This window comes from Muscardinus avellanarius (genome assembly GCF_963383645.1).
Source record: "Muscardinus avellanarius genome assembly, chromosome: 1".
NCBI classification, from domain to species: domain Eukaryota; kingdom Metazoa; phylum Chordata; class Mammalia; order Rodentia; family Gliridae; genus Muscardinus; species Muscardinus avellanarius.
In genome coordinates this window covers 107,818,602-107,960,835 of record NC_137786.1, presented here as the reverse complement: position 1 = coordinate 107,960,835, position 142,234 = coordinate 107,818,602, and the positions used below count along the sequence as shown (strand labels likewise).

General features: G+C 40.1%; 1 protein-coding gene across 2 annotated transcripts; it reads left to right on the top strand.

Annotated features, from left to right (window-relative positions):
• Positions 1 to 23,920: 23,920 nt before the first annotated feature.
• PRELID2 (PRELI domain containing 2) lies at positions 23,921 to 94,186 on the top strand (the record flags this gene model as incomplete). Of its 2 annotated transcripts, none has more annotated exons than XM_080703913.1 (6): positions 23,921 to 23,995; positions 39,218 to 39,275; positions 41,924 to 41,997; positions 44,561 to 44,721; positions 62,451 to 62,556; positions 94,127 to 94,186. In XM_080703913.1, 6 exons carry the CDS (start codon positions 23,921 to 23,923, stop codon positions 94,184 to 94,186), a joined length of 534 nt encoding a protein of 177 aa, XP_080560039.1. The 2 variants fall into 2 exon arrangements, with proteins under 2 accessions (XP_080560039.1, XP_080560038.1); XM_080703912.1 differs by having other exon boundaries at positions 41,924 to 42,024.
• Between the last annotated feature and the right edge of the window lie 48,048 nt (positions 94,187 to 142,234).

Below are 142,234 nucleotides of genomic sequence, written 5' to 3'. Positions count from 1 at the left end.
CTCCTCTTCCTCTTTCTCTCCCCCTCCTCCCCTCCTCCTCCTCTTCCCTTCCCCTCCCCTTCGTCCCTACCATCTTCCTCCCCTCCGCCCCTCCTCCCGGGCCCTCCCTTTCTCTTCTTGCTGGGGCAGGAGAACGCAGACCACAATTCCCGGGCGCCCTTGCCTGATGGCTTCCGTGGGGTTCCGCCAGGGCGAGGAGCGGGCAGGCGCCCCTGGACCGCAGCGAGGCGGCGCTCTCCTCCTCCGGGATAGGTTTCAGAAGCCTGGCCTCCTCAGCCTCCTCCTGCCAGCACATATTTCTGTGGCTTTGATTACAGGCTCCGTGTCTCACCGTTTTCCCTTGGATTCCTCCAGCCTAGGGTGGTTGCGGCTTCCTGCAGCTACTAATCTTGGTAACCAAATCCTGTAATAGATTCCCTTGGTTTGAAATATCCAGAGCGGTTTCTGTCTTCTGATTGGATGCCGACACTTTGGAGCCAAGAAAGATCAGGGTCGGGTTTAACAGGCCGCGGTTGCTGTGTTGAGAGGAGACCCGCCACTCCAGGGTGGGATTTTCTCAGTCTGATGACTTTGTTTCCTCTGCTTGGCTAGTCAGGCCTAGTTTGGTGGTTGTGTACAGAATGCATTTACTTTTTTTTTTTTTTTTTATGGCACTGGGGATGGAACCCAGGGGCCTTCTACTTCTGGGCTATGTTATGACAGGGTCTCACTTAGGTGCTGAGAGCCTCACTAAGTAGCTGAGGCTGGCTTCGAACCTGTGCAGTCTTAGCCTCCCAAGTACTGGGATTACAAGCGTGCGCCACCACGCCTGGCACATTTATTTAACAAGCACACAGCAGCCTTACTGTGTGTAGGACCCTGCTCTCAGCACTTTACACTTTCCAACGCCTTGAATCTTCTCAACAATGAAATTCATTCAGCTTAGTGATGCCTCTTGGTCCACACAGGCTGCTTCTTCCCATGCGTCACCCGCCCAGACTACACAGTGGGCGCTTTGTGATGCTCACAGGCACCTGGCCTTCCTAGGGTCTGTGGAGGCAGCCTGCTGGGGAAGGGAGCATAGTCCGGGGGCTGACATCACATCACAGGAACAGGCTGCCTTTCAGACTCTGCTGACTGGGCATCCACTGGAGCCATCCTGCTGGTTCCTCCTTCCTTCTCTGCCCCTCATCTTAGTTTACTGCACCCTTATTCTGTTGGCAGAATGGCTCATGTCTTTGGCCCCTGCTCCCAGCTGAGGCCCAGCATCAAGGCCTATCTACACCTTTCACACAAAGATCTATAAAGCCAGGGGAAGTCCATTTTCAGGCCTACCCTTCTTGAAAGATACTCTTGGTTTGAAATGGCAACAAGTATGCCTCTCTGCTGCTTGAACAGGTTCTGTGGGGCAAGAAGGCAGATGGAGTCCACAGGCCTTAAACGCTTGTTCTACAGCCACTCTAGGTTTTTTGTTTTTTTTTTTTAGTGTGTGTGTGTGTGTGTGTGTGTGTGTGTGTGTGTGGCTTTCAGGTAAGATCTACAGTGAAGAGTGAGTTGCACAATTAAACACTTTTGAAGACTACTCAGCATTAACTTTGTGACCCATAATTTACCTTTCCAAATTAAACTGGCCCCAAACATCAATTACTTATGTCATGGGGAAGATAATATTTTCTTTTTCTAAGTCTCCTACAAATATGAATCACTCAGTAATACATTCATTTGAATGAGGGCTGGTGACATTTCTAAGAAAAAATGTCTGCGCTTCACTAGCGCTTAATCGGAGTGAATTTTTGTGCTAAAAGTAAATTTGAGAGAAACATTTGCAGTTGTTTCTAATCACCTGTCCTCATTAGTTGCATCTCCTCATTTTCTAATTAAACATAGTAATTATAGAGAGTTCACATTCATGCAATTACGTGAGAGAGAAATTGGAGTTATGTCAGTGTCAAAATTATGGCATATAATTACTGCCTGTGTTAAAAAACACAGGAAACCCAGAGAAGAAAAGCCCTGAAACCATACTACAGTGGAGCTTCCTTGCTGCTTGAAACTTGGGATAGAGAAACAGGCGGTTAAGCCCAGCTTTGACAAACCTGGAGTTAGTGCTTATTTCCTCTAACACAAGTTTCGTCTTGAACAGTCTCCTTAGTATCACTTTTATCCAGCTCCCAAGCACTTCTTCCCCTATCAATAATTATTTCTCAAAGATCGGGACTATTAATTTATGCTAAAGTACAAGTGACTTATAAGCACTTGGCCTTGCGTGCTTATTTTATTTTATTATTTTTTATTGGTGCATTGTATTTATACATCATGATGAAGCCAAAAACTTGTGTAGACATAAACGCACACATCACCCAGCCAGCCCCCACCCAGTCCCCACCTCACTCCCTCCCCACCCCTCCCTCCCATGCTTGGCTTAGTGGTTGATATGATATGAATTAGTACATCGTGCGCTTTAAAAAGTTTCCTTCTCTCCCCCCTCCCATCCCCACATTTAGGTTGCCTTATTTGCTCCTCTATAGGATCTCCTTTTTCACCTGGAGTTCGTCCTATGACCCCTTTCACCTTAGCTTTCACATATTAGGGAAAGCATCCGATTCCTTACTTTTTGTGACTAACTAATCTCGCTTAGCATAATGTCCTCAAGATCCATCCATTTCCCTGTAAATGCTGCAATTGTGTTTTTTTTAATGGCTGAGTAAAATTCCATTGTGTATATATCCCACAGTTTTGTAATCCATTCATCTGTTTTGGACATCTTGGCTGGTTCCACAGTTTGGCTATGGTGAATTGTGCAGCTATGAACATAGATACACACGCATTAGTTTGGTAGTTTGGTTTCTTTTCTTTTGGGTAGATACCCAACAGTGGTATTGCTGGATCGAATGGTAGATTTGTTCCCATTCTTCTGAGGATTCTCCATACTGTTTTCCAAAGTGCTTGCACTAATTTGCAATCCCACCAACAATGTTTTAGAGTTCCCTCTTCTCCACATCCTCGCCAGCATTTGTTGTCGTTTGTGTTTTGAGTGGCTGCCATTCTAGTTGGGGCCTGCTTGTTTTATATTCAGAGTGTTACATACTCTTTGGAGGCTTGCTAGGTATTCTGTCATGTGCAAGACACAAGTGGCCCTGAATATGAAAGAAACCTAGTATCTTTCCTCAAGGATATCATAGTTTCACAGACAGCCAGAGATGTAAATGAATACTTGCAAAATAAAGTGAGAGGTGCCAGGAGAGAAAGAGTAGAGGGTTAGCTCTCTTTAAGGTGTTAGACTCCTTCGTTCAGCTGTGAGCTTTTTTCTTTTCTTTTCTTTTCTTTTTTTTTTTTTTTTGGTACTGGGGATGGAAACCAAGGGCATTCTACCTCCGAGTTACACCTCCAGCCCTATATTTTTATTCTTTATTTTGAAACAGGATCTCACTGAGTTGCACAGGGCCTCACTAAGTAGCTGAGGTTGTCTGTGAACTTTGATCCTCCTGTCTCAGCCTCCCAAATACTGGGATTACAAGCATGCACCACCACACCCGGCTCATCTGTGAGCTTCTTATACACAGGAACTGGGCCCCGCTCTTCTCTGTGTCGCCAAGATCTTACCACAGGGGCTGGCACATAGGTGTTCAATCAATATTTGGTTATTTATTTGTTTTTAGAGACACGATACTTGCTTTCACCCACTGGGCCTTCAGTGTGTTGTCTTATGGCCCAATGTCTTTAGAAAACTTTGAAAGGTGATAGCTTCTAAAACAGTTCCCAGGATCTCCCTCCTGAGTTTCCTGCCCTTATATAAAGGCCTCCCTCTGAGTGTGGACTGGACCTAGTGGCTTACTTCTAACAATAGGGTAAGACAAACAGATGGGATGTCTGAGATTAGGTCATGAGAGGACAGCTCTCTCCTTGTTTTTCCTTGCTTGTTCATGTGCTGAAGCCAGGTGCAGTGGTCTCAGCTGCCTTTTGGAGAGGTCCAAACGGCAAGGAGCAGACGGTGGCCTCCAGCCAAGGGCCGCTGAAGAAGCTGAGGCCCCCATTCCGCAACCTGCCAGGACCTGCATCCTGCCAGTGGCCACAGGACTGAACCTGGAAGGGGCTCCTTCCCGTTGAGCTTAAGGTGACCGCAACCTTGGCTGCAGCCTGTGGGAGACCTGGAGCTAGAACCGCTCACCTGAGTCAGGCCCAGATAATAAATGGTGGGATGGTAAACATTGCTTTAAAAAGATACGTTTTGGCATGATATTTCACATAGGAATAGATAACTAATGTAAAGTAAGACCAACTTCTATCTAGGTCTTTGTCGATTGAGCCTTTTAAGATGTTGGACTTAGACTTTTTTTTTTTGGTGGTACTAGGGATGGAACTAGGGCTTTCTACCTTTGAGCTTCACCCTCAGCCCTATTTTTTTATTCTTTATTTTGAAACAGGGTCTCAATGAGTTGCAAATGGCCTTACTAAATAGCTGAGGCTGGCTTCAAACCCAAGCAATTCTCCTGTCTCAGCCTCCCAAATGCTGAGATTATAAGCATGTACCACCACGCCTGGCAGACTTTTATTTTTTTAATATGGAGAATAACACTCATAATCACTTATTCTTTGTTTGGTGTTCAATTTATTAAGTTCATGAATCTGATACCCCAAACTGAAAGCCAATTTTTCTTGGGGCCCGGTAACATTGATTACAAATTCTTTAAGTCGGTCATCTTAAATAATTTAAGCTAACTCTCATTACATGTTTAGAATATCTAACCATTATTAAATGCTTTGAAATTTTAACTCACCAACATAAAAACAAAGATTACAAAATTTACGACTATAGTTCCATTTAAGTCTACTTGAAAAGGTCAGTATCAGGGATTGGATGCATTTTGTATTTCTATGCTTCTTTTTCTATGCTCATTTTGATATATCCTCAGGGTTTTGGTATTATTATTATTATTATTTTTCATTTCTGGGGTCACAAAAGTTTTAGCCATCAAAAGAAAAAAATTATCTTATCGGAACAGCTTAGATTGCAGACCGTGGTGCATCGACTGCTTAATTCTTGGTCAGACTTGATTGCTTCTCCCATGGTGATTCAAACCCACACCACCCTTTTCTAGAAAGCTGTTCTACAGTTATAGAATATCTGTAATTCTAGTTAGACTAACTCAGGCATTATCTCATGCCTAGGGTTTACTCTGTGTGTGTGTGTGTGTGTGTGTGTGTGTGTGTGTGTGTGTGTGTGTGTGTTTTACTGGGTACGGAACGCAGGGCCTTGCACAGGTGAGGTAGGTGCTCTGCCACTTCTAGGGTTTAAATTTAGCAACATAGAATCTACCTCTGAAATTGTGTTTAAAAAAAGTTCATCACCTGGCCATTGTCTTACACATTCTATTAGTATGGTCTACTAATTAGTATGGCCATGACTCTTACACATACTATTAGTGACTCTGTTATGGTATCACAAAAATTAAAAAAATCAAATAATTATGATACAACTAAAAACTCAAACTAATGTGTTAGAGGAATCTTCCCAGTGGATTAAAAATTTAAACAAGATTTTTCTGGACTCAATGTATGCATTTGGACACTGATAGGATTTGCTATATTAATACCACTCATTCTTCTTATAGTAATCAGGAGGCTCCAAGGCGTGATTCAACATCACCACAAGACAAGAGAAAAAATTGTGGCCTTCATGAAGCTATATCATCTACAAAAGCAAAAAGGGGGAAATGTGGGAAACTGTTCTAAACCTAAAAAATATTAAGGATATCCAGCTCCTTGCCTGCTTTGGCAGAAGCCTGCGTCTCTGGAGGGAACTGAAGACAGTGTCCTTGATGCCCCTTCACTATTTAGGTTTTGTCCTTCTGTTTTACTGCACCTTTTGCTTGCTTTGCTTAAGGGTGGAAGACCACCCTAAGGAGGGAGCTGAAGACAGCAACCTCTGCAAAACAGCCAGATAACAACTTATCTTGGAAAGTATTCCTAACCAGCGCTCTACTCCTCAGCCAGAGGCAATTAATGATTTGATGACCCAACCTTAATGCTGTAAACCTGTAATAAAAGGAAGAGCTGAGTTTCACATGGGGAGTTTGGCTCTCTTGCCTTCTCCCCTATTACCTCTTCGAGACCAGGAATAAAGTCTCAAAATCATTTATTTCCTCTTGTTGTCCCATGCCCTGCTGCGACAGAGCCCAGATTATGGTTTTAATACCCAAGTTATAACTTTATCTTGAGAGGCATATCTTTTTTTTGTGTGTGTGTGTGTGTGTGTGTGGTACTGGGAATGGAACCCAGGGGCATTCTACCTCTGAGCTACACCCTCAACCCTAATTTTTATTCTTTATTTTGAAACAGGGTCTCACTGAGTTGCAAAGGGCATCACTAAGTAGCTGAGGCTGACTGTGAACCACAATCTTCCAGTCTTGGCTGCCCAAGTGCTGGGATTACAAGCGTGCACCACCATGCCTGGTTCAACATACTGTCTTTTTAAAAACGGGCAAGACAAAAGCCGTGTGTGGTGGTGCACGCTTGTAATCCCAGCACTCGGGAGGTTGAGACAGGAGGATCGCACAGGTTAAAAGTCAGCCTCAGCTACTTAGTGAGGCTCTCAGCAATCTAGTGAGACCCTATTTCCAAATAGAGTATAAAATAGGTCTGGGAGCATAGCCCGGAAGTAGAAAAGCTCCTGAGTTCCACTTCCAGTACCACTAAAAAAAATAATAAATAAAAAAAAATAAAAAAAAATAAAGGGCAAGACAAAGCTATAGAGTACACATTTGAGTGATAAATCAATAAAATAAAGTTATTGTTTTTTTGTGGTACTGGGGATGAAACCCAGGGGCTTTTCTACCTCCAGGCTATACTCCCAGACCTATTTTATACTTTATTTGGAAACAGGGTCTCACTAAGTTGCTGAGAGCCTCACTAAGTAGCTGAGGCTGTCTTTGAACCTGTGCAATCCTCCTGTCTCAGACTCCCAAGCGCTGGGATTACAAGCGTGCGCCACCATGCCCAGCTAGTCCCTTTTATTTTTGAAACAGGGTCTCATTGAGTTGTGAAGGGCCTCACTAAGTAGCTGAGGCTGTCCAAGAATCGTGAGCCTCCAGTTGCCGCCTCCCGAATGTTGGGATTACAAATGTGTGCCACCTCACCCCACAGAAGTTATTGTTATAAGGTGAATACATGCAGAGAGGGAAGGAGTTATGATTAGAATGAGGCTCATGGAAGGTTATAGGGGTGGGTGGCAGAGGTGTTTTTTGTTTGTTTTGTACTGGGGATTGAATGCAGGGACATTCTACTTGCAAGCCACATCACCAGGACTATTTTATTTTTTGTTTTGAAACGGTGTCTTCCTGTTTCAGGGTCTGCTGAGCATCTCACTATTTGCTGAGACTATCCTCAAACCTGTGATTCTTCTGTCTCAGCTTTCCCAGGAGTTCTATTTTTTGGCCTGGGCATAGATGTAACTTGTTATTTGAGCTTCATTTACAATAAAAAATTATTTTAAAACATTTCTCACACTGGGTGTGGTGGCACATGCCTACAATCCTAGTACTTGGGAGGCTGAGACAGGAGGATCACAGATCCAAGGCCAGCGTTACCAATTTAGCAAGACCCCTTAGCATCTTAGCAAGATCCTATTTCAAAAAAAAAAAAAAAAAAGGCTAGGAGTATAGCTCAGAGGTAGAACTTCCCTGGGTTTAATCCCCAATACCAACCAACCAACCAACCAACCAAGCAACACTCATTGGTCTATAGTCACTGGGTACCTTCTATGTTGGTCCTCTTAGCCTTTTCCCAGTGATCCTAAACATTCTTGCCTTTCAGCAACAAAAGGATGGTGGAGAAAAGTTTTATTTTATTTTTTTTCTGTCCTGAGCCATGGAATTAGCTATCCTCCAAAGGATCCTGCTTTCTTTTAGAAGAAAATATTTTAAAAGGCCCAGAATTAGACTATGGGAATGCACTAGAATGTGCTTTGTGCCAGAGTGCATTGACACTGATTGCTGTTGGGTTACTCAGAGCTAAGAAAAAAAAAAAAAAAGATTTTTTTTGGGGGGTACTAGGGATTGAGCCCTGAAGCATTCTACCTTCCAGTTATATCCCCAGCCCAATGTCATTTCTTATTTGGAAACAGGAGTCTCACCACTTGCTGAGGCTGTCTTTGAACTTGAGATTCTCTTGTCTCAACCTATCAAGTACTGGGATTACAGGCATGTACCACCACACCCTGCAAAAAAATATTTTTAAAGGCTATTATTTTACACTGTGTTTCCAATTTAACTTACAATGTTCCATACTTTTCTGTTCTATTTTCTCTCTAGTTTTCACATATGAAAGAACCTAACAACTCTCTGGGCGTGGTGGCACACACTTATAATCTCCGGGCTTGGGAGGCTGAGACAGGAGGATCGCACAGGTTCAGAGCCAGCCTCAGCTACTGAGTGAGGCTCTCAGCAACTTAGTAAGACCCTGTTTCCAAACAAAATATAAAAAAAAAATAGGTCTGGGAGTATAGCCCAGAGGTAGAATGCCCCTGGGTTTCACGCCCAATACCACCAAACAAACAAACAAAAAAACTAACAACTCATGACCCTTGATTTTCTATGTCTGACTGATCTCATTTAGCATGATATTTCCTAGTTACATCATTTTTCCTCCAAGGAACATAATTTGTTCTTCTTTATGGCTGAGTAAAACTCCATTGTGTGATTGTGTGTGTGTGTGTGTGTGTGTGTGTGTGTGTGTGTGTGTATTACATTTTTCTCTATCTATGCATCTGCCAATGGACATCTTGGTTGATTCTATAACTTGGCTATTGTGAATTGTGCTCCTATAAACATGGATATGCACCTGCCAGTATAGTATCCTAATTCTTTTGGAAAGATACCGAGGAGTGGTGTAGGGTTTCATCAACTTATAAACCTTTCTCCTGAATTGACAAGCCTTTATTACATGAGGAAACTCCTAGATGGAGCCAGGGCATACCTTCTATCACAGTCTCCTTATTGGTGTAGTAACCCCCAAATTTCTTTCATCCATTTAATTTATCATATTTTGCCGTATTTTCTAAAGTCATAATTTTATACTACCTTTGTTATTGTTTTATCAATAGTTTGGCATCTTCAATATTAAGAATTTAGCTTAAAAGAATTAGCTTCATATTAAGCTACAGTATCTGTGGGGTTGTCATGCTTAATTAATTGATCAGGTTCTTCAGTACTCATTAAGACTAATACATAAGTATTAAAATTTGAGGGGACTCAAGAAATGTCATTTTGTTCATGGCTTTTGAATTTCAAGTGTTTAAGGGGCTTCAAGAAATGCTACTTTATGCATGCCCCTTAACTATTCAAGTCCACCACCTGAAAGATAGAGCAGAATCAGGAAGATGGAGCTCAAAAGATCAACCTCATTACTAATGAAAGTTGTACTGAAGGATGTAGCTTAGGTGCTGGGAAATTATGGATTCTTAAGAGTGGACAGACATTCCTACCCATTCCTTCCATACAGTGTGGCCCCCAAATTTGCCTCACGGCCGAGAACACTGCAGAAGTATCTTCACTGAAGGAGAGAGGTTCCAAATGGCTGGGAGGAAAAGAAACTTTATTTAGCTTTCTCTTACAACTGGGTGGGAGTGAGCAAGGGAACAGGTAGAGGTCTGAAACATCAAGCCAATGGATATTCCTGTGATTACAACACAAAGTCAGGGAAAATTACTACTAATAATACATGTTTGTCCGTATGTGGAGTCAAAGTATCTCAAGTACAGGTTTTGGGAAAGTCTACTCCACTGAGGAGTGTGGCAGTAAAATGCCTGTGAGGCTTACCTTGTTAGATATTGCTCGAGCACCTCTTCTGCGTCTTGGTTCATTTGTTATATTTGGAAGAACAGATTTGATGGGGAAGAGTATCTGAATACAACTTGGAGTGAGGCATGTTGAAACAGCAGAACATTTTCCAGACACTTGCTGCTGTGATTGGCTAGCAGAGGTCACGTGCTCATCCTGGACCGCTGAACCCTCACTATGCCCAGGGTGATGAACACACTCTTTGGTTGCATCCTGGCAACCAGGGGTGCCAGAAATGTCTTCAAAGCACGTAGGCTGAGAATGTGAGTGGATTATCTTCTCTAGAAAGACTTGGGTCATAGTTATAAAAGTATGTGCCTGGGTGCTAGGTAAGGATAAATTGCAAGACATCTATAAGACATCGATGACTCTTTTCTTTCAGGTTGGTGATTGATGTTATTTCCTCAGGAGGATTTCTCTGGGCATACACCCAAGCTGAATTAGGTACTACTTTTATCCCCTCTCAGCCCTTCCCTCTCATCCAAGGCAGAGTCTCTAATTTCTAATTGCTTATGTGATGATTTGTTCAGTGTCTCTTCCTCTCACTAGGAGGTAAGCTCCTTGGATTTTTGTTCACTATCTTTCTTCAGCATCTAGAAAAGAGACTAACACATTATTATTTACTCAAAGAAGCAACGGTACATACTATCTATCTGCATATTTACTGACTTTATTCTCTCACTCTCTCTTAGTATTTACTGACTTTAAGATAAGGACATGCAGCGTGTGATAGTTAATTTTATCTGTCTACTGGACTGGGGTAAAGGATGCTATAGCCGAGAGTGGTGGTGCACGCTTGTAATTCCCACACTTGGGAGGCGGAGGCAGGAGGATTGTGCTGGTTCGCAGCCAGCCTTGCTGGCTTAAGAGACCCTGATTCCCAATAAAAATATAGAAGGGTTTCCAGTAAAAAAAAAAAAAAAAAAAGATGCTCAAAAGATTGTGAATGTTCTTAAAGTCATTTATGAAAGAGATCAGGATTTGATTTAGTCGACTGAGTAAAGAAGATCTTCTCTCACCAAAATATCATCCAATCCAGTGAGGGCCTAGATAGGACACAAAGGCAGAGAAAGGGTGAGTTTACTCTCTCTTCCGGAGCTGGGGCATCCATCTTCTGCCTTTGGGTATCAGAACTTCAGGATCTCAGGCCTTTGGCCTCTGGGACTTTTCCCAGCAGGCCCCTGGTTTTCAGGTGTCTGGCCTGGGGCTGGGAGTTATGCCATCAGCCCTGTCAACAGGACAGAATTACACAGTGGGCTCTCCTGATTGTGGATGGCAGATCATGGGACTTCTGAGCCTCTGAATCACATCAACCAGTTCCCATGATAGATCCCTTTTGTATATCTCTAGATATTCTATTGGTTCTGTTTCTCTGGAGAACCTAGTAGATTCAAATATTGGGGGTTTTGATCAAAGGTACGTGCCTTGGTATGTCTAGGTTAATAAGTAGGTACACTTTAGTAAGATGGTACAGTAATAGATTGGATTAATAGAAGCATGGCTTATCAAGTACTTCTCTGATAACCTTTACACTACAGTAATATAATAGGCTTCAAAGAATCTATAAATCAGCAAAATACATTAAAGTGTTATAAAAAAACTAGGCAAAACTATATTTTTGTCCTTTCATTCTGTCTATAAGATAAAATATTCTTATTGTAAACTGGCTTAGATAAGTCCTACTGGTTGAAACACGAGACCTAAAGATTTTAATTTTTATTAGTGATTAGTTTTTGACTGCTGAAATTTTTCATCTTCAGCAAACCATATATATAATATATGTATATATATATATGTATATATATATATATATCTATCTAAGCAACTATTTTTGCCTCAACTCTGCCTGTAAACTGGATAATAACAGTATCTGGCTATTGCAGTGAGGATTAAATAAATTAAATAAAGGATTAAATAAATAAATTATAAATAATTTATAACATAAATATACATAAATTATAAATTATAAATAATGAATAAATTAAATAAAGGATTAAATAAGGGATTAAATAAATTAACACATACAAATATTTTATACAATTACACAAAGAACATATTAAGTGCTCAATAAATGTTAGCTATTATTAATAAGAGCTCGTGTTAGTGTCTTATTTTCTTTATCGTTTTATTTGCATATCAGCTTTAGTACTGGAGCACTTCTTTATATACTATTTGTCTAAACCACATCAAGCATCTGCATTTAGTGCTCACTGGGTGCTAGAGATACAAAGCAATATTATACTCAGTCCCATCTTTGAGAGCTTTGCGATCTAGTTCCAACCGAGTATTTTATATGATGGCTTGATTGTAGGAAAGGTCTCTCTAGGGGAGCTAATTCTGGACTGTTAGCTTTTTAGTAATTAGATTTTTTTTTTTTTTTTTTTTAGTTTGCAAGGAACAGTCTAAATTACAAAATGGCTTAAACTAGAAAGTGAATTTGTTCATATAAGGCTATGAGTGTGATATTTAGCAGTGGTTGGCCCAGGGCCCCTAGAGTTCACTGAACCAAATTTTTCCCTACTCTTTGCCCCTATCAGCACAGGGATGGTGTCTGTTCCAGTTTGGATCTTAAATGCCCCCCAAAGCCATGCATTAAAGGCTTGGTTGCTAACCTGTGGTGCTACTGGAAGGTGCTGGAACTGTCGGGAGGTGGAGCCTAAGGGAAGGAAGGCAGGTCATTGGGGGCATATGCTTGAAGAGGGTGTTGAGATCCCAGGCCTTCTTCTCTTTTTGTGCTCTGGCAGCCTTGAGGTGAACAGCCTCCTCTTCTGCACGCTCCCCTCCACAATGCTCTTTCTCACCACAGGCCCAAATGCAGTGGGGGCAGTCAGCTATGGACTGAAAACTCTGAAGCCAGGAGTTAGAATAAGAAGCCTCTTCTCCTTTGAAGTTAGTTGATTATCTCAGCATTTTGTCTCGGCTGCAGAAGACTGACTAACATAGGGTGTTTGCTTTCTCCAGGTGGGGACACTTCCTTACTCGTGTCTGGGGAGGCAGAGCTCATTTATAGAAGCCCTAGTAAACCTCTCTTCGTTTCTGTTGGTCCACACTGGGCCATATGCCCACTGCATTGCCAGTTCCGGGCAGTGGGGCTTGTGGTGGGGGCAGTAGGGTCCATCAGTCAGGACCAACCCTGAAGCTTGGGGTACGTCAACTTCCCTCCAGGTCTCTGAGCTCTAGTTAGTGCTTATTTGGGGTGGGTGGAAACCTGAAGAACAGGTTGTATTTTGAAGACAGAAAGGTAGAATAGATTTCCAGCCTACTCTCTGAATGGAGAACATTATCTTTCTTTTCTTTATATTCTAATATAATTATTCTGTTCCAGATGCATAGAAAATGCTTAATAAGACCTAGTAGAAAGAGCGTATGGTAAATTGATCTACCCAAAATTTGCTTATTCACCTTATGTCCTATCCCTGGAATGCTTGTCCTGGGAACTAGCACTGTCAGTCTTTTCTTGTTTAACTGGTCTCACTCTTGAAAGCTCCACCTAGTCCCAGGTCTCTAGAGGGGAGGTCTATGCTGGCCCTTTCTTTTGGAGTTGACTTGTTGATTAATGATAAGCTGTGACAGTTGTCATTCATCCCAAGGTCATGGGGGCACATATTGGCTGCCTGGCATCAAATGTTATGGTAGATGAGTCAATCTTTTAAGATTTGTGCCCAGAAAAATTGCCAATTAGGCTCCCCTTTATTCTAGCTCTGAGGCTAGGGAAGCAGCTGCTGCTGGACTAATTAGCATCTTAGGGGAACCAAGAATTCTCTCCCTATTCTTTAACAGTCGCTTAATTGGTTGTCCTAAGGAGATTTTGAGAACATCACTGGAATGTTATTTCATACAGAGAGTACAGGCTGGCCAGGCCTCCTGGTCACCATATGTAACACAGTGGAGATAACTATAGTAAAGAAAAGCAAACTGTAATTCTTGGTCACATATGAGGATAATATTAGAGTGCATGTGATATAGAAAAATTATTTCTGCAATTAACCTTTCAACTTTGATGCCCGGCATCTGTTTTGTCTCACATATAAGTAATGGAGGGTCTACGCTCAGGAATAGATGCAGAGTAACAAAGTACACAACATACACAAGAAATGTACACAAAAAATGTCTTATGCAACAGTCAAACTGTTGGGAAGCTAAAGCAAAATCAGGAACCACTTTATTTTATTTTATTTTTATTTATTTATTTAATTTATTATTTTTTTTTGGTGGTACTGGGGTTCCTGGAAACTCTTCTACCTCCGGGCTACACTCCCAGACCTATTTTATATTTTTATTTGGAAACAGGGTCTCTTAAGCAAGCGTGGCTGGCATATATTTTTATTTGGAAACAGGGTCTCTTAAGCCAGCGCGGCTGGCTTCGAACCTGCGCGATCCTCCTGTCTCCGCCTCCCAAGTGCGGGGGGTACAGGCGTGCACCACCATGCCTGGCTTTTTATTTTATTTTTTATGTTTGCAGTACTAGGGATTGAACCCAAGGTTATTCTACCTCTGAATTACACCCCCAGCCCTGTTTTTACTCACTTAGCTGCAGAGGGCCTCATTAAGTAGTTGAGGCTGGCTGCAAACCTGTGATTCACCTGTCCCAACCTTCTAAGTGAGCATCATCATGTCAATCTTGGAACCACTTTATTTTGAGGCATCATTACCACCAATTAGAAATGCTCTTGTGCAATTGAGCTTCGTAGTGCATGCCTGTAATTCCAAATATTTGGGAGGCTGAGACATGAGGAATGAAAGTTTGATAGTCAGGGTTGGTTGGCACACCCTTGTAATCCCAGCATTTGGGAGGATCATTGTTCGCGGACAGCCTCAGCTATTTAGTGAGGCCCTCTGCAACTTAGTGAGACCCTGTTTCAAAATAAAGAATAAGCCGGGCGTGGTGGCGCACGCTTGTAATCCCCGCGCTTGGGAGGCTGAGACAGGAGGATCGCACAGGTTCAAAGCCAGCCTCAGATACTTAGTGAGGCTCTCAGCAACTTAGTGAGACCCTGTTTCTAAATAAAATATTAAAAAGGTCTGGAAGTATAGCCCAGAGGTAGAAAGCCTCTGGGTTCTACCCCCAGTATCACCCCCCAAAATAAAAAATAAATAAAAAATAAATAAAAAAATAGGGCAGGAGGTATAGCTTGGAGGTCAAATGCCTTGGGTCCCATCCCCAGACATACACACACACACAAAAAAAAAAAAAAAAAAAAAAAAGAAAAAAAAAAGAGGCTAGCCTGGGCAACTTAGCAAGACCCTGTAAAATAAATAAAAATACAAAAAAAATAATGAAAGCAAAATAAAGGTCTGAGAGTATAGCTCAGCAGCTGAATGCTTGCCTAGCATGCACAGGGGCCTGGGTTCAATAACCAGTACCAAGAAAAAAAAAGAGAAAAGAAATGTTCTTTGGTAAAATTAGCTTATCAACTTGCTGTGTGAGCTAAGATGGGAATAAACAGTTGCTTGAAGTGAACCTCAGTATTACACTTATAGGAACAGATTTTTTTTTTCCCAATGGGAAAAATATTTAAGGTCATTACATGAGTTTTCTATTTCTAGGGGGCAATTTCTCCATTGTAATAATTTACCTTTGGAGTTTTATTTTCCCGTGATTCCATCAGTCACCCACATTTGTTCTGAATGGCTTATCCTTTCCTTAAGAACATCAGTGCCCTCCATCTGGACACTTGCGTGCTCTGGCTTCAAACTATTCCAGTTTTCTGAACATACTCTGTGCCTATTAGATTATATCATCGCAGACAAACAAGTGGGAAACCAGACTCTTTGTTTGGGTGAGTTAATTAGCTTTCCCATACTTGTTTCTTCATCTCTAAACTGTGGACAAGAATGGTAAGAATGTGGCGGTGCTCCGCTCATAGCCCCTCTTTGGGGCCCGTGCTCCTCACTCATGCAAAGCTGTGCTCCCTCTGATGCCTGTCCTTCATGTCAGTCGGCTTTCCCTCCAGTCCTCTTGCCTCAGTGGGCACCACTTGGCTCCAGAGTTTCCTGTAGGATTGACATAGGCCTCAGATAAAACCAAATTTGGGGGCAGATTATCTTTCTGCCCAAGCCTGCATACTTTGCTTCTTCATGAGTGTATCTCTTGTGCCCTGTGTATAAATTCTTGTCTCATAGTCGGTTTCTGTGGAACCCAAGTTAAGACAAATACCTCTGTAGACTGTTGCAATGATTGAGTGAGTGTACAAGCCCTTTGGACAGCACTTGGACTTATGATTTGATAGCCGTCATTCTTGGTTGGTACTTTACTGACTGATGATATTCCCATTTTAGTAAATTTCATCAGTCAATCCTTTGGGGGGGAAAGTAATAACTTAGGGAAGGCTATTGTTACAAATAACTCAGTTATTCTTCCTTTGTCCTGGGGCCCCTCATGGTTGTCTCCAATTCCTCTTCCCCAGCCCATTCTACCCCCCCACCCAGATCTTACTGTTCACACCTTCTTCTCCTAGGAAAATATGTGGGAGATGGGGGTACAGCTCAGAGGTAGAGCATATGCCTTACATGTATAATGCCCTGGGTTTGAGCCCCAGCACCACAAAATAAATGAATAATAAAAGTGTGTGTCTTCTCTTCTCTCTCTCTCTCTCTCTCTCTCTCTCTCTCTCTCTCTCTGTGCAAGCTTAGCATGTGTAAAGCAAGAGACCCTGCATTTAATCTCCAGCACTCATATTAAGCTTAATGTGTTGTTTCTCTTTATTTGACATAACTCTTTATTTGAAATTCTCTCAGCATGTCTTTTTTGTTTTAACCATAATGACTATCTTTAGTAGGACTACAACTGCCCCTTGATAATTTCTGGACTTCAGTCTGATGTGAGATCAATCTTTTAAAACTGGTTTTCCCAGGAAGGAAGATGCTTTTAAAATGCATGCTATGAATCACTATTGCTAGTTACAAAGAAAATTTCTCCTTTTGCACTTAAAGTGTGAGCTGAGTTGGCCTTGAAGGGTACAATTTTACCGAACAAGCAAAAGGGATACGTTTCTCATTGGATTTTAAAGGTGAATGAAAACAGGAGTTGAAAATGAAAACGTGAACGGCGACCATTTTCAAAGGTCTCAGGAACTGGGCTGATTTGGAAATAGAAAAAGACTAGTCATTAAAGGGTCTTTTTTCTTTTCTTTTGGCCTGTAAACTCACAATAGCTCTTCTATATCATAGGTAGGAGTCTCCGTTTAAAATAATAGAAACAACTCAAAGTAAATTAAGCACCAGAGAAGAAGACTTAGGAAGATCCTGCTGAAGCTCAGAAAAAAAAAAAAAAAAAAAAAAGGCAAGAAACAGGGACTTAGGGCTGGAGCTAGAGATTCATTGCTCCTTATCTTGCATTTTTACTCATTTATGTCTGGTGTTACGGATTCGATTGTATCCCCCAAAAAGATGTTGGAGTTCTCACTCCCAATACCCTTGAACATGATCTCACTGGGAAAGAATGTTTTAGCAGATGATTAAGAAGCTGTATGGGTTTGCTGGGTGGTCATGCAAAGTCCTGCAGCCTGGGTGGAGTGAGCGATGAAGAGCTGGAGGCTGGGGATTCTGAGATGAAGGTTTTAGCAGGTTGATTTCTCCTTGCTTTACAGATGTTTGTCTTCTCCCTCTGCCTTCATAGAAATCTTTGCCCGTGCATGTCTCTACACTGATCTCACCTTCTAATGACATCAGCTATACTACGTTAAGATCCACTCTTACAACCTCATTTTAACTCAATCATCTTTTCAAAGGCCTTGTCTCTAAATATAGTTCCACCAGCTGAGGTTGTATCTCAGTGGAATGGTTCAGTGTGTGTGTGAGGCTCTGGGTTCAGTCACTAGCAGGGGGTTAGGACTTTTAACACATGACTTTTTGGAGTGACAAAATTCAGCCTGTAGGTACTGCCCTATAGTAAGTACATTCATAAACCTATTAACTGTGTACTATGTGCTAGGTATTATACTAGGCAGTGGGTAGAGAAGAGTGGACGACACAGTTCCTCCAGGCCTGAAAGCCTCACAGTCTAGTAAAGAATTTATATACACAAGTACTTCCCATACTAGACGAAGAAGATCAAAGATAGAGAAGTGGTCAGCATGGTTAGAAGAGGAAACTGAATCACCAGGAAGGTGAGAAAAGTAGAGAAGGGAGAGGTCATTCTGCAGCTCCTGTCTACTTAAATCTCCCAGCGTTTATAAGGGCCAGTCATTCATTTATTCAACTAAAATGTATTGAATGTCTACTGTGCCCAAATTATTGTGTGCCACTTGGAAGATACAAAAGATACTTGTTTTCTTATGAAAGCTGTTTAGTAAGATATTTGGTCACTTAGAGACAAAAAAGGTCATGAGCTTCTAAGGTTGGCCAGCAAATTTCCCTACTCAAGTCCTAGACCATTTAAGCCACCCAGTTGCAAAGCAAACTGGTTTCAAAATTCCTTTCCACTCCCTCAGGGAATATATATAGCAAGTCAGGTCAGACCTAGACGAACTGGCTGTGATTCTTCTTTTTTTTTTTTTTGGTACTGAGGATTGAACCCAGGGGCGTTCTACCTTCAAGCTATATTCCCAATCCTTTTTATTTTCTGTTTTGAAATGGTATCTTCCTAGGTTGTTGAGAGTCTCATTATGTTGCAGAGGCTGTCCTCAAAGCTGGGATTCTCTTGTCTCAGCCTCCCAAGTACTGGGATTATAGGTGTGTGCCACCATGCCTGGCTCTGGCTGTGATTCTAAGCCACATGACCAAAGGCCTTATTTGTGAAGCTTGACCTGCATTTCTACCCTTGGAGTGGCCTGATGTCCTTGGAATGGGTAGGTGGCATTTGTTCTTTGACAAGTCACTCAGCCAACTAGACCCAAATCGTGCCAAGCAGTGCTGGACCCTTTAACCTTCCAGGCACAGCCTTGGCCTTTGTAATCACCTGGTCAGACATTGGTGAGCAGCTGCCCGAGGATACTTTCTGGATGAAAATAGTGATCAGTCTCCTGGGTCTGGATGCCAAACACTTTTTAGAAACAGAGGTAGACAGATAAAAGAAACTGTAGGGTTGCAGAGAAATTCTCCTCTGCCCTCTGAAGGTGTGTCAAAATGAATAGACAACAAAATTAAAAAGAGGAAAGGCATGTAAATTTATTAATACATAAAAGGGGAAAATAGCAGCTAGGGGAAATCGCAGGAGTGTGATTACCCACTGGCCCAACATGATTCAGAAGTCTATGTACCTCTTTTATATAGGGAAGGGAGAGAATGTGAAAATGTAGACAAGTTTTAGGGGAACAGTAAATGATTTTCAGGGGAATCCAATGGGCTAGAAGAAACATAAAATGGCCTGGGGTAAAGTTCATGGGACCCCTAGAACAGACAGCGAATTGTAAATGATTCTCTTTACAATATCAACTAAACAGAAGACATTGGTGTGTGACAAAAGTCTATTCAGCTGGGCATGGTGGGACACGCTTGTAATCCCAGCATTTGGGAGGCTGAGGCCGGAGGATCGCGGTTCACAGACAGCCTCAGCTACTTACTGAGGCCCTCTGCAACTCAGTGAGACCCCGTTTCAAAATAAAGAAGAAAAAATAGGGCAGGGGGTGTAGCTCAGAGGTCAAATGCCCCTGGGTTCCATCCCCAGACCTGCAAAAAAAAAAAAAAAAAATGTCTATTCAACCCTGCAAAACACACACACACACACACACACACACACACACACACACACACACACCTATTCAGGTGTGTTGACAGACTTTCTTCCTGTTATTGGTTAATTAAAGTTCATGGAAGAAACCAAAGGTCATTGTTCCTTCTGCTCCACACCATAAGGGAATTTTATAGACCGCCCCTCCCTTCTTTTGTGGGGAGAAGCAAGACAAGTTTAGAGGAATTTTGACTTTAAAACTGCTTTTAAGGCCTTTTAACTTCCTTTAGCTTAAATTGCTCACCGTGTCGAAAATTGCCATATTGTGGGGGCATAATTCTCTAAACCCCAACAATACTATTAGCCTATACAAGCCAATGGTCTCACCTTTGTGGACCTGTGCAGCCTCCCAGGGATACTGTTTCTTTTTTTTTTTTTTTTTGTAAAGAAGGGCTGGTGACACAATGCAATTGCTTTATACATGATGTCAGCACATGCAGGAGCCCTGGCACCTGACCCCCACCCCGGTCCTCACGCAGTATTTCAAGGAAATGATTCCCCTACTGAGTTGGGGATTAAAAATTAACTATTTGATTTAGCAATTTAGTCGTTGGTGACCTTGACAATAGTAGTTTCAGTGGAGCGAAGGAGGCCAAAACTGATTGGACTTGATTCAAGAGATTATAGGCCACTCTTAGGAGGAGGGAAAATGGAGCAGAGGTTTGGAGCTCAGGCAGAGAGAAATAGAGGACTAACACTGTTTTTTTTTTTAAGGTGGAAGTAATTTCAGTGTACTTGTATGCTGCTTGATAAATGCTGCTTGACAAATACTGACAACACAGGAAGGAGGTAGGACATTTCTAGGAAGATATCCATGCACAAGAAAGAGGATCAGAGTGTTCAGTGATGTGCTAGAGCTGCTTGTTTAGCATGGCTATTATTAATATTGAATTACATATTTTTTTTTCTGTGGTGCTGGGAATTAAGCTCAGGGGCATTCTGTTTCTAAGTCCTATTCTATTTTATTTTTATTTTAAAACAGGGTCTTGATAAGTTGCAGAAGGCCTCGCTAAATTGCTGAGGCTGGCTTTGAACCTGTGATCCTCCTGTTTTAGTCTCCCAAGTACAGGGGTTACAGGTATGTGGCCCCATGCCTTGCTGAATTATATAAATGTATTTAACAAATTATATTTCAAAGGTAATACATCTTCAAAAATCCTTCTCAGACAGAAGAAATAAAAGGAACAGGCAGAAGGGAGACAAACAGGGAAGAAAAGGGAGATTGTCACTTTAAACCTAAAAACCCCATAGTCACGTGTTACCAAAAGTACTATGTAAATTAGTGCATCAGAGAGAGCTTGGTGCCAATCTAAATCTGTATTCCATTTCACTCTAATTGAATTAAACAATTTTATATGATAATCAGTAGAGGAATTATAATTTAATTTCATTGGGAGTGAGGCAATGCTACTTTTCCTGGAAAAGTTAGATTTGTATTATTTCACACTTATCACCTTTTAAAAAACAACTAGTTACTTGTCATTGAAAACATCTAATACTTTGACACTAAATTTGCATATGCATTTGAGGTTAAGAATGTCAAAGCACTTTGATTCACTAGTCACAACCCTAAGTAGTTGAGCAGTTTTGTCATATTCCTGGAGAATGTTTTGGAGTTATGAATTGTTAGACTTTTTGCCTCATAATTACAAATTAAACTTTTAATTCCAAGTGCCGCTTCTTTTAGAGGAAATTTTGTTTATCTTACCTTTTGACTTCTTCTACCTTGCATATATCTGAGTACAGACGAAAGCACCAAATAAATACTTTGTGAATTCTATGCTTAGTAAATATATTAAACTGGAATAACTTTTTATTTTTTATTTTTTTGCGGGTCTGGGGATGGAACCCAGAGGCATTTGACCCCCGAGCTACATTCCCTGCTCAATTTTTTATTCTTTATTTTTGAAACAGGGTCTCACTGAGTTGCAGAGGGCCTCACTAAGTAGCTGAGGCTGTCTGCGAACCGCGATCCTTGTGTCTCAGCCTCCCGAATGCTGGGATTACAAGCGTGCGCCACCACGCCCGGCTTTGGAATAACTTTAAAAAAAACAAAAAACAAAAAACAAACAAACAAAAAACTCCATGATGGCTCCTATCTTTACCCTGAAGGTCTGCTTTCTCCTAGGCCCACATTTCTAAAAGTTTCAGTAAATAAAAGATTCAGTCAGTCTTACACTATATGTCCAGTTAATCAGTGCATATGTGTTTTGTTAGCCTACAAAATGAAATTTAGACTGATAAGAGAAGTCTAGGCCAACATTCCTAAAAGGTTCAGTAAATCCTAGAGCAATATTTGCCTAGTTAATTTGGTGCTTATATATTTTGTTAACCTACAGAACATATTTTACATTGATAAGAGATGTCTAGAAAAAGATACTGTTAAAAGTTCAGTGCTCTCCATCAACCAGGTAACATCAGGCTGGAGCGTCTGAGAAGACCCAGACTGCCATCCCCGCTTGGCGCTGCACAATCTAGGGATTCAAGCTCACCCCTCACATGCTCAGCATTTGCCTGCCCCTCGTCAAAATCTCCTATAAAAGAAGGGTCCTGCATCCCCAGTGGCATGCATTCTCTCCTGAACATGCATTTTTTACTTTCCTAAATAAACCACTGTCTATGTCTCTGGCTTGTGCTGAAACGCTTTTCAGCCATGAAACACCAGGGCCCCATTGGTCCTGAGCCAGGAAATCAATGTGTCTCCTGTGACAACCTCTTCCTAATTATGCTCTATAGTTTATCTAGGTTATTGTGGTTCTATATATCTGTACATGTGGATAGTGGAAATAATATATAATGCTGCCCTTCTGTGCTTCTGTTCCTGACCCCATAGTGACATCATGTTGGCAGTTTTAAGCGTGACAGGAGTATTTATACCACAATAATTGGCAACTCTTAGAAATCAGGGATTTGGTCTTGTCTTTGCTTTGTTTCTGCAATGCTGGGAATTGAACCCAGGGGCTCCCACATGGCAGAAAACACTCTACCACGGTCTGGGCTATACTTCCAGCCCTTTCTATTTTTATTTATTTATTTTGTGGTACTGGAGGGACATTCTGCCTCTGAGCTACACCATTAGCTCCTATTTTTATATTTTTAAATTTTGAAACAGGGTCACCCTAAGTTGTGGAGGGTCTTGCTAAGTTGCTGAGGCTGGCCTCACACCTATGATCCTCCTGTCTCAGCCCCCCCACCCCCATACTAGGATTACAGGAGCAGAATACTAAACTCGATTCCTTTTTATTTTGAGACAGGGTCTCCCTAAGTTGCTCAGGCTGGCCTTAAACTTGTCAACCTCCTACCTCACCCTCCCAAATAGCTGGGATTACAGGAGGGTGCCACTGCACCCATGTTGGTTTGTTCTTTTAAAGGAGAGCTGTGTGTTAAGCATTTGCCAGTCCACCTCTACCTAGATTGGGGGACAAATGGAGAAATTGTCCCTAAACTAACCTGTTTCTCACACACCTGTGGGTCCCTACCGGTCACCCACAGGTGAGTGGGGGAAGGCAGTGCCTTTGGATCAGTGATGAGGGTTCCTATTTACTAAGTGAAAAAGAGGTAGCCAGCTGAGACTAGTTATGGGTAAGGAGGTATTTAAGGTTTGCTTTGCAAGGAGGAGTGTGGGAGTATAAATAGATTAATTTAGTATTTTAGTAGCGTATTGGCCTGGCACCATTACAAAGCCACTCAGGTTAGTGAAAATGAATTTTAAAAGAGGCCTGGCACAATGGGTGTGCATTTTCCTACAACTTTTTAAAAATATATTTTCGTTGGTGATTATAATTGCAATTCTAACCGCAGTGTAGTCGCACATCATGATGAGGTTTGGAGTAACGGGCACAGACATGCTCACAGCACTGTGCGCTCAGGGGGCGCGTTCCTGACCCTTTCCCCAGCTGCTGTGGCGCGCACGAGGGGAGTCACCCGCGTGAGCAAGCATGGCCCGAGCAAATGTAGAAGTCAGGGCTCCCCTCGGTTCCTTGCTCCGCGGCGATTCCCCTTCATTGAGCAGAGGAACCTCAGTACACCGGCCACACAAGCCAGCTATTTGCCGGACGCTCCCGGGTCGGCCCTGGAAGCCCCACGCGAGCCTTGGGCGCGGTCGCCCTGACACCCTGGGGCTCTAGCACCACCCTTGAAGCTTCAGGGCGGGTAGTTTATGTATGGATGACTTTCTTTTTTGGTGCTGTCAACCGCGGGCTAGGTTTGTTCACAGGCAGCGATGACACAAAAACTCGACCCCAAAGTCCAGGGCGTGGACGCGGCCCAGCGCCTTGGAAGGGGACGTGGGTGCGGCTGGCTGTCTGTCCCTCCGAAGGGACAATAAAGTTTCCAAGTTTGAAAGAGGGGAGGGAAGTGCACGCCCCCTCGGCGGCCGGGCGTGCAGCCTGCGCCGGGTGCAGGCGCCTGGCCCGCGGAGGCGTGGCGGCCCGGGATGGGGGTCACGGTGGAGGTGCACCAGGTCTACAAGTACCCCTTCGAGCAGGTGGTCGCCAGCTTCCTCCGAAAGGTACCCGCGCTCTCGGGACCCGGGATCCGACCGACCTGGACCCCTCCCTCTCCCTCCCTCCCGCGCCCGGGCTGCTCGGGGAGGTGCGGGGTGGGGGCCCGGGCATTTCCTCGAAGATCCAGGACTGGGATGTGAGAAGAGGCGCCGCAGCCGGCTGGAGGGAGAAGCCCGGGGCAGAGCCTCCTTGGTCCACTGACTCGTGGACCATTTTTAGTTCAATAACCCCGTAAAAGCTCGAGGAGCCACCATCCCGATAGACTCAGCAGTATCTTCCACTGCGGCAGCACTTTCTCTTTTATTACACAGCGGTGGACTTGGAGCAGATGTCTTACTGTCTCTGTACCATAGTTTTGTAATCTGTAAAATGGGAGAAAATAATGGTACCAAGCCTTGGAGTTGTGAGGATTCAAATGAGATTGCTTATTACAGACTGGTGGTTAGTAAAGGCTCGGCAGTGATGACATTTTTTGTACTATTGTTTGTACTAGTGCAATTGAGAATCCTACCAACAATATCAGTACCCTCTTTCAACCTAGGACCACGTAGCTGGAACTAACAGGAAAATGGGGAATTTCTTTGACAAATTGAAAGGACTCAGATGTGGGAGTTACTCCGACCTCTCTTCTCTAGGCTGCTTTTATGTTTTGTTAACTTCTCTGGGTAACCCTGGCCAAAGGTTTTCTCTCCTGGACTTTGTAAGATGAGAGTGTTGGACCAGAATATCTTTTAAGGACCCTTATATGCTTCCGCATTCTTAAGCAAGATTTGCAAAAAATTAGAGTTAGGCTCACTGTCCTCACTGGTCAGTGAAATGTATGCCACCTGGAAGCCAGACTGAGGAGAAAAAGGTGTATTTTTGGTGGTACTGGGGGTAGAACCCAGGTGCTTTTCTACCTCCGGGCTATACTCCCAGACCTATTTTATATTTTTATTTGGAAACAGGGAGGGTCTCACTAAGTTGCTGAGAGCCTCACTAAGTAGCTGAGGCTGGCTTCAAACCTGTGTAATCCTCCTGTCTCAGCCTCCCACATGCTGGGATTACCACGCTTGGCTTTTTTTTTTTTTTTTTTTTTTTAAGTCATAAAGCTTGGCCTCTATTACAAGAGACATGGTTAGGGACCCAGGTCACCAAAGAGTTAGTAGGATGCTGGTTAACATGGTGTGCCTTTAAAGGCCTTTTCATAAGGGAAGGTCAGTTTGTTGATATTGTTAATTGATCTCCAGTATCAAGAATATTGCCTAGTACCTACTCAGTATTCAGTAAAAATATGACTAATAAATAAATTAATGAAAGACTAAATTATGAATTTGGCATAGACTTTGCTTTAGGCTTCTGGGTTCATGAAAGTAATGACCAAACACTCCACATTTTTTAGGATTGATATTTTAGGGTGTGGATCCTTTAATGCCACATATGATAGTCAGAAACCCACCACAATAATGACATACCTGAGATAAATCACTCAGAAAGAGGAGCAGGTTATTTTTGGCTCACAGGTTTGGAGGTCCCAGTCCATGATCAAAAGGCCCTGTTGCTTGAGCTTGTGGTGAGTCAGCATATCATAGCGGGAGCGCATGGTGGCGCAAAACCACTTACATCTGAGCCAGGAGCAAAAAGGATTGTGAGGAGGGAGCGGGGTCCCACGATCCGCTACAAGGCCATGGCCCTGATGCCCTAAGGAGCTCCCACAAGGCCCCTACCTTGTAAAAGTTCCACCAGCAACCAGTAGCAGCACCCTGGGGACCAAGCCTTTAGTGCATGGTGTTTGGGGGACATTCAAGATCCATGGCACTGCTGCGCCTCTGGAAAGCCTTGCTGGACTGTCAGCATGAAGAGGTGAACTCTGCATGTCCAGAACTCAGAAGCCCCTCTGTCTAGACCTTGCTATCTACAGGCTCAGTCACTTAGGTACATGTCTCGTTTCCCCATTAGACTAAACTTTTTTTTTTTTTTTTTTTTTGGCGGTACTGGGAATGGAACCCAGGGGCATTGCACCTCTGAGCTACACCCCCAGCCCTATTTTCTGTTCTTTATTTTTGAAACAAGGTCTCACTAAATTGCGGAGAGCCTCACTAAGTAGCTGAGCTGTCTGTGAACCGTGACCCTCCTGTCTCAGCCTCCCAAGTACTGGAATTACAAGTGTGCACCACCATGCCTGGCTAGACTAAATTTCCTAGGCAGCACTCCTGCGGAGAAGCAGGCAGCACAAGGCGATGGTCTCATTTATAGAGTACATTTAATTGAAACGCAGTCAGCTTCAGTTAAATGTCTTTCACTGAACAGGTGTTTCAGATACTTTTGTGTGACAGGCTCTGTGCTAGGGCCTGGAGAGGCAGGGGGCCACGGTAGGCAGACCCTCTTTTCATGAAGTTGGTGGTCTCTAGTGGATGAGACTGACAGTTATTCACCAATGGAGAGATGAGTGTGAAATTCCCATTGATGATGTTGACTAAGGAAAATGCATGGTACGAAGCCTGAGCATGACAGGAAGGCCTACTGAAGTCCCAGGAGTTGTCTGGGCGAGCTGTGTGTGAGTGAGTGTGTGTGTGTGTGTGTGTGTGTGTGTGTGTGTGTGTGTGTGCAATGGACTTCACTCCCATTTCAGTGTGCAGAAACTGAGCTGCAGAGAAGTTTCAGTGACTTCCTCAAGTTCCCACAGCTGGGAGGCAGGAGAGCCAGGATTTCAGCACATCTGCATTCAGAGCCCACACCTGGAGCTGGCTGGTGGCACTGCCTTGCACACAGCGGGCACTCTGGTGATTACCGAGGAAATAGAATGCTTCGGGATCCACACTGTCTTGCTGTTTGTCCCACCTCACTCTCCTTTAATCCAGTCTCCTTTCAGGGTCTGCTCACCTGAGTGGACCTTGTCCTGACATAAAGGTACAACTTTGCCGGGCGTGGTGGCACACGATTGTAATCCTTGTGCTTGGGAGGTGGAGACAGGAGGATGGCACAGGTTCGAAGCCATTCTCGCTGGTTTAAGAGACCCTGTTTCCAAATTAAAAAATATAAAATAGGTCTGGGAGTGTAGCCCAGACATAGAAGGGTTCCATCCCCAGTACCGCCAAAAAAAAAAAAAAAAAAAGGTACAACTTTGATGAGTTAGGGTGAGAACATGGAGTGTCTGTCTACTGCTTCGTAACAAATCACTTCAAAACTTAGTGGCTTAAACCTATAACAGGCTTCTAAAAATGTTTTACTTTTTGGCAGTGCTGGGGATTCAACTCATATGCTAGGTAAGCACATCACCAGTACTTTTGATTTTGAGACAGGGTCTTGCCAAGTTGCCCAGGCTGGCCTGGAACTTGTGATCTTCTGTCTCAGTTCCCTGGGTAGCTGGAATTACAGGTGCGTGCTGCCACACCTGGCTACAACAGGCTTGTAGATCTCATGACTCTCTGTGGGTTGACTAAGCTCACGTGATTGGTGCCGTGTGGTAGAAGGTCACTTGAATGACTGCATTCATTTAGGATCTGGTATGATTTCTGTCAGATACTTTGTAAAGTGCCTACACATGGTGAAACCCTAACTAAGAAGGACATTTCCAAAGGTAAAGTTGTTCAGAGATTGAAACACAGTGTTTGGTCTGGATTCCAGTCACTGTACCTTAGTTGTTAGGTGAGGTCCTTAAGGGAAAATGGCTTTCACTGTGCATTCAAAGATAAGTAGCACTATACCAAGTCCTTGTGCAAATTAAAAAAAGGCATCACTTAGGGGTTTTCTCCATGAGCTTTGGGTACATGGGGCTAATAAAAAGCAACTAGTTTTGCAAGTTAGAAAAAGGCACTCCTTCCTCCAGGTGGCTATAACCCTACTGACAGGGAGGCCCTGCTGAGCAGTATGCACAACTGTATAAAACAGTCCCGTTTTGTCCTCTGAAATGGTAACGTCAACCACCCCAAATACCTCCCAGGGTTGTTGTGAGAATCAAACATGTAACACTTTGACAAGCATATGCTTTCCTAAGATAGCAGGAATTATATTTTTGGCAAAATATGCTTTATTTTATATATATATATATATGTATATATATATATATATATATATATATATATATATATATATATATATATATACATACACATTTTTTTTTCAAAGGAAAGCACTTGGTAGAAGAGACAGTCGTATGAGAATCTCTGGAAAGCATCTCGTCTGATTTTGCACAATGATACGTTTGAAGCCACTTTAGAACTGAGGAGGCTCTATTTTAAATAGAATCTACTGATCTATGGCTTTTGGTATGTTAGGACTTGCCATCCAAGTTATAATACGCTACTATTTTTAAAACCTGAAGAATGTTTGTTCTTCTTACACCTGTCTCTTGGACATCACAGGCAAAATATTAGCAGCATGCTTCCAAAGATAAGTGGTACCTTGTACAAACAGTACAATATTCTTTGTTCAAGGAATATACTGCTTCTCAATGGACTCTTCATGGAGGGATGTTAGGAAACCCAAATGGTTTATTCATCAGATGCTAAACTGTGTTTTTCCATGAACTGTAGTGTCAGCGCACTTGACAATGTGTTTTGGTTTCTTTCTTTGTATGACTCTTAGCTTTGTAACTCCTACCACTTACAACTGTTTTCTTTTTACTTAAAAATCACCTATGAAAAGAACACAAAGCTGTATAGATGAATGAGGCAGTGGAGAAGGTCTGACTTCTCTGGAAGCACAGACAGGGCTTTTTAATGGGCTTGCCTTTTATGAGCCGAAGGGAAGGGAACTTCTTGCATTTCATCGGCCTGGAATTTGTAGTCATTAAGAAGAACTCAACGAGCCATTGCACTGACCAGATTTTCTTGTTTATATCTAAATGAGGCCAGAGAGGTTCAGGATTTTCTTCCCCTAGTTGTCCAGGTTAGCTTGCTTTATATACTATATATGCAAAAGAGTCATTGTGAATAGACTAGAAGCTTTATGGGAGGGAGTTTGGTCATTGCTTAGCTGTATCCCAAGTACCCAAAGAAAGCTCAGAAGCATGTCCTTACTTTGAATACTGTAATAAAATAAACAGATTAATATAATTTCTCTGCTCCAGTACATGACCTCAGGTGTTATTTATTCTAGCCTGGAGCCTAATGTGCTGAATAAAATAGCTTGAGTGTTTACCCTTAAGCTCATAAATGGGATTTATGAATGGCTATTTCCATTTAGAGTAGAAAGTTGATTGGGTAATTAATAATGCTTCTGTTTCTGATCCTATCTTTTCTCCTTTGCAAATCTGACACTTACATGCGCAGAACAACTTTCCTTAAAGGCCTCCAAAATATTCAGGGTGAGCTTATATTTGCAAAATATATGATTTGATAAATCTTAGACCTCGTGTAACATGATAGCTATTTATCTTTTTCTCACATGGTAGTAGTCTTCTTCACTTTTATCTTCCTATCTTTAATTCTCCCAGGAGATGAAGTGGGACTTCCAGGAAATGGCCCAGTTGGGAGGGATGTGGACTCTTACATTAGGTTGAGTGTGACCGGCCGTGTGTGAACAGGCCAATTCACTTTCTGTGCTTCGATTTCTTCCTCTACAAAATAAGAGGAATAGTAACTATCTTCTGGAGTTGTTAGAGAAACTAAATTGGATAATGCATGTATGTACATACACACACACACACACACACACACACACACACACACATATATATACTATGCCTAGCTCAGTGTTGTCGGTGTTGTGCCAACACTGAGCTAGTAGTTATGTTTTTGGGTGTGTTAGGTGGTAGGGATGAACCCAGAGCCTTGTGCATGTTGGGCAGGAACTCTGCCAGTGAGCTACCCTCCCAAAACCATGGTAGGTGCTTTTAAAGTACTTGTTCAATAATAATAATGATAATAATAATAATGAAAATTTATTAGGTTTATTCCATGAAACTGAAAATGAAAAGCTGAGAGAAGTAATCTGTAAAAATCTTTACTAACTCAGAGTAATAAAGAGAAGAGTAAGCATGGATAAAAGTACACATTTGAATGATAAATTATTATTATTATTTGGGGGGGGGGTCTGGAGATAGAACCCAGGGGCATTTGATCTCTGAGCTATACCCCCTGCTCTGTATTTTTTTTTTTTTTTTTTTTTTTTTTTGGTGGTACTGGGGGTGGAACTCAGGTCAAGGGCTTTCTACCTCTGGGCTATACTCTTAGACCTGTTTTACACTTTATTTGGAAACAGGGTCTCACTAAGTTGCTGAGAGCCTCTCTAAGTAGCTGAGGCTGGCTTTGAACCTGTGCGATCCCCCTGTCTCAGCCTCCCAAGCGCGGGGACCTATTTTTTATTCATTATTTTGAAACAGGGTCTCACGAAGTTGTGGAGGGCCTCACTAAGTAGCTGAGCTGGCCGTGAACCGTGATCCTCCGGTCTTAGCCTCCCGAATACTGGGATTACAAGCGTGCGCCATCATGCCCAGCTGAATGATAAATTATTTTTAAAATGCCATTAAGTAAATGTAAAATGTACTTAGACATTTATCTAGTGAGGATTGTGGCTTAGTATATGAAAGCAGAGTTTTGATTATCAAAGTCTTGATATTTGCACGTTCACTATTGTCTGTTGTTCAGCACTCACTGTAATTCTGTGCACTGTTTTGCCCCTGGGACATGTGAAGAAACAAAACATGGCCGTGTCCTCCAGGGGCTTCACTGTTGAGGAGACAGAGAGGAACATATTCATTTTGTGACAAATGCTTTCTCAGGGGCATATTGTAGACCTACAGTGTAGGGCAAGTTTCATATTTTATTTGTGAACCTAGCTGAGCTTTTAAAGTACCTAGAACAAGTTCATCACCTTTTTATTAGAAGTAAATGCTCTCTCTAGCACTTTTCTTTTACGATGCAGAGTTTTCTCTAATGAGAGTGTAGAAGGAGGTGCCAGGGAACCATTATCCTACCATCTACAAATTCTGAATTGGTAAAACATGAGTTTGTGGGGTTTTGCTGGTCTAGGAAAATTGGGATTATTATTATTATTATTATTATTATTATTATTTTTTTTTTTTCTTTATGGTACTACAGATTGAACCCAGGGGTGCTCTATCACTCAGCTATATCCCAGCCCTTTTTATTTTTAATTTAATTTAGTTATTTATTTGTGTTTGGATTGATCGTAGGGGTATTCTACTTCTGAGATACATTTCCAGTCTATTTTACTTTTTATTTATTTTTTATTTTTTATTTTTGGTGGTACTGGGGTTCCTGGAAGCCCTTCTACCTCCGGGCTACACTCCCAGACCTATTTTTACATTTTTATTTGGAAACAGGGTCTCCTAAGCCAGTGCGCGTGGCTGGCTTCGAACCTGCGCGATCCTCCTGTCTCAGCCTCCCAAGCGCGGGGATTACAAGTGTGCGCCACCACGCCCGGCTACTTTTTATTTTTGAAACGGGATCTCACTAAGTTGCTGAGGGTCCCAATAAGTTGTTGAGACTGGCCTCAAACCTGTGATCCTTCTGTCTCAGTTTCCCAAGTACTGGGGTTATAGGTGTGTGCTATCCCACCTGGCTCTATTTTTTATTTTAAGACAAGGTCTTGCTAAATCGCCTAGGCTGGCCTTGAACTTTTGATCTCTTGCCTCAGTCTCCTGAATTGCTGAGATTACAATTGCATGCCACCATGTCCAGTGGGAATATTATATTTTTAAATAATTTTCATTCATTTAAGCATTTTTGGGTTGCAGATAGATGCTAGCAACATACTTAATGGCAGACTGCAGTGGATTGCAAGGTAAAATCAATGTCTGGACTCCTTTTTCAGTGCTAGGACCAGCTCTTATTGAGTATTGGCACAAGGCTGGCATTACGATCTATTTAAAACTACATCTATTAATTCCTATAATAACTCCTTAAGGTAGCATTTATTTTCATTTTTGAGGTAAAGAAACTAAGGCAGATTAAAGATAATTGCCCCAAACTACCTTCACAGATGGACTTCAAACTCAGGTCTCTTGGACTTCAAAACTCACTGTACTTTGGAGCTGCACCCCCAGCCCTACTTTTATTTCTTTATTTTGAAACAAAGTCTCCAAAGGGCCTTGCTAAGTAGCTGAGACTGTGTGCAAACCTGGATCCTCTTGTTTCACCCTCCCAAATGCCGGGATTACAGGTCTGTGCCACCTACCATGCCTGGCAATGTTTTAGCTTCTTATTTAGAAGTAGTTTGACTTAAACACATTGAAAAAAATAATCATCCTAATTTCCCTACACCACAGCATACTTTATTTATATTTATTTATTTATTTATTTATTTATTTATTTTTGTGCTGGGGATTGAACCCAGGGCCTTGTGCATGCCAACCTTGCCCTCTACCACTGAGCTACACCCTCAGCTTCTAATTTTTTTAAATTTGGAAAGTAGCATTGATACTATTGACTAACCTAGAGACCTGTTTAAATTTTGCCATTGTTTCCTGTTATCTTTTTATTAGTCTAGTATCCAACCTAGGATCCCACATTGCATTTAATTGTCATGACTAAGTCTCCTCCCAGGTGGGACTGCTCCTCAGCTTTTCTTTGTCCTTCTGGACTATCGTGCTTTTTTTTTTTTAATTTTTTTTTGGTGGTACTGGGGTTCCTGGAAGCTCTTCTACCTCCGGGCTACACTCCCAGACCTATTTTTACATTTTTATTTGGAAACAGGGTCTCCTAAGCCAGCGCGTGCGGCTGGCTTCGAACCTGCGCGATCCTCCTGTCTCTGCCTCCCAAGCGCGGGGATTACAAGCGTGCGCCACCACGCCCGGCGACTATCTGCTTTTTAAGGGTGCTTGTCAATTATTTGTATTTTCTCTCTCTCTGTACTGGGGATTGAACCCAGGGCCTAGCGCCGTGTTAGACAAGCAGCAGCTCCTCTACTGAGCAACACCTCCAGCTCTTTGTATTTTTAAAAACTTTGAGTGTATGCATTCATTTAAAATTGAGATACTATTTTTTTCTGTAATGTAAAGATAAACTATCCTTTCAGAAACCTTCACTATGCACTTGCTGATGATTTGGACATTTTTAAAATAACTTTTCTATTGTTATTGGAACATTTATGAACAAGAGAGATTGCTGTGATCTTGGCAGGTCTTGGTTTAAACTTGTAGTCTGTCCTTGGTGCATGAGGATCAGGGGGATTAGCTGCCCTGGCTCCACTCGTGGCAGCATCATGAGCTGTACGTCTTAGATTCCGTTCTTTGCTTTTGCTGCTTCATCATAGTCCTGGTATGAAAGACCAGTGAGCAGCTATTCAAAATATCTATTTAGTTGGGTGTGGTGGCGCACTCCTGTGATCCTGGTACTTCGGAAGAGTCTGAGACAGGAGGATTGCAGGTTCAAGGGTAACCTCAGCAATGTAGTGAGATACTGTTTCAAAGTAAAAAAATAAAATAGAGCTGGGAATATACCATGAAGTTAGAATGCCCCTACCTTAAATCCCCAGTACCACAAAGGAAAAAAAAAAAAAAGAAATCAATTAAATGTTTAGTCCTTGATTATTGAAGTTTTGATTAATTAACGTTTCATTTGATCTTCATGTAAAATCAACTTTGGTTTTCTTTTGAGATAGGCTATGTCATGAAGCACAAAAGAAGGGTTTGGCATGGCTCTCAGTGATTTCTTCATGTAGATAAACACTAAATCTCTTTTCAGCAATTCCATCTCTTTGCGTATGTTTGGAAGCAGCCTGGGTAACAGATTCCCTTAAAGCTTATAAAGCAAATATGTATATGTTAATCTGCCAGACTTATTTTAGGTCTTCATGGTCTTCTTTGAAGGACTAATCAGCAGAGCTGTGAGCTCACCTGCTGCCTCTCTGCCTTCTCGATAACCCCATTGGAGTGGCCCTTTGAGGCCACTGACCCTTCTGGGGAGGGTGTAGCAAAAAGCAGGCACTGACTTCTGAGCTTTTTGAAAGTAGATGTTTTAATACCTCTTTACTTTTAAAAGTAGGCTTTCTGAATTAGAAAACATTTCTCTTGGCAAATAATAAAGGTAAATGCCAAATTCATATAGCTCCATTCACAAAAATATTGACTATTAGTTCTTGAGTTTTAAGGACTCAATTTCTTGGCCTCTCACCTTTCATAGTTGTGTTTGTCTTAATGTACATTTCTGCCCAGCATCCTATAGCTTTGACCCTCTTACCTTTTACTTATTTATTTATTTTTGGTAATAAGGATTGAACCCAGGGATATTCTATATTCTTAATTGAAACAGGGTCTTGCTAGGTTGCTGAGGGTCTTGTTAAGTTACCGAGGCTGGCCTTGAACCGATAATCTTCCTATCTCAGCCTCCCAAGTACTGGAATTACAGGCATGTACACCATGCCTGGCTTCTTACCTTTTAATGTTTAAGAAATAAGTGGAAGCAGGGTATATGACAGCCTAAGTGTACCAGTATTGGGAATGACTTGGGAAGATTTGAGAAAGCTCTGATTATTAATAGATATATTTCAGAAATAATTGTGTCAAAATGGCAGACCTGGAGAGAGAAAGGCTTGGCTTCAGTCAGGAAGCAAATAGCTATTGAAACTTAGATTGACTTAGCTAAAAGTAATTAGCAAGTTGATAGGAGAGGAGAACTAGGACTTTCTCTGTTTAAAGACAGATCTACGTGATTAGATAATCTAGCTAGGATAGGAAGAGGGGGTCGACCTGACCTTTGATCATGACCTTCCTGAAAAGAGACCTAGGCAGAAAGGACACCTGGGCTCCACCTTGGCAGGGATATAAGGGGACTGCATCAGAATTACGTGAACAAGATGGAGGTCATGTGTATAAAAAAAGCCGGGTCCACTTGTGGTCCATTTGGTGAATTCGCTCGAATAGCCCCCCCACCCCACCACCCCCCGTGCCATTTCTGAATGGTGTGGGGCTTTCACTGTCTTTTTAATAAACTTCTTTAAATCTTCAGCAAGAGCCCGGGCTAATGTGTATCCACCCTTAGCTCAAGACAAGAACCCACGGTTTTTCTGTTTTGGGTTTTTTTGTGTGTTTTGAGGGAAATTGTGTCCAGAACCCTAACAGGGGTCCTCGGGGACAGTTTCCCCAAAACTATATCATCTCAAACCGTAACATTAGGAGAGTCTACATATTGCCTTTGTTAGACTGTTACACACATATACTGTGTAAAGTGATTTTTGTAGAAGATATATATCTTGGTAAAGGAAAAGGAGTTCGCTTACTCATTTTGTGAAGAAACTATAAATCATAAGATCAAAATGAAATTAAATGAACCTTAAATATTTCTTAAATTGTCACGGGAAAACACGATAATTCTGTGGGTTCTCAGCTTCCATGGTGAAAAGAATTTCAACACTTGCCAGTCAGAGACAAAGACAAGAGGTTCAGTTCAAGAAAAGTAAAGCTATACGTTCAAGAGGAAATGCGGACTATCTCCAGAGTGTGAGAGGGCCCTGGGATCTTTTACAATCCTTTTCTTATAGGGCACTTAGAGAGGGGGTTGCTGGGGCACATGACAGGAAATGGGGCAACAGGCTATGGCAGTCTTCTTTCCTTTGAATCTTTAGGTTGACAAAAGGTAATGATTCCTTCAAGATAAGAATCCTAGGGAGCAGAGGTATGAAATCATGGAGCCAGGCTCCGGGGTTGAGCAGAGGGGAGATGGGGTGAAACTTTTTTGGAATCTAAATGCATCAGGAATTTCAGGTATGGAGCTAGGCCATATGATTTAAAAGTGTGGGCCTGGCTTTTGTCCAAGAGCAAAAGAACTGGGAAGTAAAACCAAAGATTATAGAGTTTTTTTTTTTTTTTAGATTTTAAAACTTTATTTTTCTTTCCTTCCTGATTTGTCTCCTTTCTAGCTAAGATTGTATTTCTTCTATCCTACCTCAAAATCGCACACTGATGGTCTGTGATCTGCACACTGTGGTCCGTGATCTGCTGAGCCAGGTTCAAGAACGGGAGAGACTGTTGGTAGAAATCTAGGTCATTAGACCCCTTTGCTTGCAGGAGTCTTTAGTATGGAACGGGACTGGAGAGTCCCAGCATGACCCTACCTGTCTGTAGGGTTGTGCTACTAGGTTCTTAACGAAGAGACTTCAAATCTTGATACTCGCTCATAGTTTCTTTGTTTTGGGGAGGGCTAGGTCAGCTTGTACCAGGGAGCTGCTAGCTAGCGTAGCACCCTCTCTGGACATAGGTGTTGTCTGTGCTGGGTTCCATCCTGACTGGCTCTATGAGTCCCATAGTCATGCTATACTTGAAAAAGTATTCAGGGAAACCTGGACACCTGAGTCCTGTCTTCCCAGGCTGGTGTTCCGAGTAGTGGTCTTCTTTAAGCAGCCTTCCTTCTTTCAACTTTTCATTAGTGAACTTTAAATTTTCATAAATTAAAACTTGATTCAAGTAACCACAAGGTGGCGTCAGATCATTTCAAGTAATGCCAGATAGGGGGAGCCTCAGTTGAATACATCTTTAATTAAAAAAAAAGAAAACAAAAATGTAAAATATATGCCATTTCTTTTATCATTCTTATATGGGGGATTGAGGCTCATGCCTATTTAATTTGAAAAGTAGTTGTATAGGAAAATGACTTGAATTTTGCACATGATTATTTACTAGAGTGAACAGTTGATGGTCTCTTGTGTTTGGCTAATACAATTTTCATTTTACCTTTGTTAATTACAAGCGTTGTCTGATGAGTGATCCTTAAGAATTTTACAATGCCCCTCCATGATTTTGCATCTCCTTATCATCCCTCAGTCTGATTTGTTTTTCCCTGCACAGATCTGGCATATTTACTTATTGTTTGTTCCTTTAACTAACATGCAAACTCTGTAAGAAACTACAATTTTGTTTGTTTTGTTACTATCTCCTCTATTCCTGGAGCAGTATCTTTCATGATATGTGCTAGAAACAAAAACCAAAAACCTCAAATAAAGAATAACTAACTAGAGGGTTTTTGCTATTATGTGAAATAATATCTTTCTTTTAATAAGCAGATTTCACAATTATGTAAAAATGTGAAATATTTGAGTTTTTAATTTTTTAGGAATTTCACTGACAACTTAGTAATCAGAACTTGAGACGTTTTATCACTATTCTTTGGTGATTATATCTCCAACTTCTTTTTTGATTTAGTTTAGGAAGCTTTCTACAGTGTATAATGTATTTATAATATCCAATCTGAATATATTTATGGACATACAATGAATAAATCGGAATGTGGTTCAAGAAACAAGGAGGGTTGCTTATAGTCACCCCTGGCTCTAGCAGTGGCCGGCTGGGTGACTGTAAGCACTCTAGCCTTCTATTTCTATTTCTAGGCTTTTATTTCTAAAAAACTGGGGATGATGATAGGATATTGGATAAGCCATTCACCACAGAGTGGCTGTTGGATTTAGATGAGATTGTGCAGTTACAGCGCCTAGCACGGTGTCTGGCACAAAGAACATGATTATGTTAGGCTGGTTCAGTATGAAAGCATTATTATGTAACTAGCTTTTCTTTTACTTCAGTGTACAGGTTATAATTTGCACACGTACGCATGCAATTCAGGGAAGATGGCACCAGTCTCAGGTGCCTCCCTCGCTTCAAGGGCCCCATATAGGTGAAAGTCTCTCTGCTGACAAATAGGTTATATAAAGCTGACCCTCTGGGATGGACATGTATCTCAAAAGAGCTGAACTTTGGGGAAGCAGTCAGGGTAATTTTGATCCTTTTTTTGTAGGGCTAAAATAAATGCATGAGTGAATGAGTGCTTTTAAAAGTATTTTTATAAACCATGCTTTTAATTACTCAGATTGCTGTAGCCAGATGGAGGTGTGAGTGATGCTGGCCAATAAGGAAAGGGGTGAGGTGTAGAGGAAGCTGAAGAGACTGATCTCTGAGCAGGAAGAACTTCTTTTCTACACTAATTCCTGAGTAGACCATCAGGGTCTATATTCCAAGCCATTCACTCACTCAGTAAATAGTTACTGAGTTTACATTGTGTTGGATGACTAAAAAAGACAATATCCCTGTCCTTACAGAGCTGACCTTTGAAACTAGGGCCTTTTGGGGCTTTAGATACTGGGATCTTTTCCCTGAAAATCAGTCTCTCTCACACACTGGTGCTTGAGGCTGCTGTGGGGTGGGGGAGACCCACACTCACAGAGTTTGGTCTTGCATTCCCAGTATTCAGGAGACTTAAAGCTCTAGCTCCCTGGGTCAGGGGGCCCTCTTCTCTCCCCCATCAGTGTGTCTGTTGCTCTCACCCCTTGCTGGGTACATCATAATATCCTGATATCCTGGGTGAGGTTACCCACCAGTTTCCTTTTCAGATCTGATCACACGATGAAGCAGGAAACCTCTGTGGGTAGACTCAGCACCACCTGCACTGAGGGCTTGGAGGGGGCCACGCCACTCCTTCCCTTCCCCCTCCACATCTGAGCAGTGGAAGGGGTTGGGATGGGCTTTGGAAAAGGCAGGCAGAAAGTATCTGGGGGTAAATTATACTACTCCAGATACATTACTCATTAGCTATTTTGAACAAATTATTTATCTAAGACTTATTTCTCATGTGAAATGGAAAAAATCATATATACTTTATGGAATGGTTTTTAGAATATGATAATGTATGTAAATTGCTTGGGATGAAAGTGGTAGCTCTTTTTTACTTGGCTTCATCCAAGCTGCCTTTCAAGAGAATTTAATCAATAAATTAAAGATTTGTGGAGCATCTATATTCCTGGGATGATGTATGTCTATGATTATTCTTCTGAGATGCTGACCCAGACACCAGGCAATGATGTAGGTCAGTAGTGAAGGGATTCTCTCTCAATTAAATAGATTGGGTGAAATTTCCTGGCTCCAGCAGCAGCTGGCTGGGAACTGTAAGCAATCTAGCCTTCACTCAGTTTTCATTTCTGAAAAGTGGGGATGATATCTTATAACCCATTCAGCAGAGGGTGGCTATTGGACTTAGACGAGATGGTGCCATAAAACACCAAGCACAGGGTCTGGTTCAGTATTAGAGTGCTACTATTTAAATAGCCTAACTTCATCCTCCCTCTCCACTCAGGGCTAGGATGGATCTAGAGGTTTTCCCTGGACTTCACACCAGTTTAAGTGTTTCACTTATCCAAGCTCAGTGGTGGAATTACCATCCTTGATCTAAAACTGGCCTTCACTTAGAGGTTTCTTGAAAAAAATACTTAGGGGTCCTGCAAATAGCTGTGATTCCTAATGACAAATTCATTTTGGTAAGTGGTGAGTGGTAATTCTTCTTTTATGTGTTTTTATTCAGTATCCAAACCCCATGGATAAAAATGTCATCGCTGTAAAAGTCATGGAGGAAAAAAGGGGTAAGTACTCTTAATATCTCCTCATTGCAGTGACGGTCATTAAGTGAGGTTGATCTTTGCTAAGCTGTGTGTTTGTATGCTTGTGTATATATGTGTCCTTTTATGTCTTACACAATGCTCTTCACTTTCTAAGTTGATTGTTGGCAAGACCAAGCTACATGCAACCATTGGGGCAACAATTGGGGACATTTAATATGTGTCAGGCACTCTTACTTAAGTATTATGATTTTCCAGCTTAACAATTGAAATTGATCTATAGAGGTTAAGTAACTTACCCAAGGTTGCATGACTATGTCTCTATTATAGATTCATATATCATTTTGTTGATGGAAAAATGGCTATAATTAATAGCATATATATGAGATGAAACCATGAATTCATTATCTTATGGACTCATAACTATTTGGCAGTATGATTCAGTATTAACTGGAGATGGGGTTGACACCTGATGGTCCATGAGGCTTATTTTTGTATAGAGTTTATATTTGACTATAGCCAAACCTATTTGTTTACCAATGGTTGCTTCCTTTCTGTGCTCGTATTGGGAAATGGCTTCAAAATGTATTTGAAAATGCCTTTGGTATTAATGTATCAGAAAATGAATTTGGTATTAATGTATTGAAAATTAGTGTCAAAATATAAAAAGCAGTCAGGGCCTGGTTATTGCCAGGCACTCAGGCAGCTGTTATAATGCAGAGTTCCCTCACTAAAAGTAATTAGCAGGTAGACAGAAGAGTTAGGACCTAGGGCCTTCATAATTCTAAAAACAGGTTTACATAATAAATAACTTATAGCAGATAGGCTAGAATCCCCCAAGAATATGGGAGGAGGCTACAGGCCTCTGTCAAGAGGGGGCACATACCACATGACCCTGAGTTTGTTCATCATTCTGGTCCTAACAAAGACTTAGGCTTATACCTGCATTGAGGCAGGAAGGCTTTTGGGCTGAGCAAAAAAACCCCATAATCATAATCCCCATAATCATAAAAAAAGGGCCTGCATGGAGTTAATGGGTGGGCTCACACCTAGGTCAAAAGATTATTGGTTAAGCAAGATGAAGGATAATATATTTTTATAAAAACTGTTCTGTATCTAAAAACTTTAGTAACTTATTTTCAAGTTACTCCCCTACACCCCCTCTGGTGTAGGACTTTAATCTGTCCCTTTTTTCTCTTTGTAATAATAAAATTACTTAAATTTACAGCAAAAAAGAGTTCTGGCTATTCTTTGGACCCACGGCTGCATCTCACACTGGTTATAGTTCACACCGTTATAGTTCCACCATAACACTTTCATAGTGCAAAGTTGAGTATTTTCCACAGACATTATTGCACACAAAATAGGAGTTGTTTACAAGGTGGCTCAATTCAGAAAGTGTTTCCTGGGCTAGAGCTTAGGCATCCTTTCTATTCTTTGTCTTCCCCATTCCAGTGGGAGTGCTGTCACCACTGGTGTTTGAGCTTGAGAAAGGAGCAGTAGGAAGCTGTGGCAGTGCACAGTTGGTGCACAAATGTCTGGAGATGTCTCCTGCTCCCCAGGCTTCTGAGAAGTCACAAGATGCTCTTGTTGGTCATGTGACTCTGAGCCCCCTCTGTGCTTGATAACAGAAAATTGTCTTACTTGTGAGGGGATTCTCTGTATTTCTACAATTATATAAATATATTTATCTTTTCTCATTTATCTGCATTTAATGTGGGAGAAATTTACTAGCTGGCCTCAAACAAACATGACTCAAGTCCTGATTTTGTTATTACTTTCATGGCTTCACTTCTTGGAGCCTTGATTTTTCATTCATCAAATCGGAAAACAACCTGTTTTGTGAAGATCAAAACGAGAAAACAGTATACATATTCTAAGGTGGTATAGGAACAATAATATAATTTCTATCATTGTCAAGAGCATTTTTGTCTCCAGGAGTGGCTAATCTAACTTTAAGTACACCTCTTGCAAACTTGGAGTGAAATGGGGCAGAGGGTTTCACATCTGTCAACAGCTGCAGGGCACTGGGGATGTTTGCAACAGGGATTGTGATTCTGATAGCCAGAACTTTGAGAAACTCTGCAGCAGCCAAGTCCCTTAAAATATATATATTTTTTCCTTCTCTGCCTCTCTCTCTTTTTCTTTTCTCACATTGGTTGTGTTTTTTACATCTTGGGTACTGTTTTGAAAACTTCTCCAAAACAGAATAGTGCTAGTCACAGGGGGTCTATTCCTCTATGAGAGAAGAATATGACTAATATAATTAATTAGTTTAAACTTGGCAGTCAGAAATCTGTGCTTCAGATTGTGGTACAGAAGGTGTCAGAATTGGCTTCTCCATCCTATTGTTAAAACAGTCTCTTCATTGGAGTTGATTGCCACTAGAGTGTGGACACTGGTGTAGAGTAACACACAGTTTTTGATTCTTTCACCCTTGACTTCAGTGTGTGCATTGTGAGTTGCTGTTTTACTCTCATTTCTTCATTACACGTAAGAAATACCTGCAATTGGGCTTAGAAAAGTGGTCAAGGAAACTGAGTTTTGGGTTGAACATTTTCTCTAGGAATTTTACATGCAAAAAATTGAGATTTATTTAAAAGATTTTATTGACATTAAGACAAGAATACATTTTTCTAATTAATTTTTAAATGTAAAATTTTCTTTTCTAGATGAATCAACAGGAATTATCTATAGAAAGAGGATTGCAATCTGTCAGAATGTGGTTCCAGAAATTTTAAGGAAGGTAAATTCATTTCAAAATTTAGTCAGAGTGGGTGTAATACTGAGTAAGTTTTAATAATTGTGGAAAGAGACAGAATTTTCTGAAATGAAGGAGTTTTGAAATGGCAGAATCAGCTTCTCCATTCTATTGTTAAAACAGTCTCTTCTTTGGAGTCAAGAGAAGCCTCATTGGTCATTCTCACTGGAGTGTGGACCCTTGAACTTCTTCGCCCACCCCAAACCTCTTCAGGGGAGGAAAGCCTTTTTGTATCCAACACAGTTTTGGAGATACTTTGGCATGAACAACACAATAACTCCTGCTGGTTCTTGGCTTTCATGGCGAAAAGAATTTCACCACGCTCCCGTCAGAGATAAAGGCAGAGGTTTTAATTTAAGCAAAGTAAGAATACATGTTCAGGGGAAACGTGGGCCATTCAAGAGAGCAAGAGAGTGGCCGTGGGGAGAGAGGCCAAGAGCTCAAAATAGTGCCCAGAGTGTCCACGAGCTGACCCAAATGGCCCCAAATGGCTCACTGATCCAGAGCTCCTCAGAACTCTACTTTCTTGTAGGGCTTACTAGAGAGAGGGTGGCCAGGGGCACATGGGTTGGCAGGCTCCTTCAAAGCTTTCTGGTTCACAAAGGGTGAGAATTCTTTTGAGCTAGGAGACAGGAAGTCAGGAGCAGAGACAGGGCTGTGGAGTGTGGAGCTCTGTTAGCAACAAGTGTGACTTTTGAGGGTCTCCCTGGAGGAAATAGAACTTGTACAAAGGGTGAAGCTCTCAGGTTTTAATTGCCTCAGAAATTTTCTTTTTCTTTTTCTTTTCTTTTCTTTTTTTTTTTTTTGTGTGTGTGGTATTGGGGCTGTAGAACACAGAGGCTTCCTACCTCTGGGCTGTACTCCCAGATCTATTTTCTACTTTGTTTGGAAACAAGTTCTCACTAAATTGCTGAGAGCCTCACTAAGTAGCTGAGGCTGGCTTCGAACCTGTGCGATCCTCCTGTCTCAGCCTCCCAAGTGCGGGGATTACAAGTGTGGGCCACCATGCCCAGCTGTGCCTCAGAAATTTTCTGAGCCATCCTTTTTTTTTTTTTAATTTAAAATTGTGGGTCTTCCTTTTTAAAAATAACCAAGCTCTGTCACCTGAAGATTTCAGTTTTTAGAACCCTATCTTTTTTTCCTTCCCAATAGTCTCCTTTCTACCTAAAATTTTATTTCTTCTATTCTACCTGATCACTTTGTCTCCATCTTTTCAGTGAAGGGATCTTAATGCATATTGAAATTTTCTATGATTACTTTAAAGATACTTTTGGCATTTGGGGGGAAGTGACTATTTTTTTCTAATCTGTCTCTGGTTAGAAATGACTCTCAGGCAAAAAATGATTAGAAGTGGGAAGATTATAAATATTTAGTCTGATTTTAAGTAGGAAGATAAAAGCTTCAGCTTCTAATTGACTGTCAGAGACAAGTTATTTTGGGGAGTATACTCTTCTTAGTGATCTGGGTAAGCCTTTGTTGTGTTTCTGTAAAGTAATATAGTTGATCATGAAATCTTCATGACAGCAAATTGTTTTCTCTCTTTGAAACCCTTAAGCACTCTGGTGATTCTTGGTTGGGAAAAGGTGAGTGGTCAATTTTAATCCCATTGTCTGACTCTCAGAGGGATCTTCCATAAGATAGTCTTTTATATTGTCAGGAAGTAAGAGACCAGCATCGTGACATGCACTTTTAAAAATGAACTGATGGTTGTTTCAACCTGGAAGAGATTCTGTGTGTGATTTAGAACTCAGCTCAACTTGGTTCCTTCTGATTAGCTTGCAAATTAAATTGCTGTGCTGTATGTAGGAAAAATGACAGCTTCTATCACTTCTTTGCCATGGCTTAAAAGACTCGATCACATTCTTAGCAGAAAGAAAGCTAGTATGTCAGTGAAAATGAACTATCTTTTATTTTCCAGATGGTAAAATGTGTTGCACTATAGCAGCAAATTATTACTGGCTTTTTCCGCAGAGTGCATACCCTGCTTTTGCCCTATATACACACTTTGAATCTATTATTTAAAAAGGCATTCAACTTTGTCTTGTATCTCAATTCTTAAATAATTTATGGATACCTCTGACTTGTACAATTCTGCCTTTGTAGTTTTCCGTGTCTTCTCCGCATAGGAAAACATACATATCTAGGTATTCTACAGAGTTTAAAATGAAGAATATATTTTACCTGATACCGTCCTGCATGTGAGCCTGTAAGTGGGCCCAATTAGAATCCATCAATTTAAGAAGGCTATAACCTGCCCTAGAGGAGACACGAAGGAGGCTGATAATTTGTTTTACTGTTTACTGTTAGGGAAATTAGGCCAGGGACTGTGCAGCTTACATAAATGCTGTGCCATTTGCATGTCCTCACCAGCACTTAGTGAGGTCATGGTATGTTGATTACCAAAGACTCAGAGCCTTTGGTGAGCTGTCATCCATATGTCAGGACCTCTTGCCCTCTTTGTGATCTAAGTCTGAAAGCAGCTCTGGATGCAGTTTCTAAGTAGCTTGATGCTTTTAAATTGACAAAGCCATCCTCCTCTATTGGACAGGTGAGCATTTTAAAGGTACCTAACATCCAGTTAGAAGAAGAATCATGGCTCAACCCTCAGGAAAGAAACATGGCTATACGGAGTCACTGCCTTACGTGGACACAGTATGCCTCCATGAAGGAGGAGTCCATTTTCAGAGAGAGTGTGGAAAATCCAAATTGGTAAGATCACCTCTGTGCCTGTGTGTGTGTGTATTTTGGGTGCAGGGATGCACATGTGAGTACATACATTGAAACATTTTGATTCTATGTTTATGGCCTTTGTTTATAGCTCATGCAAATTTCACATAATTATTTTTTGATCATATAAGTAATAAGTGAATATAAATTTCTTTGGAGGAAAACTGATGGAGCTCAATTCCTCTTTGACCCCACCTCACCACCAATTCTGGTTTCTTCAACTTAGTGAGACCCTGTTTCCAATATGGGTCTGGGAGTATAGCCCGGAAGTAGAAAGCCTCTGGGTTTCACCCCCATTACCACCAAAAAAAAAAAAAAAAAAAATCTCATATCTCTAGATAATTATATGGGCTCACATAATTTACTTTGCTTCTCTAACCCTTAGTGTCTTCATTTGTATGATGGGGTGCCGGGGTCCAGCCTTGGCCGGTCCAGAGGTCTTGAGGGAGATGTAGGGTCAGCAAAATTGAAGAATAAGAGACACCCTGCTTATTAGCAGGGGGAAGGCATCTCTGCCTGTGCCCTAGAAAGTACTTTATTTATATACGAATCTGACAAATTACAGCAAACCACATCATATGTATTTTGTTTCTCATGTAGTTTTTCAAAACCAGATTATATGTACATTGGTTTTCATTTAGTTTTTCATTAACCTAAATTCCACATAGCAGGCACATCTTGAAGCTACATGTTTTTTCTGTTTTTTATTAATTTGTATTGAGATGACCTACAAAACTTACTACTATTCTATGTCAAACATGATAAACTTTTATTTATTTATTTATTTATTTATTTATTTATTTATTTATTTATTTATTTTTGGTGGTACTGGGGTTCCTGGAAGCCCTTCCACCTCCGGGCTACACTCCCAGACCTCTTTTTACATTTTATATTTGGAAACAGGGTCTCCTAAGCCAGCGCGTGCGGCTGGCTTCGAACCTGCGCGATCCTCCTGTCTCTGCCTCCCAAGCGCGGGGATTACAAGCGTGCGCCACCACGCCCGGCTTTTTATTTATTTTTTATTTTTATTTTTTATAAGTGGAACATATTGAGAGTGGTGTACATTTAGGTTGTGCTTCATGCCCTTCCCTCTCCATTCCCCTCCTCCCTCCCAATAGAGAGTGTCCAGGTTAACCATGTTATATTTATACTATTACACATATTTGTATGTAGATCCTCCATTGAACAACCTCAGCTTTCTTCCTCTCCTATCCTTCCATTCAAGCTTTGCTGAGATTTCCCTTCCATCACCTGGAGTCCCTCTGGTATTACCACTGCTCCCTAGCTTGGGCATATTAGAGAAAGCATATGTCCCTTCTCTTTCTGTGCTTTCATGATAAATTTTTAACTGAACGTATCCATCCTCTATCTTAACTACTAAGTGTTAGACTTACAGTCTCCACTTCTAAAATTAACTGCTAATTTTAGCTGCTATTTTGACCACTAGGTATTCTATTAACTTATTATTATTATTATTTTTGGTGGTACTGGGGTTCCTGGAAACCCTTCTACCTCTGGGCTACACTCCCAGACCTAATTTTATACTTTTTTATTTGGAAACAGGGTCTCTTAAGCCAGGGTAACTGGCTTCGAACCTACACTATCCTCCCGTTTCCGCCTCCCAAGCGCAGGGATTACAAGCCTGCGCCACCACGCCCGGCTTAAATTAACTTATTTTGACCCAACTACCAAACCCCCACTAAACTTATTTTATTTCTCTAACATACAATCTCTACACCTAATTTTCTATAATACCTATTAAATTGTTTACTAAAAGAATTATTTTATGCTTTTATGACCAGGTACTAAGGAGGTCCCTGCCTGCCCAACCTTCTGTAGAAATGGCAGAATCTTGATGTCAAGCCATTTTCCCTTAACCCTTACTATCCATTCTCCATCCTTATATTCCTATAAAGGGTGGTGGGGGCTATGTATTGATTAGCTCTGGCCCCCTGAAGTGGCAACCATGGACGCTCTTTAATCATATAAGCTGGCTCTAATTACTTTTGCAGGCATCATGTCAGGCTTTTCCTCAAAAGACTCAGCATCTATAAACAATTGTAATTTTTTCAGTTTCTACTAGACAGGTTTTTACTATTTGGGACTTTATGAATTTCTGAGCAATTCCCACATTTCTTAATACCCTTTTTCCTGTAGCATCTTCATATGCAAAGAACAGCATGTCTCATTGAGACTACCCAGATCATTTGGCTTGATTAATAATCCAATTAGAACACAGAATACAAAACAGGGTCAATGTGAGTGTAGTTATTGTGCTTCTGCTTTGCAGAAGTCCTCCTCTCCCTGGGACCTTGTCAAGCAGCTTGAGGGACCCAGGCCTCGACAATGGGGATAATATCCCTAACTCAGAATATTGTCATGAGGATTAAACAAACTAGGACATAAAGTTGGGCATGGTGATACATACTTATAATCCCAGGGCTTGGGAGGCTGAGATAGAATGATTGTAGGTTCAAGGGCAGCCACAGCAATGTAGTGATATCCTCAGCAATCTAGTGAGACCCTGTTTCAAAAAAAAAAAAAAGAAAAAAAGAAAAAAAAAAAAAGAAGAAGGTGTAAGGTGTTTGGAAGTAGAATGTCCCTGGGTTCAAGCCCCAATACCACAGACACATAAAAAAAGAAAAAGTAGCCGTGTGTGGTGGCGCATACTTGTAATCCCCGCGCTTGGGAGGCTGAGACAGGAGGATCGCATAGGTTCGAAGCCAGCCTTAGCTACTTAGTGAGGCTCTCAGCAACTTAGTGAGACCCTGTTTCCAAATAAAGTATAAAATAGGTCTGGGAGTATAGCCCAGAGGTAGAAAAGCCTCTGGGTTCCACCCCTAGTACTACACACACATACACACACGGAGGAAAGAAACAGTAAGCCTGGGTGTGGTGGCACACTTTTGTAACCCCAGTACTTGGGAGGCTGAGACAGGAGGATTGCTGGTTCACAGCCTCAGCTACTTAGTAAGACCTTGTTTCAAAATAAAGAATAAAAAAATAGAGTTTAGGGTGTGGCTCAAAGGTGAATGCCCATGGGCCTCAGTACCACAAAAAAAAAAAAAAAAAAGAAAAGAAAAAGTACATAAAGTTGTACATGGTGGCACACACCTGTAGCCCTAGTAGTTAGGAGACTGAGAGACAGGAGGATCACAGGTTTGAGGATAGCCTCAGCAACTTAGTGAGATTCTGTTTTAAAATAAAAAGGCCTGCTATGTGTGTGGGGCTGTAGCTCAGAGGTAGAACATCCCTGGGTCCACTCTCTAGTACCAAAACGAAACAAAAAATAGTACACTGGGCTTGGAATCATGCTGCCTGTAGTAGTTAGTAAATCACAGTGTTTAATGTTAGTGTTTAGTGTCTTGTGATTGTAAAAAATCATAAGACTGTGATTCTAATCCCTAACATGCATTTTTTAATATAGAAATAGTATTTATAATTATGCATTATTATACTGAAGGAATGTGTTTTGTGTTGAGATTTTTTTTTTTTTTTCCTGTCTACGCCATCTCTCAAGGTAGGATGGGCTCTTTTAATTCAAGAGCCCTGGAACCAGGAACCTTCTATTTTAGTTTAGTTCGAGTGGGATGTGAGCGCTGGGGAGAAGAGTAGTCAGGCTCAGTGCAAGCATTAGGTGTGGACTGAATCCCCCCTATTTCTGGTTTTTGGTTCTTAGAGGGACTGTGTTGCTCGTGGTCATGGGTGTCAGGCAAGGTGTTTTGTGGAGGGACCTGACTGTCTAGTGTCAGAGACCCCAGGCTGATGCTTTGTTTTGCCTTAGGACCATCGGGAAAAGTCAGAAAATAGAAAATGAATCTCAATCTGAAATGTAAAAGTAAAATGAAAGCCAGTCCTCGCAGGCATGTGGTTTTATTTATTATGTAAAGCAGGGCACAGGCATTTACTTTGGAAAATGAAAAAATGAAGTTTACTGTTCTAGATATTTTTAGGAGAAAGTTAAGAGTTTCTGCTCCCACAACCTCATATTCTGAGATAGGCTTATTAATTTCTTACTAATTTTGTGTTTCTAGCTATTATTTAATATATATTTACTTGTTAGTTTTGAGGTCTTATTTATTCTTCTCTGCCTTATAATCAATTTTTGTAATAGTATGTGGAATATAATTGGTGTGCAGTTGACTTGGTTTTAATAATTCACACCTTATCCAGTTAGTATAATCCTAAAAGGTAATCATCTTGTCAATGTGTTTCCTTGGACTTTCCTTTCACCCTAACTGTATGTACCTTTGTGACATATAAACACTTTTCTGGAATCTTCCAGTGTCACCGCCAGTGAAGTCTTACTGTGTTCATGATGTTACAGGTTACAGAACTGGGGATTTTATTGATTTTTGTTTACTTATTTATTTTTTGCTTTTGGGTAACAATACATATATACATATATACATATATATATATTTTTGTTTGTTTGTTTTGTTTTGTTTTGTTTTTGTACTGGAAATTGAACTCTGAGGCTGGTTTCACGCATATGATCCTCCTGTCTCAGCCTCTTAAGTACTGGGATTATAAGCATGTGCTATGGTGCTGAGCTAACAACATCTTTTGAGTAACAGATTCTAACATACCAAGGGTAGCATCTCTATTGTCCATGCCTTCATCTTCCCTTGTCTGAGAACTTCTGCTTATCCTCTGAGGGATACAAACTTTTCTTCTGAGATTGAAAGTGCTCAACCTAGCAGACTATGTGTTAACATTGAGTATATTCTTTGGATATGTTGATTTAACATTTGTAAAAATACCAGTGAAATTCCTCCTGGTTACAGTAAAAATAAATACAAAATCCTGAATCAAATTTTATAAATAGGCCAGGTATGGTGGCACATGCTTGTGATCCTAGTACTTGGGAGGCTGAGACAGGAGAATCCCAGTTGGAGGCCAGCCTCAGCTATTTAGTGAGGCCATCCACAACTTAATGAGACCTTGTTTCAAAATAATAATAAATGGTGGCACACGCTTGTAATCCTCATGCTTGGGAGGCTGAGACAGGAGGATTGCACAGGTTCGAAGCCAGCCTCAGCTACTTAGGCTCTCAGCAATTTAGTGAGACCCTGTTTCCAAATAAAGTATAAAATAGGTCTGGGAATATAGTCCAGAGGAGGAAAGCCCCTGGGTTCCACCCCCAGTATATAAAAAAAGTAGGTCTGGTGGTGTTGTAGCTCAGAGGTAGAATGTCCCTGGGTTTCAGCCCTAGTAATGGAAAAAAATTACAAACAGATTAATGGGGTGAGCAGTCATTCTTAGTTCAATAAATTTTTGTTATTATTGAAGTGACTCACGAATACTTTTCATCCTAATAAATAGGTATGTAACTTTTTGAGTTTTTAGTTTTGAATTTTTGGATTAGAACATACTAAGTCTCACGTAATTATCTAATAGTATAATTGGCAGGTTTCAAGGGCTGACTGTTGGGCATTTTCTTTGTGTATACATCTCTTTCCCTGGAGTCTTTGTTTTTTTATTTTTCTTAGAAGGAACTTGGCCATTTGATGACTTCTATGTATTTTTAAGACTGGCATTGATCTTTGGGACCCCCAAACTTGCTTTTACTGACGTATTAAAATTCTCTGTTTCTGTTAACTTAGGAATGATTTGTAAGAGTCAATCCTGGTGCTGAAGGGCTCGAGGGTATAGGTTATCTAATAGCTTGAATAAATACTGCCGTATTCATCTTCAAATCTGACTCCCTATGCTCATATTGACCTTGATTTCCAGTACACCATTGGGTGATCAAACAATTAGCAGAATATACTGCCAATTATAACAAGCATATTAATAAGTCCTTTTCTGTGCAAAAATGACATCTGGACTGCAAGTTTATTTTTTGGCTTAATAAGATTGCACTTCAGAAGACTATCATTTGCCTTTTGATGTCTGTGTTCATTGGTCAGGGTCTTCTTTAGTTTCATCCCCCAGTTATCATCTGGAGCTGGTTGTGCCCTTGGATCACAGTTTTCCTCTTCTCTCAGTATCTGGTATAGCCTTTGGCTCACAGAGGATGCTCCGTGGCCATTTGTCAAGTGAATGATGGATGCTTTCAGGGATACAGATAGTACTCCTGGTGGGCCAAAATGGGAATGAGGGGAGGGAAGGGGAAAAGGATGGCACTGGACAGGCAGAAAGTACAAGTTGGGAAGTTAATAGGATTTGGTAGGAAATAGGAGTCTTGAGCCAGTAATATGAGGGCTGGCTCTAGACTAATCTGCCAAGTAGTGAGATTTGGAAACCTCTGATAACTAGTCAGCAGCAGCCTGTGGTCCTGGTGATAAGCAACCTACAGCTGGAATACCTTTTGGGAATTCTTTTTTTTTTTTCAGCATTCTTGTTAATTTTGTAGTGTGATCAGTTGATAATCTAGCTTTCCAGTAAACACTTTCAGCAGAAACACCCTGCTGAAAAGTTTAGCAAAATTCAGGTGAGGGCCCTCTTGAATTTATATTAGAAGACTAAACAGTGGAAGCGAGGGATGAGAAATGGAAACTTAAGTGAACCTGATCTGTGTCAGAATTGTAGTGTGATGTTCTCTGCCGTTACAGAGCAGACACACACCGGCTAAGTTTTCTCTCCTTTGTGTTAGCTTTTGCATCTATAGTAAGAAAATTAGGCATTAAAATTATAGTGTTTTATCAAAGAGGCATTTGCACAATGCAGAACAACCTAAAAGATCTGGAGACGATAGAGAAGGTCCTGCCTGTACCTCCTCAGCCAGAGTGTGCTCAGCACCTGGGAGTGTGTTTGCTGCCAGGGCTAACGTTGGTAGCTAAGAGATGGAGAATAAAACTGACAGGCCGGGTTCAGTTTTCAGGTTTGTGTTGTTTTCTGTGCTGGAGATAGAGGCTGGTCTATTTCATGTGTCAGACCTCAAGAGGGTGTGCACTGAAAGAAGTTAGTTGGTTATTCCTAGCTTGTTCTGTTTGATTCTCCCTTTTGAAAGGAAGTTAGCTGGTTATTTCTAGCTGTCTTGTTTGATTCTCCTCTTTGCTCTGGACTTATTCAATAGCTTGTTTTGTGAAGGTAAGAAAACCTTCCAGCCTTACATAGGTCCAGCTGAAATGAGTGCTGCTCCAAGAATTCCTTATTAAGTATTTTTAAATAACTTTTCACATGAGTGAGGCATGGTGGCGCACACTTGTAATGCCAGCATTCAGGAGTCTGAGACAGGAGGATTGAAGTTTGCTGACAGCCTCAGCTACTTAGTGAGACCCTTTGCAACTCAGTGACACCCTGTTTCAAAATAAAGAAGAAAAAAGAGAGGTGGGGGTGTAGCTCAGAGGTAGAATGCCCCTGGGTTCCACCCCCAGTACTGCAAAAAAAAAAAAAGAACAAAAACATTTTTCATACACCTCACAAATATTTATTATTTGTTCACTATACAAGAGTTACGGAATACTTGTAAAAGAAGCAGGGACATTTATACCTTCTTCACTTTTGTACCCTTTCTCCTTAGTGACCCTAGAGGAAACCAATACCCTGATCTCAGTCCTTATAGATTAGTTTTTTTTTTTCCTGTGTGAAGAGAGGGGTAGCACTAAAAAAGTTTCATCATGAAGCGATGTATATATTTCTTAGTGAAAATAAGGAAAGTCTGAATTAGCAACTTTTCAGATTGAGAGAACTAGTTTAAAATCTTAAACAATCCTTTAAAAGTAGTCCTTAGCCAGGTGTAGTGGTGCACACCTACAAGTCCAGTACTTGGGAGGCTGAGACAGGAGGATTGTGGTTCTAGACTAGTGTACTATGACCTAGCGAGATCCCGTCTCACCATAAATAAAAAGGCCTGGGGGTGTGGCTCCAGTGATCTTTGAAGACTAGTTCTGCTTGCTGGTCTTCATATGAAGTGGAACCCCCAGTAGGTACTTGTTGAGTTCAGTGTCGTGTCTGTGCAGCATCTCGAGTGTGGTGTTGTTAGTTCTTTCTCTGTTGCTGGGTAGCATACCATTGTACAGACACATGCATTTGCTGCAATTTATTTGCTCATTCTGCAGAAAAATCACCCAAGCATATAGATATAAAGTTACTGTATTGTACGTAGTATCCTGGCTTTTGCACTAACTTTATGCTACATTTGAGACAATCTTTATTTTATTTTACTTTTTTTTGTGGTACTGGTGATAAAACTCAGGAGTGCTCTACCAGTGAGCCAAATCCCCAGCCATTTTCATTTTTATTTATTTATTTTTATTATTTCTTTGTGGATCTGGGGATGGAACCCAGGGGCATTTGACCTTCGAGCTACACCCCCAGCCCTATTTTTTATTTTTAAAAATTTTTAAATTTTTAAATTTTTTTGTGGGTCTGGGAATGGAACCCAGGGATATTCAACCTCCAAGCTATACCCCCTGCCCTATTTTTTTATTCTTTATTTTGAGACAGGGTCTCACTAATCTATGGAGGGCCTCACTAAGTAGCTGAGGCTGTCCACGAACCGCGATCCTCCAGTTTCAGCCTCCTGAATCATATTTTATTTTGAGACAAGATCTTGTTAAGTTGCTCAGGCTAGCCTTGAACTTGATATCTTCCCTTAGCCTCCTGAGTCTGGAATTACAGGTGTGCACCACCACACCAGGATTCTTTATTGTTAGTATATAATTTTTTTTAGTGATCTTTTAGTGGTTGTTAAGATATTTTATTGTATGAAATTATTGCAGCTCATTTTATGAAGTATCCTAGTTAGTGGGTATTTGCATTGTTTTCAGTTATTTGCTCCTATATACAATGGTGGGATAAATCCCTTTATAGATTGGTATAAAACATCTTCTAAGATTATTTGTGTAGGTCACATTGTTAGTACTTGGAAGGTTGAGACAGGAGGATCGCAACTCAGCAACTTAGCGAGACCCTGTTTCAACATAAAAAATAAAAAGGATTGGAGCTGAGTGTGATGGCGTACATTTGTAATCCTAGCATTTGGGAGGCTTAGACAGGATTGTGGTTCACAGCCAGCCTCAGCTACTTAGTGAGGCCCTTTGCAACTTAGTGAGACCCTGTTTCCAAAATAAAGAATAAAAAATAGGGCTGGGGGTGTAGCTCAGAGGTAGATTGCCCCTGGGTTACATCCCCAGTACCAGAAAGAAAAAAAAAATTGGAGCTAGAATGCGCCTGGATTTAATTCCCAAGACCAAAAAAATTAGATTTTATGTTTTATTGGTCCAGGGATTTTGTTTGAGGTTTTTCAGTAAGTATTTCAGCTCATTTCAAAACACATATTCTTAACCATCCCAGAAAATTCCTCAGACATATGGCCTTCGTCAGTGTTTTATAGACCTACACTTGAAATGGTATTATGAGCACTGATGACATTATAATTGCATAATTTGTGGGGCCCAGTACAAGATCAAAATGTAGAGCCTCTTTTTCAAAAATGGTTAAGAATTTCAAGACAGGGACATTAGCGTCTTCAGCCCAGCCTGTGACCCTTATAAACGCTGATCCCTCTGAGACCACAGAGGTGACTTCTCTCAAGGGCCATCAGTGTGGGATGCCTGCACTGGTAGGCTGATAACTAAAGACAGCCTCGAGCTGGGCCAGTTCACACACTGCTGGATGTTTTGAGCTTGGCGCACCAGCTCAGGATGCCAGGAAGCCTTCACTGAATGGGCATTTTTCTAGCATTAGGACTTCAGGAAAGGACACGTGACCTGAAGTTAGCTGTGTGTATTCAAATAGTGACCCTGCCACTTCTTTTTGTGTGACCTTAAGCAAGTTTGCATCGTCGAACCTCAATTTTTTCATCTATAAAATGTGATCTCCAGGCGTGGTGGCGCACGCTTGTAATCCTAGCATTTGGGAGGCTGAGACCGGAGGATCACAGTTCATGGACAGCCTCAGCTACTTAGGCCCTTTGCAACTCAGTGAGACCCTGTTTCAAAATAAAGAATTAAAAATAGGGCTGGGGGTGTAGCTCGGAGGTAGAATGCCCCTGTGTTCCATCCCTAGTACTGCAAAAAAAAAAAAAAAAATGTGATCAATATTACTGACCTCATTATTTTTTGAGAATTAACCAGAATGTATGTATATAAAAGCTTAATACAGTGACTTACCATGGAAGACTATTATAAAGTGTTAGCAAGATGGGGCCAGATCATCCTAAAATATGTACCTGCCCTAAACTGCTGAGCCTCTGAGATTCCACTGTTGGGTTTAGCCCTCTGTGTTACATGGTGTTCCTGCTGGTACCCACTGTCAATGAGTTAAAAGCCCCAGCGTCTCAGGGGGATGGGGCTCTAGGAGGGGAGGTTGGAGAGGGTGGCAGGGGTGTTATCTCCAGGGCTGCTGCTGAGCAGAGTGTGGCCACTGATGCGGAGGCAGGGCAGGAGATGAGGCTGGGAAGATGGCAGGCTTCTGCCCCTAACACTTCAGATGCCAGGACAGGGGGAGGGCATGCCACTGCCTTCATCGCTAAGTGGTTGCTGGCGATTGAGGGCCACCTAGAAGCTAATGGAGTCCAAGAGCTTGGGGTTCTTTGTATAGGGTTTACACTGCAGTCATTGAACTTCTCTACCACTGTGATTCTCTTACTAAAAAGTGAAAGTACTGATGGCAGTGGTGGTAGAATAGGGTTATTATGATGAGTGGCATAGTATTGTCTGCTAACACTTGTTGAGGACATACATGTGTTACCTCGAGTGCTTTACACAGGTTACCTTACTTATCCTTGAGACAACTCATGAAATAGGTTTTAACCTCATTTTACAAGGAGAGCCAGCATCATAAAGCTTTAGGAACTTCCCTTGTGTGGGCAAGTAGGAAATCAAATGGTATGATTCCAGAAACATCTTACATCTATCTATCTATCTATCTATCTATCTATCTATCTATCTTCTATTAATCTATATATGTATATACACACATGCACATAAATATATAGGTCATGTTATATATATACATATATGTTTGCAGTTTGTTTGTAAATAACATTAACATATATGTTAAGGCAAAAATGCATGACATTTATTGAGAGCTATGTAAACCACACTGGTGCTCTGAGGAAGCACAGTTACATAAAAGGGTTTAGCCAGACAGCATGGGAGCGATCGCATAGTCTGTCTGTGTGGCGGAGTGCCAAGAGGAGCCAGGCAGTCTCTGCAGCAGCATTAGACTTGTGTAACTGCACAGGCGGGGAGTGAGCAGTCTAATTGAAGACTCTGCATTTCCTTTTGAGTACCCCTCTTTCTGTGTGGTTACAGGAGAAGGCCCAAACACTGTGATAGAACTGAGATGTCATTGTAACCAGACTTATCCATGGAACATTTTTTTCCGTCCTCTCAAAGACACTTTAATTAAGTTCCCATCATGAAAATAGAAAAGATTTGCGATACCTAGCCAGTCAATAATTCAGGGACAGGATCTCATTAAGAGCTTTTGCTTTTCCGGAAACTGCTGTTTTGAGGATTCAGAGTTGGTAGCTACATGCTCCAGGGATTAATTTCAGATCCACATTTTCCCGGAACATTATTTTCCCAAATCCAGAAAGAAAAAAAAAAAAAATGTAAATGACTCTCAAATAAGATACAGGTTGTATAAACTGACATTAGTTTTCACAAAGGTGTTCCAAAATTCATCTATTATGATTCTGGTGTGTTCTAGATTCAATTATGCACATTGGGCAGGCAAAGTAGATGTGACTAGGACAGGACACCCTCCCGAGTGAGCGAGCATGACTCCCAGATGCTGTGGGTGGCTTACCCCTCGGCCAGGGGAAGGCTGCCCCCTGGTGACCTTAGCAAGCAGGTGGAACTCCTGAGATGGTTTAATTTTCTCATAAATTTATGGGGATGTTCTATCTCTCCCTTTGCTTCTTCTCTCCTTTCCTGTCCTTTCTCCTTCCCTGCAACCTTTCCTTCCTACATGCAGTAGTGATTTCCTACCATGTGCTAGTCATTGCAATTGGAATTGAGGATGTAATGAAGAAAAAAAATAGATGCAATGTCTTAGAAAAACAGTTGGCATTATGTATTAACATTGAAATTGTGCATATCCTATGGTCCTGATATTTAATTGCTTACAGCAATTTGTATGTACATATGTATATATATTTGAAAGCAGTATAAATATTTTCCTGACAGCACTATTGGTAACAACCCTAAATGGGGTCCATTCTAAATGTCATCTTCAGTAGACAATAAATAATTTGGAGTGTTTTCAAATAGTAAACTCCTATGCAGCAATGAAAATGAACAAACACAGCTATGTGAAACAGCATGTGTGAGCCTCTCAAACCTAAGCCTGAGCCGGCAGGCTGTTTTCTGTGTGTTCGTAAGCAGGCAGAGGCGTGACTGCTGTGTGCTTAGGATGCTGATCTTGGGCAGCGTGGAGTATTAGGGACTCCGTGCTTGAGACAAGGACCCCAGTGGAGGCAGTTGCTATGGTTTGAGAGACAGCAAGCGTTGTGCTATGCCAGGCAGTAGCAACAGCAAGGAAAGACTGGATTGTTGAGTGCCATTAGAAGTAAAATGAACTCGATCTGGTGACTGGCTGTTTGGGTTGATCATAGAGAGGGAACCAGAAAACTCACTGATATTTCTGATCTCGTGGACTAGGAAGATGTATGTATCATTAACTGAGAGCCTCACTCAGCTGAGGCTGGCTGTGAACCTGTGCGATCTTCCTGTCTCAGCCTCCCAAGTGTGGGGATTACAAGCATGCACCACCACGCCCGGCTTTATTCTTTATTTTGAAACAGGGTCTCATCAAGTTGCGGAGGGCCTCACTAAGTAGCTGAAGCTGCCTGTGAGTTGCGATCCTCCTGTTTCAGCCTCTCGAATGCTGGGATTATAAGTGTGCACCACCATGCCAGCTTTTTTTTTTTTTTAACAGAGTGAAATTAAACTGTATTTTGTTGTATATCCTGCTGTGTTGTGTACACAAACTTAAATGGAGACTAATTTTGGCAAGAGGAATTTAGGTTAGCTTTGTATAGTAAGAAGAATATGTCTGATTTGCTTTATCAATGAGTTACTGAGGGAGAAAGCAACATTTCCTCTTTGACAGTCTTAAAGTCCAGTAGGATAAACTCACATCTCACTGACGCAGGGACACGACCCCGCTTTGGTGTCCTGTCTGTCTGATGTCTGGACAAAACCTAAGAGCACTGTTTTTGAGAACTTCTCCCAAAAGTGGCAGAAAGAAACAGCAGTTAGAATATGATGTAAGAGAGACTTTTATTAATCCCTCACCTGCACTTGCCTTGAGGAATGAAGAGTTCATCTCTCCCAAGTGTGTGAAACTGCTCAACTTGCCACTTTTACATATTAAAACCACTGTAAAATTGTGCTCAGAGTAATCCAGAATAAAGACAGGAAAGATTAGTGTCACTAGGATATAGTTTTACATGAGCAAATCATTTTAAATAGGCTTAAATCTAAGAGACTGCTTAGACTGAAGGTATTTATGTCAGATTGGATGGGATAACGTGTGTGTGTGTGCGTGCGTGCATGCACGTACAGAGAGAAAGAAAGAGGGAGAAAGAGAGGGGGAGGGAGGGAGAGAGAGAAAGACTGACTGGTGAGAAGGAGGAGTTGGAGATAAGAGTTCGGAAGGTATCTTTTTACTGCTATTAGAGAGAAAGTCTAACTAAGGGGTCATAATAGCCATCTTACTAAGATCAGAGCTTGTTGGTGATAAGTCGGGGTCCCTTCCACACTCTGCCCCATGAGCAGTATCTCGTGAGAAGAGTGCAGCCTCATGAGTAAATCTCCCCACCCTGAGATACATACCTTAAAAAGGGAGGTCCCTCCCTTTCAGCCTCAGATGGGCCTGGGTCTCCAGGACTGCTCAGCCCCCATCCCCGGGAGAACTGTATCATTAAAAGCTGATACCACACGTACTGGACCTCTCTCATGTTTTGCATGGTATATGGACTTGGATTTTACTTTATAGTTGGGTCAAGTAGTTTTCCACTGTATCTCTTTTGGCTTGTCAGTGTGTGAACTCTCACACGTATGTGCATCCCCACACATGCAAATACACATACTGGAGCTGGGCATGGTGGTGCATACTTGCAATCCCAGCATTTGGGAGGCTAAGACAGGAGGATGGTAGTTCACGGACAGCCTCAGCTACTACTTAGTGAGGCCCTCTGCAAATCAGTGAGACCCTGTTTCAAAATAAAGAATCAAAAATAGGGCTGGGGGTGTAGCTCAGAGGTAGAATGCCCCTGGGTTTCATCCCCAGACCCACAAAAAAACAAAACAAAACAAAACAAACAAACAAACTAAAAAAACCACATACTGGAGACCTAGCTCCCATCTCCTTCCTATAGGGAAGTAGGAAGATAGGGAAAGTATTTTCTTTGTTGAGTATCTTTTTTTCTTTTTCTTTTCTTTTTCTTTCTTTCCTTTTTCTTTCTTTCTTTCTTTTTTTTTTTTTTTTGTGGCACTGAGGTTCCTGGAAACCCTTCTACCTCCAGGCTACCCTCTCAGACCTATTTTTGATTCTTTATTTTGAAACAGGGTCTCTTAAGTCAGTGAGGCTGGCTTCAAACCTGCGCAATCCTCCTGTCTCTGCCTCCTAAGAGCTGGGATTACAAGTGTGCGCCACCACGCCCGGCGAGTATTTTTTTTTATTGCAAGAAAACTAAATTTATTTAATAAATGCTTATTGGACTCATTAAATGTAAGCACTGTGTTGAAAACTGGGGATAGGAGATTGTCTAAAAGCATTAGGGAGTGACAACAAAGTTTTTAGTCATCGATGCAAACGTAACTGTCAGTGTCTGTTACTTGGTCTTTATAGAAGTTCTATCGCCTTCAGGATAACTCCTCAGCCTGACGCCATTTTCCATCTAGGTTCTGCCTATCCTTTCAGCCTCCTCTCCTAAGATTTTCCACACCCACTTTTTCTCCAGTCTTTCTTGGGAAGATTATGGGAAGGACTTAGAAAGCCCTCAAACTTTTGTGGCTCCTTAACTCTTCTCTGTTACTTCATGCCTCCCTGCCTGGGGTCCTTGTGGTTTTCCTTTGGCGGAATGCTTTGCTTCTGTTTGATGACATTTACCTCCACGTCTCTTAGTAGATTGCACTAGACAGTGAAGTTCTGGATAATGAGATCATCCCTTGCACTGTGGCCTCTAGCACTCAGTATAGTGTGTTTAGCATATAGTAGTCATGAGTCAGTTTGTTAAACAAATGAATGAATGAGGAAAAGTGTTATCCAAGTCTCTAGTGGTTTTTATGTATCTAATTTCTTAATTTAATTTTGTAATTTCTCTTTCATTTTTAAATGATAGTTTTGCTAAATTCTTGGTTTGCAATCTCTCTCTCTCTCTCTCTTTCTTTTTTTTTTTTTTTTTTTTTTTGTTTGTGGTACTGGGGATGGAACCCAACGGACTTCTACCTTCAGGCTACACTCCTAGACCTATTTTAGATTTTTATTTGGAAACAGGGTCTCACTAAAGTGCAGAGAGCCTCACTAAGTAGCTGAGGCTGGCTTCAAACCCATACAATCCTCCTGTCTCAGCCTTCCAAGTGCTGGGATTACAAGTATGCACCACCACACCAGCCTTTTCTTGGCATTTTGGATATATAATCCCATTATTTTCTGGGCTGCAAAGTTTCTGATGAAAAATGCACTGAAAACATTATGGAAGCTCACATATATAATGAGTTGTTTTGCTGCTTTAGATATTCTCTTTGTGACCTTTTTATTTTCTGCCTTCGGGCTATACTCCCAGACCTATTTTATATTTTTATTTGGAAACAGGGTCTCTTAAGCCAGCAAGGCTGGCTTCCAACCTGCGCACCTCCTGTCTCTACCTCCCGAGCATGGGGATTACAAGTGTGAGCCACCGCGCCGGGCTCTTTGTGACCTTTGACAGTTTGATTATAATCCACATGTGTCTTCATGCTGATCTCTTTGGATGTAATGTAGTTGGCGTTTGTTAAAAGTTTTAAATCTGTATGCCTCTGTCCTTTTTTAAAATTGGAAAGTTTTGGGCTTTATTTCTTCATATAGGTGTGCTTTGCCCCATTCTCATTCATTTTTCCTTCTGAGACTTCCATAATATGTTAATTGATCCACTCGATGATGGATCAGGTCCCTTAGCCTCTCCTTACTTCATTTTTTTTTCTTTTACTCTTCGGACTCAATAATTTCAAATGACCTATTTTCAAGTTTGCTGTTTCTTTTTTGCTGTTCAAATCTGCTGTGGCACCACTATAGGGAATTTTCCAATTCCATTTTTGTATTCTCCAACTTCTGAGTTTGTTTGGATTTTAAAAATAGTTTCTTTTTGTTGATATCCTCATTTAGTTCATGAATTATTTTTTTATCTTATTTCGTTGCCTAGCTGTGTTCTCTTTTTAGTGTACTGAGCAATTTCAAGATGATTATTTCAAATTATTTGTTATAGGATCCATGGGTTTCTGTTTCTTTAGGGTCAGTTTTTAGAGAATTATTTATCTTCTTATTAGGTTATACTTCCTTGTTTCTTTGTATGCCTTTTGCTGTTTTGTTGTGGTTTGGGCATATGAAAATTATCTATGTCCCAGTCTTTATAGATTAGCTTTGTACAGAAAAAGACTTTACCAATCAGACCAGCTAGAGATTCTGGGGGCCTCTAAAACCTTTTCTGAGGACGTGTCTTCTCTGGGCTTGTGTGCTTGATTTCCCAGTAAAAGAGATCTGCTGCTGTTCTCAAGAACTCATGGTCACTTGTTCCTTCTGGTGTCTGTCTGTGGAATTGCAGACTCTCTAGAGCTGAAACAAGTTACCAGTTTTGCTTCTGTTATCCAGGGCCACTAAGCACCCAAAGTATGCTGCTGTTGTGTTCAGTGCCCATCGTCATGCCTTAGGCAGCACCTTGTAAAACTAGAATGTGGATGCACTTTTAGTTTTTCTTTTCCCTCTTGAGGGGTTGGGAGTTTTTTCCTGATTGTGCTATCCTGTGTTGGGCAGGAGGGGAGCTCTTCTGAGTGAATGCAAGAAACTCCCATCTGCTTTGATGTGGATCATTTGGCTTTTCCCTTCACTGGGTGCTGCCACCTCCGAATTGATTTCTGGACTTCTCACAAAGGACATTTAGTCTGTGTACTCTTGTTCAGCCGCCATCTTTATGGGGTGGGGGGTGAGGGCTTGCGGCTTCCTGTTCAGCCATCTTAACTTATTCTTAAGTATGATCCAAATCTCTGTTTTGTGAGATAGAGATAATATTGTAGAACTTTGCTGATTAAAATTGGTAGAGATGGCAGCACATCTCTTCTCTCAACCATCTTTTCAGACCTCTGGCTTTGTAGTCTGGGGTCTGTCTGTCGCTCTTTAGCAGTAGTGGCTACTATTTATAAATGCTGATTATGTGCCAGTCATTTTTCATGTTTCTGTTATATGTATTAACTCATTTGTCAGAAAAGTTGTAAAAAGAAAATGCTACGAATATTTCAATTTTTTCTCAGGGAGAAAACTGTGTTTCAGATGGTCTAATACCCAAGGTCTACAGGTGATAATGGTCTCAGATTCAATTTTTAAAAAGCACTTTGCAGCGTGAAAATACTCTTTAGTTAGAATGACTGTTATTTATGTAACTATAAATAAGCTTTAAACAAAATTATTTATTGTAATAGGCAATTATTCAATTATTATGGGTAGTATTTTGTGTTGATTATAAGTGGTAATTATGTTGCTGAAAAATCTATAATTTACATATCAAATGTAGAATAACATTAAAGATGTATTTTTTTTACTTTGTTTTTTTGCAGGACAGAGTTTATTCAAAGAGGGAGGATTTCAATTACAGGGGCTGGATTTCTTAATTGTATTTTGGAAACATTTGCCAGCACATTCTTAAGACAGGGAGCTCAGAAGGTAAGCTCATTTCCACTTTTCAAGCAGTATTAATTTTAAGAAACCATCGAGATTCCAGTAGGACATTGAATGAGACATAAGAAAAAGTGTCATGAACAGACATAGTGAGAAAAAATACAGTTAGTAAACAAATGCACCCAAAAATGCTTTCAATAATTATTACATAAATCTAAATCAAAATTAAACTAAAATATAACTTATGGTCCATTAAATTAAGAACACACCAATGAAAATGTGAAGAGGTAGAGGACACTTAAAGTTTAAGAGAAGTAATCAAAATAAACAATTATATTGACAGATGCTCAATAGAAAGATAATAATCGTTAATATTTTTGAGCACTTGCTGTGTGCTACTAACTACCAAAATAATTTTTATTATTATTTCATTAATTCTTACATATCTTTGATGTGTCTATCATTCTGGTATTACAGATGAGAAAAATAGACCTGGAACTCGAGTACATTCTTACAGTTTTCAGACTCTATTCTTGAGGGAGCTTAGGCTTCCATGAATGTGATTCAGAAACCACTTTGGAGTTCTGAAGTTCTGTATACCTGTTTTTTTTTTCTTCTTCTTCGTGGTACTGGGAATGGAACCCAGGGGCATTCTACCTCCAAGCTGCACCCCCAACCCTATTTTTCATTTTTTATTTTTGAAACAGGGTCTCACTAAGTTGTGGAGGGCCTCATTAAGTAGCTGAGGCTGGCTGTGACCCTGCAATCCTCCTCTCTCAGCTCCCCAAGTACTAGAACTACAAGCTTGTGTTACCACATCCAGTTTATATATGACATTTATGAACCCTATTTTCTTGTCTTCACAGTACTCTTTTAAAATCTTCTTTAGTTTATTTAGTTGAAAGTTGGCTCTTTATGCCTTTTCTTTTGCCTGTTGCAATGCTGATTATAGAGCAGTTGTTCCAAAATGTTTTTCTATTATTGTTGCTATTACTTGTGATAATAATCATATTCATTTATTTCCAGAATTTACTCAGAACATATGCATATGTTACTTCATTTTGTTTTGTGGGATAAAGTTAACCGATGGTCTAAAGAACTATTGTTATAACTCCCAAAGATTTCTGGATAATGGACTCTCATTTTCATTTTTGAAAGGTTAGGTTAAAGATGAGTCTCACTAGGAATCTGGAGAGCTAAGGGTGATGAATCGGTATTCAATGTTGTTGCATACGTCATAGACACACTGTTGAGATTGGGGATGTGTTCTTGGCTCAGAAGTGGTTCCTGGCACATGTCCAAATTGGCCTACTCTATTTAAACTTGGGCTTGAAGGGAGTAAACTTCTGGAAGTTCTCATGTCACCATTACTCACGGAGACATTATTCTGGACTTTCTACTCTATCACAATATGAGCATTTGTAACCCGCCTGCTTTACAACAGAATTGAAGGTGGTAAGAAATAATTTTATTGCCATATCTCTGACTGAGTGGACTTCTTATGCATTCTTTACATCCTTCATATACTACAAATATATATGTATACATAATATGTACAAATATGTATATATTACAAATATATAATAATAATAGAGTAAAATTCTTTATAATACAGGTCTGTTAATTAGAAGAATGGAATTCTTTTGGGCTGAGGGAGAAAGTGGGTATTCTCTATCATCGAATCATTTTTTTTTTTTTTTTTTTTGGTGGTACTGGGGTTCCTGGAAGCCCTTCTACCTCCGGACTATACTCCCAGACCTATTTTTACATTTTTATTTGGAAACAGGGTCTCCTAAGCCAGTGCGTGCGGCTGGCTTTGAACCTGCGTGATCCTCCTGTCTCTGCCTCCCAAGCGCGGGGATTACAAGCGTGCGCCACCACGCCCGGCCCTTATCGAATCATTTTAATGTTCATTTGTAAACATCATTCTTATCTGTGAGCCATATAAAAACAGAAAATGGGGTGAATTTGGCCTGTAGGCTATGGCTTGTTAATCCCTAAATAAATAACCAATCAACCCAAGTGGTTCTGCATTTGATCTGCTGATCTGTCTGAATGTATTAGTGATGTTTAATCATACTGTGATTGTATACATCTTGATCTTGTGTGTGAGATGCAAAAAGTGAATACTTAAATTCTTCTTTTACTAATGACAAATTAAAGAGATAAGTACACCCGATATTTGGGTAACTGCTTGCTCACCTTCTTTTTTCTAATAAGTATATATTGAGTACCTGTTTTGAGCTGGGCACTGTGCTAAGTGTGGGCTAAATGTATTTATTCCAGGTCTCAGAGCTAGTAAAGCAGAGTCTAGATTCTAGTCCCCATCTTTGTCAACAAGACTTACTTCTTGCTACTCTACCATGTGGTCCTCACATGAATGAAACAGAATCTGAACCTTCTGTTACCATGACATTCACAAATACTTCTGTGCATTCAACGAATCTTTGTTGTGAATCTTTCTTTGTTTGTTCCTCCCCATATATTTATTAGTATTTGTTGGTTGCAAGTAACCTCAATCCACTTTGGGCTAGTCTAGTTTCCTCTGATCTCCGCGCTATGCAATGGGATGCATGCTTACGGTGTCCACGTGTACATGTTATGTAGAGTTCTGGCCAACAAAAGATTGCTGTTTTTCTTTTCTTTCTAAATTCTGTAGAAGGGATCCCTGTTGGCCTTTCTTAGGTCAAGCATAACCAAGAGGGTGAATGACAGGTTGTATAAGTACGGCTCCTCAGCCGGGCATAGTGGCTCATGCTTGTGATCCCAGCATTTGGGAGGCTGAGACAGCCTCAGGTACTTAGTGAGGCCCTTTGCAACTCAGTTTCAAAATAAAGAATAAAAATTAGGGCTGTGGGTGTCCCTCGGAAGTAAAAAGTCCCTGGGTTCCATTCCCGGTATTGCAAACAAAACAAAACAAAACAGAACAAAAAATCTGGCTCTTCCTTGGCTATGATCCTGTAGTTTGGGGTTGGGGTCACTTCTCAAAAAATGCTGGTATGTAGAACAAATATTCCCAAAGAGTTTTGGCATGTTCTCACCGAAGATGTGGAGAGGGGGTTCTATTGATCATAATCCTGATTTTTAATGAGAAATGAGTAGAAAATAAATGGAATGCACATTGAGGTCCATAGTTGGTTTCTGCTGAATATTAACTGGAAAAAAATCAAGTGACTTTAACTTTTAAAAGTGATAAGCCCAAGTGATTCCTCTCTATTCTCGCTTTTTTTTATTATGCTTAGAAGTCAGAATATATTTTTCCAGCTAGTTTTTTTTTTTTTTTTTTGCCTTTTCTGCCTTTACTTTTTCTTTTTGAAGAGGCCAAGTTTAATTAGCTTTTCAATTTTAGGAGCCACTCATGCTTAAGAGTCTCTTCCCTTTTATCCAAGTGGTGATGTTTCCCACTATCAGCCTGACCTGATAAACCTTCACAGCTGAGCCCGCATAAATGGCTTCAGAGAAGTCCTACGTCCCAGGAGAGTGTTTTGGGTGACTTTATTTTCACTTTTGGACTTTATCCCTGAGGCTATTTAGTAGTGGTAAAGGTGGGATCTGACATCTATTACTTTTTGTTGTTTCTAGTAAAAGCAAAACCAGGCACTCACAAACCTTATATTCTCTCTGTTGTTGTGAACTAAAGTCTGGCTCTAGCTGTGGATCCCCAAGCTGAGGCCCTGTGTTTCTCTGCCTCTGGGGCTTGTTCAGTTGCTTATGTCTTTCTCCTCCCTGCTCTGAAGCAGCTTGCAATTAGGGGGCTTCTAACACATATGCTGACTTTTCACACAGCCGTGGGAACCCACTCTCCTCTTGGATTGAAAATATGTGGCCAGGGGTTTGGGGGTTTGCCTTTGGTGGTCAAGCCAGAAGATGTGCCCTGGAAACAGAAGCAGCTCTGCACTCACAGCTTGCTGGGGTTTCTCCTGTCGCCTTTTTGGCCTGGCATGAGACACTCTGCCCCTTCCATCCTAAGTTTGTTCAGCTGCAAAATGGGGATTTCAGTGCATTCCCATAGCTGTGTCTGAACGCTGTGTTTGAAAACTTTTAATTAAACTGAAGAACCCAGGTAAAATACACAAAACATATTATTTTTTAAGAATTAAAAAATCATAATCACATGATTCTTTGTCATACTTTATATTTTTTGTTATGTTTTTTCCCCTTCAAACTTGTATGAGCGAGTACAGTCACACAGCTGTATTCTAACCCCAACTCCATAGGCATTTTTGGGGTGTCAGTTGTGTGTAACGCATAGGTAGAATGCTGGAGGCATACAGGAATATGATGTAATTCACAAGAAAGAGACTATGGTGTAGCAGCTTTAATTCTTGGACAACAAGGAAGGCAGACAATGAATAATCATCTACTGATACTACGCAGTTGCTGAGCCCTGCTTGGTATGCAGTGCTGAGCACTGTGATCCATGCTGAGGAACATGCTAAAATAACAGCAAAAAGCTAGGCGTGATGGTGCATGCCTGTAATCCCAGAACATGGGAGGCTAAGACAGGAGAATCACAGGTTTAAGAACAGCCTAAATAATGTAGTGAGACTCTCAATGTAGGGAGACCCTGTTCCAGAACAAAGCATAAAATGGGCTGGAGGTGTAGCTCAGAGCTAAGATGCCCTTGGGATTAATCCCCAGTGCCACACTCAAAAATAAAACAATGAAACAAAACAAGGCAAAGCATCAGCTAGTACTTATAAAGGCTTATTAGATGCCACACCCTTTATCAAGCACCCTAGCATCAGCTGTCCAGGCCTCTAATTCCAGAAGTTATAAAAATAACCTCACAGCCTGGAATCTTAGTGTTTTCCAAAAAGAAAGAAACAAACATTAATGGGCATAACTTCATCCTTTTGAGCACAGTTAATAAAATGAGTAGCTGGTCTTCTTCCAACCTCCCCACTAGCCTGAATGCCTCTATGTAGCAGCTCTGCCTGGCCCTCCAGCAGTCTCTACCAATATGAACTTCACTTGTGCCCTGCAACTCACACTCTATGGTGTTTACCCGATGTCCCCCCTCTGCCCAAAGCCTCAGTCACTTTCCCAGTGTCAGTGTTGCTCATGGTCAGTTTATCTATCACATACAATAAAAATAGCAAGAGTGATGATGATGATGATGTTGATAATGATAATGGTGCTGTAGCCCATTGCCTTATTTTAAGTTTCTTTACCTGTAAAATCTGAGTAACCCTAGAGAGAAACTGAGGCTCAGAAAAGCAATCATCCATCTGGCAGTTGGCAAAGCCAAGATTCAATCACATGACTGACTATTGTGAATCATGCTGCAATAACATGGGAGTGCAGATGTCTCTTTGACATAATACCAGATCCTTTCAGGAGTTGCAGGATCACGTGGTAGTTCAATTTTTAGTGTTTTGAACAATCTCCAGATAGCTTCCCAAATGGTTGCACTAATTTTTCTTTCCACCAACAGAGTACCAAGGTTCCCTTTTTTCCAGCACTTAACTTTTTGATAAATCTATTTGCACAAATGTGAAATGCTATCATTGCTGTTTTACTTGGATTTTTCTTTTGATTAATGATGCTGAGCATTTTTTTTTTTTTTTTTTTTTTTTTTTTTTTAGTTACTGGGGATGAAACCCAGGGGCATTCTACCTCTGAGCTACACCCTGGTCCTATTTTTTAGTCTTTTTAGTTTTTGAAACAGGGTCTCACTGAGTTGTGAAGGGCCTCATTAAGTGACTGAGGCTGTCTGCGAACTGCGATCCTCCTGTCTCAGCCTCCCAAATGCTTGGATTACAAGCATGTACCACCATGCCCTGCTGAACATTAAAAATATACTAGATGGACATGAAATATCTGTTCAGGCCTTTGCCCATTTTTTTTTTTTTTTTTTTTGGTGTGGTGCTGGGGCATTCTACCTCTGAGCTACACCTCCAGCCTGATTTTTTATTCTTTATTTTGAAACAGGGTCTCACTAAGATTCAGAGGGCCTCACTACATAGCTGAGGCTGTCTGCAAACCTGGATCCTCCTGTCTCAGCTTTCCAAGCACTGGGATTACAGGCGTATGCCATGACGCCCGGCATCCTTTGCCCATTTTTAAGGAGGTTGTTTTCTTAATGAATCACTTGATTTATTTTAAATATTTTGGGTATTAACACTTAAGGTTTATGAGTATTTTCTCCTATTCTGTAGGTTATCTCTTTATTCTACTAACTGTTGCTGTTGCTATACAAATGCAATCCCATTTGTATATGATTTTGGGGTTAAAAAATTATAACCCAGACCAATGCCATGGAGCTTTTCCTATGTTTTCTTTTAGTAGCTTTACAGCTTTAGGCTTATGTTTAAATTTTTAACATGTTTTGATTTGATTTTTTTACACAGTATGACATAAAAGTACAATGTCATTCTTTTTTAACATGTGGATATCCAGTTGTTCCAACACCATATTTTGAAGTGACTGTTTTTTCCCAATGTGTGTTTATGGCATCTTTGTTAGAAAGCAATTGGCTATAAATACATAGGCTAATTTTTGATATTTATTGTATTTTATTTGTCAATATGTTTATTTTTATGCTAATACCAATTTGATTACTATAGCTTTACAATATATGTATTATACATATAGCGTTTTATATTTTTATTTTTGGTAGTCCTGCCCTTTTATTTTATTTTTTAATATATTTTTATTGGCGCATTGTAGTCATACATCTTAATGGAATAAAAAAAACTTTTGGAGATATGCATGCACACATCACCCAATTAGCCCTTATCCAATCCCCATCTCATTCCCTCCCCCTCCCTCCTTCCCATGCTTGATTTAGTGATCGGCTTGGCTTTGATATGTTTGTTTCAGTATATCATGTGCTTTAAAAAGTTTCATCTTCCCCCCTCCCATCTCCTCCCATATAGGTCACCTTAATTGCTCCTCTATAGGGCCCCTTCTTCATCTAGAGTTCCTCCTATAACCCATTTCTTCCTAGTTTTGTATATTAGGGAAAACATCTGATTTCTTATTTTTTTGTGTGTGACATTTCCCTGTAGATGCCATAATTTTGTTCTCTTTTATGGCTGGGTAAAATTCAATTGTGTTCATATCCCATAGATTTGTAATCCATGCATCTGCTGATGGACATCTTAGCTGGTCCCATAGTTGGGGAATGATGAATTGTGTAGCTATGAACATAGATACATCTGATCAATTACAGTTTATCTCTTCCTTGGAAGTCTCTCTTTTATTTTCCACACTGATTACCATTTGATGAAATCCTGAGTGCCAGAAGGTGAGTGACTCTGATGAGATGATCCACTCACACCCAATTTTTTAATAGAAGTCAGTTGGATCTGGGAATCTGCTGGGAGATGGTGTGAGGCAATGGCAGCTTAAAGAGCTTCCTGACTGCATGACGGTAGGGACCCACTGGCCCTTTGCTGTGCAGCAGACCCTGGTGCTGGCCTCTCCACTTGGCAGGCCTCAGCTCCACAGTCCCTGGTCCTGGCCTTTCTGCTAGGCAGGCCTGTTCCTGGCCTCGTTGGCCCTGATCCCGGGCTCGCTGTGTGGCAGGCTTCGGTCCTCTTCACCGTGGGCAGGGTGTCTACAGAGGTTCCCATTTTTTCTTCCAAATTTTCTTTTTCTTTCTTTCTTTCTTTCTTTCTTTCTTTCTTTCTTTCTTTCTTTCTTTCTTTCTTTTCTTCTTCTTCTTTTTTTTTTTTTTAGTAAGAGAAAACAGTACGTGTCTTTTGCAAAAGCTGGGAGTCCGAATACCTAGCAACAATGAATTTTGTCTCCCCTCCGTAGGCGGAGGTCCACAACTTCACCACAGAGAGTGGGATCTGCTGCTCCAAGCGCACCATGGTCCCCAGTGCTGCGTAGAGGAGCACAGTGACCATGAGCACTGAGGCCTCCCAGGATGGGCAGCCCAGCTGGACTGGTCTGGAAATGCAAGGTTTCCTCCATCGCGCCCCGAAAATTTTTCTTACATAGTATGATGTCCAGAATTCCTGAGCATGTGGGGCAGGAACAGTCTACTTTCGGGGAAATTTCTTTAACAGTCCAAGGTGGATTGGATTGGATCTGTCTGCCTCTCCCAAATAGTGTCCACTGCCATTGTTGCCATCTTGGTCCATTTCTTCTCTCTTATATTTTAGATAGGAAGTCATTACTGAAAATGCCTCTGTATGTTGTCCCAATCAGATATTAAACCAAAATCTGTTGTCTAGGGTTTCTCAGAGGAATACATGTCCTATTCAGTCACTGCCACCTGCTGCCATCTTGGCCGGGCATATATATAGCATTTTATATATGATAGATAACATTATATATAAAATATTTATCCATAAAATAAATATTGAATAAGATAAACTTTATATATATATTTGATATATATGTATGGATGAATCAAATGTGATCCCTCCAATTTTGTGCTTTCTGCTCAGATTTTAGTCTATGAACATGGGATATCTTTCTATTTATTACCTTAATTTCTTTCATCAGTGTTGTGGAGTCTTTAAGGATTTTTATACATAAGATCATGTTATCAACAAATAGACAATTTCATCCCATCTTTTTCTGTTCAAAGGCCTTTTTTCCTCTTGCGTAATTACTCTGGCTAAGACATTTAATACTATGTTTAGTAGAAGAAGTGAGGGTGGCCCTTTTTATATATAACTGTCTTCAGTGTGTGTGACAGCTATAAGTTGTATCATTACTTTCTTAAGTCTGTACAAAAGAGTTAGTACATAGATACTAAGCTCTCAGCCAGTGAGTAATAGTGAATGTGCCATACAGTGTTGGTTCTTAGTCTGAGAAGCATCCATCCATTCATCCATTAACTCTCTCATAGTCTCAGTCTCTTAGCCTTGATTTCATGTTCTGATGGACAGTTTTGGCCCATGACGGCCAATAGAAGAAGGGTTGGAACTGCTGAAAACATATCAAGAACAAATATCATGTTGGATGGCCTCTCAACATTTACTATTGTTATTACCACCCTCCTAAAAACCTTTTTAAGGTATTTTTTCTTCTAATTCCTCACCTTATAATGAAATTTTAATACCATCGATGTTCCAATGATATGTTTATGTACTTTATTATCTCTTTGACTCATGTACAGAAATTGTAATTTTTCTCCCCAAAACAAACTTTGGATATTGCTCCTGTTGAGAAAGTGTGTATTGTCCCAAGATAGTGTAACTATCTGGTGGGGCTTTTGCCTCCACCACTTTAAGTTCAGGCAAAATGATCATTAGCTCACCCTCCAAAACCAAAACAAAGCAAAATTCCAGATCAAAATCAGAGAACTTTTTGATGATTTCCCACATGGTTACTTACAAATTTCACATTGTTTTTTTTGAGGCGGCTCAGGAGAGAGAACATGAGTATTGACGATTCTGTCATGCAGGTGTCTTTCTTTAGCCTTGTTTATCTCCATGCTTAGGGGCTCCTACAAATGCTGTGAATCATAGAGCTCTCATGATGATATCACACAAACATGACTTTCAAAAAGTTTTTGAAATACATTTCACTGTGAGATCAAGTTATTTGCCTTTTTAGCCACACTCACTCCTAGCAAGTTTCATCCCCATTATAAGTTACCATATTGACCAGAGAACCAAGAGAGATTGGATTCAATAGCATGTGAAATATTTGTCACTGAAACAATGTGGACTAATTGAACAAGCTATTAGACTTTTTTTTTTTTTTTTTTTTTTTTTTTTTGCGGGTCTGGGGATGGAACCCAAGGGCATTTCACCTCCGAGCTATACTCCCTGCCCTGTTTTTTTATTCTTTATTTTGAAACAGGGTCTCACTAAGTTGTGGAGGGCCTCACTAAGTAGCTGAGGCTGTCTGAACCACAATCCTCTGGTCTCAGCCTACCAAATGCTGGGATTACAAGCATGAGCCACCATGCCCTGCTTAAACATTGTTTTAAAGAAGGTCTGGCCTAGCTGAAAAACCTGAATGTATCTGTTGCTCGTTTAGGGTATGTACTTGTGATTTGAACCTTACAAAAATCTATTTTAATGGTGGAAGATAATTTCTGGGGATTGATGAAAAACATGGAGACACTATATGTATGTAGTTCAGATGGGAATTTGAAAAACCTGGCTATTAGTTGGTTGCATTATTTTTGCCAAGTATATTGCTGTATAAACAGATCAGGTCAACTTTGCAGCCTAAAACAACATGTTTGTTTGTTATCTTTGTTTCTGTGAGTCAGTAGTCTGGGCACAGCTTAGTTGATCTACTTCATGGTCTCACAAATTGGTAACTAAGGCATTGGCTGGGGCTGCAAACTTAACTGAAGGTTCAACAGGGAAGAATGAATTCCAGATCCCTCACATGGTTGCTAGTAAGAGTCAACAGGCCCTCCCATGGTTCTATGCCTCGTGAGTCTCTCTATAGCGCATTCCACTACATGGCAATGAATGAACAAGAAAGTGTTACCAAGATGAAACATCACAGCTTTTTGTGACCACTGAAGAGACAGCCCTTTAATTTTCTGCATTCTATTCATTCTGTCGTCCACACTCAGGGAACAGTGACACAGGGCATAAATACCAGGAATCAGGGGCTTTGGGAGCCCTGTCCAAAGCTGCCTGCCAATGGAAAGATCTCCCGTGCTCATGGATAGGCAGAATAAATATCATCAAAATGGCCATTCTGCCAAAACTGATCTATAGGTTCAATGCAATTCCCATTAAAATACCAGTGACATTCTTCAGAGACCTAGAAAAATCAATCATGAACTTCATATGGAGAAAGAAAAGACCTAGAATAGCCAAAGCAATTCTCAACAATAAGAAACATTTAGGAGGCATTACAATCCCAGACTTCAAACTATACTATAGAGCAATAGTAGTAAAAACAGGATGGTAATGGCACAATAACAGATATACTGACCAGTGGATTAGAATAGAAGATACAGAAACAAACCCACACATCTTTAGTCAATTAATCTTTAACAAAGGGGCCAAACACATACGCTGGAGAAAGGACAGCCTTTTCAACAAGTGGTGCTGGGAGAACTGGCTAACCATTTGTAAAAAGATGAATCTAAACCCCTATATCTCACCAAACACAGGAATCAACTCAAGATGGATCAAAGACTTAGAAATTAGACCCGAGACTGTGAAGTTAGTAGAGGAGAGCATAGGTTCAACACTACAACATATTGGCACAGGCAGTAACTTTCTCAACAAAACCTCCAAAGCTCAGGAAATTAAAGCAAGAATAAACAAGTGGGATAACATCAAACCAAAAAGTTTCTTCTCATGAAAGGAAACTATCAATAACCTAAAGAGGAAGCCGACAGAATGGGAAAGGATCTTTACCAGCCACCATTCTGATAGGAGGCTAATATCCAGAATATACAAAGAGCTCAAAAGACTCTACACTAGCAAAACAAACAACCCAATCAAGAAATGGGCAAATGAACTAAATAGACACTTCACAAAAGAAGAGATACAAAGGGCCAATAGATACATGAAAAGATGTTTAGGGAGATGCAAATCAAAACTACACTGAGATTCCATCTAACCCCAGTCAGAGTGGCAAGCATAAAGAAATCAAACAACAACAAATGCTGGCGAGGATGTGGGGAAAGAGGAACTCTTTTACACTGTTGGTGGGAATGCAAACTAGTTCAACTACTATGGAGATCTGTGTGGAGATTCCTAAGAAAGGTGGGAATAGATCCACCATATGATCCAGCTATACCACTCCTGGGTATCTTTCCAAAGGGGTTGAATTCAGGGAAATACAGCAACATATGCATACCTATGTTCATAGCAGCACAATTTGTAATAGCCAAAATATGGAACCAACCCAGATCACCATCAACAGATGAATGGATAGCAAAACTGTAGGAAATACACACAATGGAATTCTATTCAGCCATAAAGAAGAACAAAATTATATCATTTGCAAGAAGATGGAAAGCCCTGGAGAACATTATGTTAAGTGAGATCAGCCAAGCACAGAAGGAGAAGGTACATATGTTTCCTCTAATATGCCCAAACTAGGAAACACAAAGGATACCAGTGGGACTCCAGATAGATAATGGAGGGGAAATACCAGCAAAGTTTGAATGGAAAGATAGGAGAGGAGGAAGGCTGATCTTGATTAATGAAGGTCTACATCTGAACATGTGTAAAATTATGAATAAGACATGGTTAACCTGGACAACCATTGGTGGGAGGGGGAAAGGGAAAACGGGGGCAGGGGGAAGAGGGCACCAAACATAGTTTAAATGTATACTATTTATGTTCAATAAAAAAATTGTTAAAAAAAAAAAGCTGCCTGCCGTGTTGACCTAAGCCAGTTTACATGCCACCATGTATACATAACTGTTAAATTCTGAGAATTGGGGATAATTAGAGGTTGTTGAGGGTCAGCAATACCCCCAAAACATTACTATAAGTTTATGAAAAGTTTCCGCAACACCTCTGGGCGTTTACTAATAACTTATTTGCACGTAGGCATAAAATAATGATCCGTTCTGTAAATTGAACCAAGTCTCCATCCTTTTGGGTTCTCTGACCATGAATTGCATGAATAATTCACTAAAGGTAGAGCAGGGAATGTTTCAAGGACAGGATTCACCTGATTTCCAGAGAGTATCAGGCAGCCAGCATCTTCTGAATGGCCAGCGGCTGGCCAGGGGCTGGTTTAGGCTTGAACTATGGGTGCCACCTCTCAGGTACAAAGATGAAGGGCTTACTTGGTAAAGACTTTCATCCCGATTACGGAAGGATGGGCATGTTTCTAGAATTTTGAGATTATCTCCATATCTTAAGTCCATTCATTGTGCAAATGAGTCATTTCTCAGATCTATTATGCTAGTTATTAAGCCACCAATTTCACCAGTAAAAGTTCACAACTTTAACATTCCTTGTGTTAATTATCAAAGCCTTAGGTGTCTTTCAAGAATAAAGATGACAAATTCCTAGAGAGTGAGGCTGCAGATTGGAGTGCTCACAAAAGCTGGGCGTGGTGATGCACATCTCTAATCTCAGTACTTGGGAGGCTGAGACTGGAGGGTCGTGGGTTAGGATCCAGCCTCAGCAACTTGGTGAGGCCCTCAGCAACTTCGTGAGACTCTGTTTCCAAATAAAAAATAAAAAAAAAAAGGCTGGGGTGTAGCTTGGAGGTAGAATGTACCTGGTTCAATCTCTAGCACCACAAAATAAGCATAGAAAGGAAGAAAGAAATAGAAAGAAAGAAGAAAGAAAGAAAGGGCTGAGGATAAAACTTGGAGACAGAATGCCTTTGGGTTCCACCTCAAGTACCCAAACCAAAAAAAAAACTCCACAAAAAACAAAAAAACCAAACAACAAAAAACCAAAAAGCTCGCAGAGAACTCGTGAAGTGTGAAGCCCACATGAGGGTGACTGACTGTACCTTGTGTATGAATTTAACTAATGCAAAGATCATAGTGTTATCCTCTATTTACTAGACTGTTTTAAGGCAAATTATAGACTAAAACTATGTGCCAAATACCATCTTTTGAACCAAAAGCATAATATGTCGTACCTTTCAAAGGATTGTTAAGTGTGGACCAAGGTGCTGGCTGTGTGTCTAGCCTGGAGAAGGATGCGGCACTTTCAGGAAAGGCCCCTGGGTTCCTGCTCTGCTTCCTCACTTCCTAGATGTTACACTTACCCTCCCCTGCCCTTGCCTTTCCCTCTTAAAATGGAATGATTGTGGTTCAATTTCACAGGGTTTTTAAAGGATTAAATAAAGCTGCATATGTGAAACATGCCTGGCACACAGTAAAACCTCAACAGTTACCAGCATTAAGAGAGATTCTCTGCTAAAGGTCCATTTATAGGTAAATAGACTTTTAAATATTTACACGAACAAAATTTTAGATATATGATGGTAAAGGGCAAGTTTGTGTTGTTTTTTGAAAATAATTTTTCAATCATTTTCTTAAATTATAAAAACATTGGGAGGACTGAAGAAACAGGTCAAATAATACTAAGGCAATATGTGAAGGTATTAACTACCAATCTTACTGACTCCTGTGGGAATGGAGGTGGGGGATGGGAACAGGGTGGGATGTGGAGGGACATAAGTGAAGAGCCGTGTGCATGTATATTTTTAATACATTGAATGCAGCCACGATGTATAATTGTACTGCACTCATAAAATGATTTAAAATCATAAAGTATTAAATAATAATTTAAAAATTTTGGCTAAATACAATAAAAGTAAAGGTCATAATTCTACTGCTCAGTGTATCCACAATTAAGATTTTGATGTAGATCTTTCCTTTGTGTCTGTGTTTGCATAATTATGTGTATATATCTTTTTTTTGAAAAAAGTTGAGATTATTTAACCCAACATTAAAAAAATTTAATTGAATTGGTACATTATAGTCATACATCTTAATGGGGTGCAAGATGGTAGAGATATACATGCACATATCGCCTAATCAGCCCATTCCATCCCCCTCCCTCCTTCTCATGTTTGCCTTAGTGATTGACACTGATATGTTTGTTAAAGTATATCATGTGTATTAGAGAATTTCCCTCTTCCCCCCTCTCGTCCCCTCAGTTAGGTGGCCTATTTGCTTATCTATAATATCTCCTTTGTCTAGAGTTCCTCCTATGACCCAGTTTCTTCCTAGTTTCCGCATATTAGGGAGAGCATCTGATTTCTTATTTTTTGTGACTGACTTATCTCATTTGGCATAATGCTCTTCAGTTCCACACATTTCCCTGTAAATGACACAATTGTGTTTTTCTTTATGGCTGAGTAGAATTCAGTTGTGTACATATCACATAGTTGTGTAATCCATTCATCTGTTGATGGACATCTTGGCTGTTTCCCTAGTTTGGCAATGGTGGATTGTGCAGCTATGAACATAGATACACATGCAAAAACATACACTGGAAAAAAAGATAACCTCTTCAATAAATGGTGTTGATAAAACTGGTTAACTATATGCAGAAAAATGGAAATAAACCCCACTTTCTCACCCTGCACAAGAGTCAATACAAGATGAATTAAAGACTTGGAAATTAGACCTTGAGACTCATTGAAGAGGGCATAGGTCCAACATTGCAACACATAGGCACAGATAAAAACTTTCTCAACAAGACCTCAAAGGCACAAGAAACTAAAAGGCATATCAATATGTGGGATTGCATTAAACTAAAGAGCTTCTGTACATCAAAGTAAACTATCAAGAACCTCAACCGAGAGCCAACAGAATAGGATAAGTTTTTTGCTACCTACTCCTCCAATACAGGACTAATAAATTTTTTAAAAATTTTTTTTGGTGGTACTGGGGTTCCTGCAAACCCTTCTACCTCTGGGCTACACTCCCAGACCTATTTCTATACTTTTTTAAATTTGGAAACAGGGTCTCTTAAGCCAGCGCGGCTGGCTTCGAACCTGCGCGATCCTCCTGTCTTCGCTTCCCAAGTGTGGGGATTACAAGCGTGTGCCACCACGCCTGGTCAGGACTAATATCTAGAATATACAGAGAACTCAGGAAACTCAGCAGTAAGAAAACAGATAACACAATCAAAAATGGGCAAGTGAACTAAATAGACACTTCATGAGAGAAGAAATTCAAATGGCCAATAAATGCATGAAAAAATGCTCAACACCATTAGCAATCAGAGAGATGCAAATCAAAACTACCCTGAGATTTCACCTAACTCCTACTAGAATGGCAATCATTTAAAACACAAACAACAACAAATGCTGGCGAGGATGTGGAAAAGTGGAAACTCTAATACATTGTTGGTGAAATTGCAAATTAGTGCAACCACTTTGGAAAACAGTATGGAGGATCCTCAGAAGAATGAGAACAAACTTACCATATGATCCAGCAATACCCCTTCTGGGTATCTACCCAAAAGAATGGAAACCAAACTACCAAGTAAGCCAACATTTTCATTTATGGACATATTATCAGTGTTTTTCTGTTTCATTACATATTCCTTGAAAACATGACATTTGGTAGCTCTTAATTTGTTTTCTTTTTTATTATTATAAATGATATTGGGCTAAATCCTTAAATATAAATACTTGTGTCTATTTCACATTGCTTCTTGGGTTGATACCTTTGATTCATGTTGCCAAATTTCTGACCAAAACTCTGTTAATTTGTAGTCATCACCACCAGCAGGTACTTGGGGTCATTGGCTTTCTTGCTGTGTCTTAAATGAGTGACTTAAGTTCTTAGAACTTGTGTTTATCCATAGGAAAGTAGGGCTAATTTTTCTCACCTCATAGAATTATGGAGAAGAAGCTAAACTGTTAGCGCCTGTCTTCTGTTATCTATTCTGGAGATGATTAAAAGTTAATAATTTTATCATTAACTAGTTGTTTAACTGCAGTCCCTTCTAAACTTTGGGTTATATCGGCCCGGTCTCTGCAATGTTCACCCAGTTTCTTAGCTGTGAATTGAATGCACCGTGTACACACATGCACGAGTAGTTACCACCCTAAAAAGAAGTGAACATCTCAAAACTCAATAATTTCAAGACAAAGGAAAAGAAGAAATACAACTGTCATTCCACAGAATAAATAAAAGTCACGGGTAATGACATGAGGACAGCAGTGTAAGAGTGCCGATGTGTTGGGAGACTGACATTTCCTGCTTGTTCTTGTTCATTCTTGTAAGATTCTTTACATTACTTCAACAACTTGAAAGAACTGATAAAATATGTTCTCTCTCTAGTTTCCAGAGGGCTTATTTCTCAGCTCAGTTAAATTTACCTCTGCTGATAATACTTTTTAATCCTACTCTTGAGTGCTCAAATAGATTTAGTTGATATTTATTCATTAGAGGCCATGAGAACATTACCGAGAGTTGTAATTTTTAACAACTTATTTCTGGATCAGCTGCAGCACAGTGGCTCTGCCTTCCTATGCGCGCCCCCTGCCCCATCAACTTTGCTCATGCTATTGCCTCTGGAGTCTCAGTCTTACAAAACAGCCTTTGCAGGGGAAACATCTTGGAGAAAATGAGTATGCTGTGAGTGATAACAGGTTTTTGTTCCTTCCACTGAGTTTAAATCGATGCCTTTACTTTGACTGTGAGACCTAGGAGTCTAGAAATCCCTGGATGGCTCATTTGAATTCATCTGGGTTATAATAGACTTTGCTCAGTGGTAAAGCTTTTGGGAATCCCTTAAGTTAGCTGGCTGAAATTCTGGGACATGTCTTCGACGAAACTAGAGGAAGTCCGGGAAGTTAAGCCCTGTCAGAAAGCAGTTTCCAGAGCTTCAGATGTCTTGGTGTCATTATCTGTGTAATGATAGGAGAAAGTGAGTCTCCACACAGTGCGGAGAGAGGGTGCCCAATGGCCAGGGGCTGAAATGCGGGCTCCGGCCCTGTGTTGGCTCTTCTCTGATGACCATGTTGCTTATTCTAGTTGCTCTGAATTTCACTGTCATTTTTTGTAAAATCAAATTGCACTAGGTAAGTCATTTTAGATTCTGAAATGTGTATGCTTTGTTCTATTCCCCTAATCTCTAAATACCATGATTGTTATTGTCCCTTAGTCTTTAAGCTGCTTAAGATTCAGTCGTTTAAGCTTAAGTTGAGACCCAAGAGCATCAGAGACAATTCATTTAACAACTAGATGTTAAGGGCCGAAGAAATAATATATTAAAAATATTCAATAAACACAACTTTTTAAAATACCAGTTAGCAGAGAGGGTGATAAGCATGGCAGAGATATTATACAGTTTTATTTTATATTTCCATTTATCTGAGTTAAACTATATTGTAAAGACATAGGTCTTTGAGGTATTGATGCCCAATGATGGATATACTAATTTATTTATTTGTTTATTTATTTATTTATTTATTTGATATTTGGACATTCTACCTCTGAGTTACACCCAAACCTTTTTTGTTTTATTTTTAAAAATTTGAAAGAGTTTTGCTAAGATGCCAAGGCTGGCCTTGACCCTTCAGTCCTCCAGTCTCAGCCTCCCAAATACTAGGATTGTAGTCATAAGTGACCATGCCTGGCTGTTGCTTTCTTTTAATCCACATCTATTATAATTACACTGCTCTGGAAACCTTGAGAAAGAGCAGATATAATTCATTAGTAGCTATAAGTATTTGGGTGTTTGCCATAATTCAAACACTGCATGGTTCCTTGTACCTTTAGTCCTAATAACCTGATAAGAAACTATTGTTATTCCCACCTTTTCATTTGACAGATGAGGACATAGAGACACACAAAAGTTAAGTTACTTGTGTGCAGTCATTGGGCAGCATGTGGCAGAACTGGAATTTCCAGGTGGTCTGATCCCAGAGCCTACTCTTAACTGCCATTCTCTTTCAATCTTCAATGTGGAGGATTCTGTCTCCCCATTCTCAAAATATTTAGGTGGGAGATAGGACAAATGTATGACCATCTCCATCAGCCCTGAGCATACAAATGACCTTGAGGTAGACACTTAGACCCTAGAGAGTGACCTTGTCTTCACAACACTCACTGTGGTACTCGCTTTCCTGATGCTCCTTTATTCTCACACCCAGCTAGGGAACTGTAGATTTATAAGTTGTGTTCTCCCCACAATATAAATATAAGTTCTAGATGGACTTTTCAACCCATATATTAGTTTTCTGAGCTTCTTTTCTCACTGTTTTGTGCTAAGCTCAAAGACAAAGACTATATTATCTATCTATCTATTTATCTATCTATCTATCTATCTATGGCCACCATAAATTTTCACCGACCTCATAGAAACCTAAGGTAGGCACAGAGTTGAAAGCTGAAACAATTCTGGCCAAGCTGCATTGAAGAAAAAAAAATAAAAAAAGGGAAAAAGAAAGGGGGGCTGAATCTGAATATTGTATAGACTAATTGCATTTGAGATACAAATCTGTTGTGAATCAAGAAAATATTACTTATAGGATTGGGCTTGGATTTAGCTAGGTTCTTTGTGTGAAATTAAGGCTCTTAGTTTGATAAAATAAAACTAGGAAAATGTCATTCAGTCATCTCAGCTCAGGGGTTAATAAAGATTGCTGGGTAGAGCTACTCGAATTGGAAAGGTAATTTCATTTCTTAAAGGTACATCCAACAGTTAATCTGTAGTTGTGTGCTTAAGCCCTACAGCATGCTAATTAGAAGCTCCTGGGGCTCTCTGGGGTGTCCAGCTGTTCCTTTTGGTCATTTTCCTTCCTTTGTCTCTGGTGATTTCTTATCCTGATTTGTTCTCTGTGACAGGATTTTATCTTTTCTTGAAGGACCCTTTGTGGGACTCTGCAGTAGACAGAACCCCAGGAAGGTGATGGGGATGGAGCTGTAGGGTCTGCCTGTTGTTAGAGGAAAAAAGAATTGTGTCTGGTCAGCCAGGTTTGTTGGAGTGATTTTTTTTTGTCATGTTCATTTTTTTAAAATTGCATTCGCTGCCTAGGATTTGACCCCTTATTCCATAACTAGCTGTCTTCCTTAGAATCTAGCTAAACTGTTTTTCTATTTTTTTCTGAGTTCCATTAGTGAAGGAAACTGGTGGCTTTTACATAGTTAATTAACTGCTTTCATATTGATTCCTAGTGTAAGTAGAATTTAAAGGCTATAATTAAACATTTTCTTGATCAGTGGCCTTTCTGAGGTATAGCTTTTGTTATTTTTAAAGATATTAACATTTGCTAAAAGCTACTGGTTTTTCTATTATTCTCCAATCTTCTTGATATGCTTAAAATCATTCAGACTTAAATTATTACACTCCTCTCCAAACGACTTTTAATATTTAAACAAAAATTTAAAAACTTCTTTAAAGTGTTTTTGTAAGGATATACCTGCACATAAATATTTTAACCTATATTTCTGATAAAGCCATTTGTGTTCTTTGGCCTTAGCTGTCTTTGAAATCAGCAGAATACCCTGCACTGGCTAGCTGTGTCAATTTGGGAAAGCCATTTAATTTTCTATGTCTCATTTTCCTTATCTGTAAAATGTGGACAGTAATGGAACCCACCTCAAAGAGTACTCGTGCGTATGTGAGTTACATACATAAAACAGTCAGGACAGGACTTGGTACATAGACAATGATTGGTTGTTTCTGCGTTACTATTATTTAAAATGCAAAATGCAAAAAGTTAAAGAAAAGACTTATTCTTCCGATTATGGCATTATAAATAGAGGTTTAGTGGCTATAAGGAGACTGTTTTTGTTTCGTTTGGTGGTGGTGGGGATATAGGAGGTTTATTTAGAGAAACAAAGACACCATATGAGAAAGGCTATTAAGAGAATGGGTCACATTCCAGTGGGAAATGTGTCTGGAATGGGCCATTCCCAGGAATGGAAAGACAGCTTGGGACAATGGGTTATGCACAAGAGATGGGGTCTGCTTGCTTGCTTGCTTTCTTTCTTTCTTTCTTTCTTTCTTTCCTTCTTTCTTTCTTTTTTTTGGTGGTACTGGGGATGGAACCCAGAGGCTTTCTACCTCAGGACTATACTCCCAGACCCCTTTTTAAAAATATATATTTTATTTGGAAACAGGGTCTCACTAAGTTGTTGAAAGCCTCACTAAGTAGCTGAGGCTGGCTTTGAACCTGTGTGATCCTCCTGTCTCAGCCTCCCAAGCGCGGGGATTACAAGCGTGCGCCACCACGCCCGGCTAAGAGATGGGGTCTGGAGTGGTCCATTTCTAGGAAAGCGTCATGGCGTGTTTCTCCGGACACCTTGTTTATTATATTTGGGGATGGACTGCCCTTTTCAGGTCATACTTTAGTGACCCTGGCTTGTTTCTCTGCCCCTTTTCTTCAGGGGAGGAGGTCAAAGTGAGTCTTTTTGGGTCCAGTCCATCTCCGCTGACCCCATCTGCTAATGTCTAGCTAGCTTCCTTACACTCAGTCCTCAAGAGCTTCTAGCCCTGAATTTTTTTCGGGGACTAGCACTGGAGGTCATCTTCTGTAGCTTCTTCAATCTGAATAGGGATGTTGCTAGGTCAGGGCCATCCACTCTTGCTTTCTGTCAGACAGGGCCTGTTGGGAATGGGCTTGAGACTGTCTTTAGAGTCCACCTGAACTAGTTTAAAATCACAGTGCCTTCCCTCATAGGATGTGTACAAATCCAGCTTCTCTGAGTGAAATGTGAATAGTACTGTCTACCTTATAAGTAGGAGAATTAAAGTAGATAGTGTAAAGGAGTTCATACAATACCATGGCACACAAGACATATTTCCTTATTGATATTTGTTATCTTTCCAATAAAATCCAAATTGGTATATTTTCTTCTAGTCTTTTATGTGCAGATTTTAAGCAGTCATCTTTACAATATTAGTACATTTTCATGTCTAAGATATTTCAGGTAACATCACCAATGCCTCTCACAATAACTACATAAACTTAATTAAGTAGTTATATAATAATTTAATTCACTCTTGTATAGTGAGTGTTGAGATTATTTCCAGCCTATACCATTATAAATATCACAATATAAAACATCTTTATAGAAAGAGCCTTTCATGTTTTGTACTGTTACCTTAGGAAAGATTTTCTGATGTACTCTTATCTGTATGTGACTGTTTTCATGATTTAAAAAAATGTTTTCTTTGTCTGTCTCATTGACTGACTTCTGTGTGAGGCTTACCACTTTATTCTCAACACAAAGCACATTGTCAGCGTTTAATAGGTATTTATTGACTTAATGAGCAAATGAACGTATTATTATATTTTTTCCCAAAGTGGTAAGACTTCTTTGTGTTTTTATTCTATTTTAACAGTAGTCTTAAAAGCCAAGGGAAGTAGGGAGAGTAGCAGTACTTTTTGAGCATAGGTAATATTTGCTGTGTACTTTCTATGCCACAGATGTCATCCTGAGTGCTTTGTATGTTTTACCCTAGTCAGTTTGCTCAGTAGTTCTCTGTGGTAAAAACTCTCATACCCATTGAAAGATAAGAAGGCACGGAGAGGGGAGTTGACTTGCTAGGACCACACAGGTGGTGAATGATATTACCCAGATTCAAACCAGGCAGTTGGACCCTTGGTCTGAGCCATTGATGATGAGGCTTTAGACCCTGAAAATTTCCTCTCGTTTTACTTTTCCAACAGCCACCCCTTTATTTCACTAGTGTAAGTTTATTTCCAGAGAACCTGGATTTACTGACCAAATTCCAAAGGAGGCATAGATCGGGATTTTACACCACTTTCCAAACAAGAACTAGAATTGCTCTCAGAGCTTGTTTTTTTTTTTTTTTTTTTTAAAGTAATCCCACCTTTGCAGTTCACAAAGTGAGGAATTGTGAACATATATTTTTATTAGCCTTGCTTTTTTATTGAAGGAAAGAATTTCATTACATTAATATTAGAGACAGCCGGTAGATTTGGAACTTCATTCTCCTGAGAATCGCTAATCCATGGAGGAATATATCTGAAAATGAGCAGCAGGAAGGATCTCACCCCAGGGAATAACCAGTGTTGTTTCCAATTTCATTAGCAATGGACATAGTAGAACAACTTAGAAAAAACTAACAATTATGTCACCGTTTTTTCCATTTCTCCAATCTTGCCTCTCTCTTTATCAGTTTATTATGGTGTCTGGGAGTTTTAAAAACATTTGTATGTATAAGCACTGTAAAGCATTTTTTCCCCATTTACAAGTAATTGACTTGGGTATTACAGGTGGTTTATCTTTGGCCTAATCACCTGCATACAGAGATTTTATTCTTTAGTCATTTAATAGCTTTTCTCTGTTTATTCTGGTTATGCCGGTTAATCTGTAATGTTAAATACTTGGAATCTTTTCAAAAAGTATCACTTCTTAACTTGCCGTGGACTTACTTTTCTCCCATTCCTTGGAGAATGTGAAGGGTGCCAGGCAAGGCAAATCACCGTGTTCATGCTGCTGCTGTGAAGGCCAGCACTCAGCCCCAAGCTGCAATCTGATTCTTTGCTCACTAACCAGGAGTTTTGTCTCAAGAGTGATGATCCTGTTTAGCACCAAAAAGCCATTAGTGGGAAGTAAAGGGATTTCCTGGTTGGTGTTAGACTGTAGACCGAGGAATTCTAATTGGCAGATACCGTATTGGGATGGAAATGCTTTCTGTGGACATGCTTGCCCTTTGGCTTCTCCGGACTGCATGAGCAGGCTTCCCCTAGTAGAAACTGAAATCAAGCTAGTTAGAGGTGTACAAAGTGCTTGTGTTCTTCAGGTAATTTCAAGAACTACATGTGGTTTACTTTCACCCTGCCTTTATTACATTTGTAAAATGAAAACCACCTAGACGGAGATGGAAATAATTTCAAGATGGCAGAAAGGACAGTGTCTAAAGTGGCATGTCATTTTTGTTGTTTTTGTAGTTTGAGAAAAGAACCCTGTAAATACACATTTTTAAGCAGAAACTTGGAGTCACAAAAACCTAGCAGTTTTGGATTCTTTATGTACTATCTGGGTGCTCTTGGCTGACTTTCTGTGCCTTTCCAAGTTTCCTTTTTGTCATGTGATTGACTCATAGCCCGGGTGTGAGGATTCGGTGAGGCCAGGCGTACAGTGTGCCCAGCACAGCCTAGTGGAGGCTTTCGCCCACTCAGTCATCAGTTCTTCTCCCAGACCTGGACTCTAACTTTGTCTCTGTTCCTGACAATTGCTGTGACCTGGGATAAGTTGGTTTTATGCTGTTGATATTTCATTGTCAAAGCATTAGTAACTTATTCCCCTCTCTACACCCATTTCACAGCCAAACAACAAATTTAGCAAGGTAGGTACCCATTGCAGAAAGAGCTGAAGAAACCCAAATTTAAATCCTAGGCTTGAGCTGGGTATGGGGATGCATGCCTGCAATCTCAGTACTTGGGAGGCTGAGACAGGAAATCACAGGTTTGAGCATGGTAACTTAGTGAGACCCTGTTTCAAAATAAAACATAAAGCAGGGCTGGGGTGTAGGTTGGAGGTAAAAACAAAAACACCCTAGATTCATCTCCAGTACCACAAAATCAATCAGCCAATCAATCCTAGGTTTGACTCCTGCTAGCTACGTGATATTGAACAAACTTCTCACCTTTTGAGGCTGTTTGCAGAAGTGGGTAAGAGTAAAAATAGTTTACTTCATAGGACTGCTGAGAAGATTCAATGAGATAATATAGGTAAATCCTTGGCATGTAGTAAGCACATAACGAATTGTCATTAATCTCCATGTTACTGAGACTGGCGAGATGGGTTTGTGACGGGACCATGGCCTTAGGGAATTGTATTTTGTTCAAAGGGAACATCTGATCCACAGGCACAGCAGACTGTCCCTGCATGTAAAGATCGTCAGCTTACAGAAATACATGAGTCCAGGGGAAAGAGAAGGGTAGAAATAAAACATAAAAAGGGAATTATCCAGGGATCTGTTGGATTTATTTATTATCTGGGTATCAGTTGGATTTATTTATTTTGTTAGAGACAATTTATTGGTAAAATGTGTAGGCATTCTGCTCACCATTTCATCTCTCAGAATAGGGGAGGAACAAATAGAAATTATGACTGAATTTAAATCTGAAGAACAGTAGAAAAAATGGGTGATAAAAGGGAATTACTAGGAACTTTAATATCACAGACAAGAATGGGTGGGACCCTCTGATGCCAGACACTGGAGTAGTTCTGCTTGAGCAGAAGGGAGAGTGTCTTATAATGAGGACTGTCTCAGACTGAATGAGGAGGAGCCAGCTTTCTATGAATGGAAGATTCCAAGCAGGTAACATGATCAGTTGCCAGAAATGTCAGATAGGGTGTGGCCCCAGGCACGAGGCTGGCCTTGATTAGAGGAGAAAAATATTTCACATAAAATTCAAGTCAGGAAAAATAACACTATGTACAGGTCACTTTTTTTTTTAAAGTTCAAAATGCAAATGGACTAACTGAGTGGCATCGGAAGTAACTTTATAAACTAGAAACATCTGTGATGTAAATGTTAACCTCAACTCAGGATTTATTTGGAAATTGGCACTTTAGAAATTACTTTGTAATTCTACTATTTAATCATAGAACATTTTTCTAAATCATATGGGCCACTTTCAGTCCTTTGCTGAGAATTTTCTGTCTGGACTAGATTTAAGGTTCTTTCCAATTTTTAGATTGTATTATTTGGGGAATATATTCTTTTTCTGTTAGAAGTAATGAGAATTAAATATCCTCTTAAAAGGAGAAAGATTTATAATGTGAAACAAAGATATCTGAGTTATTGTATTAGTTTAATGTTCTGAAGTTACACATAAAGATTTTGGGTTACTAATGAAAATAAAAATTAATCTTACTCAAGAGTGTATTAGCCACTGTGGGGAAATTATAATGCAGGCAGCCATACATTCTATCAGGCTATTTCCACTTGAAAAGTATTGTATTTAAAATAATTCATAGATGTGATTAGATATTGACTCATAAGATTCATGGCATTTTGTTTTGGAGCAGGACTAAAATATCTGATTTATCAGAATTTTTGAGGACAGTCAACAGAGAAGGAAGAAGAATTCTAGCTCTCTACACAGCACTGTAATTGTGGTTTTCAATTCACCTTCTCATTTCAGCTTCCCACCCCCCTTGTGTCAGAGCTGGATCCTAGTTGCTTTGAGTGAAATCGAGGCTCTGTTTCTTAGTTACTATGTGATTGGGGCAGTGTTGAATTTCTCTAAGATTTGGGGGAGAGAGAGGAAGAGGAATTGTTGAAGGCAGTTAAACGGGTAAAATAGGTTAATTCAGGTAAAACAGTCAGCATACTGCTTGGCACACAGTATGTGTCAGTACATTATAACTCATTTTTATTGTTATTTGGTGTTATTTCAGTTTTATAAGCCAGGAAAACCTAAATATTTTTTTTGTAGTACTGGGGCTGGAACCCAGGGGTATTGTTCCTCTGAGCTATGCCCCTCAGCCCCATTTTTCAGTCTTTTTATTTTTTGAAACAGGGTCTCACTGAGTTGCGAAGGGCCTCGCTAAGTAGCTGAGGCTGTCTGAGAACCACAATCCTCTGGCCTCAGCCTCCTGAATGCTTAGATTATGAGTGTGCGCTACCATGCCTGGTGGAAGCCTTAAATTTAAAAGTTGGACAGCATCAGATTAAAAGGTGCTTTATTGTGGTGAAAGGACTCTTCCTTGAGAGCTTTGTTTAGTGTTTCTCTTACTTATTTCTTTTTTATCTTTTGCAGTACTGGGGATAGAACCCGGGGGTATTCTATCTCTGAGCTATACCCGCAGCCCTGTTTTTTATTCTTTTTTTTTTTTTTTTTTGAAACAGGGCCTAAGTAGCTGAGGCTGTCCGCAAATCACAATCCTCTTCTCAGAATGCCCAAATGCTGGCATCCCACTATCACGCCCAGCTCTTCTCTTGCCTTTTGACTCTTACCTTTTGACCAGCAAATTGAATGCACTTCCCTCCCTCCCTACCTCCTCTTAACCTCCTCCACTCCCTCCTTCCTCCCCTTCCGCCCTCCCTCTCTCCTCCCTCCTTCCCTCCCTCCCTTCTTCCTAACTTCTTTCCTAGATGGTACCCATCCTGGCTTGGCTCTAGTGTAGGTGCTGGGGATTCAGCCATGAACACTGACCAGATCTCTCTTGCCTGTCATGGAGCGTATCTCCTAATGTGGGCAGCAAACAGTACAAAAGATTTTATAAGAATGAGCTTTTCTTACCGGGATGAATGCTGTGAAGACAGCAGGATCAGGCTGTGTGATCCAGGGTAATCAGAGGAGGGTAACTTCAGGGGAGGTGCTAGGTGAGCAGACATCTCACTACTGCAAGGGGCTAGCTGGCCACTAGCCAGCCACTTGAAGATCTGGGGATGTTCTTCAGAGAGAACAGCGAGTGCGTTCCCTAAATAGGAAGTAGCCCTGAGTGCTGGGAGTGGTGAGGGGTGAGTGCAGCTCCCACCCTTACGCCGTTTCTTAGGCCTCCCTCTGTATGGTCTTCTCCTTTATCTCTGTGAGTCAGACTCAAGGCCAGACTTTGTGTCTTACCCATGTCTCTTGCAGTGGCTTCTGCAAGTTCTTCTTGCCTGTAAGATTAGTCTCCACTCACTCTATTTTATTATACTCTTTTCCATCTCTAAGGTCTCTTTGTAGAGATCCTCTTGCCTTTACCTTTCATTCCTCCATTTCTAGGAGACCAAGGAACCCTTGGATACAGGTTTCTGTTTCTGCGCATCCCTGTGCCGCTCAGCTCCCAAGCAGCACCTCCCACACAGTGGTGCTGATGCTGTTCATGACGTTTGCTCAGCCTTGGCTCACAAGAAGGCGTTTCTTCCCACGGGGATCATTAACACCGATCTTTTTTCACCGTGATAATTAAGTGAGCAATTCCATCTTGTTAGGAGTTTTACATGAATGTGCCTTTTGAGAACTGCTTTGGAACTCTGTAAACTCTGTAAGGTCTAATTTGAGGAAGCATCGGTTTGATAACAAAATAAACATATTGTCTGGATTTAGCCATCTTTGGTTCTCCCTTACTTTTGTTCCTCTTACGACAAGCTTTGTTTTTCTATTAACAATCAGCTCTTCCTCAGAAGCAGAGTGGGGAATTTGTGAAGTGTTTTGAATCTGAAAGGCTCTGAGCCTTCTTTGTGGGACTATGTATGGGCAGGCAGTACAGGTCTGGGATTAGGGAAATGAGACTGTGAGATAGCTTACTTATCTGCACATTGACAAACAGAGAAAGATAGCCGTGTAATGGAGGGAAAAAATTCTCTGAGGGAAAAGAAATAATAAAATTAAGCTGGCTTAAGTTTCCTCAGTCCAAAAAGCTTTTAAGCCGTATCTATAAAGGTGTTTCTACTTAATGTTTGTTATGATTTCAGGCACCACTGTGTGATAAGTGGTGTAAATTTAGTCCCTTTAAGCCTGATGTCCTGGGGACTGAGATTTAAGTGTGGGAACGAACATTATTTGAAAGGACTCTATCGATTGGTCTTTGATTTGGTCCTTCCTTACCAAAGAAGGTGCTAAATAAAGGCTGACCTTCTAGTTCGTTTTTTTAAAAAATTCACTTTATAGGTCTATCTTCTTGCCCCTAGTCTCCGCCTTCTAACTGTTCTGAAAAAGACTAAAGTAGTATGAGAGGGGAAAAGAGGGAAAGAAAAATCAGCTGTCACATTGTGAACATAATTGATTCAATAAATAACGTCTCTCAATTCCCCAGGCAAACCTCAGAGTCTTCACTTATGTCAATTAGTGCTCAGCTCAATAAGTGGTGGCGGTTTTAATTTAGACGGATGGGAGAGTTCACGGGTTCCCACTTCCCAGGGAAGGAGTGTGCTTTTCTTGTTTTAAAGACATACTATCTAAATTTATGCACCCACACTGCAAAAAGAAGTTTGAAAAGGAATTTATGTGGCAGTTTTTATTCTTCCTGAAAATAGAAGGAAATTTAATTATTGGCCAGGAGTTCATTAAAACCAAAACTTGAAATGGGAAGGAAAATTTCCTGGTATCTACTAGATTATAAGCTATGGGAAGGTAGGAATTTTGTTTTATTTGTTTACCATTTAATCTTCAAGGCACATAGTAGGTGCATAAAAATGTATTCATTGGATCTTGAATGAACAAGAACAGAAATGAACACATCCAGATTTTGTTTAGAATTCAGTTAAATTTTGTTCCCACTGGTTGCTTATACCCTACCCTTGCTTCTTTATCACCAGTGTATGTGTGTGTGTGTGTGTGTGTGTGTGTGTGTGTGTGTGTGTCTATGTCTGTGTGTATGTAGGGAGTTATACTGGGGATTGAACCCAAGGGCATTCTACCTCCAAGCTATACCTCCAGCCCTTTTTTTTTTTTTTTTTTTTAATTTGGAAATAGGCTTTCGCTAGGTTGCAAAGGGCCTCACTAAGATGCTGAGGCTGACCTCAAACGTGTGATCCTGTCTCAGCCTCTCAAGTACTGGGATTACCTGCTATTTTTAATTCTTTAAAAGGAGAATATCCCTAAGAGTACAGTATATCCTGCATCTTCAGGAATGATTAAGAAAACTCATTTCATCAACTTCCAGCCTGGCAGAGTTTTGTACCAGAGGTTGGTACAAAACTGAAGTGGTATAAAACTGGTATTTACAAATTCTATTAAGTCAAACAGTAATGTTTCAGAATCACATGAAGTGGGTACTAAGCCACAGTCCTGGGATTCCTGACAGAGTCACTGGTAGGACTTGAGAGTGTGTATTTGTTCTGGTGGGTCACCCTACTGATTCTAGTATGCAGTGATTATAGAAGACACTCATCCAATTTGCTTCACAGTCCCCTGATCTCTGCAGTTTGAGGCACTCCTTGGTAGAAGTGATCAGCTGCACATGCCCAGCAGAAAAGCTGGTGGGACTGTGGCTAGGAGCCAGCAATCTGCTCCCATGACATTACCTTCGGCCCTGTGGTCTGCTGCCATGGTGTGGCTGATACTCTATGCCCCTCTGAATCTCCCAAGAGCCTTTAATGCTTTTTCCTTCCAAGACAGTGGCAGTACTTGGGGTGATGGCCCTGGCAGAATCTGAAGGACCTTCTGATCAGACTGCTTAGTATACATTGCTGTTCAGTATATTTTATTGTGTTCTCCATTGATGCCTTTGTTCCCTCCCCATGCCCATCCTTGGATCAGAACATACCCCAGTAGCAAGTCCCTGTCTTTCTCTTATATGTTGATCGTGTTTCCAAGCTCTGCTCCATCACAAGAGAACATGAGTGATCATTACAAGTATGAACTCTGGGGTCTGCTTGGGTCCTGTTAAGTCAGAATCTTCTTGGAAGGGTCCTGGGAAACTGTTTTAAGTTCCCCTCCTCCTTATTCTGTCTAGGTGCTGAACTAGTCTCTGAACATGGTGGGTCCTTTCCCTCCCAGATCCAGCTTTGAGGCCTTTAAGATCCTACTTCAAATTTGCATCCTACTATTTTATTTTTCTTTATAGCTGAATAGAATTCCATTGTGTGTATTTCCCATAATTTTGCAATCCATTCATCTGTTGATGGAGATCTTGGTTGGTTCCATGTTTTGGCTATTACAAACTGTGCTGCTATGAACATGGGTATGCATATGTTAATGTAGTTCTCTGATTTCAACCCCTTTGGAAAGATACCCAGGAGTGGTATAGCCAGATCAAATGGTGGATCTATTCCCAGTTTTCTAAGGAATCTCCATACTGATCTCCATAGAGGCGAGGCTGAACTACTTTGCACTCCCACCAACAGTGTAAAAGAATTCCTCTTTCCCCACATCCTCACCAGCAATTGTTGTTTGATTTCTTTATGTTTGACACTCTGATAATAGCATTTGCAAGAAGGTGGAAGGAACTAGAGAACATTATGTTAAGTGAGATTAGTCAAGCACAGAAGGAGAAGGGACATATGTTTTCTCTAATATGTCCAAGCTAGGGAGTAGTGGTAATACCAGAGGGATTCCAGATGATGGAGGGAAATCTCAGCAAAGCTAGAATGGAAGGATAGGAGAGGAAGAACGCTGAGGTTGTTCAATGGAGGAGCTACATACGAATATGTGTAATAGCATAAATAAAACATGATTAACCTGGACACTCTCTATTGTGGGGGGGGAGGGAAATAGAGGGGGAAGGACATGAAGTGCAATGTAAATGTACACCACTCTCAATATGTTCCACTTATAAAAAATAAAAATTAAAAAAATTTGCATCCTAATCCTGTTCCTCCATCTAAAGGCTTATTCTTCAGTCTGAGGAACTTGCCTTTGAAGGAGGAAAAGATGATCTGCTGTCTTCTTTCCTCCAAGGTAGATTTTGACCAGACAGGGTAGGTGGGTAGGCAAGTCAGGTGGACATTTGTGGAATGAGCAAAATGGAAAGGTTGAGGGGTGCCTGGAGCCAGAGTAGTGCCCATGCATTCTTCCTGGCTCCCCCCTTGATAGCTGAATGATTTTAAGCTACTTAGACTTCTTTGAGTTTCTGTTTCTTTACTAGTTCTATGTGTAAGAGTAGTGCTTGCTGGGGGTTTTGTGTGCATCAAACATGGTGTTGTAGGTGGGCTCTAGGGACACAGGTTCAGAGGTGAAAATTGTGTGCCGAGAGTACAAGAGAGGGCTCAGGAGCAACTCTGAGGGAGTGAGAAAGCTGGACTAAGAGAAGGTGCATTGACTGGGATGCAGATGCACTGAAGGTCTCCGCTGATCCTATGAGCAACAGTGGGTAGGGGTGCCAGTCAAAGTTTTCTTTCTTCTTGAATTAAGGGAAGGGAGCCAGGCCTTTGTACCCCTGTGTCACCGGTGGGTCAGTGGATGTGGGCTGTCCCTGCAGAAGGGAAATGACCTCAGATCCTCTACAATCCCAGTAAATAGGGGAAGGAGCGCCCCCGTCCAGGAGGGGATCTCGGTGGGCACAGTACCCACTGCCCACAGTAATGCACAGGATGCCTTGACAGTAAAACCAGCGGGTTTTTCAGCATCGGCAAATACCAGCTATCACTCTTATTCCAGCTCTGATGTTGCCGCTTAGTAATTGGGCACTTTTGAGAAGTTGCTTAACTTTTCTTGAGCTATTTTCTCTGAGCACATGTGGAGATAGGATATGAAAATTTCTGTGTAAAATATTATGAAAATGTAAGGGATGACTAGGAACCTTCTTTTCTGAAAGGTCTATATGGCTGTGACTTGGATTCCATGGAGGGAAAAGGTTGTGGTAACTGTGCCATTGTTGCCTGTGGTATATGGCATTTTGATTTTTATTTCTTTCTCTCTATAGGGAATTAGAATAATGGAGATGCTGCTGAAGGAACAGTGTGGTGCCCCCTTAGCGGAATAAAGAGTCATCAGTGAGTACCAAAAGCAAAATCAGCATTATTTACTCAAGTCATGTGTCCATGCTTGTAAGCCTGGTATTACGGAGCCTCAGCCTTCCCATGCTATTCATGCTGCATATTTTCCTGTTAGGCCCACAGAATACTATTTCACTGGTATCTTTTCATCTGTTAAGAACCTTTATTTACTTGGTTCTTTGATTTTCAGAGCAGTTTTGTACTACGTGCTGGGTTACAGCTGCATTCAAATTGTTAGACTGTTCAGTGCAATCTGCCATGATTGGAACCCTCACAGTGGTATAGAGGTTTGTAAGGACTGCAACTCAGGATTAACTGAAACTTAATTTTATTGTTCAGAGAACAATACAAGAAGAGATGTAAAACTGTAATTGGAGCAGGGAGGATAGCAAGAAGAGAACATGCTGATTGGCCAGTGAAACAAATATATCTTATTAGTCAGTCATACAGGTTGAGCATTCCTGATCTGAAAAATAAAAAACCTCAAAAAACCTTTCAAGTGCTGACATGATGTCATGAGTGAAAAATATCATAGCTGACTTTATGTAATGGGTAATGGTCAAAATATAGGTACACTAAAAATATTGTGGAAATGTACCTTTAGGCTAGAAGATGTGTATGAAACATAAATGAATTTTATGTTTGGGTTACATTCCCAGAATATTTCATTATGTATTTACGAATATTCAAAAATCAGAAAAAATCCAAAACATTGCTGGTCCCAAGGGATACTCAACATGGATATCCTTCCACTGATTAGAAAGGACTGGCTCAAATGCTATTCTGAAAGATCCCGAATCTTGAGAGTAATTCTTAGGGTCTGGGTAAGGTGCCTTGACTGATTAGCAACATCTGCCCTGGGCACAGGATGGAATCGAGACAGCACTTCTGCTGGGTCACAAGTCACCTCTAGTTTAGGGGCAATGATGTAGGGTCAAGAGATATTGGAGAATTGCAGAACTACCCAAACCCCACCCGCAATTTCTATTATCTACATCAAGGAGAGTAGTCTTTTTTTTTTTTTTTTTTTTTTGCGGGTCTGGGGATGGAACCCAGGGGCATTCGACCTCCGGGCTACACCCCTTGCCCTATTTTTTTTTAAATTCTTTATTTTGAAACCGGGTCTCACTGAGTTGCAGAGGGCATCACTAAGTAGCTGAGGCTGTCCGCGAACTGCGATCCTCCGGTCTCAGCCTCCCGAGAGAGTAGTCTTCAAAGTGGAAAAGACAGAACAAAACAATTTAAGAAAGAATAAAGCCCAAAATAAATGAGTATGATGAATTTACATTTTAAAAGATTTATGGAACTTAAGCTTTTAACATTTGAGAGGAGGCAAAACCTTTAAAACCTTCGAGTAGAGCAAACAATGCCTTGGGTAATTTAGAATTGCCTTATGTTGGCTTATAAGTACAGTACACGTGATTTTGTCTAAGCATCCTGGTGTTCTAATTGTGATGCACAGTGAACTTTGAGAGCAGCTAATCAAAGAATAAACAAAAAGAAAACTTGTATACAACTACCCTGGCCTTCAAAGCATGCTGGCCAAGCCTGCAGATGACCATCCATTAGAGAACTGTGATGAGTCTCTGCTCTTTGCAGGTTGGACTCCATTCTGAGCTTCTATACACTTAACACATTAATAGGTTTCAGTATTACTGGAAAGGGCCAACAGGATCATTCCACTTAGCATGGGCACAGTGCATGGCAGGTGCTCATAAGATGTCAGACTTGAACCTAAATATGTTCCACTCCTACATCCACCCTGTTCCTTAAAAACGATAGAGAAGAACTTGGCCACGTCTCCCTGTGTTTTGAGGTTGGCGGATTTGTGAAGCCTGCTGAGCACCTCTTCTGCTGCTGTACTTGGGCACAGATCCCATCTTAGCCGTGGGGAGGGATCTAAAGTCAGCTCCTAGTTACATGAACAAATGTAACTAGCTACCTACGTGGGAGAGGTGCATGACTGTTAGTTTTTCTTTTTTTAGTATATTTTTATTGGTACATTGTAGTCTCACATCAAAATGTAGTTCACAGTGATGGAAACGTACATACGCATGGCACTTAGCGAGACTTCAAACTTCATGTTTTCTGATACTTAAGTGTGCATTGAAATTGACTGCAGGATTTGTTAAGCATAAGATGGTGATTCACCAAGTCTGGGTGGTCCCCTGGGTATTTGTGCTGCTGCTGGACCCAAGGCCACACTTTGAGAATGATGGCTTTAAGTAAATTTACATCTCTGGGTAGAGACAGATTCATGTGTGTGTATGTGTGTGTATGCCTTTTCCCATCAGTACCATCTCATTCTCTCTCTGTCCCCCTATTTTGGCGGGGGGGTTGTTTGAATGTTGATGGGCTCCATGCCTCCACATTGGTATACATACAATTGAAAAGGGGAGATATCAACTTATGCTCTAAAGCAGTTTGCATTTAAAGTGTTAATTAAATAACACTAACACAGTAAATTAAAATTAAACAAGTCAATAGCATTCTCTATTGATTTTCTATTATCTTTGATGATGATGATGATGATGATGATGATTTTACTTGTGGCTGAGGGTTAAACCATGAATTCAGGGTTTTGCATTGTTTGTGTAAAACAATTTATTCTCTTCTTTTAAGTGAAGTGGTTGAGATTTAATTCAGGACAGTTGCATTTAATGCTGTTAATACAATAGAATTTCTGAAGAATTTACATTATTCAAACACTCAAAATTTATAACCAGTTTTCTCAGAGGAGCAAACATAAAGCATACACCTACACGTGTGTGCGTGCACACACACACACATGCACACCATACAAAACTACAATTATAGTAAATTAAAGGCTGTTGCTATTGCTAATCCTTTATGCTTTTCTCAAAATCAGCTTCATTGAGGTATTATTTATATCCAATTAAATTGACCAACCATAAGTGTAAAGTTTGGTAAGTTTTGCAAAATATATAGTTAGGTAAGCATCACCACAAATATGATACAGAAAAATTTGAGGCCTTGATGTTACATTCACGTTGCCAGCTTACTCCTCTCCTCCTTTTTCTTGACTATTTTAACAAAACTTTCCATGCCTGAAATATTTCTGTTTTAATGGAACTTGTTTTTTCTTCTCAAAAATAGCTCTATGGAAAATGTGGGATGGTTGTAGGTGGGGGGGGACTGCTGGTTTTTATAAGTAGTAAAAAAGACTACATTAAAAGAAGGGGGCATCATTGTTAGGAGGGGTTAAGAAACAGTAGCCAATAAGCGAATCTAGCCTGCTGCTGGCTTTTATAAATAGAGTTTTACTGGAACACAGCCATGCTCCTGACTAAGTTCAGAGCTACAACAGCACAGATGAATAGTTGTGATATAGATCTTGCTGTCTGCAAAGCCTCAGGTATTTAAAGTTTGGTCCTTAAAGGAAAGTTTTGTTGCCTCCTGAGATAACCTTCTAAATTAACGTCAAGGAGTGTTGTGGAGATTGGCCTCTTTTGTTGTGGTGCTGGGGATGAAACCCAGGGCCTAATGCATGCTAGGCCAGCCTCTACTACTGAGCCACACTCATCCCTAACCATTTTTTCATACAGCATTTGGTCACATCTTACCTCTGTCCCAAAGTTTGTACTATGTCAGCTTATTTCCCCTGCATTTTATCTGGCTCCATTTGGATGATGCTATTTATTTATTTATTTATTTATTTATTTATTTATTTATTTTTTGGTGGTACTGGGATTTCTGGAAACCCTTCTACCTCCGGGCTACACTCCCAGACACCTATTTTTTATATTTTTTATTTGGAAACAGGGTCTCTTAAGCCAGCAGAGCTGGCTTCAAACCTGCACGATCCTCCTGTCTCTGTCTCCCGAGCGTGGGGATTACAAGCGTGCGCCACCATGCCCGGCTGAATGATGCTATTTTAAGCATAAACCAATATTAAAATGATAACGACAATGAAGTTAAAATACCAGCAGCAGTGGTCACTAAAATTGCTCATAAAGTTCCAAACACATATACCACGGAATAGAAAATGGGCATTTTGTTAGCACATAAAGTGGCACTGCGATCTGGTGACAGTATAGGTGCTGTTTAAAATTATGCAAGATGCCAGCTTTGGAATTTTGCAGTTCTCGGTTTTCAAACGATATTTTGTAGGATTTGTAAAAATGTACATGAATAGAGATTACTTAATATTTCATATCACACCATACTTCACATTTGCATAACTTCATTACACACAGAATGTTACTACATGTTATATGGTACCTAGCATTAATGATAGCTTCTTGGAATTCTCTGACCTTATATCCAAATGTGTGTTTGAAAATGAGAGAGCTTAGAAGTTGATTTTGTCATGAGCCAATGCGAAGGCACATAAATCTCACTAACCAATATGCTCGTGGCGTTGCTGCTGACACATCCATTTGATAGGTTTTTGATTTCCTGTCATTTTTGAATAAAACAAATAGCCCTGACATCTCTTTGTTCTTGCCGCTGGCAGTTGGGAGACTGAGCTTGGTGAAGTTTGATAACAGCAGAGGTCTATCACATCGGGATGATTAAGACCTCAATTTTAGCTATATCTTAAACTCCTCTCCACACTGGTTTCTCTCGGTAGTTGGACTTAATAAAATGAGGTGCTCACTTTGTTCGAAGATCATTAGGAAGGAGAAATGCAATTTCTTCAAGAATTATCCACAGTGATAGAATTCAAGTGACTCTGAGGAGTTGCTTCAGAAAGTATTGATTGATGAGATGTGTTTATTAGGTGATAAAGCCTGTTTGCATTCCTTTGCAGGAGAGCTGCATCCACGTCTGCTTTTTTTTTTCCTTTTTCCTTTTTTCTTCGAGAATCCCCTGTTGGCCACAACACATCATGGGTATGGTTCCTGCAGATATGAGGATAGAGTGTCAACAGCTGAAAGAAGAGGAAACCTTCCTGCCAGGACATAAAATGATACACTCCTTCTTGGAGCCTGGTTCAAATCATGGAACTTGTGGCTAAAAGACTTTCTAGCTGAATTTTCATGACAGTCTTTTTATGATTTTATAAATAAAGGAAAAAACACATACGAGGCATTTTCTGCTCTTCTTCAGCATGTCCTGCTGATTGTGATGGTTCCAGGCAGCCAAGGACAAGATCAAAGCCTGGGGAAGGGGCTCATGTCCGTATATTATCAGCATCATTGTTCATAGGATTCATGAGTCGGATTCTGGAACAAATAAAGTTGTTGACCCTGTATGCGTGTGTAGGAGGCCCAGAAACACCCGGGGCCTGTGCTGCTTCTGTGTATATGTTTACCCATGTTTAAGATTCTCAGGAGTCAGAAGAATTTGACTTCTATCCATAAGTGGTACATAAATGTCATGAGCGTAGCTTTCTTAGCTTGTTGTGTGGCCTGTACTTTGGTCTTTTGAAAGAGCGTGGAATAGTGGATGGAAGGCAGCTGTTTGCTGTGGCCCCTGCTTGTCCCATCATGTGTAGCAAACCACTCAGCTCTTTTTCCTATGGGGAGAATGGGGCCAGTCTTTCTGCCCATGAATTATGATGATTAAACAAGGTGGTTTAGTTAGAAAAACCACAGGTTTGAGTCAGACAAACAGATGTGGGTTTGAATCAGAGTGCTGCCAAGACTAACTCATTGATCATGTACATACTCTTAAGTCTTTCAGAAGCCCTTTTTTTTCTTTTTGCGGTACTAGGGATTGAATCCAGGGGCAGTCTACCTCCGAAACACACCTTCAGCACTAATTTTTATTCTTTATTTTTGAAACAGGGTCTCACTAAGTTGTGGAGGCCTCATTAAGTAGCCGAGGCTGGCCTTGAACTTGCGATCCTCTTGTCTCAGCCTCTGAAGTACTGGGATTACAAGCGTGAGCTACCATGCCTGGCTCTCATTTTTTTAAGAAAAATCTGTAAATGAGGTGATGGAATGAACTCTATATATGAGATTGTTGAACTGATGTGAGATCATGCTTATAAAGTGCCTGGCATGCAGCCTGGTGCATAGAAGTCCAGAAGCCATTATGATGTGAAACCATTTCAAATATATACTTTTCAACTATAATGTAAGATGGTGTTACTGTTTGAAAATTAGATGACAGTAGTTTGTAGTTCCCATGATAGGAAGCCAAAATATAAATGCACACTTCCAAACAGAAAGTTTGAAGGGAGGTAATAATCTGGGATTCATCTTCTTAAGATAAAATTGGGCCATCACTGGAAAATCTTGGGGAAATTGTTCTTTTTTAATATTTGAAAAATTTTCCACTTACTGCATTGATGAATTTCAAAGCAATTGTACTTTTTCATACAAGCCTGCCACTGGAAGCCTCCTCTTATTGTATTTGAGCTACTTGTGCTGCCTGAGTTTTGTCTCTTGGGATAATTTCCCTTCATTTCCTTAGTGTTTTATTCTTTAGTTGTTTGGAGGGAAAGTGAATAGTAGAAACCAGACACATTTTGACCTTCTTTTCTAGTTTGTAAATGGCATTTAGTAGAATTTTGGAATAATAGGTTTTTATTCCCCCCCCCCCAAAGGAAGAAGTGATGTGAATTATTGTGGAGGTTAAAGGCACTAAATTTTTACTTGGAGGTTGATGTAGATATAAACTTAACCCTCCTACTCAACAACTTGCATCCTCTGGGGCCAGAATTCTCAACCTTGGCTGCTCATTAGGGTCACCTGGGAATGTTATACTGTCACGATACCCAGACCAAGAAATCAGAATCTCTGGGAGTGGAACCCAGGCGACATTGTTTTTAATGCTCCCCAGGTGATTCCAGTGGGCACTTAAAGATGAGAACTCTATAACAAGGTAATTTTCAGATGTTACCTGGTTTTTTTTCTTTTCTTCATAACACCTCAGAGGTACAAAAGAATCTTTGTGGCTGGAATTTTCACTAAAAACAGACTGAGGCACAGAGGCTGAATTTGTGCCTCAATCTCTTAAAGCTGGTATGGCCATTGCAAATGTGTGCAGCAACTTGGCAGCTGGTCTGATAAGTGAAGCAGCCTGGGGCCATTGCAGAGCTGGGGCAGCCTATGTCCAGAATAAAAATGCAAATGTATGAAAAATTGTCTGGGAGGTTTATCCAGTCCTTAGCACCCCAGAAGCACAGGCTGAAAAGAAATGGTTTGGCCAGCAGAAGGTTTGATTCTGATTTTGTTGTCAACACATAGGAATTAAGATATTTCTTTTAAAAATGTTTTTTTTTTTTTTCCTTTTCCTGGAAATTTGGGAAAAAAAAAAAAAAAAAAAAAAACCACGAGGAAAACCCAGCAGCACAGCTCCACTGCTGGCGCAGGGCAACAGCCAATCATTTTCAACCAGGTGTGAGCAATTTCAGCTGGGACTCAGGACCTGTATTTTGAAGCAAGTTCCCCAGGAGATTTGTTTGTGCTGTTTCCTAGACCACATTTTGAGAATCACTGATTTGGGAAGGTACTTTGGACCCCAATGTCTCCTGATTTAAGTAGGTTTTACACTCCGTGGGGCTCACTGATAATACAGGTGATCACTCAGGACACAACATAAAGTTCTTATACAGAGAAAAACTGACAAGTTATTTCTACATGATTGAGATGCTTTTTACCATGGAGGGGTGCTATATTTCAATCATATATAGCTGAAAAAGGTGCCATATTAATTTTTACATATATCACTTTGTGCGTTTTTTAAAATTTTTTCACAGTGTTGGAGATGGAGCCCAGGGCCTTGTGCACTCTAAGCACTTGTTCTGCTACTGAGCTACACCTTCAGCTCTACTTTGTGTATTTTATAAGCAGTATAGATTTACTACTATATCATTTATCAGGTATTGGAGGGTAGGTACACAGTGCAGTCAACTCAGTATTATTCTTTTCAGCTGCACATCTTGGCTTTATCTCAAGCCTTTACATGAAATTGCTTCTTAATTTAGTATACATTTTCCTACTTTTGAAAATAAAACCTATTGAAGATAATTAAATCTTTTCAGATCATCATTTATGTTGTTAATTCCAACATGACCTGCTTAGGTTTGTTAAGGTCCCTAAACTCAATGGCCCCAAGTGTGTTTGCTTTTCGAGTTCCACAGTGTTTAGAGATCTCCTTTTCCCCCACTGTTAACTGTCACTTCTCTCTGCCATTCCACGCCTGCCTCTGGGAGCTTCTTATCTGCTGGGGGAATTGGGAAATCTTGGAACAGCACACTCTGCCTTGAGTGACGTAAACAGAATCTGAAATGAGACTTTCCCAGCGTTATAATAGACGAACTTTGCTGCATTGACTGGTGACATTATTTGCAGCTCGGATACCTTCCTCTAACTTATTTCCTGATCTTCAGCTGCCAATTGTCAGATCTGTTACCTCAAGAAATGTGAGATGTTGCTAAAACTCATTTCTGTTAATGCATAAACCAATGCCTTTCCTCATTGTGAATGTTTTTATATATACCATTCTATAATGTGAGACAGAACTTAAGTGGATTAAAATTCATTTGAAAATTTCTCAGGTCAGGTTTTTATACAGGATGATGTGTTTTTAATTCAGTGTTACTGTGATTCAGAGCTATAAGTTAGTTGTATGCCTATGAAATTCCGTCCTGCAGTCATTCTGAAATAAAGGCATTGCAACTGATATTTACGTGTGAATTCTCATTTTGGGGGTTATCACAAGCTCAGCATAGTTTGTGTTTCTTGTCCTTCCCAGTAGCTTTAAAGCAGCCATATGACATTAGCTCCCTCAAGGTGAGCCAAGAAGGTTTCTTCCAGAAATCAGCAGAGGCCCCCATTGCTGGCTGGCCTGGGTGGCCGGGTGCTGATGGAGCTCAGGACCAGGGTCCATAGCGGGAGAAGGGATGAAGCACGTGGCAGGAGGTCAAGTGGTCTCAAAAAGGAAGGAGAAACAGTAGCTTCTGGTTGACTCCTGAGGCTTAGCTCTACTCTGAGTCACACTGCTCTCCTTTTATTTGCCCCATTTTTACTTGGGTATATTCAAGTGGGTTTCTATATATGTTGTTGCCAAATGTCTTGTCCAAGTCCTATTAATGCTCTTCCTTTTTTAGAGCCAGGATATGACAATGACTTTACTTTTAGGGGCAGAGTCCTCAGTTCATCCAGCATCTGTGGGACACCTGCTGTGCACAGGAGAAAGGTGGGTTTGTCTTTTCTTTAGACTTGAACCTGTGTAGCAGTGGAAAGCTTGTACTCTCTTTATACTAACAGATGACGGTGGTGGGTTCTTAGTGATGGTAAGACCAGATATGACTTCCTCTTGAGTAAAGTAAATGATGATTACTTAAAGAATGCAGGAAACAAATGTCAGCTTTGGCTGTATTGTGGAGGCATGAGCACAGAAATGTGTAGGTTGGTGGTCCCAATCTTCACTGGCAGATGCACAGTTGTGGTGATAATTTCTGAGTCAGTGTGAGGTCTGCCATAACTTGTTGGAGGATAACAACTTCTCTCTAGGCCAGTCTTACATACAGAAGGGGGAAGCAGGCTTTTGAGAGATCAGCTCACCTGAGCTAGGTAAAAGCTTCACAGTGTGCAGTGACTACAGGTTTCAGGACAACAAGCATCAACCTCTTTTACCTTCAGACTGTTCTGCTACAGCCTGGTCTGAGGACATTCATGAATTTGTGGTGCAATATCAGCACCATTTTCTCTGATTTCTCTGGGTGTGGCAGGATGACATGCTATTTCTGCAACCCTAGATCCTTGACACAAACCTTGGAGAAATTGAGACGAGCAGAGAGAGAGAGAGTCCTAAGAATGACAGCTCCAGTGCTGTGGGAATCCAGAATAGAAATAACTTATAGAATCTTACCTTTTACAAATTTAAAATGCAGGTTATAAGCCGGGTGTGGTGGCGCATGCTTGTAATCTCCGCGCTTGGGAGATTGAGACAGGAGGATCGCAGAAGTTCGAAGCCAGCCTCAACTACTTACTGAGGTTCTCAGCAACTTAGTGAGACCATATTTCCAAATAAAATATAAAAATAGGTCTGGGAGAATTATCCCAGAGGTAGAAAGCCCCTGGATTCCACCTCCAGTACCCCCAAATAAATAAATAAATAAATAAATAAATAAATAAAATGCAGGTTATTTGCATACCTTATCTGCCCTTTGGAACCACCTGGGGAGCTTAAAAATACTTAGGCCCCACCCCCAGAGATTCCTTCTGCTTTACTGGTCTGTGTTGCAGTCCTGGTATCAGGATTGCATAAAGCTTCCCAGATAGTCCTTAAGCCATGGCAGTGATCCCACCAACCTCAGAAGCAAGGTTCTCCCATCAGTGATAACATAGAAGAAGCCAACTGTGGAGGAAGTTTGAGATAGGAGACTTCTTTTTCGTGTTCTGCCATACATCCTTTAGAAATTCACTGTCCAAGGAAAGTATCTCTTAAATAGTACTAGAAAAAAAGAGATGCTAAAAATACTCCTTAGCCATAGACAAACCATTTTGTTAATATAAAAAATTCGAGTTTAATTTGTTGGAACAGGATCCAATGCAGAAAAAGCATCTCATAATCACTCCAGACCTTTGCTTGTCTCCAAGGGTTAACCCGAGTAACTGTATTGCTGGACCTTAAGATGTAGCTCTTTGAGCTATGGATAGGCATGCTGTGCAAGAGGCAGCAGAGAGAAAATAGCAGCCACCATCCTGTTAAATTAAACTCCACGGAGCTATTCTCCAGCATTCTCAGAGAAGGTTAGAGCCATTTCGTGCCTGCCATCTGTTAGGCTGCTGATGGAATCATTACTTCTTTGTGTTAGTGCCAGGATGAACTTTTAGATCCGATGACAAAGGAGAAAATGCTGTGTTCAATCGCATGTCTTTGTTTTCTCATTTTGAGTTGAGGTGTCTCCCTAAATCTAAAATTTCATAGATGGTTCAAACTTTGAAATGCCACTTCTCCAGTTTCTTAGAAATTTATGGAAATTATTTTCTGGATGTAAGCTGCTTGGGTCATTGGTATGTGCTTAAGGATGTAGTCATTAGTCTCATCTTCCAAAAGCAAAGTTGGTCTTGTCAATCAAACAAAACAAAAACAAATCAACAAATCCCCTCTGGTCCTCAGGATAGGAGCTCTACAAACAGAAGTTTAGGCTCATTTTGAACATTGTAAAATGAACTATGACTCCTTTGATTCTCAACAAATGCTTCCGAGATATTTTCCTACTAAGATTAAAAGCCATCAAGATGAAAGAAAGAGAAAAAGAATTTAATGAATGGATGGCTGTAGAGTATAGCAATTTTAATAGAAATGTGATACGGGAGCAAGCAGAGGGGGAAGAACAGGGGAACCATATTGATGTCTGATTTGATTAGGGTATTTATGAGGAAAACTTACTGTCTGATACTTTCCTCCACAAATGACATTCAGAGACTACCATGACTACCACGGAAGTTTACAGTATCCAACTCATGTCTTTCTTTTCTGGCCTCCCCCCGCCCCACCCTCCGAATATATAACAGAAAAAGAAAAAAGTAGTCAGTGCAGTTTTTCTGCTGGTTTCTTGGTGATTGGATGTTTCTTGGGGATTGGACAACTTGGAGTCAGCCACATGTTAGGCATTAGATGACTACAATTTTTAATTACAGTTTTAAATTGGACTAAACAGTACACATCAGATTACAATTGGAGTCTTTCCAGCATAGAAAGTAGTCTTTCTGGATGTGTGAAGTCAGGAGCTAGCATTGTAACTTGTTTCCTTAGGTGTTAATTGTTCTGTCAAATGCTGTGAGAGCCATTTCTTCCTAAAAAAAGGCTAATAATGTTTTTAGGTCTTCTTAAAGGGAAGGGATTTTACAAAATGAATTGTGGGAAAGCAAAGAGTCCAAAAGACTTATTCTTTTTTCTTTTGCCCCCGAACCCTCTCTTCCTGAAGGGAGAAAGTGATTCTTACCTTGTGATTCTCAGAATAAGGTATGCGTTCCCTTGGGGATCACTGGTCACCTGTGCTGGGTATGTAAAATCCCTTGGAACACTCTTTTTACTCAAAGCTTTGTGGGGGAAAATTTATATTAGTACAAACCAATTACTTTGCATAACGTAAAGTTGAAATTTTTGTATATAAAAAAAATAAAGCCTAAGACCTAAGAGAAATTTTGTTTGGGACATTGAAAATGCTGGTGATACTTCCTAGCAAAAAGCAAGTGTGACAGTAGGTTGAACTTCATGGACATGTCAAAGAAGGGCAGTGACATGGCTCAGTGCTTGTAATCACTACATCCTCAAATGCTCCAGGACTCGGTTCTGTTGGTAGGGTTCTGGTGATTCTTCCTGAAAAAAATTGGAAAATACACAACTGAAAGCTTCCCAATCATGAGACAACTAGAGATCCCATGGCCCTGAGTCAGCCTTACCTCCTGGAATCATGGCTTTGCTTACCATTATCTTGTAATACAAAGTAGGGCAGCTGTACAATAAACTTGGGTAAACTCACCATCAGCTGTATCACATGTTATTCTGAGTTCATACAGAGCTAAGTCAGAGTTCTTGTTGAAGCTTTTAGTTGAAAAAATGTTTGCAAGTATGAAGGACATTTATTGAATATTATGTTATATATTATTTTCCTTGTCTGTGTGTTGGCAGTGATTTTTCCTGCTTTTATTTCTAGTCAGGAAAATATTATTTGTCAATGCAAACTCTTGTAACATGTTATAGTTTCCTGTTATAGTTAGACATAGAATTTTCCCTGTAGAGCTCCTGTGTTAGTGTTCATAGTGAATATAATTAAATCATGAGGGCTATAATCTCACTGATGGGTAAATCCATTGTAATGGACATTGGGTGGTAACCTGGACCAGTGGTATATAGTTGGAGGATATAGGTCCCTGGGGGCATGGCCTTAGTGTCTGTGCTTGTGTCTTGAATCTCCTTTCTTGCTCTTCTTGCTTCTGGCCTTCATTATGTGAAAGCAAAGAACTTGTGCTCTCTCTCTCTCTCTCTCTCTCTCTCTCTCTCTCTCTCTCGCTCTCTCGCTCTCTCGCTCTCTCGCTCTCTCGCTCTCTCTGCCATGCCCTGAGCTCTGCAGATATAACTTGCTGAACATGGACTGAATCCCTGAAATCTCCAGAACTGTGAGCATATAAATCTTTCTTTATCTAAGTTGTGTGGTCAGCTGTTTTACATTACAACAGTGAGAATGCTGACTGATACATTTTCTGAATGGAGGCAGTGCAGGTACACTTATATACTACAATTTTCTCTAACCAGTGAGTCTACAGTGTTTCATTCAGAATACTTGCTAAAATTGATAGGAAGGGGTAAAATTAGTCTTGAAGGGGTAGAATAACAAACACAAGGGAGAAAATTAATGAAGCAGTGTTTCAACTCTTGATTCTTGTAATCACAGTGGTGTGCCTTGCTACACTATAGTGAGGCTCTTACCCCTTCAATAACAAAGCTCTTTTCTGGTTTATTCTCTCAGATATATTTTAACTGTCACCTGGATGGAAATTGCATGGCACTTACCAGCAGGAATAACCCTCCTCTTTATTTAAAACACACACACTTTCCCATTAAGGAAATATCTAGCCTAAGTTCTTTGTTCAAATAGTGTATTCTGGTCAGATCTGAATTTCCTTTCACAAAAGTGGAATTTGAAAGTAAATTTGGTAATAGACAGGAAGTCTTAGTATCTGATTTGATTCAAATATCTATTGAGGATTGCTATAGGCCCAGTTCTGCCAAGCTGAGAGGTTTCCCAGCGTGGCAAGAGAAAGCAGGGTCAGGAAGAGAATCTACACTGGATTCCCGGCAGCACATGCCCACCAGGTGCCTGCTGTGTTGTGGAAGATCCCTGGCTTCCATGTTCCTCATATGAGATGGAATAATAATAGTGCTTACTTTATTAGGTTCTTGAAAGGATCAAATGAGTTAAGACATGTAAAAATAGTTTGAGCAGTGCCGGCTAGGTACATAATAAACATTCAGCAATCTCTAGAAACCCTTGTGTAGCCCTGCTATAAATTCCTTTAACCCTTGGTAGAATTCTCTAGTGAAACTGGAAATAATTTATATTTCTGTTTGGGGGAGATTTAAGGTCACAAATTTAATTTCCCTAATAGTTGTAGAGCTAATCAAATATTCTATGTCATATTGAATGAGTTGCTATCATTTGTGTTTTTCAAGATGAATTGGTCCATTTAATCTAAATTGTCAGTTTTTGTTCATGAGATTTCTTTTATTTTCCTTTATCATGTCTGCTTGGTCTTTTGTGAGAGCCCATTTTATTTCTGATATTGGTAATTGGTGTCTTTCCTCTTTTTCTTCTGTCAGCCTTCCTAGATATTTGTCAATTTTCCTTCTCTTTCAAAGTACTAGCTGTTTTAGCTGTCCACTTTTCATAGTTTTTAGTATTTGTTTTATACATGGTGCTCATGTGTTTTAGTTGTACTGCCACCACCAGCTTTTTTTTTTTTTTTTTTTTGGTGGTACTGGAGGTGGAACCCAGAGGCTTTCTACCTCCGGGCTATACTCCCAGACCTATTTTATATTTTATTTGGAAACAGGGTCTCACTTACGTTGCTGAAAGCCTCACTAAGTAGCTGAGGCTGGCTTCGAACCTACGTGATCCTCTTGTCTCAGCCTCCCAAGCGCAGGGATTACAAGCGTGAGCCACCACGCTCGGCTACTGCCACCACCAGCTTTTTATAAGCTCAAAGTCTTTTGGCCCTCCCTTTACTTAAGGGCCATCTTTCCTTCAGTTCTCTGGGGCAGTACTGCTTTTTCTGGAAGCTTTCTCAGAGCCTGGTCCCCTGTTGTGCCCTCAGAGAGAACCCTGCCCTTCTCCTCAGTTTCTGTCTCTCCCACTTGACTGTAAGCTCCTTGAAGGCAGAGCTTAGTCCCATCTGCAGTGAGTGATGCCCTCATTTAAAAAAATGCAAAAGTTGGAGTAGATCAATTTAAAGTCTCCCTCTCTGCTTTGCCTTCTCTCTCCTCCTTTTCCTGACTGTTTCCACATTTCCTCTCTCCATTCTCTTTTCTCTCTCCCTACTTACCCAAATAATTCCCCCCAAAGCATCATACCTGCCAACATTAGGTTTTATTAGGAAAACAAAATTGAAACTGTGGTCATCTGTGAGATGAGAAATGACATCTACTCATGGTTTTATTTTTTACTTCTTTGAACACAGGAAAGTTTATTCATCTCAGCCACAGCTATTGAGTACCTCCTCTGTGCCAAGCTCTGTGGGAGGCTCTGGAGATAAGAATGGTTCAGAAACAGAGTCCTTTTGCTCATAGAGTTTATGAAGCTTTTTTTCTCATAGATTTATTGACCATTTACATATCTTTTGTGAATTGCCTCTTCATATAGTCACTCATCTGCCTGCCACCCATCTCTCGCCCCATTATGGTGTTTATTTAACAAATATTTTACCCAGAACTATGGGTAATGTAAAACAAAAATGATCCTTTTAACAGTGCATTTAATGTGTATGCTACTTTACAAGTTCATCCACTCAGAAAATAGTCTTCCTCAAAGTACTGTTCTTGGAAGCCTCCTTATCACTAATTTTATATAATCTTAAGTATTTTACATTTGACTTAGTGGTCACTGAAGTGGGTGGAGCTGTGTGCTTTTGAGTTGTCACTTTCTTTTTTTGTTTGTTTGTTTGTTTGTTTGTTTTTTGTTTTGTTTTGTGGTACTGGGGATGGAACCCCAGGGGCCGTCTACCTCCGGGCTACACTCCCAGACCTATTTTATATTTTATTTGGAAACAGGGTCTCTTAATCCAGCTGAGGCTGGCTTCGAAGTTGTGTGATCCTCCTGTCTCAGCCTCCCAAATGCGGGGATTACAAGCGTGCGCCACCACGCCCGGCTAAGTCACTTACTTTGACTAATCATTTTTTTTTTTTTTTTTTTGTGGTACTGGGTGTGGAACCCAGGGGCTTTCTACCTCCGGGCTATTCTCCCAGACCTACTTTATATTTTATTTAACAAGGTCTTACTAAGTTGCTGAGAGCCTCACTAAGTAGCTGAGGCTATCTTTGAACCTGTGCAATCCTCCTGTCTCAGTCTCCCAAGCGCGGGGATTACAAGCATGTGCCACCACGCCTGGCTCATTATTATCTTGATGTTGAGGAATAAATAAAATGACAAAGAACATCAGTAAAAATAAATAAGTCAAACTGCTTGTGAGGTTTAGTAGTTTATTTTTTTTTATAAAAAAAAGTGGGCTTTCTGTACAACAATGATTAAATACTATACATTGCAAAAGGGAATTGAACAGTTGGATTTCAAGAAACCATTTTAGCAAGAGCCAGTTGCAGTGTTAGGTTGTAATTGCAAAGAAACCTGCCTGGACTTTAATTTGTCAGCTTGTTTTATTTTAAAATGATTCTCAATTTGCCTTCCCCAGATGTCAGAGGCAATAATGAGAGGTCCTGGGTGACAAGCCTGTAATATTAGCAAGGTTTTAAGCAAAGACTAGTGTTTCTGTGATGAGCCAAAAGTTTTACTTCTGAGGGAGTCTGAGTAAAACTGTTAGTCTTACAGTGCCTTCCGCTCATGCCGATTGCCCCTTTTGCTCACTTTACATGGGATGGTTTTCCCCAAATCTGTAGAGGACGCTTCTGTTATTTCCATGACCTCTTTGAATTCCTGTGAAGATGGTAGGTGGTTTAAAAACAAGACTCAAAAACTCATGGGGCATGACTTGTCCAAGAGCACACAGCAAGTAAGGGCTGAATGAAATCATCGTGGGGCTTCTTCATTAAGCTGTAATTGGAATTGCATCCTGATGTCATATAATGGTAGATTTTCTCATCACAATGTTCTTTACATTGTCACATAAGTTTATTTTGACTCGTTTCATAAGTTTATTTTGACTCGTTTCATGTGTTTTAGAGTATGTATAGTAATATACTTGTGCAAAAAGTCTTATATTAAATTCCCTTTGCATTATCTATTGCAGTTATGCTATTATCAGGAACAGAACACTACTCTATATGATAGTTATTCTATTATCAGGAATAGAATCAGAACTACTACAGTGATAGAACTATAATTGGTTAGAATAATTGTAATTTTTGCATATAAAATAAAACATGGGCTTAGCATCTGGAAATGCAGAAATTTTCAAATTAGATGGATCACAGTTCAAGTATGGTTAGTGTCTGACACTTATTAACTATGTGATAAGACACTTAGGTGCTCGGAATTTAATTTTCTCATTGGAAAAGATAAGGTTATGGCAGGACTGTGTTCCTTCTGGAAGCTCTGGGGGAGACTGTTCCCTGGGCTATTCTAGCTTCTAGAGGCCTTTGCCCATAACTGCCCCTCCCTCCATCTTCGGTCACCAGTACTACATCTTTCGACTCCTCTCATTCATAAGGATGCTGTGATTACATTTGGTCTACCAGGTAATTCAAGAGAATAGCCCCATGACAGGATCCTTAATCATATCTGCATTTCCATTTGCCAGGTAAAGTGACCTGTTCACAGGTTTGGACCATGTACTTTTTTTGGAGCCATTATTCTGCCAACTACATCTAGTGGCATTTGAAAAGAGAGGAAAAGAGGATGTTTTTATGAGCCCTGGTTCCTTGCTCTGGAAAGACTCATTACATTAAATTGGAAAAAACTGCTTTTGATTAAGATTGGCTAGATAACTCTAAAAATTTGGGAAAAGTGTGAAAATCTTAAAGGATTTTATACCCAGATTGCTTCAGAAGTGTTTTTATGTTCTTGCTCCATTAGAGAAGCAAACCATCAGTCATAAGATGTAGTGTGGTTCTGATTCATGGAAGAAAGTTTATGCAGAGCAAATACTATTCTTTTTTTCTACTTTAGAATAAAATGTTTTCTTTTCTTGATTAACCAGTCGACTGCCAGTCCTTCTGATGTCAGTTCTTCTACTATTTCATCCCATTCTCACCCCATTTCATCTATTCTCAGGTTGGAGAGTAAATTTAGGTCAGTGATTCTTAAAATTTTGGTGGGAATCTTAAACTCCTTTGCGAATTTGATGAGCGCTAAGATCAACTTTGGAATAAACCCTTATAAACAAAAAGTTTTTTCTTCTTTTTAATACTTCAGGTCAAAGAATTGAGTTGTTGTACTTTTCAGTTCTTGGTCTACTGTAATTTTTTTTTTACCCCCAACCCCCACCATTCTCAATTTTTTTTGGCACTGGGGATTAAACTCAGATTAAATTTTACCTCTGAGCAACACTCCCAGCCCTATTTTATTTTAATTTTCAAACAGGGCTTCCCTAGCTTGATGAGAGTCTCCCTGCTTGCTGAGGCTGTCCTTGAACCTGTGATCCTCCTGTCTCAGCTTCCCAAGTATTGGGATTATAATCATGCACCAGCACGCCCAGTTCCATTTTTACTTTAATCTTCACCCTGTTTCTATCTCTTCATAGAGTTTCACCCTAATTTATTTAATATTTGTTCTTTGATGGTTATGTATTATAAAAGACAAATAGTGTTATTTTGCATACTTCGTTTCATCTACAACTTCAGGTGGTTTTATGCATCTTCTGAAGATCATCCTTGGACACTAGGAGATCTGTGGGTCCCAAGTTATAAAACCTCTATCTAAATATATACTATCCAGTATAGTAAATATTAGCCTCACTTACATTCAAATTAAATTGCTTAATATTGTATTAAGGTAAAATTATGTTTCTTAGTCACATCAACCACATTTTAAATGTTCAAAAGCTATATGAGTCTAGTGACTGTTACTGTATAGGTTGGTGCAGATATAGAACATGTACATCATCAAAGAAATTTTTATTGGGCAATGTTACCTCTAACTGACCTATAAAATTTCTCTCAGGTCTGCTACTGATGATGATTTTAGTTGGAAGACTTCTCTCTACCTAGTATGCTTTTGTACTTGTGTGGAATAAGTCACTCTTCAAAGTATGTTAGGGAGTCCCAGATAAAGCAGATAGGAGACAGATTCAGGACACAAAAAGTGTAAGTAATGGTTCTGGATCCAGCAAGATAAAGGGTTGCAAAATGTGCCCCTAACTACCTGCTCACTGGAAGAATTCTATACTGATGCAAACTGTAGTTCAGAAGGTTCTAAGTCTTTCACATTTAACTATGACACTAGAATTTGAAAACCTGTCTAGTTGATATCGCCTTTAGTAACAGAAATATATGTATATGTAGGAAGTGATGTAAGCTGATTTTTACTTTCTTCATTAAGCCCTCTTTCCGTAGGCATAAATCAGTTTTCCAAGGTCACTCAGAGGATCCTACTTTGTTTAATCTCCTTCTCAGAGTTCTAGATTTCTCTGGGAATCAGAGACATGGAATAGGGTCCCTGTTGAGAAGGGAAAGACAGATCCTTATAATCTGGGCTCAAGCAATTCCAACTCCTCAAAATGGAGATACACAAACTCTTTGTAGATTGGTCAACTATCATAGCATAATTTCAACAGAAATGAGGGGTAGGAGAAACGAATTGAGGTGCAGAAAACAGAAGTGACCTGCTGTGTTATAATTAGCCTCATTTCGCTGATGAAGACACTGGGCTAAGTGTCTGTGCTCTTCCCCATCCAGTGCTCCTGCCCCTGACACATTCAAACAGTTTGGGATGAAGAGCCCCACTTGGGATATGACCAGCTCTCTGAAAGACTGATCATCAGATTTCTACCAGAATGCATCTTAGTCACTGTGAAAATTAGGAATGAAGCCATAGTGTGACTAAGGACAGGAGAGGATATGAATATTTGCCAGGATCAATAGATATGATCAACAGATTAGTGAATAGATCCTTATGTTCAAAACTAGATGTGCCTCAAGACTTCTGCAACTCCCCAGTTACAGCATATAATTTTCCCTATGAAACATGAGTACACTATGTGAACAATGCCACAACTGCCACAACCAGGAGTAAGAAAACTACAGCCTTGGCCCACTCCCAGGTAAGAAGCTTGCTTTTGCGCTTCTGTCAGCTAGCCTCATCTTCATTGGTGTGGGTGATTCAAATCTGAGCCTCAGCTAAGATACCTCTGGGCTACACTCACAGACCTATTTGATACTTTATTTGGAAACAGGGTCTCACTAGGTTGCTGAGAGCCTCACTAAGTAGCTGAGGCTGGCTTCAAATCTGCACGATCTTCCTGTCTCAGCCTCCCAAATGCTGGGATTACAAACATGTGCCACCTTGCTTGGCTCCCTCATTGTTTTTTTTAAAATTTTGTTTCTCAAATTACCAATGATTCTAAGCACTTATATGATTGATACCTTCTGAGATTTCTTTCTCTGTAAATTGCCTGTCCATGGCCTTTCTCTTTCTGTTGGGATTCCTGTTTTACTTTGCTCCTTTGCACAAATTTCTTTCATGTTCAATAAATAACTAGTGAGTTTTAGACATTTTCTAATACTTTCCCCCCATACTTTCAGGCACTAGTGAATTTGTCCATATTGTTTGCTGCACAGAAATTCACAGAAATCATTTTAAAAATGATTTGTTTTAGCCAGGTGTGGTGGCACACGCTTGTAATCCCAGTACTTGGGAGGCTGAGACAGGAGGATCGCAGGTTTGCAACCAGCCTCGGTTACTTAGTGAGGCCCTCTGCAACTTAGTGAGACCCTGTTTCAAATTGAGGAATAAAAAATAGGACCGGGGGTGGAGGGTGCAACTTGGAGGTAGCATGCCTGTGATTTCCATCCCCAGTACTGAAAAAAAATATTTTGAATTTCAGATTTGCGGAAAAGTTGCAAAAATAGCACACAAGAACTCTCGTAGATTGCTTCCTCAGGCTTACCAATTTTAATATTTTGTTCTATTTGCTTATCCATCTTTCTCCTCATTGCAGTTACTTTTAGTAATGAAGACATTTTATTAGTTTATTGGAATTCTACATAATTGTGGGGTTTGCTGTTGTTATGGTTTGGGGGTTGTTACGGTTTGAGGGAGAAGGTTACCATCTGGGGGAACCGTCCCCAGGGATCTTTGTTAGAGCCCTGGGAATAATTCCCCAAAAACACACAAAAAAGAAAAAAAGTTAGAAAGCGAGGGTTCTTGTCCTGAGCTAAGGATAAATATGCAATAGCTCGGACTCTTGCTGAAGATTTAAAAAAGTTTTTTAAAAAGCTAGAAATACAGAAGACAGTTACAGCCTCATGTACCTAAGGGTAACATGAGGGGGTGGTTTGAACGAATTCACTGAAATACAAAGCACGGAACAGACTTTTATACACGACACCCTCCATCTTGTTCACGTAATTCTGATGTAGTAAAAGTCCCTGTAAGGTACTTCCCTTTACTTTCCCACCAAGGTGTACTTTCCTGCCTAGGTCTCTTTTTCATGAAGGTCATGGTGGAAGGTTGACCCCCTCCTCCCATCCTAGCTAGATTCTTTAGAATGAGGATGAGGAAGTCCTAGTTCCCCTCTCCTATGGACTTGCTAATTACCTTTAGCTAGGTTAATTTACATTGGAATAGTTGCCTGCTTTTTTGGCAGAAACCAAGTCCTTTCACCAATTTTTGAAATATAATAATCAGAGCTTTCTCAAATCTTCCTAGGCCATTCCCAATACTGGTACAGTTGTGACGTATTCATAGTGCAGATGATTTGGTCAATGCCATTTCCCTCGCCCTCCCTCCTCCTGTGTTCCCCTCCTCTACTCCTCTGGCCTTCCTTCTGTGTTCAGGCGATGTCCTCTCCCCTTTTCCTTTGTTCTCTCTAGCTTCCACATATGTGAGAAAACATAATACAGATGATTTCCATTTTTAAATATTTTTATAGAATCACTTGCAAATAAGTTACAGGCTTATTTCTTTAGTCATTTCAGTGTGTTCCCTAAGAACAAGCTGTAACCAGAGTACCAGCACAGAATCAGGAAATTTAAGGTGGATTCTATATTATGATCTAACCCACTGTTCTTATTTAAATATTGCTAGTTTTCTTGATACTGAGTTTTATGGCAATTTCCCCCTCTATCCAGGATTGTAACATATTGTCTTTTTGGAATCCTTTTGTCACTGGAAAACATGATAATCCTGTGGACAGTCCTGTTCCCAGGTTTGGGGAGGGGAAACTCACCTCAGGACCTTTGGGGTCCTTGGCTTTCATGGCAAAAAGAATTTCAGCATGAACCAGTCAGAGACAAAGACAGAGGTTTTATTTAGGAAAAGTGGGGGATACAGGCTCAAGAGAGAATGAGAGGCCCTTAGGATCTTTGTAATCATATAGGGAACCCACAGAGGGAGTGGCTAAGAGCACATGGCCGGAATAGGCTAATGGGATAGCTGGTCTCTTTTCTTTGAATTTTCTAGTTTTCACCATTTCATTGGTAGATGCTGCACTTGACAAAAGGTGGGAATTTAGGGGGGGATTTTTTTTAAAGGATCCCAAGGAGTTGAGGCTTAATCCCTGGTTCTGGGCCATTAAGATTCCAAAGTTTAAGCCAGGCTTATAGAGAACACAAGTAAAGGACAGGCCAGACAGGCTATTATTATTAAAAGTATATAGACCAGGCCTATTAAAGACCTTTGCCTAAGAAAAGAACAGGCCAGGTATGCTATTATAATTAAAAGTGTGGCCCTTAAGGGCTTTTGTTTGTAAGGTGAAACTAAGGATTATGAAGTTTCTAGATTTTAAAACTACATTTTCCTTTTTTCCCAATTTCTCTCTTTTCTACCTAATATTATATTTCTTCTATACTACACTACTTTCTTTCTCTCTGTCCCTCAGGATTATTTTATCTTTCATGCCCTTAACTTTTTATTTTGTGTACTATTGATAAGTTTGAGTTTGTCTGATGTTTTTGCATCACTATAAATATTTTTGCATAAATACTGCTATAAGGTGATGTGTCCTCAGGGCATTGAGTCAGGATGAGGTAGAATAGAAGAAATACAATTTTAGGTAGAAAGGAGACATATTGGGAAGGAAAGAAAAATATAGTTTTAAAATCTAAAAAACTTTATTTTTTGTGGTATGGGGGGGGGTGATACCCAGGGGCTTTTCTACCTCCGGATTACCTCCCAGACCTATTTTATATTTTATTTGGAAACAGTGTCTCACTAAGTTGCTGAGAGCCTCACTGAGTAGCTGAGACTGGCTTTGAACCTGTGCGATCCTCCTATCTCAGCCTCCCAAGTACTGGGATTACAAGCATGCGCCACCATGCCCAGCAACTGTCAAGTTTTTAAACGCATCTCAGGTCTGAGAGTCACCCACTGCTTCAAAACCCCTCCTGGCAGTGGTGCCCATGTCCCCCACAAATGGAATATAAACTGCAGCTTAACAAACCCCCTTAAAAATGTTCCCTTGTGGACCTCAGAGTTAAATGGGTCTAGTCCTGGTCATTGTTATAGAAACCCAGGCTCCTCAACTGACCCCCCTTATTTAAATCAGGAAAAGCACAAAATTAGTTTCCGCCATTACTCAGACCCCCCTGGGAACTTTTTTTCTGATACAATAGGACATTATACATCTGCATTAATTCTTCTACTCCAGGCCCTTGTATACTAACAATGGTGATTCCACAGCTCACTCTGTATGGGGAAGGTGAGCTCTCTTGGCTCAGAGCTCCTCACCCACAGGCAAGGAGAGCTACTTTTCTTTCTGATCTGCTGGGAGCATGCTTAGAGGTTTCTGCTAGCTCTCTGGGGTTGGCAGGTAGAGCTCTGGGACATAGTCTTATCTCTGCCCAAGATTTCCAGGGCTGACTTTAAGTGGCTCTTGAATGTACAACCTCCTCTTTGGCCTCCCTTCAGTGATAAATTACCTCTCTTGCTAGGTTAGCCCTCAAAATTAGATAGGCTTTGGATTTGCTCACTGCTGAAAAGGGTGGTTGTCTCTTTCTCAGAAAGGAATGCTGTTATTACATTAATGAATCTGGTCTAATGGAGGAAAATGTCCAAATTCTGACTAGGTTAAGCGAGGATCTAAAAACATGACATCGACAGCCTACCTCATATCTGGAATGGTTCCAAGGGCCTGTATCTGCTTGGCTCCTTCTCCTTGGACACATTATCATGATTTACCTTTCTTTTTGATAGCCCCTTGTTTGCTAAAGTTCATTCAAATGTGCATTACCAAGCTGTCCAGGGTAACCTTCAATCAACTCCTGCTGCAGCCATACTCCTGCTTGCCCACTTCTGCATGACCTCTTCTGATCGAGGGGCCCTTATAATGACATCTCCCCTGCCAGCAGGAAGTAGTTATTGAATTGGTCATTGACCAATATCACCAAAAGGCCAGGATGATAGGTTGGATCCCCTCTCACTCCCCTCATGAAACCCCAGCTGCTGGGACAGGAGGTGGAGCCTGGGAAGCCAGTAGCAGCGAATATGAGGCTGACTCCAGATGTTGGGAGAGGACCCGCATTCTCCTGCCTCGCTAGCCCCCACCCCATAACCCCGGCTACCTAAATACCCTCACTTTCTCTCTTGGGTGTGACTCTGCTGACCAATAGGTCTCCCAATATAGGTCGGTAGACCTTGTCCGGGGGCGCCAATTAAAAGTGCCTGGCTTCATTTTTCTTTGCTGGATTTTGCCTCCCTTGCAACCCCCGGCTCAATTTCAACATTACACTTACTGCTTGGTTTAGGTGAGTCTGCCAGAGACCATTTTCTACTGAACGCATAGACACTTTGGAAATATAAATATATTTGCATGTTGCACTTGTCATTTGTCAGCATTTAGCTTATAGAAATCTCCCTTACTCTTTATTAAAAATGCATAGCATGCCACTGTGTGTAAGTATCATAACTTATTCTACTAAATTCCTATGTATAAACATTTAAGTTTTCAATATTTTGTATTTATAAATAATATTTTAATGGGTAAGCAAATGAAAATGTTTTTCTTAGTGTTAGAGGTGAATCTTCAGAATTGAAATTTTTAAGAGGAAACACACACATAAGTAATTTTATTAGAGACTGCCAAATTTCCCCCCAAGAGTATATTAAGCTTTTTAATTTTTGCTAGTTTGATTTCTGAGAAATGGTGAGTCAGTGTAATTTTATTTTCATTTCTCTTACTATGAATAAAATTGAAATCATTTCACATGGCTTAGTACTATTGCTTATCTTTTTATGAATTGTGTCCTGAACTCATTCTTCTACTAAGGCTTTGGTTATTTTATTTATTTATTTATTTATTTATTTATTTATTTATTTATTTATCTATCTTGGGATGGAACCCAGGGGCATTTGACCTCTGAGCTACACTCCCTGCCTTATTTTGTATTTTTATTTTGAAACAGGGTCTCATTAGGTTGCAGAGAGCCTCACTAAGTAGCTGAGGCTATCCACAAACTGCAATCCTCTGGTCTCAGGCTCCCAAATGCTGGGATTACAAGCATGTGCCATCATGCCCAGCTTCTCTCCTTTATTTTAAAACTTTTCAAATATATTAAGGATAATAGCTTTTTATCTGTGATGCATTATATAAATATTTTGCTCATTTTGTCATTTGTCATTTTACTTTGCTTGTAGTGTTTTTCCATGTTTTTTTTTTTTTTTTTTTTTTTTTGGTACTGGGGATGGACCCCTGGGGCATTTTACCTCCTAGTTACATCCCCAACCCTGATTTTTATTCTTTATTTTGAAACAGGGTCTCACTGAGTTGCAAAGAGCCTCACTAAGTAGTAGATGAGGCTGTTCTTGAACCTCAATCTTCCTGTCTCATTCTCCCAAATGCTGAGATGATAAGTGTGCACCAATATGCCCAGTTTTTACATTTTTATATAGTTAAATTTGTCTATTTTTGCAATTATACTTTCAGTTTGACAGAAAAATTTTATACATAAATTATAGATAAATTCAATCACATTTTCTTCTGGAACTTATATGCTTTTATTTTTTTACATTTAGATCTCTAGATTCAAAAGGTTTATTTCTATGCATAGGTGAGGAATAGGTTTGTCTTTTTCTAAAAGACAATCATTTGTTTGTTTCTTTTTAATTTTGGGGTTGAACTCAGGGACATTCTATCACTAAGCGACACCACCCCCAGTTCTTTTTATTTTGAAACAGGGTCTCACTAGGTTGCTAAGAGCTTTGATAAGTTGCTGAGGCTGGACTTTGAACCTATGATCCTCCTGTCTCAGCCTCCTAAGTACTGCAATTACAGGCATCTGCCACTGTGCCTGGTCCCAGAAATTCTTTCTTTCTCTTTCTTTCTTTCTTTCTTTCTTTCTTTCTTTCTTTCTTTCTTTCTTTCTTTCTTTCTTTCTTTCTTTCTTCTTTCTTCTTTCCTTTTTTCTTAATGGAGCTGGGGATCAAAATTGGGCTTATGTATGTTAGGCAAGAGCTCTACCACTGAACTACACCCTCAGCCAATAAACACTTATTTCACACATAATTCTGTGGGTGAGGAATTCAAGAGTAGCCTAGTCGTGTGGTTCTGGCTGGGGTAGCCTCTCATTATGTATCAGTCAGGATGGTGGAAGGGCCTCAGACATTTCATCTAGGTTTTCTCAGTTACAATTTGGCTTAACGAAACTTATCCTTTAGAAAGTTCTTCAAGAAGGGCTCATGAATACAGGGTTCTCCAGTTTTTCATATGCAAAACTGTTTCTATTAATAATAGAAAAAATGTTTCTATTATTTTTATTTATTACCTTGATATTCAAGAGCAGCTTAGCTAGATTTAAAATTCTTGCTTTACACTTTTCCCCTCGAGTTTATTGCAAATGTTGCTTGCCTTTTGCAATGATTTGTAGAATGCTCTTGAGAAGTCTGATGCCAACTGAATTCTCTTGCCATTTTTTGTGTGTATTTTTTTCCTCTGCTAGAGACTTTTAAAGAAACACCTTACTGAAACAAGGGATTCCTCCTGCTGAGGTCAGCCTCAACAAGTCATAAAACTCTCATCAGCCTTTTGAAATCCTGTTTCAAAATAAAAATAAAAAAAGAGGGCTGGAAGTGTAGCTCAGAGGTAGAATACTCCTGGGTTTAATCCCCAGTACCACAAAACAAACAAACCAACCAACAAAGTCTAGTGATTTTGCTAGAATATATCTCAGGGTTGGCTATTCTGGACAAGATTTTATTTATTTATTTATTTATTTTTATTTTTATTTTTTATTTTTTTTATTATTATTATTTTTTTATTGGTGCATTATATTCATACAACTTATTGGGGTAAAAAACTTGTGTGTACAAACATGTACTCATCGCTGATTTAACCCCTACCCAAATACCACCCCATTCCCTCCCCGTCCCTCCCTTCCTTGCTTGGCTTAGTGATTGACTTCGATATGTTTAAGTACATTGTGTGCTTTAGATATTTTTCTCTTCCCCCTCCTTTCTCTTCCTTTAGGTTATCTTGTTTGCTCCTCTTTTCTCCCTAACTCTCACATATTAGGGAAAGCATCTGATTTCTTATTTTTTGTGACTGACTAATCTCACTTAGCATAATGTCCTCCAGTTCCATCCATTTCCCTGGAAATGATGTAATTGAGTTTTTTTTGATGGCTGAGTAAAATTCCATTGTGTACATATCCCACAGTTTTGTAATCCATTCATCTGTTGATGGACATCTTGGCTGGTTCCATAGTTTGGCTATGGTGAATTGTGCAGCTATGAACATAGATACACATGCATTAGTTTGGTAGTTTGGTTTCTTTTCTTTTGGGTAGATACCCAACAGTGGTATTGCTGGATCAAATGGTAGGTGTGTTCCCATTCTTCTGAGGATTCTCCATACTGTTTTCCAAAGTGGTTTCACTAATTTGCAATCCCACCAACAATGTCTTAGAGTTCCCACTTCTCCACATCCTCGCCAGCATCTGTTGTTGTTTGTGTTTTGAATGATTGCCATTCTAGTTGGAGTTAGGTGAAATCTCAGGGTAGTTTTGATTTGCATCTCTCTGATTGCCAGTGATGTTGAGCATTTTTTCATGCATTTATTGGCCATTTGAATTTCTTCTTTTGTGAAGTGTCTATTTAGTTCATTTGCCCATTTTGTTATTGGATGCTTTGTTTTCTTAGTGTTGAGTTTCTTGAGTTCTCTGTATATTCTAGATATTAGTCCTCTATCGGAGGGGTAGGTGGCAAAAATCTTCTCCCATTCTGTTGGCTCTCGATTGAGGTTCTTGATAGTTTCCTTTGCTGAACAGAAGCTCTTCAGTTTCATGCAATCCCATGTATTGATTCTCCTTTTAATTTGTTGTGCCTTTGGGGTCTTATTGAGGAAATGTTTGTCTGTGCCTATGTGTTGTAGTGTTGGACCTATGCCCTCTTCAAGGAGCTTCAAAGTCTCTGGTTTAATTTCCAAGTCTTTGATCCATCGTGAGTTGACTTTTGTACAGGGTGAAAAAGTGGGATTAACATCCAATTTTCTGCATATGGTTAACCAGTTTTGCCAACACCATTTGTTGAAGAGGCTATCTTTTTTCCAGTGTATGTTTTTGGCCCCTTTGTCAAAAATCAATTGGCTGAAAGTGTGTGGGCTTGTTTCTGGGTCTTCTATTCTGCTCCATTGGTCTATATATCTGTTCTTTTGCCAGTACCATGCTGTTTTTATTACAATGGCTTTGTAGTATAGTTTAAAGTCAGGTATTGTGATTCCTCCTGCGTGGTTTTTGTTACTGAGAACTACCTTGGCTATTCTGGGCTTTTTGTTATTCCAGATAAATTTAAGGACTGATTTTTCTATGTCTGTGAGGAATGATCTTGGTAGTTTAATGGGCATTGCATTAAATCTGTAGATCACTTTTGGGAGGATGGCCATTTTAATGATATTTATTCTGCCAATCCATGAACATGGAAGATCTTTCCATCTTCTAAGATCTTCTTCGATTTCTTTTTTCAGTGTTTTATAATTTTCTTTGTAGAGATCTTTTACCTCCTTGGTCAAATTTATTCCTAGGTATTTTATTTTTTTGTGGGAGATCCTGAGTGGAAGTGTTTTCTGAATTTCTTTTTCAGTGGATTTATGGTTGGTGTACAGGAAAGTTTCTGATTTTTTGAGATTGATTTTGTATCCAGATACTTTGCTGAATTTGTTGATCAGTTCTATAAGCCTTTTGGTTGAGTTTGTTGGGTTTTCTAAATATAGTATCATGTCATCAGCAAATAGTGAAAGCTCAAGTTCTTCTTTTCCTATTTGTACTCCTTTGATTTCCTTTTCTTGCCTTATTGCTCTGGCTAGAGTCTCTATTACTATATTGAAGAGAAGTGGTGATAGTGGACATCCTTGTCTCGTTCCAGTTTTTAGGGGGAATTCTTGAAGTTTTTCCCCATTTAATATGATGCTGGCAGTGGGCTTGTTGTAGATTGCCTTAATAATGTTGATATATGTTCCTTCTATTCCAATTCTCTGCAGTGTTTTTATCATAAATGGATGTTGAATTTTATCAAATGCTTTTTCAGCATCTATTGAGATGATCATGTGGTTTTTGTCTTTGATTCTGTTTATATGATGAATTACATGGATTGATTTTCGTATATTGAACCAGCCTTGTATCCCTGGGATGAACCCTACCTGGTCGTGATGAATGATTTTCTTGATGTGGTTTTGAATACGTGTTGCTAGTATTTTGTTTAATAGTTTTGCATCCAAGTTCATCAGAGATATAGGCCTGTAGTTTTCCTTCCTTGAACTGTCTTTATTCGGTTTGGGTATTAGTGTGATGTTGGCTTCATAGAATGTATTTGGGAGAGTCCCGGTTTTTTCTATTTCCCGAAATAGTTTGAGTAGTATTGGGATTAGCTCTTCTGTAAAGGTTTTATAGAATTCACTTGAAAAACTATCTGGTCCTGGGCTTTTCTTTGATGGTAAGCTCTTTATTGCTGTTTCAATCTCTTTGATTGTTATTGGTTGGTTTAAGTGTTCTATATCTTCTTGACTCAGTTTAGGAAGGTTGTATTTATCTAGGAAGTTGTCGATTTCCTCCAGATTTTCCATTTTGTTGGAGTATAGTTTTTCAAAGTAGTTTCTGATAATCCTCTGGATTTCTACACTGTCAGTAGTAATGTCTCCTTTTTCATCCCTTATCCTCATAATTTGGGTTGATTCTCTCTTTTTTTTTAGTTAGGTTGGCCAGTGGTTTATCAATCTTGTTAATCTTTTTAAGAAACCAGCTTTTGGTTTTGTTGATTTTCTGTACTGTTTTTTTATTCTCTATTTCATTAATTTCTGCTCTAATTTTAATAATTTCCCATCTTCTGCTGGCTTTGGGGTTCAATTGTTCCTGCTTTTCAAGGGCTTTGAGGTGTGTCGTAAGGCTATTTATTTGAAGATTTTCTGTTTTTCTTATGTGAGCACTCAGTGCTATAAATTTTCCTCTTAATACTGCCTTCAAGCGCCGGGCGTGGTGGCGCACGCTTGTAATCCCCGCGCTTGGGAGGCGGAGACAGGAGGATCGCGCAGGTTCGAGGCCAGCCGCGCTGGCGTAAGAGACCCTGTTTCAAAAATATAAAATAGGTCTGGGAGTGTAGCCCAGAGGTAGAAGGGCTTCCAGGAACCCCAGTACCACCAAAAAAAAAAAAAAAAAAAAAAAAAAATCCTGCCTTCAAAGTGTCCCAGAGGTTTTGATATGTTGTTTCTTTATTTTCATTTGTTTCTAGAAATTTCTTGATTTCACCTCTTACATGTTCTATGACCCATTCTTCATTCAGAAGTGTGGTGTTCAGCCTCCACATGTTTATGTTGTTTCTTTGGGTCTTCTTATAGTTGATTTCTAGTTTCATTCCATTATGGTCTGAAATGACACAGGGAAGTATGTAACATTTTTTAAATTTGCTAGTGCTCATTTTGTGTCCCAGGATGTGATCTATTTTGGAGAAGGTTCCGTGAGCAGCTGAGAAAAATGTGAACTCTGCTGTAGTTGGGTGAAATATTCTATATGTGTCCAACAGGTCCATTTGGTTAATGGTGTTCTTTAGTTCTGAGACATCTTTACTGACCCTTTGTCTGGAAGATCGGTCTAGTATTGTGAGAGGTGTGTTGAAGTCTCCTAGTATTATTGTGTTGGGATTTATGTGTGACTTCATGTCACAAAGAGTTTGATTTATGAAAGTAGCTGCCCCTATGTTTGGGGCATAAATGTTGATTATTGTTATTTCCTCTTGCTGGACTATTCCTTTTACCAGTAAAATGTGACCTTCTTTGTCTCTTCTAATAAGTTTGGGTTTGAAGTCTAAATTGTCTGATATCATAGTTGCTACTTTTGCTTGTCTTCGAGTACCATTAGCATGGATAACCTTGCTCCAGCCCTTTACCTTGAGTTTGTTCCTATCTTTACTTGTAAGGTGTGTTTCTTGTAAGCAGCAGATGGATGGATTCTGGCTTTTAATCCATTTTGCTACTTTATGTCTTTTTATTGGGGAGTTGAGGCTGTTTACATTCAGTGTGATTATAGAGAGATAATTTTTAATTCCCAACATGTTAAGATCTTATTTCTGTTTGAGATACTGTTTATTCTTCTTTGCTTAGTTGTCTGCTGGATGGGAATTCTTGTTTCTTTGGTTCTGGCGTGTATTACTCATTTCCTCTTTGCAGTTAATCTCCTTGAGTACTTTCTCTAGCGCTGGTTTTGAAGACATAAATTCCTTCAGTTGCTGTTTGTCATGGAAGCTTCTTATTTCCCCATCTAATTTATTGGATAGTTTTGCTGGGTAGGAAATTTTTGGCTGGAAGTTGTTTTCTTTCAGAGTTTGGAATATGTTACTCCATGCCCTTCTGGCTTTCATAACTTGGTTTGGGAAGTCTGGAGTGATTCTAATTGGTTTGCCTCTGTATGTCACGTGGCCTTTTGTTTTTGTTGCCTTTAAGATTCTCTCCTTGGCTTCCACATTAGTCATTTTGACAATTATGTGGCGTGGGGATCCTCTTCTTTGATCCTGTCTAAAGGGAGTTCTATAAGTTTCCTGGACCTGTGTATCAACCTCTTGCTCTATGTTTGGAAAATTTTCTGCTATTACTTCCTTGAAGAGATTGTTGATCCCTTTGGTTTCACTTTCTTTTCCCTCCTCTATTCCAATTATTCTTAGGTTAGCTCTCTTGAAATGGGCCCATATTTCTTCAATGTCAGATTCCTGCTGTCGGGTTTTTTTTTTTCTAAATTAGAAACTATGCGTTCATTTTTGGAATGGTCATCTTCAAGAAGCGAGATTCTATTCTCCATGTGGTCTAATCTGTTGTTTATACTTTGAATTGAAGCCTTCACTTCATTAATTGCATCCTTTATCTCTTTTTGACTCTCTCTAAATTCTTTTCGAAAGTCCTCTATTATTTCTAGAGTTATTTTCCTAATTTGATCTTCTAGAGATCTTTGGATTTCTGTGTTATCAGATTCTGATGTTGTGGGGTTGTGGGCATTCACTGCTCCATTGTTATTTCTCTTTCCCATGATTTTGGAAGTTTGTGCCTTCTCTGGGTTCTTCCCTGAGTCACTACGAGTTCACTTAAGATGTTCTGGATCTCGAGTCTGTGGTATCTCAGTCACCACTACTCCTTTACTGAGTTGTATCACAAAGTCTCAGACCCAGGGAGTCAATTGAGGCTGCTTAGACCGTGGGGGGTGCCAAGTTGGGTGTTCTCTAGCGGGGAGTTGTGACTATGGTATGATATCTCTGCCACTGCCACTCCCCCACTGGGCTGCACTGCTAAAATCTCCGACCCAGGGAGACTATCTGCGCAAGTCCCTGGGAGTGCAGTACTGGGATTTCTCCCCTTGGGGCCGCAATTTGACTCACGTTTGTTGAGTGCGCTGATGGAGCTGTAGTGAACTCGGTGGATTCGCTGCTGCCGCCACTGGCAATATTGCACCACTGCCACGCCCTCGGCTGTGATGTGGCCTATTTCTTCTCTGGTTTTGAGCTCCTCTGAGTCCCTGCCAGGTGTGCTGTGCCCGGCCCTTGGGAGCTTTAGAAGCTCCTTGCACCGGAGAAACTGCTGACTGCCGCCCGGCTGTTCAGCAGCGGCTTACCTTGGCTTGCTGTCCACCCCTCCTCTCAGGCGTCTGGTGGCTGGTTGTGTGAGTTGGTCTAGGGCCGTCTGGTGAATTCGCCGCTGCCGCCAGCAGTAAGACGCTGCTTCTGCATCCTAGGCCGCAAGGTCAGAGTACCTCCTCTCTGGATTTGAGCTCTGTTTTGAGTCTCCCTCCTCTCTGGAGCCTGGTGCTGGTAGGGGAGATGTAAGCCGCACCACTCCGGCTGCTCTGCGCTGTGGCTCAGGCTGCTCCGCACCACGGGTCTGGCCACTCCGGCCGCTCCGGCGTTTCCGTGAAGCGGCTCTGGCTGCTCCGGCTGTTCTGGCCGCTCCTCTCCGGCTGCTCTGGCCGCTCCTCTCTGGCTGGTCTGGCCGCTCCGCTCGGCTGCTCCGGCCGCCCTGCTTTGTGCTGCAGCTCTGACTTCTCTGCGCTGCGGCTCTGGCCGCTCCGGCTCCTCCGGCCGCTCCGTGCCGCGGCGGGCGCGGCCCTTCGGGCTGTTTTTTTTTTCTGGTGTCTTGTTTTTCCAGCCCTTTTTCTCTGTCCCTTGTATTTACCATTTTTATTTCTTTGCTGGTGGTGTTTTCTGGCTCTGAAAGGCTCTGGTTTTGTGGTAATAGAGTTCGATTGTTAGCGGGACTTGTAAGTGCCGCTTTCCTCGGTCGCCATCTTACCGGAAGTCTGGACAAGATTTTAAAAGGAACCATTTAGTCTGTGAATTTAGATTTTTAAAATATTTTCTGAATATTTTCTTAGATTATGCTTTAAACTACTAGTTCTATTCTGTTGATTTGCTTTTCCCTTTCAGAGAGTTCAATTATGTGCAATTGGGTCTTCTTTGCTTATCTTTTCTACAAACCACTTTGTTTTGGAACCTTTCTATATATTTTATCTTATTTTTATTTTCTTGGTTATTTTTTGCTTTTCTTAATTTCTTCTTGTTAAGTGATAATTTGAATATAATCTTCCTAGGGCAATTTATAATTTCATTTTCACTTCTGAGGTGATTTCTTTTTCTTTCATTCTTCTGAATTTCTTTCAAGCAGCTCTTATTTTATTTCCTCCTATTTTATGACTGTGTCTATAATATGATTTTGATTACTTGATCCAAGATATTTTTCATATTTCTACATTTGTTTGAAAGCATTGAATATAGTTTGGAATATTGTGCTATTGTCTCTTTGTAGTTGTTTTGGGAGGTAATGTAGAAGGAATTTCATCAGTTTAATGTTTCAGTTTTAATTTTACATTTTATTCTTTTAGTATCTTTGTATAGTTGTGGAATAATTCAAATTTAGACAGTCATTATTGATCTATAGGTCTCTAAAAGCAGAAATTCTTAAGTTTTATGGAATTAATCACCTTATTTTCTGTCTAGCATATACTTTTATTATATTTATTTTATTTGCTTATGAAGTCCAAGATATTTTCTTGTGTTTATTTTATGGCTTTAACTTTACATATGTATATATCTATATATCTATATCTATATCTATATTTTTTATTTTTTGTGGATCTGGGGATGGAACCCAAGGGCATTCAACCTCTGAGCTACACTCCCTGCCCTTTTTTTTATTCTTTATTATTCTTATTCTTATTCTTATTCTTATTCTTCTTATTATTATTGGTGGTACTGGGGATGGAACCCTTCTACCTCCGGGCTACACTCCTAGACCTATTTTTTAAAATATTTTATTTGGAAACAGGGTCTCTTAAACCAGCGCGGCTAGCTTTGAACCTGCACGATCCTCCTGTCTTCGCCTCCCAAGCGCGGGGATTACAAGGGTGCACCACCACGCCTGGCCCTATTATTTATTTTTTGAAACAGGGTCTCAGTAAGTTGCGGGGGCCTCACTGAGGCTGTCCATGAACCACGATCCTCTGGTCTCAGCCTCCCAAATGCTGGGATTACAAGCATGCGCCACCACGCCGGGCTTATCTTTATATTTTTTATTTATTTTTCTGGCACTGGCAATGGAACACAAGGGCATTCCACCTCCAACCTACACTCTCAGCCCTTATCCAAACAATTTTTAATTTTGAAATAGAGTCTGCTAAATTGCTGAGGCTAGCCTCCAATCTGTGATCCTTCCGTTTTAGCCTCCCAAATACTGGGATTACAGGCATGCACCACTGAGTCCAGCCACATTTGTATCTTAAAATTATCAAGAGCCACGCCAGGCATGGTGGCGCATGCTTGTAATCCCTACACTTGGGAGGCAAAGACAGGAGGATCGCGCTGTTTCAAAGCCAGCTGTGCTGGCTTAAGAGACCCTGTTTCTAAATAAAAATATAAAATGGGTCTGGGAGTGTAGCCCGAAGGTAGAAGGGCATCCAGGAAACCCAGTACCACCACCACCACCACCAAAAAAAAAAAAAAAAAATTATACAGTTCTATGAAAAGATCTATTTTTACTTTCCTTTGTGTAGTAAACAAGGTTTCCTAATACCCTATCTTAAGCAATCAAATGTTTTCTTAATTATTTGCATTTTTCACATATGAAGTGTTCAAAGACACATGTTTCTAAGCTATTTATTTTTTCCATTCAGCCATTATCATTATTATCATTGTATAATAATAGTATGCATTCATAATTTGGAGCCTCCTATTCATTTTCTGTTTCAAAGTCAACTTGGATCATTATTCTTCTGTATAAAATTTAGAGCAATTGTGATGAGTTTCTTAAAAACACTCAAGTTGAATTTGATTGGAAATTTATAGCTTAATAACAAGAAAATTTACATTTTAAAAATTACTATTACTTTTACCCTAATCATGGAAGGTCTTTCCATTTGTTTTTATCATTTTTGCTGTCCTTTGTTACATTTAAAAAATTGTTTTCTAGAGAGGTATTGAGTTTTATTGCTTAGGTTAATTCCTAGATATTTTATAGTTTTTGTTGCTAATCTTTTTTTTCAGTTTTTATTTATTTATTTATTTATTTATTTAATTTATTTTTATTGGTGCAATGTATTCATACATCATAATGGTATAAAGAAAATACTTTTGTAGACATACATGCACACATTGCCCAGTTAGACCCTACCCGATCCCCACCCCGTTTCCTCCCCATCCCTCCTTCCCATGCTTGGCTTAGTGGTTGACATCTAGTTTTATAGCAATTTATCCAATATTAACGATGATAATCTCACAAAACAGTTTGTCTGATTCCAAGCTTTTGATGACTAAAAGATAACAGTTCAATATTTCTTTTTGCTTTCTTTCTTACCAGAGAATATTTTTTTCTTTTCTTTTTTTTTTTAGGTGAAGCTATCATACATTTATTTATTTATTTATTTTTCAGAAAAAAATCTATCCTGATATGGAATATGGACTCTAGATACCCAAAACAATCTTGAAGAAGAACAAAGCTAGAAGATGTATACTTTCTGATTTCAAACCATATAAAGCTACAATAATTGAAACAGTGTAGTACTGTTCTGAAGGCAGATATATAAACCATTGGAGTTATATAAAAGCCTATAGATAAATTCTTCCATATATTGCCAAGTTATTTTTGACAAGGTTTCCACGAACATTTGGTGGAGGAAATAATAATATTTTAACTAAATATTGTTGAAAAATAATAATTACATGAAAAAGAATAAAATTGGACCCTTACCTAACACATATACAAATATTAACTCAAAATAGATAAAAGACCTAAATATAAATCTTAATACTATAAACTTTTAGAAGAAAATCTGGGTCATAAAACCTCACAACATTGAGATTGGCAGTGATTCCTTAGATATGATTTCAATGGCACAGGCAACAGAAGAGTATACAAACTCCCTAAAAAATAAAAAAAAATTGTATATCCAAAGACAATGTAAACAGAGTTAAAAGTTACTGACAGAATGGGATAAAATATTTCCAAATGCTATATCTGAAGGTATATTAATATTCCAACTAGAAATCCTAAAAATTAGCAACAATAAAAGCCAACAATACAATTTAGAGATAGGTAAAAGACTAACATAAATAATGAATCTCCACAGATAACCAATCTTAGTTGTCTGTTTGATGGAATATCTTATTTCTCTGGTTCTGGTGTGTGTTACCTATTTCTTCTTTGTAGTTAATCTCTTTGAGTATTTTCTCTAGTGCTGGTTTTGAAGACATAAATTCCTTCAGTTTCTGTTTGTCATGGAAGCTTCTTATTTCCCCATCTATTTGATAGAAAGTTTTGCTGGGTAGGAAATTTTTGGCTGTAAGTTGTTTTCTTTCAGAGTTTGGAATATGTTACTCCAAGCCCTTCTGGCTCTCATGACTTGGTTTGGGAAGTCTGGAGTGATTCTAATTGGTTTGCCTCTGAATGTCACTTGGCCCTTTGTTTTTGTTGCCTTTAAAATTCTCTGCTTGGCTTTCACAGTGGTCATTTTGACAATTATGTGGCATGGGGATCCTCTTCTCTGATCCTCTCTAACGGGGGTTCTATAAGTTTCCTGGACCTGTGTATCGACTTCTTGCTCTATGTTTGGAAAATTTTCTGCTATTATTTCCTTGAAAAGATTGTTAATTCCTTTGGTTTCACCTTCTTTTCTCTCCTTTATTCCAATTATTCTTAGGTTAGCTCTCTTAAAATGGGCTTGTATTTCTTCAATGTCAGATTCCTGCTGTCAGATTTTTTTTTTCTAAATTAGAAACTATGCGTTCATTTTTTGAATGATCATCTTCTAGCAGTGAGATTCTATTCTCCATGTGGTCTAAACGGTTGTTTGTACTTTGAATTGAGGCCTTTACTTCATTAATTGCATCCTTTATCTCTCTTTGGCTCTCTCTGAATTCTTTTCGAAACACCTCTATTATTTCTACAGTTATTTTTCTGATTTGATCTTCTATAAATCTCTGAATTTCTGTTTTATCAGATTCTAATATTGTGGGGTTGTGGGCATTCATTGCTCCATTGTTATTCCTCTTTCCCATGATTTTGGAAGTTTGTGCCTTCTCTGGGTTCTTCCCTGGGTCACTATGACTTCACTTAAGGTGCTGTGGATCTCGAGTCTGTGGTATCTCGGTCCCCACTACTCCTTTACTGGGTTGTATCACAGAGTCTCAGACCCAGGGAGTCAATTGAGGCTGCTTTAGACCATGGGGGGTGCCAGGTTGGGCATTCTCCTATGGTGTAATATCTCTGCCACCACCACTCCCCCACTGGGTCAAGTCCCTGGGAGTCAGTACTGGGATTTCTCCTCTAGGGGCCGCAATTTGACTCACTGTTGAGTGCGCAGATGGAGCTGTCGTGGACTCGGTGAATTTGCTGCTGCTGCCGCCGGTAGCAATATGGCGCCACTGCCACGCCCTCGGCCGTGAGGCTGGCGTATTTCTTTTCTGTTTTTGAACTCTACTCTGAGTCCCTGCAGGGTGCACTGAGCCCAGTCCCTGGGAGCTTTAGCTGCTCCGTGCGCCGAGAAATCTGCAGAATCCCGCCCGGCTGTTCCACAGCGGCTCACCTCGGCTCACTGTCCGCCGCTCCTCTCTGGAGCTTGGTGGGCTAAGTGCGTTGTTCTGGTGCCGTCCGTTGAACTCACCGCTGCCGCTAGCAGTAAGGCACTGCTGCTGTGTCCTCGGGCGTGAGGCCGGCGTATCTCCTCTCTGGTTTCTGAGCTCTGTTATGAGTTCCCTTCCTCTCTGGAGCCTGGCATGCAAGGCAAAATGGTGCCCGCCGCTTCACGCCGTGGCCCCGGCTGCAGCACTGTGGTCTGGTTTCTGGTGTTTCGTTTTTCCAGCCCTCTTTTTCTCTGTCCCTTAAAATTACATTTTTTGTTTCTCTGTGGATGGTGTTTTCTGGCTATGAAAGGCGCTGATTTTGTGGTAATAGAGATTGGTTGTTAGCAGGGCTCGTAAGCCCCGTTTTGCTCCGTCACCATCTTCCCGGAAGTACTTATCTTATTTTTTATAAATTTACTAGTAGGTTATTGCTGGTGTTGAGAAATACTTTGAGTTTTGTAGTTCTGGTATACATTGGAAACACTGTTTAAGCTCTCTAATTTTTTCTAATGGTTTGCTCTAGATTTTATTAGCTTTCCTAAGAAGCTGATCATTTATAATCTAAAAATGATGCCTCTGCCTTCTTGCTGCTGCATTTTGAGAATCTTATTTTGTGCTTGTGGGTGAAATAAACGTAAGAAAATTAGCAGTTTCAGAGTTGATTTTTCTGTCCATATCTTCAATTATCCTGAATATCACTGACCAGTGTGATTATGTGAGAATTAGCTATAACACATATACATATATACATATGTAGACATATGTTAAATTTAGCATTATGTCAAAGCCATTATGAGTTCAAAATAGTTATACTTTGTACCTCAGAGAAGAAAATATCTATCCTCTGAAGGCCAAATACACTAAGGAGGAAAACACTACATGGAAGTCTTCTCACTTGTATACTATCTCTTGAGAGTATTGATCTTACTTAATACCTTGGTGAACTAACAAGAGTCAAACAAAGTACCTATTTCACTTACTTGACTTGACCATTAAGAATATTTTGTCATTATTGCTTGTTTTCAAGAGATAGGGTCTTGCTAGCTGGTCCCAAACTCCTAAGCTCGAGCAATCTTCCTGATTCAGCCTCCTGAAAGCTGAGATGACAGGTACACACCACTATGCTTAGCTATCATTATTTTTATTACATATTTTATTATTTTAAATTTAAAGAGTAACAAATTAAAACACATAAACAATTCTCCATCATATGATTTGAATGATATAGATCTAGTAAGAAAAAAGAAACCTTCCTTTCAATTTTTTTCAGTTTGCTTTTACCACTATCAACACTTTTCTGTTCATCCTTTTAACTCCTTTCTTTATGTCTAAACACATGCCATCTATATATTATATAATTTTCTATCTACTTTTAAAATATGCTTTACAATTAACATATAATTAGCATCATAAAATTAACCATTTGAAGTGAACAATTTAATAGTTTTTAGTATAGTCACAAAGTTGTGCAACCAACCATCACCACTATCTAATTTTCATATATTTTTATTATCTGTAAAAGAAACCCTATACTTGTTACAAGTCCCTTTCCATTCCCCTCCTTTCCTTAGGCTCTGGAAAATACTAACCTACTTTTTGTCACTGAAGATTTTCTGAATTCAGACATTCCATATAAATAGAAATAAACAATATGTGACCTTCTTTTATTTAGGTATATAGCTTTTAAAAATTGTTTGTGAACTCATAATAAACATTGTTTTGATTTTTCCCTTAACATTTTTTACATTATATTATATATTTCCACATAATTATTTTAATGGTAGGTTAGTATACACAGGCAAGATCCATCATACTTTATTGATGTATTTTACTATTGATGAATATGAACATTATTATCATATTATCAATATTGCCAATAATCAATACTGAACATTGTTGCTCATATATAAAATATACATGTGCAAGTGATTTTTCTACAAGAGACAAAATGGAGCAAAATGTAAATAGTAATAGTAACTACCTTAAAGAGTTGCTGTGTAGATAAAACAAGAAACTGCCTGTGCTTGGAACAATAGCTGGTACAAACTCTCAATAAATGTTAGCTCTTCTAATGTCACAAACAAGTCAGATCTGTAGTAGTATAGCAAGTGCTCATAATATAAAAGTAAATATAAAAGAAAACCAGGAAAATGATGTATATTCTTTGGCTGCAATTTTGTGAAAAATATGAATTATCATTAAAAACTCAAAGAAAATATGAATATGTAAAAACTGCTTTTTATGATGGCATTATAGATTGTCTTTATGTTTTGAATATGTCTTTAATGTTATGTTACTATGAAATTAGGACAGAGTATATAGAAAAACATTTTTTCTTGCTTTCAAATGTGAGAAAGGGGTCCTTGAGCAACTCCAGACTATGGCTCCACCCAAAACAATATGGTTCTGACATGGCTGTGTCAAGGCATGGTTGCTCACCATATTTTTTCCTTGGTGAAGGCTTCCTGGTGGTTTTGGTTTTCTCTCTTCATAATATTGTCTCCTGTATTCACTCATCCATTTATTTAGTAGATATACCTTAAGAGCCCATTATGTTCCAAGCAGAGAAATACAGGTGAACAAGATTAAAAGGTGTTGGGTTTTGCATTATGAACAAAGACATAGACTAAAACAAATCAACAAACAAGAAAACCAACAGTGACAAGCGTCATGCAGAAAATCAAAATATGATGACATTATGATATCTGACCTGGCAACTACTCCAGATTAGTTCTCTGCAGAAGTAACAATTTAGCTCCCAAGACCGGAAGCCATCCCTAAGATCAAGGGGTGAGCATTACAGGAGGGTGACTGGCACTCACGAAGTCTCTCTCCATCATCTATGCATCTTCACACATATCGGAGGTAACTAAAATTTGTTAAGCAAGGCAGACAAGAAGTCTTGGCACACTTTAGAAGCTTTTGTGGAGAAAAATTAATAATACGGACTAATTGCTTGGAAGAAAGTCATTTGCATTAGAATTCTTCCACTACCCTTGTAATAAGTGTAGATTCCTAAATAGACCAATAAGAGACTTGTCTTTTTCCTTCCCAAATAAGGCAAAAGGAAGCTATTATGTGGGTTTCAACATTAGGTCTCTTCTCATTCCAGGGACAGAAATTAAATGGGTTGAAAACTCCCTCTTTGCTAGAAAGAAGCTGGAATTGATCTTCCAGAGCCTCTGTAAAACTACACATAATCTCTGAAATCTTATCTGCACTAGCCTCCAAGCTAAGACCACAGCTTTGTGACCTGGGACTATCTGGAGGACAGGCTAAATATGAGGTAGATGCTACCTATATACTTTGTGAGCTTTGCATTTGAAAGGGAATAATAAGTATGGACATTATGATTTGTGATGTCTCTTATCTCTTGATGTCCTAAAATTTATATCTTGGTAGTATTAAAAAATTTAAATTTGCTCTCGCCCATAAAAGAACAGACATGCTTCATTCTTTGATCTTCAAAAATAAAAATTCAGAACTAGAACCTTTTTTTGTGTGTGTGGTACAGGGGATTGAACACAGGGGGTATTCTACCTCCAAGCTACATCTACAGCTCTATTTTTTTTCTATATTTTGAAACAGGGCTTTACTAACTTGTGGAGGACCTCACAAGTAGTTGAGGCTGTCCATGAACCTGCGATCCTCCTGTTTCAGCCTTCTATATACCGGAGTTACAAGCATGCACCATGCTCGGCTAGAAGCTTTCTTTCTTATTCCCATCATAGTGTTCATTCCACTTCCCCAAACCAAATAGTGCAAATAGCTATGGCCAGCCTTGCACTTGTGTGTGTGTGTGTGTGTGTGTGTGTGTGTGTGTGTGTGTGTGTATGTGTGTGTGTGTATGGGGGGGTGGTGGTTCTGACGAATTCTGAGAACTGGTTTCATATGGACCTGGAAGCTCTCCCTATACCTGGTGTCTTCCAATTTTACTTATGTCAGAAATGTACCAATATTAGGAAATGGCCTGAAAAAGATTCAAAAAAAAGTTTTGGTTATTAATATATAATATAAAAAATCAGTTTATAGAAAGTGGAGTTCAGATCTGTAAAAAAGAAAATCAGTTAGGGTCTGGTTACTGCCAGGCACTCCAGTATCTGTTATAATGCAAAGTACCCTCACTAAAAGTAATTAGCAAATGGATAGAGGAGTTGGAACCTAGGACTTTCACATTCTAAAAACAGGTTTGCATAATAAATGGTATCTAGCAAGAAGCTAAAAATTCCCTCAAAGTATGGGAGGAGGGTACTGACCTTTGTGAGTGTGGAGCAGATACCACATGGCCCTTGACCTTGTGAATCATTGTGGTCTTAACAAAGAAACCTAGGCTTATACCTGAAGTTAGGCAGAAAGGTCTCTTGCCAGGCCAGAAATTCTCATAAGTATAACGAAAGAGGTCTGCACAGAACGAAGGGGTGGACTTACACCTAGGTCATAGATTACGTGGTAGAGCAAGATGGGGGACTTTGTATCTATAAAAGCTGTTTTGTATTTTGAACTCCGGTGATTTCATTTCGGGCCACCATCCTATACTCTCCCGAGATAATAGAGGGCTGTAACTATCTTCTGTATTTCTATCTTTGTAATATTAAACTCATTTAAGTTTTTAGCAAGAGTTTGGACTAGTATATATCCATCCTAGTTCTGAACGAGGACCCGTGGTTATGGAAACAGTTTTCGGGAGCCTAACAGAGGTCCCCAGGAACAGTTCTCCCAAAACTCTAACAAGAAATTCCACAAGTAGAAATCTATTCTGTGATTCCCATTGAAGTGTAATACCTGGGATTGATATCAGAGGAAGTCACGTAATTATTTAAACTCTAAAAGGACTGGGTGTTTTCCTGGGAGAGGCATTGAGAAGAAAAAGGAGAAGAGAGGACTAAGAGAGGACAGTGGGTGGGATTGGGGCAAGGGTTGAATGGTGGGACAGAAAAAGACAGACTGGAGGTCTGGTTTCAGACCTTGTTCTGCAGTAGTGATTTTGCTCAGGGCTCTGGGTGTGAGCGTAGGACTTGGGCTGTGTTTACTCTTCACCCAGGCACCCAGCTTTCTCATGGCAGAGCTCATGGCATCGCCAACCTTTGTGTAGCTTTCTGGCCATACACAGAGACAGCTGTAGACAGTGTCCTTGATGCCAGCTTGCTGGGGGAATTTTCCACAAAAGCACACGAGGATTTGTCCCACCCGATTGAGAATGCTGCTTTTCTGGATGGATCTCTGTTTATGCATGAGCAAACTTGGCACTGGTGAAGAGGTAGCTTATTTTACTTTTTTGTTTGGTTTTATTTTTTGCTTCAGAAATAGAACAGATTAAGCATTACTTGCTTTTGAAAGCTCCAGCTCTCCCTACAGTATGACTTTAAATTCTGTTCTCCCCAGGCGAGAACGTGGAAAACATCTCGTTTTGCTTTTGTTAAAAGCAATGCAAATGCAGGGAATACTTGGGAGGATATTTTGTTGTTGTTGTTGTTTAATTTAATTTATATGTCTTTGAAAATAAATCTTTTCTTCCTACCCCAAAAATACATCCTCATAAAGAAATTAGAACAAATCAGAAAACATACAAAGAAGAAATACATAAATAAAATTGAGTGGTAAGTGAAACAATGAAATAAAATTACATTAGCGCTTAGGTAGAATCTAACTCAACAAATTTTTTATTGATGATGAAACTGGGTTTCAGAGAAGTTAACTGCTCAAGGTTACACAGCTAATAATAAGAAGAGCTGTTTGCCTTTTTCTTTCTTGATTAACCTTTCCTCTTGGCTTCCAAAAATATAGTTAGTAATAGGACTTTTTCCTTTTAAGTCAGAAGTTCAGCATATAAAATAAGCATGATATAGTTGGATGGAAGCAGGGGAAGAGGGAGAAGTACAAATATGTCACAACATTAGTGATAAATACGTCTCCAAAGTGAGCTGAGCCCTCTTCTGAGTTGATTATGAGGCCCTGTAACTTCCTGCAGCCCTGGACAGGAAAGCAAGAAGGAGTGTTGCTCCTGTCATTGGGGGCAAGTCCTGACCCTGCCACTCACTCTCTGACAAGCTTGAGCACAAGGATCCTGAGTCTCAGCTTTCTCCCTTACATATTAATTTGATGGATATGCAATCAGAATCCTTGTGGTGATGAAGAGAAAGATAATCATATTAAAGTGGCACCATGGCTACCTAGCTCATAGGTACTTAATAGTTTTTGTCCTTTTCCTTTCTTTGAATCTGAAGGGCACGAGTCACCTGGGAATCCTGTCAAAATACGGATTCAGAATGGGTGTGGCAGGAAGTGGGGTCCAAGACAGCATTCCCAAAGGCTCCTACTGTCAGCTAAGTGCGAGGCCTTGGAATGCATGTGTTTGTGATTTGGGAGTTCCACATGTAATTGAACCTTGACTTCACCAGTTGCCAGCTGGGTGATCTTGGGAAAGGCATTTTACCTTTCTGAACCTCAGCTTCTCAACTTGGGTTACTTACGTTTTACAGGTAAAGTGGAAGCTTAAAATGAGATGATGGATAACACATAAAGCATCAGTCTCCCATTTGGTCTTTTTATTGTAGATTTCAGATAAATTAAACACGAACCATGCTGATGTTGGGAATGTGACCTGAAGCTGTGGACAGAGGGAGCACATTTTGGATGTACCCAGTACAGTGTCTGGCACCAGGAGGTGTACCACAGATGCTGACTTGCATTACACCTGTGAAGTTCTTATTGGTGAAACTGGGGCAAGGACCAGGCAGGGCTGCTATTTAGAAGCATTCAGGCTGTGATGAGATTAGGATGAGGTTCCTTGGAGCTACCCTGTATAAAAGAAAACCAGCTACTCATTGATCAACTGTATCCAAAAAGATGGAGTTATGCTCATTTATTTAACTTTTTCTTTCTGGGAAACACTGTGATTCTAGGCTGTGGGGCTGTTATTATAACTCCTGGAATTAGAAGCCCAGATAATGGAAGCAAGGGTGCATGGTAATGCAGTTCTGCCTTGGTGGGAAGTTGATCTTGGACAGTATTCCCTGCTTTATTTCCATGTTGTAGCCATGGCCTCCAGAGATGCTCAGATCTAGCCCTCCCCACCCCCCCCAGGAAGACTGCTTGAGTTTCAGGGGCCTTTGGAGGGCCTGTGCACTCCACCTCTTCCATTTTTCTTTTTCTGTCCCCTTTTTTGACTTTGAATTACATCTCTTATCCCTGTTTTTTTCTTTTTTCCCTATTAAACTAAAAATAATTCTGCAAATAACATACACCTAATTATGCTAGTAAAATAGAAAATATGGGTGAACAAAAAGAATAAAAGTATTTCTAAAACCCATCATCTTAGGATAAATTCTTTTAACATTTTGGAGAATTTTAAAGGTGTGTGTGTGTGTGTGTGTGTGTGTGTGTGTGTGTGTGTGTGATTGGCTGAGACTAGACACTTTATGTATTTTAGTGATGGAAAAAATTAAAAGAATATTCTTTTGTAATACGTAAGATTTATGTGTAATTTACATTTCAGTGTCCATAAATAAAGTCTTTCTGGAACACAGAAGGTTTGATCATTTTGCATATTATCTATGACTGCTTTCTCAATATGATAGTATAATAGGGTAGTGACCGAGGAAATTGTATGGCTTATAAACTTTAAAGTATTTACTGCCTGATCCTGTACTGAAAAAGCTTGATGACCTCTGGTATACATTTCTTTTTGATAACCTGATCATCTGCTAATGACAAAAAAAAGTTCATGTCCAGAAATATTTTTATCCAAATAATTGTAGTCTTTTATTAAAAATAACATGCATCTATACAGGTTTATTATCTTTAATAGTTTTCATAATGTTTTCTATTTGCAAAGCATTGTTATCTCTTTTAATTCTCATAATCGCTCAATGAGTTAGAAATCAGTGTTTAAAAAACTATTTGTGACTTCTGGGAAGATGGCAACGGAGAAAAGCGAGACTTATGAGCCCCACTAACAACCAATCTCTATTACCACAAAATCGGTGCCGTTTATAGCCAGAAAACACCATCAGCAGAGAAACAAAAAATGTAATTACAAGGGACAGAGAAAAAGAGGGCTGGAAAAACGAGACACCAGAAAGAAACCAGACCGCAGTGCTGTGGCCACTGATGAAGCACAGGCTCCATCATCCCTTGCAGCACTAGGCTGCAGAGAGGAGGGGGACTCAGAACAGAGCTCAGAGCCACAGAGGAGATACGCCGGCCTCACGCCCGAGGACGACGTGGCAGCAGTGCCTTACTGCTGGCGGTAGCAGCAAATTTACCAGACAGCACCATACCAACGCACTCAACAGCCCACTAGGCTCCAGAGAGGAGTGGCGGACAGCGAACCGAGGTGAGCTGCTGAGGAACAGCCGGGCGGAATTCGGTAGATTTTTCGGCGCAGGGAGCATCTTAAGCTTTCAGGGGCTGGGCTTAGCACACCCTGCAGGGACTCAAAGCGGAGCTCAAAAACCAGAGAAGAAATACACCAGCCTCACAGCCAAGGGCGTGCCAGAGGCGCCATATTGCCACCGGCGGCAGCAGCAGTGAATTCAAGTCCACTACAGCTCCATCTGTGCACTCAACAACAGTGAGTCAAATTGTGGCCCCTAAAGGAAAAATCCCAGTACTGTACTCCCAGGGACTTGGCCCAGTGGGGGAGAGGTGGTAGCAGAGATATCACACCATAGGAAAACGCCCAACCTGGCCCCCCCCATGGTCTAAAGCAGCCTCGATTGACTCCCAGGGTTTGAGACTCTGTGAAAAAACCCAGTAAAGGAGTAGTGGTGAGCCGGGCGTGGTGGTGCACGCTTGTAATCCCAGCATTCGGGAGGCTGAGACCTGGAGGATCGCGGTTCGCGGACAGCCTCAGCTACTTAGTGAGGCCCTCTGCAACTCAGTGAGACCCGGTTTCAAAATAAAGAATAAAAAAATAGGGCAGGGGGTGTAGCCCAGAGGTCAAATGCCCCTGGGTTCCATCCCCAGACCCGCAAAAAAAAAAAAAAAAAAAAGGAGTAGTGGTGACTGAGATACCACCACAGACTCGAGATACAGAGCACCTTAAGTGAAGTCATAGTGACCCAGGGAAGAACCCAGAGAAGGCACAAACTTCCAAAATCATGGGAAAGAGGAATAACAATGGAGCAATGAATGCCCACAACCCCACAACATCAGAACCTGATAAAACAGAAATTCAGAAATTTCTAGAAGATCAAATCAGGAAAATAACTGTAGAAATAATAGAGGTGTTTCAAAAAGAATTCAGAGAGAGTCTAAAAGAGATAAAGGATGCAATTAATGAAGTAAAGGCCTCAATTCAAAGCACAAACAACTAATTAGACCACATGGAGAATGGAATCTCACTCTTAGAAGATGATCACTCCAAAAATGAACGCATAGTTTCTAATTTAGAAAAAAAAATCTGACAGCAGGAATCTGACATTGAAGAAATATGGGTCTATTTTAAGAGAGCTAACCTAAGAATCATTGGAATAGAGGAGGGAAAAGAAGGTGAAACCAAAGGAATCAATAATATCTTCAAGGAAGTAATAGCTGAAAATTTTCCAAACATAGAGCAAGAGGTTGATACACAGGTCCCGGAAACTTATAGAACTCCCTTTAGACAGGATCGGAGAAGAGGATCCCCACGCCACATAATTGTCAAAATGACCAATGTGGAAGCCAAGCAGAGAATCTTAAAGGCAACAAAAACAAAGGGCCAAGTGAC